The sequence below is a fragment of the Schistocerca piceifrons genome, chromosome 2, assembly GCF_021461385.2.
Source record: "Schistocerca piceifrons isolate TAMUIC-IGC-003096 chromosome 2, iqSchPice1.1, whole genome shotgun sequence".
NCBI classification, from domain to species: Eukaryota; Metazoa; Arthropoda; class Insecta; order Orthoptera; family Acrididae; genus Schistocerca; species Schistocerca piceifrons.
Genome location: NC_060139.1, coordinates 582,996,284 through 583,140,462, shown reverse-complemented (window position 1 = coordinate 583,140,462; position 144,179 = coordinate 582,996,284). Strand labels below are relative to the sequence as shown.

The 144,179-nt window shown below is 41.7% G+C and overlaps 1 protein-coding gene across 1 annotated transcript; it reads right to left on the bottom strand.

Annotated features, from left to right (window-relative positions):
• Nucleotides 1–84,704: 84,704 nt before the first annotated feature.
• On the bottom strand, nt 84,705–141,862 carry LOC124775612 (GATA-binding factor A). Its single transcript, XM_047250442.1, has 6 exons — nt 141,599–141,862; nt 129,617–129,632; nt 129,219–129,398; nt 120,337–120,509; nt 108,459–108,813; nt 84,705–85,443 (listed from the first exon to the last, which is right to left on the bottom strand). The coding sequence occupies exons 1-6, from the start codon at nt 141,860–141,862 to the stop codon at nt 85,022–85,024; spliced, it is 1,410 nt and encodes a 469-aa protein (XP_047106398.1). The 3' UTR covers nt 84,705–85,021.
• Nucleotides 141,863–144,179: the final 2,317 nt, after the last annotated feature.

The following is a 144,179-nucleotide window of genomic DNA, read 5'->3' as shown; positions in this document are numbered from 1 at the left end:
GCCTTTCCCACAGGTGGCATATTTTTTCGTTTACTTCAAATTAATCTGGAGAGGCACTACTCAGTCTCTGTTATCAAACGATGTTGGGTATTTAGCCAATTGAAGCATATTTCATGACATTTCTATAAGTTGAGGGTGGACTACCGTACAAATTTTCCAGTACTTTTGTGATAAAGAAAGGTGTGAAAATTAAGAACAGTACAAGTTGATCTGAAACTTTAAAAACTCCTTGGTCCTACACTAAGATGAGTAGGGTGTTGACTGTTGTAGTTAAAGTCTCGAAATGGGACAGAGTTCTTGAATGCTCTACACAATCTTGATCTTAGATCGAGGGCGTTGCTGTACTAAGAGCGAGGGCGTGTCTTCTGGAACGTCTCCCATTTGTTGTTGTGTACTTTGATGTAGCGCCGCGGATTCTGGACGATACCACGAAAAGAATTTCGATGACAATATAATGCCAAGTAACTTTCCCCACATCTGAAAACCGCCTGTTGTTCCTAAGACTAATTTGCCGGAGCTATCGACGCCAGTACCGAGCGACGTGGCGCATTGCTTAGCACACAGGACAGACAGGGCACACAGGACAGGCATTCGGAAAGACGACGGTTCGAATCCCCTTCTAACCATCCAGATTTAGGTTTTCCGTGATTTCCGAAAATCGCTCCAGGCAATTGCCGCGATGGCTCCTTTGGAAGAGACTACCGGTTTCGTTCCCTGTCCTTCAATAAATGCAAGCTTGTGCTCGGTCTCTAATGATATCGACGTCAACCGAACGTTAAAACCCAGTCTTCCTTCGTTCGAAACTAGTCTGTCGTGTGCAAGTCTATTTGTCTCTCCCTAGCTATTACAGCTTACATTCCACTTGATAATTGCTTGCTGTAGTCAAACCTTGGTACCTCTCTACAATTTTCAATCCCCTAGATTCCCATCCATCACAAAATTATTCATTGATGCCTCAGGATGTGTCCTAGCAACTGATCCGTTCTTATATTCAAGTTGTGCCACGAAGCGCTTTTTTCCCCATTTCGATTCAGTACCTCTTTATTAGCTTTGCAATCTACCCTTCTTACTTTCAGCATTCTTCTGTGGCATGGCATGCCACCATTCTCGTCTTGTCTGAACTGTTTATCACCGACATTTCACTTTCGCGCAAGGTTACACTTAAAATAATTTAGATTCGACACTGCCAAATTTTGGTTTTTCACAAATGTTTTTCTTACTGTTGCCAGTTTGCGTTATGTATGCTCTTTACTTAAACCATTGTGCGTTATTTTACAACACAACTCAGCAACTACTTTTAGCTTTTCATTGCCAAATCTGATTCTTTAGAATACATTCCATTCACCATGTTTTACTGTATTTTACTGTATTTTGTGTTCATCGTCCAAGAGTTGGATATAAATACGGAAACACCGAAGACACAACACATTACGAAGCCTAATAAGTGTAAGAAACCATGGACACCCAAAACATTTTTCAGTTGTCTTGTAATGGATAAATATAGGTATTGTATGGTTTTCAAGGAAATCTTATACCACGTGCCCACGAAACCAGTTGTGGACGATGCGAGCTTCGTTAACGGGAGCCCTGTAGTCTTGGAACATAGCATCCTAATTAGGGAACAAAATTTGCAGCATGGGATGGACCTGATAGGCCAAAATGGTTGCATGAACATTGGCAGTTACGTGACCTTACAGAGTAACCATGGAGCCCATGAAATACCACGATATGGCCGCTCAGATCATCACCGCACTGCACCACTTTTTTTCTTTTTTTTTCTTTTTGTGTGTGTGTGTGGGGGGGGGGGGGGGCGTAAACTCGGATAGAAGTTGGAAAAAGTGTGAAACAAAATTCATTCGACGAAACGACTTTTTTCTATTGTTGCGTTGCCCAGGCTTCATGGCTTCTGCAACACGGTTTTCTGTTACAGTCATCTGCATAAATAGTTTTAGGAATCCATCTCACCCTCAAATTCCCTGCTTATGGAGCTTCCTTCGTGTTGTTTTGCTGCTGACTGGATTCGTGGGAGCGACATTCAGTTCTGCAGTGACTTTTGCAGCTATAGTGCTCTTTAGTTTTCGTCACAATCTTCTTCAGTGACCAGGTGTCACGTTCACTCCACACACACTTTCGTCCGCGTTGTGACTTAGCGGATGATGTGTTTCCGCTTTCTCTGTATGCTGTATAAATCTTCAATACCATGGCTCCTGAAAAACCAAACATTTCGGATACATTGATTGCGAAAGCACCCACCATGCAAGGACCAATAATTTGCCCACTTTCAAATTCACGTGGCTATGACATAATGCACTCACAACTATACAGGACACTGTTCTGAGCACCTTTAATACATGTAACGTACTGAGGACATTACATTGGTGACGTTGGTAGTCAAATATTGCAGCACAACCGGCAGGCTTGTCTAGCATCTGCGTTTATGTTTAAGCATGCATTTATCGCAGTTTTTCCATATTTCTGTCCAACTTCTGAATAACTTGTTTTCTAGATGCTATCAGTTAGCAGACTGATCTTTCGCGTCCCTTGCTATTACTGCGAGTGAAGTGTTGGCAGAAGAGCCAACACCGTGTTGCTAGAGGAGGCCGAAACGCACGCGTTAAGCTCACGCGTAGACTGGCGTGAGGTCTGGAACAAGGTAAAGTAATTATCCTATAAAGAAAAGAACGTAGTTCTTGGAATACTTAACTTTAATCCACAATTGTAGAACATCGCTCTTTATGATACATGCTTCACATAATAAATATCAAATGCTATGGCGCCTTGCTAGGTCGTAGCAAATGACGTAGCTGAAGGCTAAGCTAACTATCGTCTCGGCAAATGAGAGTGTAGGTGTCAGTGTAGCATCGCTAGCAAAGTCTGCTGTACAACTGGGGCGAGTGCTAGTAAGTCTCTCTAGACCTGCCGTGTGCCGGCGCTCGGTCTGCAATCACTGACAGTGGCGACACGCGGGTCCGGCGTATACTAATGGACCGCGGCCGATTTAAAGGCTACTACCTAGCAAGTGTGGTGTCTGGCGGTGACACCACAGCGAGAACTACGTATTCCACATACCTGAAATTGCCCCCGCACTGGGACACATTCTCGGTCTAGAACCGTACGCTTCTTCTGTAATAAACGAAACATTCCCCCCCCCCCCCCCCCCCCGCCCCCTTCGGCTATAATGAGGAAACAGTGAGGAAACAGGCACGTGCGAATAACGGCTGCGCTGCGACCTTTCTCAAAAATTTTTAAAGTAAGCATTCGGTAAAAAATTTGATATCCTCCTCATTCACCAACTTCATGATGAACTGCCTATCATTGCTGTTGTGGTCATAGTTATTTCGATGTTTTTATTCTAAGTTAGGTACCGTGAGAAATTTGAATAGCTTGTAATGAATAATAGGGGTCGCTGAGCTTTTGCATTTCATGGATATTATACCATACATTGCTGCATACAAAATCTAGGTAACATACTAAAGTTTTCTTTAAATCTGAGACGAAGTCTATACCTACCTCGAGAAAATGTATTGTATACGGTGCACTCACTTCCAGTCGCACACGAAAGTGATAGAGTGAAAGAGAAATGTTCATAACATCCCTCAAATCTCATAAACATTTTGAAATATCGACAGGAGTTTTTGGAAAATGATAAACTCCAAGCATAGAGAATTTCCCTTATAGTAACATGCAAAAGTTTCTTATCTAGTGTGATATACGAGCAGCTACAGATTTTCTTCAATGAAATAATGTAATTAATTTAAGTGCAATCGATATCTGGTGAAATGAGAATTACGAGTGTTATAGGTTTGTAACAAAATAAATGAGGGAACCATACGTTTATTTTCATACACACGGTCTTTTCTTAAGTTTCCGACCTGATTTGTCCGCAATTGTTTGGTTACTAATGGATTGTTTCAGGATTCAGTCGCAATTTGCAACTTCATTAGCTGTTAATGAGATCAAATTCTGTAAATCCCGCTTTGTTTTTGCGAAAGACGCTAATTTTAACAAGGCAACAAGAGAAAGCAAAAATGTTTAAAAGACAGGCGGCAATAAATAGCTCCTTCTACTGTACTTTTAGCGTAGTCCTGTAACAGATTGTGTTTTTGATAATGAGTGGTTGACATGTCGGATTATTGATCGTCCTGGCATAGCCTGTTACTTCGATCGTTTGCGGACTCGCTAGCTGTACGTCAGAAGTTCTGTGAGATAGGCATTTGTGTGAATGATTAAGCTATAGAACGACACCTCCTCTATCGCGCTACATCTGTCGGCAGGCAAAGAAGCTCCCTCCACTATCTCTGCTGCCTGCCCACGGCGCCGTCTATGCAGCTAAGGACCAATTAATTTTGTGCGTATTCTGTCTTCAGAATTTCTTAGTGTGTACCCCAGTCAACAATGTGTATATTCCAGTCAACAATGTCAAACGTTTTCTCTGAAGCTACAAAATGTTATTAAACATATGTTTGCCTTTCTTCATTCTATCTCCTAAAATATATAAGGTCTCTATGGCTTTGTGTGTTCTTATAGTTCACCTAATCTCTTAAGAATAATTGCGCTATAAACTACATTAATTTTTAAAACTTCTTTTTAATTTAATCTTTTTCGCATTATCTTGGACTCAGCATACCAATTCCAAGACATAAGTTTCTGGACGGTTTTCAAATGTACTGTAGGGCTCTAATCGTAAAAATGCCCCCCTGTTATCTGCAGATTTGCTTTTATTTTCTTTTAATCCCTCCCGCTAAGTGAGTAATAAAAAGTTGCATTTCCTTTCCACGTAATGTTGCACGATACAGTGCTAACCAGCTCACTATCGAGAGATGGCTGACACTAATGCATTGTATGCGCTCTTCTTGAAATTAACGTGTTCGTCGTGGAAGAAATTTTCGTCACTAACGTTTTACCGACAAGGGGAGGAGACCTGGTGGTGTGATATCTCTCATGAACTGACTTGGAGCCAATGGCCATGGCTAAATTTCAAATATCTCCGCAGTCTCTCATCAATAACAACCTGTGACGGTCTTGATAGCGACACGTACATCGAATGTGAATGTTAACTGCGGCAGGTTTCTTGGTACTTTCTAGAGGAGCAGACCTTGCACCATTCCTTGATTTCAAATTCTCCTTACTTTCTCATCATCTTTAACAACAACACAAACATACACAGCTACACCAGAAGCATTTATCATTAACTCGCAATAAACAATTACATTCGTACACGTTTGACAACCAAACCACCATAGTGGCGTCAACAAGAACTGTAGACTGTGTAGCACACAGGAAATGCTCACAGCCCGTTACCGCTAACATTACAGTTCCTAGTTTAGCTACTCCTAGAATATTAACTGTCTACAGCCCTGAAACTTCCTGGCAGATTAAAACTGTGTGCCGGACCGAGACTCGAACTCTGGACCTTTGCCTCTCGCGGGCAAGTGCCTATAGCCCTGCTTCAAAATCCAAAAGAGAAGTAGGATACGGGTTTCACTTATCCATGACGTGTATCTTAGTTGTCCAGTCTCGTGTTAAGGCGACGAATCGCCGTATACAGCTTAATTAGCCTTCTGTTGCAACATCGATGCAGACATAGGAAGTACAATTATTCAAGTTTTTCGTGTGAAAAGTTCACGGTACGAAACTACTTTTACATACACCAAACCTGCAGAGGTAGAGGATTCACTGGTAACTCCACGCTCCAAGAGAAACAAAACGAAAATGCGGATGGCGGTTCTTCACCTGTATAAGATTAGCGCCATTTGTAAGTTGATGTGGTGAGTGTACACACACTGCAGAAAGAACAGGTGCTAATAACAGCGTGTGCTGTCCCACATCTCCTTGACCTTTTGCAATTAGTGAGGTAACACTACTGCAGCATTATGACGATTTATGAATAAATTTGCATACCACGTCCTTGGTCAACAGTCTTAAGTCATAACGAATAGCTACCCATTTATTGCTTGGTTAGAAATTTTGTGAGGTAGATATGCAGAAGCCAGAGCATGGAATAAGTAAAATGACTACCGAATAAAATTCTCACGGTTTTCAAGCCGCATCATTTGAGCTATAAATCTTGAGTTTTAGACAGCTACTACTGTCTACATCTTAAGGGGTTAAAATACTGACTGCGAGCGCTTTCGAATTTCCTAGAATAATAACTTTATTGAAAGTAACTGAAAACCTAAGAGATCTTAATCAGTCATGCCGCAAGGAAAGTTTCCGAGGACACAGACTGCTTACTGCACACCGTAACATTTCATGTCTTGGTGTTCGTAGGGGTGACGCGTCGACAAGGTATATAGTTTCTAGATATACGCAAGACATTCACGTTAATGAGAGGTTCGGAGATAGTGTTACAATATACAGTCTATGGAAGAAAAAAAAAATTATCCGAATGGGACGTAAATCGGTAGATATGATGTTCCTGTAAAGACAAAAAAATAATTCCAGTTTCAGAAAAAATAGATGATTTATTCAACAGAAAGCTTCATACACTGGGCAAGTCAATAACGCATTGGTCCGCCTCTGCCTCTCATGAAAGCAGTTATTCGGCTTGGCATTGGTTGAGAGAGTTGTCGGATGCCCTCCTGAATATCGTGCCATCTGGAGCGTTAGATCGTCAAAATCCTGAGTTGGTTGGAGGGCCCTACCCATAATGCTCCAAACGTTCTCGACTGGAGAGAGATCCACCGACCTTGGCAAACACGAAGATAAGCAGCAGAAACTCCCGCCGTGAGCGGGCAGGCATTATCTCGCTGAAATGCATGCCCAGGATAGCTTGACATGAAAGGGAAAAAAATGGAGCATGCAATATCGTCGACGTACCGCTGCCTCGGATGACGACAGGTGTTCTGTTATAAAATGAAATGGCATCTCAGACCACCACTCCTGGTTTCGGACCGTATGGCGGATGACAGTCAGGATGGTCTCCCACTGCTGTCTGGAACGTCTCTAGATACGTCTTCGCTGGTCATAGAATCTCAGTTCGAAGCGGGAATCATCACTGAAGATAATACTACTCAAGTCAATGACATTGGAGGCCGAATGTGCCAGACACCTCTGAAAACGGGCTTCTTGGTGTACAGAGGTCAATGGAAGTCGGCCCAAGTGGCGCCGTGAGCTCAGCTCCCTTTCTGCGGGAAGCCTATTAACGGTCCTCATAGTCACAGAAGCGAAAGCTGCACGTCGGAACGATGATAACGATGAATCATGAGCTCTGAGTGCCCCTCTAACGACTGCTCGATCCTCTCGTTCTGTCGTCTCTTCAGGTCAACTGCTTCCTTCTCGACACTGCATTTGGCCATACCTCACCCATTCCTGCCAACATCCTCGAATAGTGGCGTCGCTCCTGTTCAAATGTCGAGCGATTCACCGATTATTCCAAGCTGCTTCCTCGAGTCATTTTTTACGAGGTGTGACAATAAAGCAGTGAGACTGATTTTCTTTGCAAGATGTGGCAACCCTGAAGCCTTGCATAGGCACAATATCTTTGACCTTGGTCTATAAGCTGCTTCTAGCCCAAGTGGCACATCGATGCAACTGCTCAGTCGTGAGTTGTGCTGTAATAAGTTAACATGTGTTTGTGTCTCTCGTCACGGAAATGAAACCGCATAATATTGCGCAACGGTATGCCATTTCTTTTTGCGTTAAATTAGGTGAAAACGCGACGACAACTTACAGCAAGCTTCAGAAGGCTTTTGGAGAGGAGGTTATGTCAAGAGCTCCAGTTTTTCGTTGGCATAAAATGTTTAGTGTAGGCAGAACGAATGTTGAAGATGAAGACCGCAGTGGACGACCATGAACCTCACAGACGGATGTCAACTTGGCCAGGATGCGTAACTCGTACGATCTGATCGAAGATTATCCGTGAAAATGATTGCAGAAGATCTGAACATCAATCGAGAAACAGTTCTTCTGATAATAACTGAAGACTTTGGTATGAGAAAGATTTGTGCAAAAATGGTCCCCAAAAATCTCACACCACATCAGCGAGAAACACGCAAAAATGTGACAGCCGATCTGTTAGAGCAAACGGAAATCAATCCAGAATTGTTCAACCGTGTTATCACTGTTGATGAAGGTTGGTTTTTTCAGTACGATCCAGAGACAAAATGCCAAAGTTCGTAATGGTGCTGAAAGAGATCACTCAGACCAAAAAATGCTCGCATGTCTAAGTCAAAAGTGAAATGCTTGTTTGTGTGCTTCTTTTATTGCAACAGAATTGTTCATAAAGTGTGGGTCCCTCCTGGACAAACAGTTAACCAATATTACTACAAAAATCTTTTAGATAGACTTCGCAAAAGAGTTCTTCGTGTCCGTAACAATATTGCTGATAGCTGGATTTTGCATCACGTAATGCGCCATCCCATACTGCTCTGTCAGTACAGCAATTTTTAACCTCAAAACAAATTTCAGTGCTACGGTCGCAGGTTCGAATCCTGCCTCGGGCATGGGTGTGTGTGATGTCCTTAGGTTAGTTAGGTTTAAGTAGTTCTAAGTTCTAGGGACTGATGACCACAGCAGTTGAGTCCCATAGTGCTCAGAGCCATTTGAACCATTTGAACAAATTTCAGTACTACCACAGCCACCTTATTTATCAGACATCGCTCTGTGCGACTTTTTTCTATTTCCAAGAGTCAAAACGGCGGTCAAGGGACACCATTTTCAAATAACACAAGGTGTCCAAGAAGTTGTGACGAGGAGCTTGGAGAATATTAGAGGAGTTCCAGAAATGTTACCATCAATGGCAGAAGCGCTGGAAAAAGTATGTGCAATCAGAACTACTTTGAAGGAGGCAACACTAAATTTTACTGAAACGGTAAGCAACATTTTTTCTCACATCAGTCGCATTACTTTATTGTCGCACCTCGTGAGCATTCCACAGATATGAGCCAGTCGAGATGCCAACATTCTCGAATAGTGGCATCGCTCCTATTCAAATGTCGAGCGATTCACCGATTATTCCAAGCTGCTTACTTGCGTCATTTCTTCCTCATATATAGTGTATAACTGAGCATTCCACAGATATGAGCCAGTCGAGATGCGACTATAGTTGATATGTTTGTCTACGGTTCACTGAAATTGGCACTATAGAGATGTCCGTTGTTATGGGACACGGAATCATGTCGGTAAACAAACTTTGTACTCTCTCTCTTTCCTTCACACACACGTACACTCATGCATGCAAGCACGCGCTAAGTGTCCTTCTTCAGTACCAAAATTATAGTATATGTCTGCTCGCACACGCACAAGCCGAAAGCACTTGTTCAACATCAAAATTGTTGGTGTAAAATACGGACAAAATATAGCACTACCAGTTTTCGTTGAACAGAGGATTGGTTTGTTTTCACACTGAAGAAATACTGCTTTTTGTTTCGCGTTCGCCGCAATTTTTAAAGGGGTTTTTTAATCGTTAAATCGTAATTTTTGTTGATTACAAACGCTAGCTTGAGCGACAGGACTTCGGTATAAAAGTGAAACATTCACAGAAGTCAGCCAGTAGAGTAGCAGTCACGATAAATGACGTTGTGTACGGTGTCGCAAAAGTTGTCACTACTGATGTGCCCACTTATTGTCAGAAACATTCGTCATTTACTCCCGAATCTGAGAATTTGTGGAGAGCAGTGTGAGTTCTTCATTATTATTGTCTTTCTACCTCTTCCTTTATTTCTGTGGAGAACTTGCATTCAAAATTTTTCACAATTTCATCAATGTAACTTAGCAGCGCTGTTATTCTCAATATATTTATAAGCAGGGTGGACCCAAACAGGAGAAGATAGCATTTCGCATAAAAATACCGCAACGCTTTAAGCTGTGTTGTAGTTTCCACGTTTGCCGTTAGACTGCAGAGAACGATAGTACAAAAAGCTTTCCACGTCTCACGTGTCACCCACGTCTGGTTCCATGTGACCATACGGTGCAGGAATGGAACACTGTCCACCTGATAACGCGTTAAGAACCGGGAGGAACAACCTTATTTGCTTGGCATTATTCTTGTCTCAGAGTTTCAGCACTACTCGGCGAGAAAATGTCCTACAGTAGTCCAATATGTTGTGCACGACATACATTACAGTAACAATGAACTTGCTGAGTTTGTGGACAGTCTCTCCCACGTGGATGTGACGGAAGTCTTGAATCAGCCCTACGGTGAGCCACACGCTACCGAAATGGACATTTCGGCCGTCTTGCCCTTTACTCTTCTCTCGTATCCGTTCCACATTCATCAAATTCCTTACACTAGTGCCACACATCATCTCGAGCAATTACACTCGCTCCATAAGCTTCAACTAGCTGACTATGAATTCCAGATGGAGACATTTTCTTTAAAAGCAAAAACCTTATTACACTTCGCTGTCAGCGCCTCCATTTTGAAACTGTATTTCTAACACCCAACACTCCAGGTGTCAGACACTCAGTTCGGCACCAAACGTTGGATGACGACAGAGTACCAACCAAAACTCCGATTTAGTTCGAACTATGTACTGTCGTCCAGCAGAACGTGCGTAAACGTTAATTAAAATTAACACCAGAACTAACGGAGCTCAGGAAAAGCATAACTGTGAATGTTGTTGTTGTTGTGGTCTTCAGTCCAGAGACTGGTTAGATGCAGCTCTCTATGCTACTCTATCCTGGGCAAGTTTCTTCATCTCCCATTACTTACTGCAACCTACATCCTTCTGAATCTGCTTAGTGTATTCATCTCTTGGTCTCCGTCTACGATTTTTGCCCTCCTCGCTGCCCTCCAATGCTAAATTTGTGATCCCTTGATGCCTCAGAACGTGTCCTATCAACTGGTCCCTTCTTCTTGTCAAGATGTGCCACAAATTTCTCTTCTCCCCAATTCTGTTCAATACCTCCTCATTAGTTATGTGATCTACCCATCTAATCTTCAGCATTCTCCTGTAGCACCACATTTCGAAAGCTTCTATTCTCTTCTTGTCCAAACTACTTATCGTCCATGTTTCACTTCCATACATGGCTATACTCCATACAAATACTTTCAGAAACGACTTCCTGACACTTAAATCTATACTCGATGTTAACAAATTTCTCTTCTTCAGAAACGCTTTCCTTGACATTGCCAGTCTACATTTTATATCCTCTCTACTTCGACCATCATCAGTTATTTTGCTCCCCAAATAGCAAAACTCCTTTACTACTTTACGTGTCTCATTTCCTCATCTAATTCCCTCAGCATTACCCGACTTAATTCGACTACATTCCATTATCCTCATTTTGCTTTTGTTGGTGTTCATCTTATATCCTCCTTTCAAGACACTGTCCATTCCGTTCAACTGCATTTCCAAGTCCTTTGCTGTCTCTGACAGAATTACAGTGTCATCGGCGAACCTCAAAGTTTTTATTTCTTCTCCATGGATTTTAATACCTACTCTTAATTTTTCTTTTGTTTCCTTTACTGCTTGCTCAATATACAGAGTGAATAACATCGGGGAGAGGCTACAACCCTGTCTCACTCCCTTCCCAACCACTGCTTCCCATTCATGTCCCTCGACTCTTATAACTACCATCTGGTTTCTGTGCAAATTGTAAATAGCCTTTCGCTCCGTGTATTTTACCCCTGCCACCTTTAGAATTTGAAAGAGCGTATTCCAGTCAACATTTTCAAAAGCTTTCTCTAAGTCAACAAATTCTAGAAACGTAGGTTTGCCTTTCCTTAATCTAGCTTCTAAGATAAGTCGTAGGGTCAGTATTGCCTCACGTGTTCCAATATTTCTACGGAATCCATACTGATCTTCCCCGAGGTTGGCTTCTACCAGTATTTCCATTCGTCTGTAAAGAATTCGCGTTAGTAATTTGCAGCTGTGACTTATTAAACTGATAGTTCGGTAATTTTCACATCTGTCAACACCTGCTTTCTTTGGGATTGGAATTATTATATTCTTCTTGAAGTCTGAGGGTATTTCGTCTGTCTCATACATCTTGCTCACCAGATGGTAGAGTTGTGACATGACTGGCTCTCCCAAGGCCGTCAGTAGTCCTAATGGAATGTTGTCTACTACCGGGGCCTTGTTTCGACTCAGGTCTTTCAGTGCTCTGTCAAACTCTTCACGCAGTATCGTATCTCCCATTTCATCTTCATCTACATCCTCTTCCATTTCCATAATATTGTCCTCAAGTAGTCGCCCTTGTATAGACCCTCCAAATACTGCTTTCCCTTCTTTGCTTAGAACTGGGTTTCCATCTGAGCTCTTGATATTCATACAAGTGGCTCTCTTTTCTCCAAAGGTCTCTTTAATTTTCCTGTAGGCAGTATCTATCTTACTCCTAGTGAGATAAGCCTCTACATCTTTACATTTGTCCTCTAGCCATCCCTGCATAGCTATTCTGCACTTCCTGTCGATCTCATTTTTGAGACGTTTGTACTCCTTTTTGCCTGCTTCATTTACTGCATTTTTATATTTTCTCCTTTCATCAATTAAATTCAATATTTCTTCTGTTACCCAAGGATTTCTACTAGCCCTCGTCTTTTTACCTACTTGATCCTCTGCTGCCTTCACTACTTCATCCTTCAGTGCTATCCATTCTTCGTCTACTGTATTTCTTTCCCCCATTCCTGTCAATTGTTCCTTTATGCTCTCCCTGAAACTCTGTACAACCTCTGGTTTAGTCAGTTTATCCAGGTCCCATCTCCTTAAATTCCTAACTTTTTGCAGTATCTTCAGTTTTAATCTACAGTTCATAACCAATAGATTGAGGTCAGAGTCCACATCTGCCCCTGGAAATGTCTTACAATTTAAAATCTGGTTTCTAAATCTCTGTCTTACCATTATATAATCTATCTGATACCTTCCAGTATCTCCAGGATTCCTCCACGTATACAACCTTCTTGAGTGAGTAACTAATACGTTAGCTTCCATGAGGTAGTTGGTAGAGCGTTAGATCGTCGTACCAATGTTCATAGCCCAATGGTCCTGGATTCATATCCCAATGACGACATTTTTTACTGTATTATGCGTGAAAGTGTTATATGGGACTATTAATACTACTGCACGTGTGATGCTATTCTTTCTTTATTCTACAGTTCCGATTGTTTATGTTTATTCTGTGAAACTACAAATGCACTAGCTGGTTCATCACGAGTGGTGTCTCTTCTGTCGCACGTGTCTGATAGAATACCATACCTGTCTATAGAAATGAGTTCTATAGGTTTGCTACTTTCAACAAACGAAGCGTAAGCCGACTGCCAAAAATACATTGCTACAAACTCGTAAATATTCTTTTACATGTCAGGACAATGTTCTCTCGTATAATAGTTTTACGCCTAAACAGTTAAAGCAAACTATCATCAACGGGGTTTGAACATGAGGCTTTAGCACGACGGCGTCACTCTCTATCAACTCACCCACGCGTCGTGTGGATAACTATCATTCACGTTTAATTACCGTTTACGCATGTTCTGCTGGATGACAGCACATAGCACGAACTAAATCGGTGTTTTGGTCGGTACTCTTCCTACGTACAACATTTGGTACCGATCTGAGTGTCTGATATCTGAAGGTTTGGATGTAGACGCAGCAGCACAACCACCTCCATCTGCCATTCGTTTGAAAGCTTTGATTATCTCATCTAGCTACACATTAACTCACAATGTCACTTATAAAACCACCGCTAGCTTCGTTATTTAACTACTAAGGCAACTCCAGATGGCGCCCCAATTGCTTCGCAGCTTCTGCACAACCTCCAGTTTCCGCTCACAGAGTTTCCTAAACCACCTTCATTGCTGTTGACCATCTTGGCTATAGTCATCTGTATGATTGCTGCTCCTGCATATTTTGCAGTGCCATATACCAGCTTTCTATTTGGTTGTCGTCTGCGTGTATTGTTAACTAGAGATGCACTTCCTTTGTCCGTTTACCATACGTTCGCATGTCTGCATGCCCCACATATCTGCATTTTATTTTAATCACAGTCACAAATCAGTCTAATAAGTCTAATATGTTTTCTCTTTCTCCTAGTAATTCCCAAAACTGGTCTTTTCATTTCTTGTTCAGCAATTCTTAGGTTTTGAGTGGGTCTCTCATTAAATGTCCATGCTTACTGCCAATAAAATGCGTTCGTGTACATCCATGTACTCCTAAGATACCTTATGAGCCCCTGTGATGCACTAAGCAGATGGTAATACTCACCAGGTGTCCGTAGAATTTCGAAAAAGCTGCACATGCCCGGCTCGATCTCAAAGGCGTGACAGCTGTGGCTGGCTATGGGATTGATGCAGCCGCCGTCGCAGTTGGTCACCGCCGCCAGTCCTTTAGCACCGTAACCTCTGTACAGTCGCGGCGCGGAGTGGCCGCGCGGTTTAGGGTGCCATGTCACGGACTGCGAGGCCCCTTCCGTCGGAGGTTCGAGTCCTACCTCGGGCATGGGTGCGTGTGTTGTTCTTAGCATAAGTTAGTTTAAGTAGTGTGTAAGTCTAGGGACCGATGATCTCAGCAGTTTGGTCAATTAGGAATTCACACACATTTGAACATTTTTTTCTGTACAGTCGACAAAACAAAATTGCTGGCTCGGAAAATGTCTAAGTCCCCCCTGAGACATTCTCGGCGTGTATAGCCACGTCACAAATTGTGGCAACCCTATCGCCCCGTCAGTCCCCATGTGGGGTTGTGGCGGCAACAGGTACTGAAGAGTCAAAGAAACTGGTACACTCGCCTAATATCGCGTAGGGCTCCCACGAGCACGCACAAGTGCAGCAACACAACGTGGCATGTACTCGACTAATGTCTGAAATAGTGCTGGAGGGAAATGACACCGTGAATCCTGCAGGGCTATCCATAAATCGGTAAAAGTACGAGATCTCTTCAGAACAGTATGTTGCAAAGCATCCCAGATGTGCTCAATAATGTTCATGTCTGGGGCGTTTGGTTGCCAGCGGAAGTGTTTAAACTCAGAAGAGTGTTCCTGGAGCCACTTTGTAGCAATTCTGGGCGTGTGGCGTATCTCATTGTCCTTCTGGTTACGCCCAAGTCCGTGTGAATGCACAATAGACATGAGTGGATGCAGGTGATCAGATAGGATGCTTACATGCGTGTCACGTGTCAGAGTCGCATCTAGGCATATCAGGGGTTCCGTATCATTCCAACTGCACACGCCCCACAGCATTACAGAGCCTCCACCAGCTTGAACAGTCCCCTGCTGATATGCAGGTTCTATGGATTCATGAGGTTGCCTCCATACCACAACACGTTCATCCGCTCGATACAATTTGAAACGGTACTTGTCCGGACAGGCAACATGTTTCCAGTCATCAACAGTCCAATGTCGGTCATGATTGCCCCAGACGAAGCGTAAAGCTTTGTGTCGAGATGTCATGAAGGATACACGAATGGGCCTTCGGCTCCGAAAGCCCGTATCGATGATGTTTCGTTGAATGGTTCACGCGTTGACACTTGTTGATGGCCCAGCATTGAAATCTGCAGCAATTTGCGGAAGGGTTGCACTTCTGTCACACTGAACGATTCTCTTCAGTCGTCGTTCGTCTCGTACTTGCAGGATTTTTTTCCGGCCGTAGCGATGTCGGAGATTTGATGTTTACCAGATTCCCGATATTCACGGTACACTCGTTAAATGGTCACACAGGAAAATCCCCACTTCATCGTTATCTTGAAGTTGTCTCCCATCGCTCGTGCTTGACTATAAAACCACGTTCTAACTTACTTAAATCTTGATATCCTGCCATTGTATCAGCAGTAACCGATCTGACAACTGCGCCAGACACCTGCCTTATACAGGCGTTGCCGACCACAGCGCCGTATTCAGTCTTTCACCGTCTCTCTATATTTGAATATGCATGCCTATACCAGTTTTTTGGCGCTTCAGTGTATTATAACACCTGCTAGAGGTACTACACACAGCATTTGAAATTAATACCAGTCAAACATCACACTCGGAAATATAGGATGTCCGCGGCGATCGCGAAATATATAGTGATTTGACCGGCAGTGCTAGATAAGATGTGAAGGACGCTGTGAAAGTATCTCTAGGTCAAGATCTTGTCTTCAATCGTTGAACCAGAGATCGATTCCGCCAGCTAAGCCAAAAAATTTTAATGCCCCCGTCGTGGCAGGTGCATACGGCCTTTCTGTGGCAGGCTCTTTTCTTGATGAGTACAACACTGCTGGATATTACGTATTTGTAGAAGAGAACTGTTGTAGTACGAGCTAACAATAACTGTGTCACAAGACCCACAAAATTTAAACAAAAGACATCCGAGTTATTTTAAGGGGATTTGTTTTATAGTTGTTGTTATGGTCTTCAGTCCTGAGACTGGTTTGATGCAGCTCTCCATGATACTCTATCCTGTGCAAGCTTTTTCATCTCCCAGTACCTACTGCAACCTACATCCTTCTGAATCTGCTTAGTGTATTCATCTCTTGGTCTCCCTCTACGATTTTTACCCTCCACGCTGCCCTCCAATACTAAATTGGTGATCCCTTGATGCCTCAGAACATGTCCTACCAACCGATCCCTTCTTCTGGTCAAGTTGTGCCACAAATTTCTCTTCTCCCCAATCCTATTCAATACTTCCTCATTAGTTATGTGATCTACCCATCTATTCTTCAGCATTCTTCTGTAGCACCACATTTCGAAAGCTTCTATTCTCTTCTTGTCCAAACTATTTATCGTCCATGTTTCACTTCCATACATGGCTACACTCCATACAAATACTTTCAGAAATGACTTCCTGACACTTAAATCTATACTCGATGTTAACAAATTTCTTTCTTCAGAAACGCTTTCCTTGCCATTGCCAGTCTACATTTTATATCCTCTCTACTTCGACCATCATCAGTTATTTTGCTCCCCAAATAGCAAAACTCCTTTACTACTTTACGTGTTTCATTCCTAATCTAATTCCCTCAGCATCACCCGACTTAATTAGACTACATTCCGTTACCTTGTTTTGCTTTTGTTGATGTTCATCTTATATCCTCCTTTCAAGACACTGTCCATTCCATTCAACTGCTCTTCCAAGTCCTTTGCTGTCTCTGACAGAATTACAATGTCATCGGCGAACCTCAAAGTTTTTATTTCTTCTCCATGGATTTTAATACCTACTCCGAATTTTTCTTTTGTTTCCTTTACTGCTTGCTCAATATACAGATTGAACAACATCGGGGAGAGGCTACAACCCGTCTTACTCCCTTCCCAACTACTGCTTCCGTTTCATGTCCCTCGACTCCTATAACTGCCATCTGGTTTCTGTACAAATTGTAAATAGCCTTTCGTTCCCTGTATTTTGCCCCTGCCACCTCTAGAATTTGAAAGAGAGTATTCCAGTCAACATTGTCAAAAGCTTTCTCTAAGTCTACAAATGCTAGAAACGTAGGTTTGCCTTTCCTTAATATTTCTTCTAAGATAAGTCGTAAGGTCAGTATTGCCTCTGGTGTTCCAGTGTTTCTACGGAATCCAAACTGATCTTCCCCGAGGTCGGCTTCTACTAGTTTTTCCACTCGTCTGTAAAGAATTCGTGTTAGTATTTTGCAGCTGTGACTTATTAAACTGATAGTTCGGTAATTTTCACATCTGTCAACACCTGCTTTCTTTGGGATTGGAATTATTATATTCTTCTTGAAGTCTGAGGGTATTTCGCCTGTTTCATACATCTTGCTCACCAGATGGTAGAGTTTTGTCAGGACTGGCTCTCCCAAGGCCGTTAGTAGTTCCAATGGAATGTTGTCTACTCCGGGGGCCTTGTTTCGACTCAGGTCTTTCAGTGCTCTGTCAAACTCTTCACGCAGTATCATGTCTCCCATTTCATCTTCATCTACATCCTCTTCCATTTCCATAATATTGTCCTCAAGTACATCGCCCTTGTATAGACCCTCTATATACTCCTTCCACCTTTCTGCTTTCCCTTCTTTGCTTAGAACTGGGTTTCCATCTGAGCTCTTGATATTCATACAAGCCGTTCTCTTATCTCCAAAGGTCTCTTTAATTTTCCTGTAGGCAGTACCTATCTTACCCCTGGTGAGATAGGCCTCTACATCCTTACATTTGTCCTCTAGCCATCCCTGCTTAGCCATTTTGCACTTCCTGTCGATCTCATTTTTGAGACGTTTGTACTCCTTTTTGCCTGCTTCATTTACTGCATTTTTATATTTTCTCCTTTCATCAATTAAATTCAATATTTCTTCTGTTACCCAAGGATTTCTACTAGCCCTCATCTTTTTACCTACTTGATCCTCTGCTGCCTTCGCTACTTCATCGCTCAAAGCTACCCATTCTTCTTCTACTGTATTTCTTTCCCCCATTCTTGTCAATTGTTCCCTTATGCTCTCCCTAAAACTCTGCACAACCTCTGGTTCTTTCAGTTTATCCAGGTCCCATCTCCTTAAATTCCCACCTTTTTGCAGTTTCTTCAGTTTTAATCTACAGGTCATAACCAATAGACTGTGGTCAGAGTCCACATCTGCCCCTAGAAATGTCTTACAATTTAAAACCTGGTTCCTAAATCTCTGTCTTACCATTATATAATCTATCTGATACCTTTTAGTATCTCCAGGGTTCTTCCATGTATACAACCTTCTTTCATGATTCTTAAACCAAGTGTTAGCTATGATTATGTTGTGCTCTGTGCAAAATTCTACCAGGCGGCTTCCTCTTTCATTTCTTAGCCCCAATCCATATTCACCTACTATGTTTCCTTCTCTCCCTTTTCCTACACTCGAATTCCAGTCACCCATGACTATTAAATTTTCGTCTCCCTTCACAATCTGAATAATTTCTTTTATTTCATCATACATTTCTTCAATTTCTTCGTCATCTGCAGAGCTAGTTGGCATATAAACTTGTACTACTGTAGTAGGTGTGGGCTTCGTGTCTATCTTGGCCACAATAATGCGTTCACTATGCTGTTTGTAGTAACTTACCCGCATTCCTACTTTCCTATTCATTATTAAACCTACTCCTGCATTACCCCTATTTGATTCTGTGTTTATAACCCTGTAGTTACCTGACCAGAAGTCTTGTTCCTTTTGCCACCGAACCTCACTAATTCCCACTATATCTAGCTTCAACCTATCCATTTCCCTTTTTAAATTTTCTAACCTACCTGTCCGATTAAGGGATCTGACATTCCACGCTCCGATCCGTAGAACGCCAGTTTTCTTTCTCCTGATAACGACATCCTCTTGAGTAGTCCCCGCCCGGAGATCCGAATGGGGGACTATTTACCTCCGGAATATTTTACCCAAGAGGACGCCATCATCATTTAATCATACAGTAAAGCTGCATGCCCTCGGGAAAAATTACGGCTGTAGTTTCCCCTTGCTTTCAGCCGTTCGCAGTACCAGCACAGCAAGCTCGTTTTGGTTATTGTTACAAGGCCAGATCAGTCAATCATCCAGACTGTTGCCCTTGCAACTACTGAACAGGCTGCTGCCCCTCTTCAGGAACCACACGTTTGTCTGGCCTTTCAACAGATATCCCTCCGTTGTGGTTGCACCTACGGTACGGCTATCTGTATCGCTGAGGCACGCTAGCTTCCCCACCAACGGCAAGGTCCATGGTTCATGGGGGGGGGGGGGGGGGAGGCGGTGATTTATAGTAGTATGTTTATAGTAGTATGTTTTATAGTAGCGCGACCACCTAATTGACAGTGTATAAAACTGTTTTCCAGCGGAATTTGTGATTCATATCTGCTTAATTTTAAGGGAAAATATAACTCAATAATTTCGGTCCTATCCGGTTATGAAATTACAGACACTAGACGAAGGAACGCACTACATTTTGCCTTGCGACAATTACAATGTAATTTTAGAAAATGACTGTTTTCTTATAATTTACCTAAAAGATACTATCATTACTGAAAATAATTTTGAATGTAGAGGTCAGGTCCCTATTAAGGAAGAGTTCTAAAGTAAGCTCTCAGCTCCGTTGGGAAGTATCAGAAATTAATCCTCACGGAGACTGAGGCGTAGAACTGTGAGAATAATACCATTTCAGAGCTGAACATTATCGAGATGCCTTGATTTTAAAAGAGTTGGATTTCAATTTTTTTAATGTATGTGTTCGTAGAACTTTAATGTCTGAAATTGAATAGCTGTTGCAACAAAATTCATACTAGTGTATTCTTCACGAAGTACTCTTGCATCTGCTATAACGAATCGCCAGTCGATGCGGGCAGCGTAACTGTGAAGCTAGGTTTCTAGGGCAAGATGACTTATTCCTAATACATAATCCTGTGGGTATCCTACTACGCGACAGTATCGCACGTTAGGACACGCGGTCTCATGCTAGGACAACTACTGCTTGTCACCTCAGTAGCTCAAGTCACACTCATATTTTTGCTAACTGGTTTGCATGGCCAGTCAGAGAACATTTTTCCAGAGAACTGACACGTCAGTGCCACCTCCCATTCCCTCCCCCAGTCCATTTTCCTACACAGGCGAGTATTGTTTGGCGCCCCCTCCCCTCTTCCATTCCTGTTTCGTGCATTATTTGCCATTTCTTGGGCTCTCTGTCACACCTTTAAAAATAATCCTCAGTTTTTCTGTTTTCCATCGTTCCTTAGTTGCTTCTAAATTCATGGAGGTACGGTCTGTCTATGCAACTAGTTGAAGACAGTTTATTTCCAAACGCGTTTCGCATCTCTTATTTGTGAAGCATCTTCAGTGGCCCGTTATATATGTTTCTTTTTATACGTATAATAAATGCATTATGTGTTAGTTACAATATGTTACTATGTTACATTTTGTCATATTTTTCTCTTATTTTTCAGGTTAGGATCAGCTTTTGGAGCATAAATTTCGTGATGTGAAATTATCGTTGGGTGTTACGATTTCCAGCGCTGTTATCACATGTGTTGCTCATGGAGATGTGTTCATTAGTCTCCATGCTCCAGTTGGTCGATTTCCAGCGATCTTTCACCCACATTTGTTTCAACACATCGCTTACATCACTTGCACTATACATTTTGTATTCAACATGCGTTTGTTTAAGGCTTCTAGCGTTGCCAACTGTAGCTGTGTTCTTATCTTTCGTCTTTTGTTTCTGTTGTGTGTCTGTGGTTTTATGTTTCATTTGTTGTGTGTGTGTGTGTGTGTGTGTGTGTGTGTGTGTGTGTGGATGTGTGTGTGTGTCTGTAAGAGAGAGAGAGAGAGAGAGAGAGAGTGAGTGATTGAGAGAGAGACAGACAGACAGAGGAGGGGGGCAGAGGAACCTTCATTAATTTTTTATTCTGGTTATGTTTCAGATTTCTGTTTATTATTGTTTTAGTGACTAACATGATCAAAGACGTATTGCTTATATGGATTTAATCATTAAGTACCTTCTTTTTCATTTCAAGAGATCTTTGCGTGTGAAAGTTTTCTTGCAATGTCAGGAGCTTTTTGTTGTGATTATTCACTCTAATAACTGACACGTCTTGTTCCAGGTTGGATCGGACACGTCCATATTTTATCAGGTGTTCGTCGAAGGTAGAATGACGATTTTCATATTCCCAACTGAGCCGTGGTGCGCCTTTTCTGGCACACCAGCTCTTTGGCAGTTCTATCGATTACCCGGCTGCTATGTTTGCCCCTGTTGTAATCTGGCAGCGGGTATTTGCGGTAGGGGAGCAAACACGCGGGCTCGGGCAGCGGTGACGCGGCCGGTCTACCTCGCAAGACGGTCGCGAGTTTGTGGTGGACCTGCCTGATGTCAACACCGGGCGCTGCCTGTCGCATTGCTTTGGGGCCTGTTTTCTCGGAGAGACCCATCCCTCGAGACCATCTCGAACAACGCCCTCCATCGTACGTAGTTTTGGTGCCTTCGTTTCGTCAAACGATTTGCGTTGCAGCGAGTGAACTTGTTGGTCGGTTGGCAGCCGGCAGTCTGTGTGACTGTATGCAGACCAGCAGTTACTGTTTGCTTTAAAATCCGCTGGTTGGATGACTATTAAAAGGCAGATTAGCACGAAGGCGTGCGTGTGATTATTGGTTCATTGGCATCAAGCGACGTCCCTGGTGTAACTGTAATTTTCTTTTTTTTTTTTTTTACAACCAGTTATTCTGTTATTAGTAAAACTTGTATTTGGTAAAGCTACTCATTTATATGTAATTTCTTATATACGTGCACTTACTGAATGCACTCACTCAACATTATTTTATCGAATTATTAACGTATATTGATTGAAATTTGGTTAGTGTTTGCTGTGTCTTCTGCGGTCTGTTTGTGTTCCAGTTTCTGCGAATTGGGGCGCGTGTAACCAATGGCTCGCCATACCATCACGCCGGGTGATACGCCAGTATGGCGATGACGAATACACGCTTCCATTGTGCGTTCACCGCGATGTCGCCAAACACGGATGCGACCATCATGATGCTGTAAACAGAACCTGGATTCATTCGAAAAAATGACGTTTTACCATTCGTGCACCCAGGTTCGTCGTTGAGTACTCCATCGCAGGCGCTCCTGTCTGTGATGCAGCGTCAAGGGTAAGTACGGCCATGGTCTCCGAACTGATAGTCCATGCTGGTGCAAACGTCGTCGAACTATTCGTGCTGATGGTTGTTGTCTTGCAAACCTCCCCATCTGTTGACTCAGGGATCGAGACGTGGCTGCACGATCCGTTACGGCCATGCAGATAAGGTGCCTGTCATCTCGACTGCTAGTGATACGAGGCCGTTGGGATCTAGCACGGCGTTACGTATTACCCTCCTGAACCCACCGATTCCATATTCTACTAACAGGCATTGGATCTCGACCAACCGAGCAGCAATGTCGCGATACGATTAACCGCAATCGCGATAAGCTACAATCTGACCTTTATCAAAGTCGGAAAGGTGATGGTACGCATTTCTCCTCCTTACACGAGGCATCACAACAACGTTTCACCAGGCAATGGCGGTCAACTGCTGTTTGTGTATGAGAAATCGGTTGGAAACTTTCCTCATGTCAGCACGTTGTAGGTGTCGCCACCGGCGCCAATCTTGTGTGAATGCTCTGAAAAGCTTCTTCTTGTCGGTTAAATTTCGCGTCTGTAGCACGTCACCTTCGTGGTGTAGCAATTTTAATGGCCAGTAGTGTATAAACGGCCGCTGGAAAGGGGACTGTTCCCACACAACAGGCATATACTGAAGGGACAATGATTTTGCTGTATACTAGGAGTTTGATATACAAAAAACAACAGAGTAAATGTGAGTCATCAGCAAGCCACATCAAGAGCCATCAGCACGTTTTGACTCTGTTAAGTAGCTAACATCTTCTTCATACAGGGAACATTGGAAACAATTCAAAGAGAAGAAAGTTGCAGTGCAATCAAAGGAGATAGAAACGAAAGTTTTGTTCTTGAAAAAGAAAAAGAGAAAAACATAGAATACATAACCTTTCAGTCATTCTGAGTGTGATACAAATTTAATTGATGACAATGATTTAGATGTGTAATCTGAAGAAGACACTGAATGCATGTTGTGCAGTGGTCATTTCTCTGAACACTAACGCTGAGAGTTGGCACAGTGCATGGAAATCATCCTTGTGTTGCCGAAGAATGTCGACTTGAAAAAGTGCTTTAGTATGCCCTGACTGTACTTCTTTTAGACTATAAACGCAGGGGACGTTGGAAAGGCAGTAAAGTAGAGAATACCTCGGCTACATTCGTGTTACGCTTGCAACATATCAACAGACAGCACAATGAGAAAATAAATGTTATCGAGGGCGAGTGAACACTAAGTGCTGTTGTAGATCTACAGAAAGACACACGTTTCCATACAAGTACTACGTAACTCTATAAATTTACTCTTATTTGTTCATTCGAGGCGGAAATATCTCGGCATTTCAAAACACATAAAAATAAGTCTTGCAATGCAAATATAAACGAAATTGCGGTAATTACACGCAAGCACAGAAAATCAGAAAGATCTATACTTAAAATCTTTTCAATACGAAGAGAATAAATACGCTGCTAAATGTGTGTTAAATGTGTTGCTGCCGCCGTCGTGTGAGTTGCATTACCAGTGGTGCGCGCTTTACGGAGCCGAAGGTAATCGAGTTTATCAAGACATGCGAACAGGTCCTTTTTAAATTATCGAAACATTTTTAGCCTTGGAGTCCATTTTAAAGAAATAAAATTTTTTGGATTCCAAAAATTAGGATTTAAATATCTCAGTTAGTTTAGAATTCTGAAGTTTTATAATTATAGTTGTTAGTCGTTTTAAGCTGGAGAGGATATCGCTGTTAAATAATCGAGAGTTTGTAATCACAGCGTCGTTGCTAGATGACCTTAGCCTGCCACCTGCCCTCTATGCCAGGCGCCAGAGAATAACCTGTTGTTGGCGCTGCCATTCAAGAGCCTGCGACTTGCAGGAATCTCTATTTCAGAAGCTCCAACGTACATTCTATTATTCTTACGAAAATAAAATAAAGAAGGTCCATCTCAGCCATATCAGTCAAAAAAATCCCGCCTTCTACTAATTAGCCATATGCACTTATTCTCCACTATGTCCGTGATATCCTGGAAAGACATGCACTTCTCCCTGCCTTCCGCAGGCGCCTACCTTCTCCAACTCGTTGTTGTTTTTGTAGTCTTCAGTCTGAAGATTGGTTTGATGCGGCTCTCCAAGCTGCTCTATCCTGGGCAGGCCTCTTCATCTCCGTCCGCAGCTCGTGGTCGTGCGGTAGCGTTCTCGCTTCCCGCGCCCGGGTTCCCGGGTTCGATTCTCGGCGGGGTCAGGGATCTTCTCTGCCTCGTGATGACTGGGTGTTGTGTGATGTCCTTAGGTTAGTTAGGTTTAAGTAGTTCTAAGGTCTAGGGGACTGATGACCATAGATGTTAAGTCCCATAGTGCTCAGAGCCATTTTTTTCTTCATCTCCGAATAACAACTGCGACTTACCTCATTCTCAGTCTGCTTACTGTATGCATTATGCATCTCTCGCTCTCCCTTACGATTTTTATCTCCCACACTTCCCTCCAACACTAAATTGGAGATGTCTCAAAATATCTCCTGTCAACAGATCCCTTCTTCTAGTCAGGTTGTGCCACTAATTTCCTTTCTCCTCAATTACATTCAGAACATCCTCATTAGTTAAGTGTTTTAGGCATCTAATCTTCAACATTTTTCTGTACCACATTTCAAAAGCTTCTATTCTCTTCTTCTCTAATCTGCTTAGCATTCACGAATAACTTCCATACGACATTACACTCCAGACAAGTTCCTTCAGATAAGACTGCCTAACACTATATGTTCGATGTTAACAAATTTATTTTCTTCAGAAACCTTTGCTGGCCATTGCTGCTCTGCGTTTAACATCCTCTCTAATTCGGCCATAATCAGTTATTTTGCTGCCCAAATAGCAAAACTCATCTACTACTCCTAGTGTCTCATTTTCTCATCTAATTCCCTCAGCATCGCCTGATTTAATTCGACTACATTTCATTATCCTTGTTTTTCTTCTGTTAATGTTCATCTTATATCCTCCTTTCAAGAGATTGTCCATTCCGTTCAACTGCTCTTCCAAGTTATTTGCTGTCTCTGACATAATTACAATGTCTCCGGCAAATCTCGAATTTTTATTTCTTCTCCCTGAACTTTTACTCTTCCTGCAAATATTTCTTTGATTTCCTTTACTGCTTGCTCAATGTACGGACTGAATACCATAAGAGATAGGCCACAGCCTTGTCTCACTATCTTCTCAGCCACTGCTTCCTTTCGTACCCCTCGACTCTTATAACTGCATTTCGCTTCTTGTATTTTACCCGTGCTACCTTCATAATTTCAAAGGGAGTGTTCCAGTCGACAACATCAAACGTTTTCCTTGGGTCTACAAATGCTATGAAAGTTGGGTTACCTTTCATTTACCTATCAGTATTGTCTCGCGTCTTCTACACTTCTCCGGAATCCAAACTGATCTTCCCAAAGGTCTTCTTCTACCAGTTTTTCCATTCTTCTGTAAGGAATTCGTGTTAGTATTTTGCAAACACGACTCTTTAAACTGATAGTTCGGTAATATTCACACCTGTCAGCAACTGCTTTCTTTGGAACAGGAATTATTACACTCTTCTAGAAATCTGTGGATATTTCGCCTGTCTCATACATCTTTCATACCAAATGGAAGAGTTTTGTGGTATCTGGCTCACCCAAGACTATCAGCAGTTCTGACGGAATGTCATCTACTCCTGCGGCCTTCTTTCGACTTAGGTATGTCAGTACTCTGTCATATTCTTCTCGCAGTAGCATATCTCCCGTCTCATTTTTATCTACTTCTTCTTCTATTTTTATTACCTGTATCTCTTGTGCCGACCTGCTGTGTATTCCTTCCACCTTTCAGTTTTCCATTCTTTGCAGAAGACTGGTTTTGCATCTGAGCTCTTTGTTATTCATATAGCTGCTTTTCTCCACAGGCCTCTTCAATTTTCCTCTAGGCAGTCTCTATCTTTTCCCTAGTAAAAATGCTTTTCAATCGTGACATTCGTCCTCTACCTATTTCTGTTTAGCCATTTTACGTTTCCTGTTAATCGCATTTTTTAAACGTTTTTATTCCCTTTCGCCTGCTTCATTTACTGTGTTTTTATGTTTTCTCCTTTCATCAGCTAAATTTAATATGTCGTGTGTTATCCAAGAATTTCCACTAGACCTTGTCTTTTTAATTATTGCTCCTCTGCTCCCTTCACTATTTCATTTTCTCTCTCTCTTCTGCTATTCCTTGCCTCTGTTCTTTCAACCGTTGCCTAATGCTCCATCCAAAATTCTCAACAACCTCTGGTTCTTTCAACGTGTCCAGGTCCCATAACCTTAATTTCCTACCTTTTGCAGTTTCTTAGGTTTTAATACACAGTTCATAACCAATAATATATCGTCAGCGTCTACATGTGCTACTTTAAATACCTCCGAAGTCTCTGTCTTACCATTATATAATGAATCTGCAATCTTCCGATGTCTCCAGATATACAACCACGTATACAACCTTCTTTCATGATTCTTAAACCAAGCTATGATTAAATTATGCTCTGTGCAAAATTCTCCCAGAAACTTCCTCTTTCATTCCTTTCCGCCAGTCCATATTAACCTACTATTTTTCCTTCTCTTCCTTTTCGTATTATCGAGTTCTAGTCCTCCATCACAATTAAATTTTCGTCACTCTTCATACATACATTCAATCTCTTCATCATCTGCGAAGCTAGTTGGCACATAAACTTGTATTGCTGTGGTGGATGTGGCCTTCGTGCCTATCTTGGATACGATAATGCGTTCACTATGCTGTTCATAGTCGCTTACCCGCACTGCTACTTTCTTATTCATTACTAAACTTACTTCTCCGTTACGCCCATTTGCTTTTGTAACCCTGTATTTACCTGATCAGAAGTCCTGCTCCTCCTGCCATCGAACTTCAATAATTCCCACTATATCAAACTTCAACCAATCCATTGCTGTTTTTAAATTTTCTAACCTACCTGTCCAGTTAAGGGCTCTAACATTCCACACTGCTACCCGTAGAATTTTAGCTTTGTTTCTCCTGATGACATAGTCCTGAGTAGTCTCCGCCTGGAGATCCGAATGGGGGACAATTTTACGTACGGAATATTTTACCCAAGAGGATGACATCATCATTTAACCATATAGTAGAGCTGCATATCCTCAGGAGGAATTACGGCTATAGTTTCCTCTTGCTTGCAGCCGTTTGCAGTATCGGCATATCAAGGCCGTTTTGATTGAGGTTACAAGACCAAATCAGTCATTCATTCAAATTGTTGTCCCTCCTACTATTGAAAAGGCTGCCGCTCGTGTTCAGGAACCACACGTTTGTTTGATCTCTCAGCAGATACCTCTGCGTTGTGGTTGCGCCTACTTGTACAACTATGTATTGTTGAGGCACGAAAGCCACACAACAGGCGGCAAGATCCATGGTTCATAGGGGACCCCAACTCGTATCCTATATGAAATAATCCACTTCCTTCACTTCTTCTCTTCCTATAGCACCTTGGAATAGAATGCATCAATCGCAAAATCCTGTTCGGTAGTCAATATCCCACCACTAATGACCAACCCAGGTACTCCGCTGCACCACTACATCCACATTCCACTCTCTACACTTCGCCATACCCTATCTTTGCTCCCACGCAGGAGTTTCGACCAACTCCCACTCCTTAACGACGAAATCCGTCCCGAGATATTTGGTATCGTCCAGAGGTCGCGACGACACACCAAAATCGGTAACGCATAATGATACAACAGACGTTAGTGAGGTTCCGCTGGAAACGATATTGAGGAATCGGAGGTGTTGCTGAAGACCACGTCAGCGCTGCAGCGCCCTCGAACCAGAGGTCAATATAGTGTCAGCATGTAAGAGCTCTGCCCAATTCGTGACGTCATCTACTGCAATCGACATCATTGTGTAGGACAGTAACAGCTGTCGAAGTTTCTTATGAATTATTGTACTTCCATAATGTTTTATTTGGTACTCCAAGAGAACAGTGCTAACAGGTGCGTCAGGTGATGCTTTGCTAGTCAGTGACAGTTGTAATTTATCCAGCAATCCTGTGGCAAAGAAGCGTAGCCACTGTAAGTAAATCTTTAATTCATTTATGTAATAAAATGAATAAATATTTCATGTGTTCTAATTTGATCAGCCTTCTCACAGAGCAATCAAATAACACACAGCTGTGGCCAGGGGAAAGTAGTTTCGCCTGGTCACAAGATACACCTTCTTTCCAACCCTAGTCCTAACATTCCACCTCACATGCCCTGCCATTTTATTCCCTTCCCCTTCCTCCACCTCGCTGATTTTTAACCGCTACCTGTAGTTCCGTAGGGCCCCATAACCACTATCATTTTCATGCATTGGCAGCATCACCAAAACACCTCAGCTCCATTCACATTGTCATCAATGACCATTTTTTAACCGTAGGCTTAACATAAAATCATCTATAAAGTTTAAAAAATCATCAGTCTTGTCCACCACTGTATTTTGTACAATTTCTTCATTTATTATCATCAGTTTTTATATAACAATGGTAAATATTCTCCACCAATGTGCTGTTTAAAAAATCATCATTCATTTTCGTCTGTTTTTTATATATTTTAAACCACCTTCCCGATTGTTGTGTAACCTTTGGCTGAAGAGCAATTTTATCCACACCAGCCTGCACCTATGTTGGGAACTGAAATAAGAAAGTGAATAAAACAACGTGCCTAGACGCTAAAAAATCCATAGGAACGTTGAGCCTGCGAAAACAGAAGACGCACAGGCTCGCGAACGGGATGAGGGCGGCACGGAGCCAGACAGATAAAATAAAATGACAGAGTCAGAATATCAGGACGTGGAAGAACTGCAATAGCCTATCATACAGTGAAGAAAAGGCGCTACGCTTAAATCCGTTCCGTCCATTCAGAAGCTCTAGTCCTCCAGAAGGTTTAATAGGCTGCCCTTTGCCGAAACGTGTGCGACTTGCATGTTGCAGTGTAAGACGGTTGCAGTATGCCTCTGTTCAGTGCGGTGTTGCGCAAATACAGCCTCATGACAGAGCTCTCTGTATGCCAGTTTGTCACAGCAGTTAGTTTCAGTATCTTTCATTCCATACGTATTTCTTGGCTGTCTAGTGACCAACGAGTAAGCCGATATATCAAGATAGTAAAAAAGGTTCTTCCACGAGTATGTCACGTTGAGTGACAGCATTTGGCACGAATAATATTGACGATGCACGTGGGTTATATGTATGACATTAATTTTAATGATCGACAAGTTCAAGTAGTTAACAGAACTGTTTTTCTCTATTTCGCCTGTAAAGTTACTTTTGGAGTGCACAGAATAGAGCCGCTGCACTCCAGTACTACACGCCCAAAAAGAAGAACTGTTGAGGGCTGCATGTTATTACTAGTTCTACGGCTTCTTAACATTTAACTCACATGCACTGCGTCGTTCTGTGCCATCAGTTTTTCGTCTTCCCCGACAATTCTCGGAGGAACTAGTCGACTATTTGTACTTTCCGCCCTGGATGCCCTTAGAAGATTGAGCAGTGCCCTATAGAAAACAGCCGACAGAGTTACACAAGCAGACTGATCTCTGTGCATCCACTATCGTCTATCCAGTATCACTGAACGGGTGATTCACGTTACGAACGTTATCCATAAGGCCGTTGATATAGCCATTCCAAAATCTTCAGTTCACCGTCAGTAACTGGCTGTCCTGTGCTGCAATAATGAATGGCGGTTTGGAAACATGGGCTGTCTTGGGCTCTGCTACAGATCCAAACATCGCCCTCACTACCTTTGGCAAGAAGCAGTCCGAATAATTAAAGAGAGCAAGAAAATATTTCCTGATCTAATTAGGGATGTTAAGCTTCAGGGACCTAGTCTTGACAATGGAAGATCATTCGCCGCATACCTGCATGTGTGTAACAGATCAGTCGCTAAGAGGACCATCTGGATCTTTGGTTCCAACAAAATGAAAGTTTTACTGGTGCCCCTTCTCCATGTGATAAGACTCCGTCCTAGTCAGTTACAGCTGGTACAACAGTACATGGCGATAAAATCCATTACACCATGTTTTGGTAGGTTAACGGGGCAATTAAACAAATGTTTCTACCGTCACACTACTTTGAGACACGAGACTCCTTCGTGGCTCACAGAGGACGGTAATCCCGTACAGTTTCTAATACCAGGGAAAATACTGAGTGATCTTGATACAGAGCGACCAAACATTTCTTACATGAGTATAAAGATAGCCCGAGAGACCATCAAATTGTTCCGTCCACTGAAATTAATAATTAGACTTGCAAGGGCATTTCATAAGCAATGTTGCGATAGGTGGCTGGTTGAAATGGTTCAAATGGCTCTGAGCACTATGGGACTTAACTTCTGTGGTCATCAGTCTCCTAGAACTTAGAACTACTTAAACCTAACTAACCTAAGTACATCACACACATCCATGCCCGAGGCAGGATTCGAACCTGCGACCGTAGCAGTCGCGCGGTTCCGGACTGAACGCCTTAACCGCGAGACCACCGCCGCCGGCTGCGATAGGTGGTATATTCGTTTCGCTCTCAGACCCTGCTACACATTGTAAAAGAGAACGGTAGCGTACACTTCTTTGTGTGTCGCTAAGCGGGCTGTAGCTTAATGTAATATTTATCTGTAAGTTTCTCGCGAGGTCTGCGCTCGTTCTGGACTGAGAATTCTCCAGCGCATCTCGACCACGCAAAGCAGTTGTGGAGAGACGCGGTATGTTTATGAGTGAAGTCAGCCGCATGTGAAATTATATGAGCGCAGAGTGAACTCTTAGCTCACCAAAAGAATTAATTCGATACAGAGAAACTTAGAGATTTGTGACTGAGGATTAATTGAAGTAAAAGAATAAGGTCTCAACTCAAGACCGGATAATTTCGAACGAGAAATTTTGGTCAGTTTTTCCTACGAATGAAGGAGTGCAAAAGACACCATAGTAAGCACTGTAACACTTGGCATATAATTTAAAGGTGCACTTATTAGTTTCTATTTCCGAAAGCCCATAACTATTTCGAAATAAATGAGAAAAAGAAGTCTTCATTGTGTTCACATAACTGTATGTACGAGAGCATGCTGAAAAGTAACACCTCCGAATTTTTTTAACTAAAACAAAAGTTATTAACATTCTATATCTTTATTCTTCATGCCTGCGTATTTATTTCTCAACATGGTCACCCTGTTTACGAACACATTTCTCCCGACGAGAGACCATTATGTTAATACCTTCACTGTAGAATATTTGACTTCGTTGACGGAGCCACAACATGACCTCTGCTTGCACCACCTCATAGCTATCAAAGTGAAGTCCTCGAAAGAGTTTTTTTTTAGGTTTTGGAAACAGATGAAATTCGGAGGGCCAAGTAGGGACTGACGAAGGATAAGAGATTACAATAAGTCCATGGTGTCGGATTGTTGCAGATGTCACAGCGCTTGTGTGTGGTCCGACATTGTCGTCCTGAAGGAGAAGGAACTCCATGTGTGTGCGGAAGAAATCTTCGAATACTAAACTGGTTAACGGCACGCTGTTTCTCACGCGCCGACATAGATACACACCGCCATGTTACACGCTACCATTCGGAGCCCTGTGGCGTCAGGGGGTAGCAGATTGTGTCAGCAAAGCGGGAAAGTCGGCTGACATGTAATATATCAACCGATACTGAGAACAGAATAGAAAAATTCGGAGGCATTACTTTTCAGCATACCTTCCTACTACAGTACAGCTTGATCGACGAGCCATTGTGACTTCGTCAAATGGGTAAGTCTGTTTCTACTGTGTTACTGGTGTTAACAAGAATAGATTCAGTGAGGTTTATTCCATAGTCAGCACTTACCTAATACAACCACTACCATTCTGGACACCGAAATCACAACCAAATTGACGAGCAAAAAACGTAACGAGCTACTTATCCATCTGAATATAAGGACTGAGACCACGAACGGTGTTTTGCTCTGTAAATTTAGTTTCATAGTTTTGCACATAAAATTGTTATTTTTAATTTATTCCACATACACGTTTACTTACTGTTGTTTGGACAACTTGTACGATAATAAAAATTTTGAGTCAAGAAACTGGATCATCATATTTTCAGTTTAGAGTGGCTCGTAAAGAAACTTTTCGTTTAGTCTGTATACAGATTTTGAAATAGTAGGACTACTTCGTTAATTGAAACAATTCGCTCGTTAGCGTTGAAGCTTCCTTTGTCGTTTCATTGTAACTGATTAGGAATGTATAAGTATAGGCCCTATGTAAAATGTAAGTACCAGTGTGTTTTACAGTGTGTAGATATGAGTTAATCGACAAATTTCCAAGAGAATCTTTCTTGGGAAAATATTAGCGATGATGTATCAATTCATTTTTTCGTCACTGATAATTTCAATCACGTCTCTCGGGAATGCGAACTGGCAGCAGACATATTTCTGCTCTTCATCCCAGTGTCAGAGTTGTACATTTCAGATTAATAAAACAGTTGGTACTAAAAAGCAACACGGATGACATCTGCTGATGTCATTACTACACAAAACACATATGGCGATGTTGTGGGCAGATCTACAAGCAGACGACTAGGTAGTTTTGATGAGTAAACAGTTAATACCGCTCTGCACGATAGACAAGTCCCAATAAGTGTGCCGAAATGGTATGGAAGCGACAGGGACAATATGGGTCACGATGTGCAGGGTTTGGAGTGGTGAGGGAAGACGGGATGTTTTTTAAACATTAAGAGGTATGTTAATATACGGTGGGAGGGAAAAGGAATGTGTGAGCTGGTGTGTGGAATGCTGGAGTCTTGATGTAAGGGAAGGGTGTAGGAGCTATAGAAATGGTGGACGGTGTGGGAGGGAGAAAAATATGTTGGGACGGGTACAAGAACAGCTTGGGGTGAAAATGTCGGATTAGACAATGGGATGTTGTCTTCGAGCTCTTGGGTGATACCGTATGATGAACGAGAAATTCGAGGACAAAAGGGAGGATTTTCACTAACAGGAAAGTGTGTGTGAGAAGGAAGAAGTGATATGAGCTTTCAAGGGCTTGCAAAGAGTGATTAAATATTGAGGGTATACAGTGCCAATCTATGAAAATGAAGCTGAGCAAGGGGTGACTAGGGTGTTTTTAGGTGAAGAGGGTACAGAAGTTTGGTCTTTAGTAGTTTCAGTCTATTGTGAGAGTGTCATTGGATGGTTAGTAAATAGGGTTATCAGATTATTTTGCGCTGGAGAATTAGTCAAAGATATGCTAATTTATTACTAAGTTCGAGGTGATAGCTACGGAATCAAGAAGACACAAACTTGATTTTAGCAAACTACAGAAGAAGGTGGTGTTGTTAAACCGAATCTAGAATGAATGTTGACAAATTTGGAAAAATCGCAGTATATTTCCTAATGAACCAATGCAATGGAAAAAATTGGAGTTTTTATTGCTTCCTACCCAATCTTACTTACGTTTTAAAGTTACCTAACCATGCATCATAATTTATTGTCTTTCAACCACGTACATATGGCTGCTGTACTTCAAACCTTCGTCAAAATTATACTTGCAGAACTTCGAAACGAGACGCCTTTGTATAAAGCGCTTTAGCGTTCTGATGCTGTCCCTGCCACCTAGTGAGCGCCAGCTGAAGCCGCCGTAGCTGATACTTGCTGGAGAATTGCGATCTCGACACCAGAGTGCAGCACCTCCTAGAGGTCCGGCAGAGAGCTTTTACCCCGCCACGTAGCTCAAACAATTAGGATGCTTAAGATAGTTTTACTTGGAAGTTATTTGAAAGGTGAATAATCGTAAATAAGTGAAATTACAGATGCTGTAGTATTAAACGCTTACAACTGACTGGGAAAAATTACAGCTACGCCTTACATCGAGTCCAATACTACAAAATTACCGTACTCATATTCGGCTCTGATGCGCTTACGAAATACATCCAAAAACGCTTCTAACGTTTCTTTCACGTGCTGCTGCCAGCCCGCCCCGATAGGGGAATTGAAATACAATAAAGAAAAAAAAAAAAAAATTCTTTCACGTTACCACTTATTTCTGCTTAACCGGAAGTTGACGAGAAGTTATTGACTAAAAGTGAATGAAACACACACATACGGTTTTTGTTTACACAACTACAACGATTTTTGGTGTTGCTTGGTAGTTCGAGTAGGCGCGAATCGTAACAAGACAGGTAACTTACACACAGAATAAAATAGCCTTCTCAGTTACCAAAGAATTAGTTTCTGAAAGTAGAGATAAAAAAGACAGTCAATATCTTCATTATTATCATAATTATTTGAAATAATTCCTTTAGACACACTTGTGAACACAGTAGAGAAATTCTTATGGTTGTGATCTATGTAAAAGAGTCTGATGCATGAAACAGTGAGATTATGCTAAACGGCTTTAATTCGTTGGCTTGTTAACGTTTCATAAATGTTCTCGTAGTTTTGTGTGAAAAGCGCATTTAAATTTCGATGTGTACATTACAAAGTTGTGCTTTAGGAGAGCAGTAATAAATTTTAAACCTAGTTCCCACATAGTTACGCGCGTTCTTCGGTTTGTGGTTATTCTTCTCTTTTCCTTGAAGCAAATTTCCGTAATAGGATCTTCTATTTCAGGCATACTTACACTCCATGTACCGAATGCCCCTCGGACTTTAATGTCCGAATTAAATGTTTCGTCAGCATCTCTTTGTTCTCTTTCAGACGTAAAGAATTTATATTTTCTTACGCAACCCAAACGTCTATGAGGTGATTTTAAAAGCGATAGACGTGTCTACCGACTCACCGAACTCATTCTTTCTTCCGAACAAGTCAGTGATATATTCCACTCTGCATCGTGCGTCAGTCGCGGAACTGATATTTTTTGAGTACCGATTTTTAATGGAAGAATGTGCTACTCGCTTCTATGGAGCTTCTGCCTCATTTGCCAATGTTTCTACAGACTTAAAGCAACCTTTTTTACTCATGTGTCACAGCCGAACTTAATTTACTGTATGAAGTCATCTTCACACCTTACGTCCGTTATTTTAATTCGAAATTCTTTATTTCATGCGCGTTTTTCAAATGTCACTACCTACGATATTATCAAGCAACATTAAAAAAAATCACTAATAGTGATACGTTGGTCATTCGATGTGCTACAACATGTGCTGCCTTATGTTAATGTAATACATTGCACGCAAGTACTGGGACTGTGCCCGAACAAGTGTTGCGCTAATTTGTTCTGAGTGCGAAGCCCGATACCTGTTTACGTCCGATATTGTGATATTTGATTGTAATTTATTAGGTTACGTGTTGATACACTGCACCGCTGTGTGGATTATAATGTGCATGTGACAAATAATGCTTATACCATGTCTGTGTGTAATGTTTCTAGACAATGTCCAAGGGAATGAAACTGGGCAACTCCACAGAAATTGAAGTGATAATGGAAAAATTAATTCATGTATCAAAGTGATCTGTGTTCTTGTACGTAGTCTTGCACACTTTCTCGAGCTCTTAAGTTCCACTTCAGTTACTGCAACCATACCAAGCTACAGCGAACTAAGTTCTTAACAACACGGGAAAAAAAAACCTGTGTCCACAACACGTACAGCACACAAACAGTCTGACGTAGTCGCGTCTCTCGCAGTGCTATTAGCTTATCCACGGATCTGCAAGGTGTCACAATATTCGTTGTGCAGCTGAAGGAGACTACTGTTTATAAATCAGTTTCATTTGATGTAATGAATACTGTTTCCAATTTTTGGTGCATAAGAAACACATATCAGTAAATATAATATTTATAGGTTTTCTTGTGCCCTTAATCCAGATCACTGATTTCTCCCAGATCTGTGAACAAGAGAATTCTGTTTACTGTAGACACACGTTCTGACCAACGCAGGAGTCCAACACCTTTTTACCCGTCATATTTAGGAACTTACTGATAAATGTGATTTATTTGGTTCAATGCTTGCTGGGTTTTAATTGTTTTGCGCTTCAGTTTAATAATAAAATTTCCACTACCCGTAGTTTTCCATGTGTACGTCATTGTTATAACAGTTAACATTCTAACAAGTTCCGAAACAACATTTTCGGTGTTTCGATTATGGATGTCACTGCAGTACTATTTATAAGCTCTGACACTCAGAATCATTTCTGGCAAATCATAAGCGCCTAGTCTTAAGTAGTAGAGGGTCCGTCATGGATTTCGCTATGCACGGTGCCATGAATTTTTTAATGACATAGGTAAATTTCAAGTGGCTCTTTTTTCTTTTTATTTCAATGCTATATCGATTTCCCCACATTCTAATCAGTACTTTGAACTCTTTTGTACGTACGTGGATCATCCGTCATTCGAACTACATCTCCTGTACTCTACTCTTTGTCGGTGAACTGCACACGATGTGGCATGGGAGACATACGAGTATTAGAGATACTTCGGATACGGGTCGACTACTTGTATGCAGTACGAGGAGATGTGATTATCTTAACGTCTTTGACAAGAAGCAGAGTATTTACATCAAGGTCTACATGACCACTCTGCAATTCACACTTGCTTGTTACTATTTCTCTTCAACTCCACATTCGGCTAGCACGTGGAAAAAATTATCTTTTCATGCAAGCTATGATCTCTCTTATTTCTTCCTGTGTAGATGGAAAGCGACGAAATATTTTGCCATTTGGAGTCAAAAGTTGGTGATTGTAATTTTGTGAAAAAGTCTCGCCACCGCAACGAAACTCCTGTATTTTAATTATTGCCACACTAGTTCGCTTATCACGTCCGTGGCATTCTCTCCTCTATTTAGAGATTAACAAAAAACCGAGATATTTTCATTTCAACTTTTCCGATGCCCTTCGTAAATCCTATCTGATCCAATACTGCTGTAGAAGAGGAGGGTCAATGAAAGTGGCCTCTTAGTATATTTGTTGCACCTTCTAAGTGTTCAGCCAGTAAAACGCAGTCTTTAGTTCGCTTTTCTCACAAAAGTTCCTATGAGATGGTTCCAATGGAAGTTTTCCGTTACTGTTATCCCTAGGTATTCATTTAGATCGACAACCTTTGAATTTTTGTGATTTGTTGTGAATTGAAATTTTACGGACCCTGTTTTAGAACTCGTGTGGAAGATATCAAACAGTGTCGTTCGGAGTTCAGGGCCACTTTTCGCTTCATATAGATATCTTGCCCAAATTGATTTCGCATTCTGACGACTTTAGTAGACGGCAAACGTAGGCATCACCTACAAATATTCTAAGAGGTCTGTTCAGATTTCCTTCTGTATCGTTTAAATAGTTTAAGAGCACCAGATAGCTTCCTTAGCGAACTCCAGGTATAGCTTCAGTTCTACTGGATGACTTTCCGTCAGTGACCACGAACTGTGAACTTTCTGTGAGGTAATCATGAAGCAGGCGCACCTCTGAGACGATACCCCCTAGGCATTCGATTTAATTAGGAGCCGCTTGCTATGAACGGTGCCAAAAGTCTTTTGCACATCTAGATATAAGAAATCGAGTTCCTCTATCGATAGCACACTTCGTGTGAATAAAGAGACACTTGTGTTTCACAAGAAAGATATTTTCGATCTCTGTGCTGCTTATGTATGAATAGAGCGTCTGTTTTTTTATAATGTTGGAACTCTGTATATGTTCTAAAATCCCGCAGGAAATTGTCACAGTATATGTTTTAAAATGCTACTACAAATCTACGTCGGTGATATAGGTCTATAATTCAGCTAAGAAACCTTGGGCGACAGAAGAAATAGATGAAGTGATCGAAAGGAAGTACAAAAATGTTCGGGGAATTACAGGAGTACAGCAACATAAGCCAGTCAGGAGTGAAACAAACAGGAAGTGCATGAAAAACAAATGACTGCATGAAAAATATGAAGAAATCGAAAAAGAAATAGTCATTGGCAGGACTGATCCAGCGTCCACAAAAGTAAATGCGTACTTCGGTAAAGCAAAAGCAAGGGCGTCTATAGTAAGAATGCAATGAGAATGCCACTATTATGCGCAGAGGAGAGCGCAGATAGGTGGAAAGAGTACATTGAAGGCCTCTATAGGGGGAGGAAATGTTTTACAACGCGACAGAAGAATAAATGAGAGTCGATATGGAAGAGAGGGGATGTGATACTAGAGTCAGAGTTTAAGAGATCTTTGGAAGACTCGCGATCGAATAAAACGAAAGGGATTCTTAACAACCTTCAAGAATTTTTAAAATCATTTGAGAAAATGGCAATAAAACGACTGTCGAGAATGTATGAGACTGGAGTCACATCATCATCTACTGAGAAATATCTTCAAAACGATTCAAAAGATAGCAAAGGCAGGTAAAAGTGAGAACAGTCACATATTCAACTTAACATCTCATGCATACAAGTTCTTAAAGACAATAATTGAAGAACTAAAAAGAAAGCTAAGGGCCTGTCTCGTGATGATCAGTTTGGCTTCCGGAAAAGTGAAGGCACCGGAGAGGTATTTCTGAAGTTGCACTTAGGACGCAAGACAGGAAAAAGTCAAGACACATTCAAAGGATCTGTCGACTTAAGAACACCATTCGACAGTGTAAAATAGTGCAATATGCTCGGAATTTAAAAAAAAAATAGAAGTTATAGAGAAAGATGGTGTATACAGGGTGTTACAAAAAGGTACGGCCAAACTTTCAGGAAACATTCCTCACACACAAATAAAGAAAAGATGTTATGTGGACATGTGTCCGGAAACGCTTAATTTCCATGTTAGAGCTCATTTTAGTTTCGTCAGTATGTACTGTACTTCCTCGATTCACCGCCAGTTGGCCCAACTGAAGGAAGGTAATGTTGACTTCGGTGCTTGTGTTGACATGCGACTCATTGCTCTACAGTACTAACATCGAGCACATCAGTACGTAGCATCAACAGGTTAGTGTTCATCACGAACGCGGTTTTGCAGTCAGTGCAATGTTTACAAATGCGGAGTTGGCAGATGCCCATTTGATGTATGGATTAGCACGGGGCAATAGCCGTGGCGCGGTACGTTTGTATCGAGACAGATTTCCAGACCGAAGGCGTCCCGACAGGAAGACGTTCGAAGCAATTGATCGGCGTCTTAGGGAGCACGGAATATTCCAGCCTATGAGTCGCGACTGGGGATGACCTAGAACGACGAGGACACCTGCAATTGACGAGGCAATTCTTCGTGCAGTTGACGATAACCCTAATGTCAGCGTCAGAGAAGTTGCTGCTGTACAAGGTAACGTGCTACGGGAGAACCAGTTGTTTCCGTACCATGTACAAAGTGTGCAGGCACTATCAGCAGCTGATTGGCCTCCACGGGTACACTTATGCGAGTGGTTCATCCAACAATGTGTCAATCCTCATTTCAGTGCAAATGTTCTCTTTACGGATGAGGCTTCATTCCAACGTGATCAAATTGTAAATTTTCACAATCAACGTGTGTGGGTGGACGAGAATCCGCACGAAATTGTGCAATCACGTCATCAACACAGATTTTCTGTGAACGTTTGGGCAGGCATTGTTGGTGATGTCTTGATTGGGCCCCATGTTCTTCCACCTGCACTCAATGGAGTACGTTATCATGATTTCATACGGAATACTCTACCTTTGCTGCTAGAACATGTGCCTTTACAAGTACGACACAACATGTGGTTCATGCACGATGAAGCTCCTGAACATTTCAGTCGAAGTGTTCGTACGCTTCTCAACAACAGATTCGGTGACCGATGGATTGGTAGAGGCGGACCAATTCCGTGGCCGCCACGCTCTCCTGTCCTCAACCCTCTTGACTTTCATTTATGGGGGCATTTGAAAGCTCTTGTCTACGCAACCCTGGTACCAAATGTAGAGACTCTTCGTGCTCGTATTGTGGACGGCTGTGATACAATACGCCATTCTCCAGCGCTGCATTAGCGCATCATGGATTCCATGCGACGGAGGATGGATGCATGTATCCTCGCTAACGGAGGACATTTTGAACATTTCCTGTAACAAAGTGTTTGAAGCCACGCTGGTACGTTCTGTTGCTGCGTGTTTCCATTCCATGATTAATGTGATTTGAAGAGAAGTAATAAAATGAGCTCTAACATGGAAAGTAAGCGTTTCCAGACACAGGTGCACATAACATCTTTTCTTTATTTGTGTGTGAGGAATGTTTCCTGAAAGTTTGGCCGTACCTTTTTGTAACACCCTGTATACAAGAAGAGATAAGCAGGAAGAAGAGTGGAAAAACAAGAACGAAGTGCTCGAAATAAAGAGACGGAGATGCAGCCTTTCATCCCTACTATTAGCCCTAAACCTACAGATCGATGAAGCAGTGATGTAAATAAGAGAAGTATTCATGAGTGGGACTAAAATTCAGAGTGAAAAGATGTCAATGATGAGATTCGCAGATGACATTGCTATTCTAAGTGAAAGTGATAAAGAATTACAAGACTTGTTGAATGAAATGAACAGCACAATGAATGTACACTGAAGCACCAAAGAAACTGATATAGGCATGCGTGTTCAAATACGGAGAAATGTAAACAGGCAGAATACGGCGATGCGGTCGGCAACGCCTATATAGAGTGATTCCCGAAGATATGCAAATATTTTAATGTTATTCTACTTGTAAAACTAAAGAAAAAAGTTCATATAAACATATGTCCGGAAATGTTTAGTTACGGAGTTACTGCTAATAAAAGATGTAGCCTGAAATTTAGCAACTTCGCTAATGTGAAGCCATCGCAGAACTATACGAGATTAAAGGTAAGTACGAATCCATTCCTTTTGTTGTTATTGGTATGGTGAATCGAATAAAACATGTCCCAGACGTGTATCTGCAGTAGTTTTCCAGAACATCCAAAGAAGCAAAAGTTACTATACAAGTAAATTTGTTTACTTTTCATTAAGAATGTAGAAAAGTTTGTCATTGTTGGCAACCGCTAGTGAGTTGCTTCAGTCGTTTCCTTACCATGAAACGAGTTAGTTTTCTGTATTGTTCAGTGGAGGAACATAATAACAACAGCGTATTTAAATGAAACCACATAGTAACTGTTGTAGTTTGTAGATTACTTATGAAACAGGGATGCCTTTCGAATTTACGACAGGGGAATACGTCGATATGGTGTTTATTTATGGCAATGTAATGGTAATGCTACGGCTGTTGTTAACGAATATCGCTTACATTATCCATTTCGGAAGATTCCGAATGCAAAAACCATTAGTGCAGTATTTCGGATGTTACGGGAGACAGGTTCGCTACCTAGTTCATAATCAATACGAGCGCTCGATACTTGAAGAAGATGATGAGGATATTGTGGATGCTGTTCAACGTAGCCCTGCTACCAGTACACGACGTGTCTCTCAACGATTAGGCATTTCACAATCTAAGGTATGGCGTACACTGAAGTACAATAACCTGCATCCTTACCATAAACAAAAAGTGCATCATTTACATTCGGGGGATCCTGCCCTTCGTTTGGAGATGTGCAACTGGTTAAGTACTAATCGGCAGTTACACAAATACATTTTAATCACTGATGAGACACAGTTTACTCGAGATGGTATAAGCAATTTACATAACGAGCACGTATAATCTGAAGTAAACCCACATGCAACAGTACAACGCAATTCCGAGCAGCGATTTAGCATAGATGTGTGGTGTGGTGTAATCAACAAATACTGTATTCGACCATTCATTTTCCCAGGACGTCTAACTGGCGAGACGTACTTAACAATTCCTTGAAGAAGAAATGTCTCGCTTGCTCGAAGATGTTCCACTTGCTGCGCGACTGCAAATGTATTTTCAATGTGACGGCGCGCCTCCACATTTCACCAACGCCGTAACTACACATTTAAATGAGCATTTTCCCCATAAATGGATTGGTCGTCGTGCTACACGTCTGTGGCGATCCTGATCACCCAATTTAACACCAATGGATTTTTGTGTATGGGGATGGATGAAAGACATATTTTATGAGGACAAAGTCAATACAGGTGAGACATTACTTGCTTGCGTTATCAATCCAACAGACGAAATTAGGAACAACCATGTGAAACTGAAACGAGCAACAAAATCTGTTTATACACGTGCAGCTAAATGCATTAAACTAGGTGGAGACATTTTTGAACGTGTACACTATACAATTTTCAAAACACCAAGCTTTGTTTTTTCCGGTTTAACATGAATTCACGTGTGCTATGGTATTAATAAAAGCTGATTATCTGGCACGGACATACAGTTTCAGTAGTGTTATTACTATCATTTTTCCAAAATTAAATTCTCTATAACTTCTGTTAGAAACTTTGTCCAATTTGCTGGAATTAGAAAACAAATTGAGCCAAGTAGTTAATAAATTAAAAAAATTACGAAATTACTTCTTTGCTTCTCTGGATGTTCTGGAAAACTACTGCTGATACACGTCTGGGACATGTCAGATCAATAACAACAAAATAAATGGAATTAGTGCTTAACCTCGTACAGTTTTGCGATGGTTTCATATTAGCAAAGTTGCTAAAATTCAGACAAAATCTTTTATTAGCCTAACTCCGTAATTAAACAATTGCTGACCTATGTTTAAATGAACATTTTTCTTTAGTTTTACTTATAGAATAACATATTAAAATACTTGCATATCTTCATAAATCACCCCCCGTATAGGACAAGGGTCTGGCGGAGTTGTTACATCGGTTACTGCTGCTACAATGGCAGGTTATGAAGATTTAAGTAAGTTTGAAAGTGGTGTTATCGTCGGCGCACGAGCGATGGGACACAGCATCTCCGAGGTAGCGATGAAGTGGGGATTTTCACGTACGACCATTTCACGAGTGTGCCGTGAATACCAGGAATCCGGTAAAACACCAAATCTCGGTCATCGCTGCGGCCCGAAAATGATCCTGCAAGAACGGGACCAACTGCGACTGAAGAGAATCGTTTTTTCGTGACAGAAGCGCAACACTTACGCACATTGCTGCAGATTTCAGTGCTGAGCCATCGACAAGTGTCAGCGTGCGTTCCATTTAACGAAACATCATCGATATGGGCTTTCGGACCCGAAGGCCCACTCGTGTACCCTTGATGACTGCACAACACAAACCTTCCCGCCTCGCCTAGAGCCGTCAACGCCGACTGTTGGTGACTAGAAACATGTTTCCTGCTCGGACGAGTCTCGTTTCAAATTGTATCGAGTGGATGGACGTGAACAGCTATGAAGACAACCTCATGAATCCATGGACCCAGCATGTCAGCAGGGGACTGTTCAAGCCCTTGGAGGTTCTGTATTGGTGCGGGGCGTGTGTAGTAGAAGTGATACAGGACCCCTGATATGTCTAGATAGTCTCTGACAGGTGCCACGTACGTAAACGTCCTGAATGATCGCCTGAATCCATTCATTTTGTGCATTCCGACGGACTTGGACAATTCCAGCAGGACAATACGACACCTCAAACATCTAGAATTACTACAGATTGGCTCCATGAACACTCTTCTGTATTTAAACACTTCCGCTGGTCACCAAACTATCCAGACATGAACATATCGAGCATGTCTATGATGCCTTGCAACGTGCTGTTCAGAAGAGATCTCCACTTCCTCGTACTATTACGGATTTATGGACAACCCTGCAGGATTCATGGTGTCAGTTCCCTCCAGCACTATGTAACGCAGCAAGTTATTACGAGATTACATTCTTTGCGGTAAGGCCCACAGCCGTCTAGTACGGCGGCTGCAGGATGGCTATGGTTTTTTTTTTTTTTTTTTACCTGGCTCACAGTACAGTTGACGCTCATGCCGTGAGAACTGCATAACGTAACATTCAGTCGATACGAAGATTCATACTCTATACGAATCTAAATAATCCATATTAGTTATTATCCGATTTTGTTCAAATTTGGTACACAGCCTTTTGTTATTAAGGGAATGATGCTGTCAAAATATTATATTTTATTTATTATAGTTCCGGAGCTAAAGAGAATAACCTAAAAGTCCTAAAACCTACGCTTGTTTTTAAGACCAAGTTGGAAACAGTAAGAGATTGACTTTCATTACCATTTGAAGTCATTACAAAGTTGTCATTGCATAAAAATCAATTAATTAGAATTTTCTTTTTAAAACTTTAGTCACTTTGCATTACATAACACAAAAATCGGTCAAAATTATTATTTGATTATATTTTGTGTGTGAGTGTGTGAGAATGATTGAGAGAGTGTATGTGGGACATACGTTAAAATTTAATATTTTATTTTACGTAAAACCTTGTGCAAACGAACCTTGGGAAAATTATGTTGCAACCACGATTCAGATGACATATGTCTCTGTGAGCATGCTTTTGTATAAAAGCAGCCAGAATGACAGTTAGAGGCGTAATAAGTTTATTTATCAATTTGAAGAATATTTCGCACGTTTCTTATTTTAATTAAACATAATACAAGAAATTGAAGTTTTGCTGACATTAATTACTGTCAAATTAGTGATTGGATAAGTCAACATTTTCCACGAAAATGATCTGGACGGAACGTTCTGATTGGTCGTTTCGATCAACAGCAAATCAGAATTAAGCTGTTCCCGCCTGAATAGAGGAGTGTGCAGAGAGGAGAGTACCTGGAGAGAGTCGCTTGCTAGCCGGCCTACAGATAACACGATGTTAGGTCGCTCCTTAAAAATAGTGAGCTAATTTCGGCTCGAACATATCGCGATTGAAGCGACTGGAGTTCTGAACATTTTAACGAAGGTTTGGTGTTTCTGAGTTATATTATTTGAGAGATATGAATGTGTGAACTTTCTGGTCATAAGAACAACTCCGCGTGGCGTGTTTCGTGTTCTGTACGGAATATTTTGGCGAGCACTTCTTAGAAAGAAGACCACTGAAACGACCGAATGAGTAACTCGTAAATATTTGTGGGTCTGTGAGTGGTAGAATGTGAAAATTAGCCGAGTCGGACTTGCTAAAATTCTGGCTGCTTTTCGAGTGAATATTAGTTATACAGACAGTGAACTTTCAATGATAAAGTTCACCATATTATATACGGACTTGATAGCCATTTCATGTGTTTCAATATAAATAAGAAACAGATTTAATCTCATTTTAAACGCTTTTCTGCAAGTAGACTAAATATCCCGAACGTCCGATTTTTAAATCATGAACTTTCAGGAACTGACTTTCCACTAGAGTTTCGTGGCCTCTGTGTGGTAGATATTAGGTAATGGTTTCGTCAATGCTGCTGTACACTGCCTGTCACGTATCTGCTACCTCAGAGTGAAGGGACATTGGCAAAAATCCTAACGAGGTAGGTGGACTGAACGATAGGGTTTAACAACAACACAGGTGACCGACCCCACCCCGCCGCAACTACTTCAGACATTAGTCCAATCCATGCCACATCGCGTTGCGGTACTTCTACGTGCTCGCAGAGGCCCTACACGGTATTAGGCAGGTGTACCATTTCTTTGGCTCTTCAATGTAGAACAAGGAGAAGGGGTAAACCGACGAAAGACGAAAGTAAGTGGGAGTAGCAGAAATGAGATTATTGGTAAACTTAACAGCAAAATTGGTGACCAGGAAGGAGACGAACTTGAGAAATTCCGCTACCTTGGAAGAAAAATATTGCGTAACAGACATAGCAAGGAGGACATAAAAAGCAGACTTACACAAGCATGAGGTCTTTCCTTGCCAAAAGAAGTCTACTAGTATTAGAAGAATTTATTTCCGATGCTGTACGATTGGAACTCAGGATGGTATCGCATCGAATTATGAACTGTGAGAAAACCATAAAAGAAGGGAACTGTAGTTTTTGAGATGCGGTGCTAAAGAAAGATGTTGATAATTATGTGGACTCGTAAGGATTTAAGAGGTTCTCTGCAGACTCGGCGAAGAAAGGCGCATATGGGAAACACTAGCAAGTAGAAGGGACAAGATGATAGAACACATGCAAAGACGTAAGGGGATAACTTCCACGGTTGAAGAGGGAGTTGTAGATAATAAAAGCTGTAGGGGAATGCGGAGATGCGTATAAAGTTAAAAAAATCTGTTGAAGTTGTGTGGTGCAAGTGCTACTCTGAGTTGAAGACGTTGGCACAGGAGAGAAACTGGTGGCGTGCAGCATCGAACCAGTCAGAAGACTGATGGCTTAAAAAAAAATCTGCGAGTTACTTCTACTTCGTTTCTTGTGTATTTGTGTAACTTGTGCACCTTTGCAGCTTTTAGGACAGATCTTCCGTCGAGGGGGCGGTGGTGTATCATACTTCGGTGGCTGGCAGTGGGTGGGAAAGGAGAGGGCAAGCCTCGTCGGAGGTTTATACATCTACATATACATCTGTAACCTAAATAAATTCTGCGAAATGAGTGACAGTCAATACTTAGCATGGTACCACGATTTAGAGTCTCTTCCAGTTCCAGCTTGGGAAGTGTGACTGCTTGAATGCCTCTGTGCATACTGTACTTAGCCTATTCTTGTCTTAACGGTCCTTCCCTGAGAGATGCCAAGGGAGGTTAAGCGTATGTCCGGGTCCTTCACTTCCGACTGCTTCTTGAAACTTTGTAAATAAGCCTCCGCGGGATAATTGCTCCTATCTCCGCGAGTCCATCGATTCAGGTGACGGTCTCCCGTTAGGACAACAACCTGTGACTACTCGTGCCACACTTGTTTGTGTACGTTCAATATCTCTGTCAGTTCTTGAGCAACATTTCGGGGTGAGTCGCACGACTGTTTTGAAATGACTCTCTCTTGTAGACCTAATGCATGTTCCCAACATTTTGCCGGAGAACCGAAGTCTGCCATCCGGCTTCCTTGTGACTGAGCCATTATGATCATCCCACTTCATATCCTTACAAATTGTTACACTAAGGTATTTTCATGACTTCACTGGTACCAACCGCCAATCACTGATATTGTAGTCAAATTTATTTAATCATATCAGAAGACTCAAATACTACATGTAGCAACAAATAATGGATAAAATTTTCGAAGATAAATCTATAGAACTATATACTGTGGATAAATATACTCATATAGGGCCAAGAAATTTTGACCAAGACGCTGGCCACCTCTAATGCATTTGGGGTAGCCTTCAAAAGCTTCTCAACAGTCCACTTGCTTTTGCATAGCTGGCAATGTTCAAAGATTGGTAGTAGTTTGCTTTACCTGGAATCGCACAGTACCGTTTCCTTTTGATAACCTCCATCTATCTATTCATGTTGGAACTCCGGAACGTTGTCTTTTCAGAGATCTTCATATGTACCACTCCTCTAAGTCTCTATGGAGAAATTACACAGCCAACCGATTTCAAATAATTGTTTCATACGTTTACCTAGGTTTCGACACTTCTAAGGATGTCTTCACCAGAATGGAAATTTAAAAGCCGTGAAGTAACATTCCGAGAAGGCAATAGTCAAAGTTTAGAGCAGACATGCTTAAGTCAGAAATAAACAATTAAAATCGTTCCTCCAAGTGTCCTGCGGAAATTCTTCCACTGGAGAGACCATCTCGGTTATTGACTTTCTTTCCTTCTTTGTTTATTTCTTTCTTCTTTCTTTCTTTTTCTCTTTTTCACCACATTTCCACTCTGGTTTGATGCTGTGTTTTAGTGAGATTTTCTGCTGTGTGCAGGAAATTCCTCTTCGATATAAGCCTCCAGGCGGACTCGTTTGTATCCAAAAAATTGCGTTAGTTTCAGTATCTGGGAAATACAACGGTTGTCTGTTCTAAAGTCAGCTTGTTACGGAGTCAAAAGAGGCACCATTACTTCTGCGAGCCTGTAGCGTTTCGAGAATTTGACCTACAGCTAGTGAATCCCCTTGTTCTTGCCAGGTCTTAGAATGATTATGTCCCAAGACTTTCCCTAATCCTTAGGTATATTGCGGAGCGTCATGCAGTCTGAGTAAGCATTTATTGGTCGCGGGTCTGAAATTTTTGTCTGTACCACACGTATGTCGTCAAGGTCGTTTACCTTGTGCCTTTTTCACTTATTGATTCCCGTATTGAATACTCTCATACCAAATAGCGCAGATGTTTCGTTTGTCTTTTGTGTGTGGTGTAGCCCTTTAACTTTTATGTCCACGTTGCATTTATCTAGAAACCTTCCATCTCCGAACAGTTGACGTGCAAAATACACTCCTGGAAATGGAAAAAAGAACACATTGACACCGGTGTGTCAGACCCACCATACTTGCTCCGGACACTGCGAGAGGGCTGTACAAGCAATGATCACACGCACGCCACAGCGGACACACCAGGAACCGCGGTGTTGGCCGTCGAATGGCGCTAGCTGCGCAGCATTTGTGCACCGCCGCCGTCAGTGTCAGCCAGTTTGCCGTGGCATACGGAGCTCCATCGCAGTCTTTAACACTGGTAGCATGCCGCGACAGCGTGGACGTGAACCGTATGTGCAGTTGACGGACTTTGAGCGAGGGCATATAGTGGGCATGCGGGAGGCCGGGTGGACGTACTGCCGAATTGCTCAACACGTGGGGCGTGAGGTCTCCACAGTACATCGATGTTGTCACCAGTGGTCGGCGGAAGGTGCACGTGCCCGTCGACGTGGGACCGGACCGCAGCGACGCACGGATGCACGCCAAGACCGTAGGATCCTACGCAGTGCCGTAGGGGACCGCACCGCCACTTCCCAGCAAATTAGGGACACTGTTGCTCCTGGGGTATCGGCGAGGACCATTCGCAACCGTCTCCATGAAGCTGGGCTACGGTCCCGCACACCGTTAGGCCGTCTTCCGCCCACGCCCCAACATCGTGCAGCCCGCCTCCAGTGGTGTCGCGACAGGCGTGAATGGAGGGACGAATGGAGACGTGTCGTCTTCAGCGATGAGAGTCGCTTCTGCCTTGGTGCCAATGTTGGTCGTATGCGTGTTTGGCGCCGTGCAGGTGAGCGCCACAATCAGGACTGCATACGACCGAGGCACACAGGGCCAACACCCGGCATCATGGTGTGGGGAGCGATCTCCTACACTGGCCGTACACCACTGGTGATCGTCGAGGGGACACTGAATAGTGCACGGTACATCCAAACCGTCATCGAACCCATCGTTCTACCATTCCTAGACCGGCAAGGGAACTTGCTGTTCCAACAGGACAATGCACGTCCGCATGTATCCCGCGCCACCCAACGTGCTCTAGAAGGTGTAAGTCAACTACCCTGGCCAGCAAGATCTCCGGATCTGTCCCCCATTGAGCATATTTGGGACTGGATGAAGCGTCGTCTCACGCGGTCTGCACGTCCAGCACGAACGCTGGTCCAACTGAGGCGCCAGGTGGAAATGGCATGGCAAGCCGTTCCACAGGACTACATCCAGCATCTCTACGATCGTCTCCGTGGGAGAATAGCAGCCTGCATTGCTGCGAAAGGTGGATATACACTGTACTAGTGCCGACATTGTGCATGCTCTGTTGCCTGTGTCTATGTGCCTGTGGTTCTGTCAGTGTGATCATGTGATGTATCTGACCCCAGGAATGTGTCAATAAAGTTTCCCCTTCCTGGGACAATGAATTCACGGTGTTCTTATTTCAATTTCCAGGAGCGTAGTCTGATTTGACATTTGTGTGTGTGGTGTTTTTGTGGGATCTATGGTTACATGTGAAAATTACCGAACAATCAGTTTAATAAGTCACAGCTGCAAAATACTAATGCGAATTCTTTACAGACGAATGGAAAGGGGAAAGAAATACAATAGAAGAAGAATGGATAGCTTTGAGGAATGAAATAGTGAAGGCAGCTGAGGATCAAGTAGGTAAAAAGACGAGGGGTAGTAGAAATCCTTGGGTTATAAAAGAGATACTGAATTTAATTGATGAAAGGAGTAAATACAAAAATGCAGCAAGTGAAGCAGGCAAAAAGGAATACAAACGTCTCAAAAGTGAGATCGACAGGAAGTACAAAATGGCTAAGCAGGGATGGCTAGAGGACAAATGTAAGGGTGTAGAGGCTTACCTCATGAGGGGTAAGATAGATACTGCCAACAGGAAAATTAAAGAGACCTTTGGAGAAAAGAGAACCACTTGCATGAATATCAAGAGCTCAGATGGAAACCCCGTTCTAAGTACAGAAGGGAAAGCAGAAAGGTGGAAGGAGTACATAGAGGGTCTATACAGGGGCGATGTTCTTGAGGACAACATTATGGAAATGGAAGAGGATGTAGATGAAGATGAAACTGGAGATATGATACTGCGTGAAGAGTTTGACAGAGCACTGAAAGACCTAAGTCGAAACAAGGCCCTGGGAGTAGACAACATTCCATTAGAACTACCGACAGCCTTGGGAGAGCCAGTCCTCACAAAACACTACCAAATGGTGAGCAAGATGCATGAGACAGGCGAAATTCTCTCAGACTTCAGGAAGAATATAATAATTCCAATCCCAAAGAAAGCAGGAGTTGACAGATGTGAAAATTACCGAACAATCAGTTTAATAAGTCACAGCTGCAAAATACTAATGCGAATTCTTTACAGACGAATGGAAAAACTGGTAGAAGCCGACCTAGGGGAAGATCAGTTTGGATTCCGAAGAAATGTTGGAACACGTGAGGCAATACTGACCCAACGACTTATCTTAGAAAAAAGATTAAGAAAAGGCAAACCTACGTTTCTAGCATTTGTAGACTTAGAGAAAGCTTTTGACAATGTTGACTGGAATACTCTCTTTCAAATTCTGAAGGTGGCAGGAATAAAATACAGGGAGCGAAAGGCTATTTACAATTTGTACAGAAACCAGAGGGGAGTTATAAGAGTCGAGAGACATGAAAGGGAAGCAGTGCCATACGCGTTTCGCCTTTATTTTCTGTAAGGCATCATCAGTGGCAGTTTGCGTGGACAATTTTTTACATATTACGCTCCTGTTGCATTTTTGCTGTTGTTCTTCTTCTTATGAATGCCAATTTGCGGTTTTTTCCCCACATTCCATAGCACTATGAACTGAACGCTTGTTTCAATGCAATGTTTTGGTTTCTGTAGGCGACTGTCAAATGTTTCTGCCATTTGACAGTCGGCAACAGAAGCCAAAACATTGCATTGAAACAAGCGTTCAGTTCGTAGTGCTGTGGAATGTGGAAAAAAAACCGCAAATTGGTATTCATAAGAAGCAGATGCTGAGGGAATTAGATTAGGAAATGCGACACTTAAGGTAGTAAAGGAGTTTTGCTATTTGGGGAGCAAAATAACTGATGATGGTCGAAGTAGAGAGGATATAAAATGTAGACTGGCAATGGCAAGGAAAGCGTTTCTGAAGAAGAGAAATGTGTTAACATCGAGTATTGATTTAAGTGTCAGGAAGTCGTTTCTGAAAGTATTTGTATGGAGTGTAGCCATGTATGGAAGTGAAACGTGGACGATAAATAGTTTAGACAAGAAGAGGATAGAAGCTTTCGAAATGTGTTGCTACAGAAGAATGCTGAAGATAAGATGGGTAGGCCACATAACTAATGAGGAGGTATTGATTAGAATTGGGGAGGAGTTTGTGGCACAACCTGACTAGAAGAAGGAATCGGTTGGTAGGACATGTTCTGAGGCATCAAGGGATCACCAATTTAGTTTTGGAGGGCAGCATAGAGAGTAAAAATCGTAGAAGGAGACCAAGAGATGAATACACTAAGCAGATTCAGAAGGATGTAGGCTGCAGTAGGTACTGGGAGATGAAGAGGCTTGCACAGGATAGAGTAGCATGGAGAGCTGCATCAAACCAGTCTCATCACTGAAGACCACAACAACAACAACATGGTTAGCCTGTTAAGAAGCATCTGCAGCTTGGTGCTACTTCCCTCTATATACCTTTGTTCCATTAGCTTGTCATATGCATGCGCTTAGCACCTCTAAAAGTCGCCTCTTGTGGTTTGTTTTCTGATCATTGCAACGAATACGTCATGAATATTACATCATGTGCAGACAAGCCAGATTCAGAAATCTGATAGTTGCAAAGAGCTTAGGAGCGACTGGTCACATCACATAGTCCAAATAGATTCACTGTTGGTCATCACCATGAGTTCCCTCGTTGACCTGAAGACGTCTCCAGCTGAGAACGTAACTGGAAAGGGAACATCGTGATTCACTGGTTAAAATAATAAAAACCACCATTCTTCTCTCAACACGTAGATGGGATCGTAAGTGTTCAATACCGCCTGGCACAATGTATAGTCGACACATGTTCCGTTGGGTATATATCGGCCAGTGCTATTATGGTGTGGTAGACGTCCGCAGAGCCTCCGCCGACCTACCGGGCGAGGTGGCGCAGTGGTTAGCACACTGGACTCGCATTCGGGAGGACGACGGTACAATCCCGTCTCCGGCCATCCTGATTTAGGTTTTCCGTGATTTTCCTAAATCGCTTCAGGCAAATACAGGGATGGTTCCTTTGAAAGGGCACGGCCGATTTCCTTCCCCATCCTTCCCTCACCCGAGCTTGCGCTCCGTCTCTAATGACCTCGTTGTCGACGGGACGTTAAACACTAATATCCTCCTCCTCCTCCGCCGCCGAACTTGTAGAGAGGGCGATATGAAAGTTGTGGGCTGTGGTAAGTTAGTGCTGACCATTAGCATTTATATTACAGACCATGATCAAAGTCACTTAACAGCGGTGGCCTAAACATTGATACGTTTTACAACATGGTGCAGTCTAATATTTAGGACGTGATCGGATGTCGCATAGCACCGCACAGACTATCTCCCTTAACCACTTTGTGAATGCTGCAGCTCTTCCTGTGCTTGAAAGAAGACAAGTTGGAGAGGAATTTTGTCTTATACGAGACACCCTTTTCTGGTTTTATTTTCTCCTAGAGGTGTTTCAGCACTTTTTATGCTACCTTTAGTGAATTTGTTTACTTTCTTTTTCACATGAAGCTACTGGATATTTATCCTAGTAGTTTTAGATATAATACAAAATTTAGCCTGAAAAAGTGCAGTGTGATATCGTGATCAAAAGTAGATAAAAGGAAGCTTCGCTATTACAGTAGTTTCGTCTTGCAATTGGTCACTTTTAATCATTTCACTCTGAATGAGAACTTTTACGTCTTGAGTGTTCCGCAGATGCATGTAATTGTTTTGATCTACATGTTAGTAGTCACCATTTGTTCAAGTGATTGCTTTTGCTTGACATATTTATTTGAAATGGAAACAAAAATTTGTAGCCATACAGAAGCGGACGATTGGGATCCAACAGAGAAATTCTTAAACACTAGCGCGATACAGAATCTAAAGACACAAAAGTGTGATATCTTCCCCCACTCATATGCAGTAACAGTTTATAACGTTCCTATCGTTGCCTCCATCCATGAGCACAATGACAAGCTGCTGCGCACATATACAATATCTTGACATCTTTCCATCTAACACTGCATAACCAAACAATAATTTCAACACCTGAAATATACCTGCCCGTCCTGTCCCATCCCACATAGAGGCTCCAAGCTACCCTTTCCCAGTCTAACTACAACCTCACCTACTTGATCACTACGTCCCAACTATTGATTCCTTCTCCCACGCAAGACTGTTATCATACGATATCCTCTTCAGTATTATTCCCAGGCAAATCCTTTCACTACGGTTACTACGAGTATCGATTCTGATACCTGCAAGTTATAGAACTATGCACGTTAGAAACTTCATTTCGGGTATCTCAGTATCATTGTTTCATTAGAATAAAATGTTATTGGTGTATCTGTGAATTAGCGTACATTAACTACTAACCCCGCCAGCCCAGCCTCTGTCTTCTTGCGTCTCGCAGTCGGACTATCCAAGTAGTTTGTATATTCAAACGGACAAAACAACTTATGTTTATTATTAACTATCAAATTCTTGAAACAATTGCAATGTCTCTTACGTAACTGATAATTGAAGCGTGAACCAGGTCTAATAGTATTTCATCGCCAGACTAACGAGGCGGTGATCGTAATAGGAAATGTATAAGCACCGACTGTGGCAGGACTATCGTGTGGCGATAATTCAAAGCTCTGAGCTAGTGACTTATTTTAGTTCTGAAATGTAAATTTTCTGGAGACAGATTCATTGCAGACGAGTCTGTGACGAGCACTTGGAATTCGAGTCTGCAGCGACAACCAGCTGCAGTAGCATAGTGCACCGAAAGAAAGCTATATCCGAGCAGTCATTCACCTCAGACATAGGCTTAAGTGTTTCTTCAGACCATTCTGCGTGGAACGAAAGACGTCCGTTTCTCTTAAATTCGATGGTTTACACCTTCGTTACTGTGGTAGTTCGTTGGAGATTTTTGTTCGATAGTACCAGCCTGTGGGACAGGTTATAGTCTCACCAAATATAGTTATTTATTTTTCCTTCTTGTTTCGTGGTGCCGTGTGAACCAAATTAATTTGGTTATGGATCGAGTCACTACATAATTCATGTTAATCCCAGAAGAAAATTAAAAAAAAATATGACTACGAAGCAAAAGAAAACCCAACAGATATTGACAATCTAAACAATATACATTCTTCTGTATTAACGGTTAAAGAAGTGTTATCCAAGTGCATATAATTTTTCCATCTTTTGAATGAGTTTAGAATTTTAACCATATATTCCATGTAGAAGTGTGTCAGCAAGGTTAGAATTCCGAGAAGCATGAACAACGGCTTGCAGAAAGTTCATGAACTGACACCGCACATCCTTTGACTGTTGTTTTCTGAACTTAGCAGTTATTTGTAAATGCACGTCGTTGCTCCAAAATGTGATGCTGTAGGATGTAATAGAGAGAAAGTCTGCAAGGTAAACTAGCATTACGTTTTACTGTCAAAAATATTGGAGTTAAATCTTATTCTAAAGATAGCAGCTATTAGCTTCTGCTCAAAATTCTGAGCATTATACTTTCAAGAGAGCTTTTCATCTTTCTTCAGTCCACATAATCTAGAATTCTCGAGTAGACTAATTATTTAATCACCTTGCTGCAGTAAAATTTCGATTCTACAAGAATCCCGCGTCAGATTCAGGATTCGTGTGTTGCACTGCAGTTCATCGTCAGTTTGCTTTCTGCAGGCCAGGAGTTGCTGTTATCTACTACTCATTATCTAAAGCTTCTACACTACCTACCACATCCTCCATAGTGACGTCTCACTTGCTCGTGGAGCACGTCCCTTCATATCTGCTTTTGCTCCTGATGTACAGGTTTCTTGACTTCAGCACAGCGTTCCTATCCTCACCGTTAATCAAGCACAATAAATCATCTAATTTGTGCATATGGGAACGGATAATCGAAACTAACGGCTACGAGTCATACGAGAGAACTGAAGTTCGCTAAATGTTATTTGTATTGCCTTTGTGCATTACACATTACTATTTACAAATTACTATCTACAACTTCAGGAGCTACGGGCAGATGTGCGTACTCCGTTTCTCTGCTAGTGGTGCACAACTGCTACTATTGCATTCGTAGTGGGACAGGGATGTGTGAGATCTATCTGAATCTTGATATTAGTGCAGTAAAACACAATTATGATGACAAGAGCAATACGCAGATGTTCCCTACCATACGTAATGATAAAGAACGCTCTGTGTTGGCAAAGTTACTGGAAGAGTCGCAGTTGCATCAAATGTCGTTCTAATTCCGTGAAATCGGCATCCTCAGAGGCGCTCCTCCTCTGAGTCTTGCCGACTGATTCGTCGGACGTCCGAGAGCGACATGTATACTATAGGAAAGGGGGCGTAGTCGAAGTAACACGTGATGAGCAGAGAGAATCCTTGTTAAAGAAGAACTGAACTATCGACTGCTGTCTTGTCAAGGATAAAATTGTCTTTGCCGAATAGGAAAAATAGAGAAATCAGCTGTAGCAAAGCATGCTCTTCAGTAAGGATACCACGAAGTGTAGTTTTCTGGAACAGAAATTTTATCTACAACGTCTAATTATGATCCACGACTATGTAGAGAAGCCATTGAAATTTATAAGCATCAGGATAATTTTAATAGGAAAGAGATGGCAATGAAACTTAGCGACATATGGACGGCAGCTCTCCAGAATCGCTAGACAATTTTATCTTTGACAAGACGGCAATCGATAGTTAAGTTTTATCTTTGACAAGGATTATCTCTGCTCATCATGTGTTACTTCGACCACGCCCCCTTTCCTACAGTATACAGTGAGAGTCACTAACTATTGCCACCAATAATAGCTCCAGAAGTGTGATATGAGCAGAAAAGTTTGTGGGACAAAAGTTGCTGGGACAATGGGGGCCATAATGCGACGTTGGTTTTTTATTGCTAGGTGGGGTCGCTTCAGAGATGTGAAGGTCAACTTTGTTTTCTTTTTTTTTTTTAAAAAATGGGATTCTATAATTTGGTACTTATTTTCTGATAGCGGCTATCAAGACGAATCCAATGGTGTGTAACAGCAAGGTCTTTGAAGGTTAACGAAGGTCAAAAAGATGGCATGAACGTGTTTGAAGAGATGACCATTGGTATCAATGCAGTGCTGCAACCTTCTCATCATGAACTGAGTGGTATTCCTGATCACATCGGCACTTATCGAAGCACATGCTCTGACAATTCCCTCTCGCATATCCTCAGGTTGGAACGTCTTTATACACAATGTCTTTTACGAATTCCCACAAGAAAAAATCCAGAGACGTAAAGTCCGGTGAACTAGCTGGCCACGACACATCTCCTCCGGATCCAGTCCAACGATTTGGGAATTGTCTCTGCAACTCATTTCTAGCCACCGGCCAGAAATGTGCCGGACACCCATCGTGTTGATACCACATTCTGTTCCTTGTTCCTAAAGTTATTTCTTCCAGTAACAGACCTAATGTTTCTTCCAGGAATGTGGTGCACTTCCTACCATTAAGATTTTCTTCGATGAAGTAGGGGCCTATAATTCTCTCTTCCAGGATCCCACACCATATATTCATCGACCACGGTTTTTGGTGTGCAACTTTCCGCAGCCAACATGGATTCTGAGGTGCCCAGTAATGCATCTTATGCAAATTAACATTTACTTGATCCGTGAATGTACAAAGGGCATTCAAAAAGTTTTGCACAGTCGTCTCTAATTTTTTTTTTGTTTTTTTGCAGGAGGGGAATGAAATTTTTGTGAACGTACTTGGAACATTTAGCTATATATTGAGCCTACTCAATATAGACTCCATCAGCTGTGACACATCTGGACCAACGTTCTTTCCATGATGTGAATGCGCTTTGGTAAAATTCTGGGGATCGACTTTTACACAGTCGCTTGGCACAGGAAATACTGTCTTTCTCACTATCAAATGTTTACCACGCAGGTGGGCCTTCTGACGGTCAAAGAGGTAAAAATCAGACGGAGCCAAGTCCGTACTGTAGGTAGGATGAGGAACAATTTTCCAACACATTTTCGTGATTTCCTTCTGCGTCATAATGGCTGTATGGGTTTGGCATTGTCATGGTGTAATCTGATGAGCTGACCCTGAAGCTGTGGTCTGTGGGTCTTGATGGCACGTCGCAGCTTGTCCAATGAGAAACAGTAATCGTCCCAGTTAATTATGGAGCCAGGCTCCAAAACGTTAATGAAAATGACACCACACTGATCCCAGAAGAAGGAAGCCATCACCTTTCGGTCTGCTGTTCGTGAAAGTCTTTGCCAGTTAGTTCTTGGTGGGGACTGATATGGTAAGGATGATATTTTTGCGATGCAGAACACGAACAACACTACAGATTCCCTTCCGATTTGACGCGAACTAACACAAGGATCTAGAAACCACAGTGGCAAGAGTACCAATTTCCGTTTCCTCATTAGTAACTTTCCTTTGCCGGATATGTTCCCGGTGCGTTTAAGATCCAGTTGATCTCAATTTGTCATACACATATTTAAATGTACGGCTTTAGGGTGAGTAAGTTGAGGATATCTTTCAGCGTATAAGTCCCTAGCTCTCACTGAATTTCGTTGGCATTCTCCGTAAATGAGAAGCATATCGACTTGTTGTTACTTTTGCTTGATTCGACGATACCAGCCTTACTGTTCCTATTAGTGTTGTTGTATTGCGAAACTGTCGAATGGTGTTTACATGCCAATGGCACGTTAGATGGATATGCCGTATTCAGCGAATATTTACTATTTGCACTATATACGAGAGAGAATTGTCAGAGCATATGCTTCGATAAGTGCCGATGTGATAAGGAATACCACTCCATCCATGAGAAGAATATTGCAGCACTGCATTGATACCAATGGTCATCACTTCGAATACCTTGTGTAAATGGACGATGATGCCACCTTTTTGAGCTTCGTTGACCTTAAAAGACCTTACTGTTGCACATCATTGGATTCGTCTCAGAAAATAGGTACCAAATTATAGCATCCCATTTAAAAAAAAAGCAAAGTTGGCCATCATATCTCTGACACGACCCCGCCTAGCAACAAAAAACCAACGTCATATTATGGCCCCCGTTGCCCATGCAACATTTGCCCCTCAAACTTTTCAGCCACTATCATACTTTCGGAGTTTTTCTTGGTGGCAATAGTTAGTGGCTCGCCCTGTATATGTCGCTCTCGGACGTCCGACCGGTCAGACGGCAATCCTCAGTGGAAGAGCACCTCTGAGGATGTCCAGCGGAGTCCTGGACGAAACGTCAGGGACAGAAGAGTTTCTTGGACCACGACCTCACATCCAGAAAGGTTTACCAGCAGCTCAAGTCAACAGTCTTTTCTAGTAATTAGGACCATAGTCATATTCACTTGACATGGGTATATTTGACGCTTATTGCGGCATCTGTATCTGTCATGGAAATACTTTTGTTCAAACAAATGGCTCATTAAATGAATGAAAATTACACAATACGAAATAAAAATTCAAGAGAAGCGCTTTGCATTTTACAAATACAGAATATCTACATTTTAAGTATTTCAAATTAAACTGAAATGCTTTTTAAAAAAAGTATGTCTAATGGAAAATAAAATACATGTAATCAAGTACATGTATTTCACATAATTCGCATTGCTGGTCGTCGAAAGATTGTGCATAAAATCGAAACAACAACTCGGCAAGCACAGTATTAACTGTCGTTCCGATGTTTGCTTTTTATTTAGGACCAAATGGTAGCTTTTCATTTAGTTTGTCGTCCATGTTTATGAGTTGGTATGTAGTTAATAGTACGCTTTGTGTCTGGATGTCGAAACGCTCAGTGGCGTGGGATTGAAGAAATAGTATGATTCTTAAGATAAATCCAATGTTATGAACAATATCTGCAACGATGATTCATATTTTGAAACTATGTCACTTACAGACGCTCAAAGAAAATGAACTAACTATGAGAAATATTTCTAATGAAAAAATATTTCCGACAGATTAGAGTAAATTCTTAACAAGCAAGTGATTGAGTCACCAAACAATTAAAAAACCTTACCGTGTGTTCTTTCTGTTCACGCCACCTCAGCGTTTACTCAACTCAGCATTTACTGAAAGCAAATTATCGGTGATGGGCGCAAACCAACAGGAAGCGACAGATGGAGATTCAACAAATTTCAATAAAAAGGTAATTGTACATTTATTTAAACACAAATGTAGCACCCATTATTAAACTTTACAAATGAACCTAAAATTTGTATTTAGTGACAGAACAACGAAAAATTCGTATTTAAGTAAAAAAAATACATAAATTTTGAAAATATTTCATTTTTAGAAATTTACTTTTTACTAATTCCTGCTTGAAATAAAATACAGTACTTACCTGTAAAAAAGTTGTCAACCCTAGTCTTGGCTCTTGTATAACGCAAAGGCTGCAAAAGTATGTGAGTGACGTCACTTAAACCTGAAGATCGACAACGAGCGAAAACATTCAAATATCAGAAGTAACTGTCAGGGACTTCTGTCAGTCGGCTGTCTCACATGAAGAGAAACCACAAAAACCCGGGAAGTGACCGAAAAACACCCATTCACGAGGTCATTTGACTGAAAAAAAAACCGACAGAACGAAAAAACAGTCGATTGGCCAATCGGTTGTTAAAACCAGTCGGTGGTACCATTAGTACCTACAAGTCAGTAAGCATATTACTTCCTCGCAGATACGTCACAAGAAACAGCCACGGCGAAAATCAAAGAAAGTAGAGCTCATACGGAGATTTTCTGATGGTCTTTCTTCAGACGCATAATTCCCGAATGAAAAGGGAAAGCGGGGATATGATAGTAGTATGGAAAATGTCCTCCGCCACACACTGTAGGATGCTTTACGCACAACTGATGTAGATGTAGAAATAACCCAAATAAAAGGACAATGCGAAATGGTTCAAGAGTATTATTTTTTGTTACATCATCCTAAGTACTTATTTACTTATTACAAAGAAATACACTATAGCTCGATGCATAGAAGGACAACAAGGGATTAAATACGGGACGTAACGTATATGGTTCGAGATAGCATCGTCTTCCATTTTTTTCCCTTTGTACAAAGAAACATTAAGTGATTTTTGATTCGGTTTGATGCTAAACAGCTTGTTTCATATACTTAGACTAATTTTAACTATACTAGCTTCCTATGCTGAAACACGACGGGTATACAGAACTTATGGAGTATAATAAACTAACGTGAAATCAACTTCATTTTCGATTTTTTATATTACTAGCAATATGGTAAAGTTTATCAGTACTTCTTTCGTTGCCTTGCACGTCATCAAATTGTTACAAGATGTGTTACAACATACAGCATGCGATTTACATCCTGAGTGGTTATTGTGCGTGCAGTGTATTATCGACGTCAATTAACTTTATTATTATAAAAACAGGGGTGTAGTGAATTTTTTGAATGAACGTTAACTGATATATGTAACTAGTTGTTCGCTACTGGAAAACATAGCGAACATCTAACTGTAAATTAGACAAATGAATTATATTTTGGTGAAACTACATTTTTAGCGAAGTTGGAAGTGTTTCTTTATTATACGTATACCTACCTTAAGTTGCAGTTCCTGCCAGCGTCAGTGGTATACCATGATTCTCTGTTAACATACACTCATGTCCAGAAAAAAGAAGAACACCTTGAACGATCAGTATGAGGACGTTCATATTCACAGGACATGTACATTAGTATGTTCTGCAGAAATGATTAGCATTTCAGTCAACTTGGTTTAGCAAGTGTCCTGTTGCCTAGTAGGCACAGAGTCCGCCATGGTCCCTGATAACTTGCCCAATGCGTAACGGCGCGTATGGCGTCCGGTGGTATAGCCATCTATGCTGCATTCACTTGGTTCCAAAGTTCATCTGTGGTGGTCGACATTGGGTCACGGTGCTGCACTCGTCGTTTCACCATATCCTATACATTTCCGACAGGCGACATGTCTGGTTATTTGGCGGACCAGGGGAAAAGGCTGACATCATGTGACACCAAGAACACAACTGGTCGTACAGCCACTTGTGGTCGTGCATTATCTTGCTGAAAAATGGCGTCTGGGGTGTTGTGCAGAAAAGGCATGGCTACAGGTCGAAGGATGTCATTCACGTAGGTCACACTGGTCATAGTGCCCTGCACACGCACCAACTGCGATTTGTGGTTGTACCCAATAGCACCCCACACCATAAGGCCTTGAGCTGGCGCTGTATGTCTTGCGAATGCAGTCACTGTGATGCCGTTCCGCCTGCCTGAGGCGTTTTCGGCCATTTTCAAACAAACAGGGCCTAGATTCGTCCGAAAACACTATCTGATGCCATTCCTGTCCTCAGTGACGTCGTTCGATACACCATTGCCGTCTGAGACGGTTCTGCACATTCGTCAAAGGTAGGCGGGGAAGTGGACGACGCGCACGTAACCCACGCCGTAACAGACGACGACGAACTGTCATCCCTGACAGTATACGACGTGTTCAACTGTTCCACTGTTGCGCCAGAGCCGAGGATGACGCAGATCTGTCCTAGAATGCCATTCGAATAAGGTGTCAATGTTCCTCGGGGGTGGTCTGGGTGGTGCGACCTGACCCGTCTCGTTGTGTTTTGCTGTCTTCCGTGAACCATCTGGCACACACTGCACTGCCTAAACACTTCGTCCCACACGAGCAGCAATTTTTCCGGATGGATGCACCACATTCACTCATGCCAATGAAACACCTTGTTTCAAACTCACTGATTTGACGGTACAGTTCGCGCATACGTCTGCGAGGTATCCTGCACATATGCTCAAGTCGCACTGGTCCATTACCTTCGCTTTATAGCAACAACGAGATCCGCAGGCTCATTTTACCAGTAGGTGGTATTGCGCCGCGAGACCGAAGTTACATTGGACCCGAGGCCGATATGGTTCAAATGCTAATCATTTCTGCACAACATACTAATGTACATATTCTATGAATATAAACATTCTATCTCTGCTCGTTCAGTATGATCTGTTTTTCTTCATATATAAGTGTATTTAAAGACACATAGTAATTCAACTTTTGCGTTTTTCTGAAATGTAATCCATGACATATGGAAAATAATTTTTATTCATTGGATGATATTGGCTGAAGAGAGGAATAGGGATGTATGGCGAGATACCTGGGATAGGATCGAGATTTCTCTCTCTCTCTCCCTTTTTCTGTGTGTGTGTGCGCGCGCGCGCGCGCGCGCGCGTGTGTGTGTGTGTGTGTGTGTGTGTGTGTGTGTGTGTGTGTGTGTGTGTCTGTGTGAGTGTGTGTGTCTGTGTGTGGGTGTGTTTGTTTGTTGTAACGAATTGTTATTCAGCGTATAGGATAAAATCGGTGTAAAATACGTGGATCATCAATTTTCAAAAATGATGCACGACTTAATCTCCTTTCATCACTTGTCTTTTGCTCCTTGTTTGCTCTGTTGAATGGACGTACTGTGAAAGAGGAACTGTATTTTTTTAAAGACATTTAATAACTAGAAATGCATTTGTTCCATTCGTTTCATAACTATTATGATCTTGTCATTCTAATTGTAGACCATTTATATGTTTCCATCTAATTAAGACGTTGGAAGTAGTTAGTTTGTTAAGACGATTATCGCACACCATCAGCGCGCTGTTGTATGTATATTTCCATTTTCACAAGTTGAACCTGCAGTATAATCTTGTGTTTATGAGTCTGACTATCATTGATATTGTCATGCAAATCTTTTGTTACATTGAAATTAAATACTTCTGCGACCATGCCCCACCAATCTTTTCCGCTCTCCAAAGACGACTTCTGCGCCTGACTGTTGCAAGTATTTAGAGTCATAATTAATGAAATTTTATTCGACGCAGTAGAAATTTCAATTACGCCATTAATATAAAGAATCTATACTCCGTGTTACTGGTATACGCCTGCTGTCGTCTGTGTGGTGTGTTCCACCTCCCGAATAATTAATCACATAATAATAACGTCTTACATTTATTTCATATTTTTATGGGTTACGTTACAGTTCCTGCGTGTGCGTGTGTGTGTGTGTGTGTGTGTGTGTGTGTGTGTGTGTGTGTGTGTGTGTGTGTGTGTGTTGTTGGTTGGGTGGGGGAGGTGGAGGGGGGGGTGTAGAGTTTGTGTCATTCCTCATTCATTTAGGCAGGTGAAGTGAATTATGTTTAGAGGGTAATGAGTTCGTGTATTACCTATTTGGCTTCTGCTGGTACCTTTTGTGTATAATATTCTTGTCCTGATGTTCACTTCCTCTGTAGACTATTGCTGTATTTCAGAATACGTGTATCGGGTTTCAATGTCTGTTGATTGATGGCTTTCGTTCATGTTCTGTGAATGTAAAGTGCGAGCGCTTACACGCGTTCAGTGCATCTGGTTCTGAATTCTCTGGATGCTTGTCCTGTTAGAGGGAGTGTCACGTTTTGCAGGTTGGTATTCACATCTGTATTTGCCTGGGGCTCTGTTGTTTGTCTTTTCGATGTTAAGTGTTTGTCCTATACAATAATACTAGCTCTCGTTTCGTCAGAGTATTATCGAATCCATGTACTACATTGTTACAGTGATTTTCTTTTCTTTTTTTCCTATTGTCATATGCTCTGATGTGTCTTGTGTTGTCTCTGGTCGGCTGTATGTGTAATTTATTGTCATTCGTTTTGTTTTAGTTTAGTGATAGAGTTTATTTATGACTTCGGTTTCGTATTCTTTCTCAGTTGGTATTTGTTTAATTATCTTGCAGATTGAACTGAAGAAATTACTGAAACGTAGAAACTTAGAGGTAAGACCTATATAAACTGAAACTACTACAAGTAATTCAGAGTTTCAGCTTGACTGAATTAGTCAATAGAGATACAGTGATACAAGACTAGCTATGACAGATGAAATAGTGCAGAACGCAAGGAACAACCAGGTAAAAAGACAATGTCCACTAGGAATCTTCATATAGAAACGAGGTACTAAATGTGATTGATGAAAGTAGAAAATATGAAAATGCAACAAAAGAAGTAGGCAAAAGGGTTGATCATAAGGTTGATAATAACAAAATATGCAAAATGACAAAACAAGAATGGTAAGAGGAAATATGCAGCGCTATAGAAGCGTACATAAATATGGAAAAAACAATTGCTTCACATAGAAAATTATTTAAATCTTTTGGAAAAAGAGAAGCAACTGTATGAAAAGTAAGTACGACTGTATAGAAGGACTATATACAAGAACGAAATGTGAAGAAAAAATGATGGAAAGGAAGGATGAAGTGGATGAAGTTCAATACCGCGTGAAGAATTTGGCAGAATATTAAAGTACCAAAGGCTTACCCAAGTAGACAGCATTCGCCCAAAATTTTTAAGTTTCTTGGTAGAACGAACCGTTCAAAAATTTTTCACTAGGTATGCAAGATATAGGAGACAGTCGAACCCGAAGACGACTGATGCTGATAAGTGTGAATATTAGTGAACCAATAGAGTGGTAGGCCAAGGTCGCAAAATCTAAAACGACCATCTAGAAAAGACTGGTTGAAGCCAAACTGATGAAATATACATCTAAAAACTGCACAACACCCTCGACTATACAGACCCTACCACTTGTCTTAGAAGACAGACTTAACAAAGAAAAGCCAATATTTAAAGGATCAGCAGATTTAAAGAAAGGCTTTAGCTATGTAACTAGAATACACTCCCTCAAATTCTGAAGTTCTCTGAAGTAAAGTATAGAGCTCGAAACATTATCAGTAACTTGAAAAAAAACTGGACAGCAGTTATAAGAGTTGAAGGATATGAAATGGAGACAGTATTTGAGAAAAACGTGAGGGAGGATTGCAGGCTATTCCGAGCTCTAAAATCAGAAAAAGTCTAAATCCAAAACAAGAGCAAGAAAACATGCAGAGCAGCGTCTACATACTTTGCCACTTCTGATGCATTCGGAAAAAAAAAATCGGTGAAACACATAAGGCACAAAAAATTCGTTTTTTCAGTTGTATAAGGGGCGGTCAGAAGTAAGTAAACCGTTATTTATTTGAAAAGTAATCACCGTAACTGTTAATACATGTACCCCACTGCGCGAGAAGACAATGCCTACGTAACTATGTTGCCCCCCACATGTCACCGTGGATATTTCGATCATCCTGCAGAAGTTTCGCTGGGAAACGAAATACCAATCAATTTTCGTAGGTCTAACTTCAAAACTGCCTTAATGGCGAAATGGTTCAAAAACCCCCTTCATCCACTTAAGATTTGCATTTCGAAAATTCCATTCTTAAACGACGCTTACAGTATAAGGTCCACATCTCCAAATTTCAAGTTTGTATCCTTAGCGATTTGGACTGGGCGGTGATGAGTCAGTCAGGACATTGCCTGTTGTGTACAGAGCTTAACTACATGGTATTTAGATCACGACTGTTCAAATTTTATACTTTAACTACTGCCACTAGTTTTTGCACCACGAAACTCTTACTACTTATTACATTGCATTTGAAATATTAGAAGAAGATGCAACTGGATTAAAAACAAATTAATAGTTGATGAAATTACATATTCCTCTGAAATTGTTCAGTGTCGCTTTTTCTGAGTAAGTTATTCCTTAGGAGGAGAGACAGTGGCGACTGGCAGTAGTAACGTCTCGCTGTCAGCAGAGCATATCCGAGGGCCATAACAAACGTTTTCCTGGTCTAACCCTTGATTAAATTCTTCTCAGGAGCACTATTGAAATCCTAGTGAATCAATTGAGACCTTCACCAAAAAATCTTCCACTCTGTAGCGGAGAATGTACTGTTTCGGAACTAGCTGACAGACTGCAGTGTGTTGCGTGGAGCACGTACTGTATCAGTGAAGAACTGTGTGCCAGATTGGGTCTCAGACCGACAACTGTGCCTTTGCGAACGAACAACGGAAGCAAGACTCGCGTCCTGTCCTTCGACTGTCAGTTCACGAGCGTTCTGCTGCATGGGCTACTGCACAGAAATGGCGGAGTATATTCGCTCAAGAGACAGAAGATTCTGCACAAGTTCAAAAATGGTCTTGTGTGTGTGTGTGTGTTTGTTTGCAATGATACGTCTCCCTAAATGTGTCTTTCAGTGGCATTCCATTACGTCAGTAGCTTATCCAAGAATCACTGGTTTGTAGTTCCTCATTTGTATCGGTCATATTCTGATAAAATGCATTACCGCCACTACAATGTTGGTTGTAGCTATATTAAAGTCCTTATAAATGCAACTAATATCGGCATCGAAATCATACCTCTGTTTGTCTCCTGAGGTTCATTGATCACAACGGTATTATTACCTACACAATTTTCTATTTTTACGGTATTAACCTTGCTATGTATCTAACATTCTGCGTGGTGTCTCTTTGTTCTATATCGTATCTCCCTACCACTTTCGCGCAACGACGCTCTCAGCGTGTTTTTTAGGGAATTGTCTAGTTTGAACCTGTGACCTGTTGCTGATAAGGAGACGCCAGACCACACATGACATGTAGAATTCAGAAGAGTTCAGTGAGACTAGCGATGATATAACCAAATACTTCATGACTTCAGCGTCAGCTCCCTGTAAAAGAATCTTAATACTAACTAAATTTAGTGGCAGGGGTTCAAGCTTTCCTATTTTTAGTTAGCTGGTAAAATAACGTCGAAAAAGCAGTTAAGTTTACGAATGGAAATTTTATTCTACTCACAAAACATCGTTTATAAATTGCACTATTGATAAAAGGAAATGTTTTAATACAGGATGGTAAAAACCAACTGCGTTCAACAAAAATGTGAACGAATATTCCCTGAATGGGTTTCCAAGTTCTACAATGGATCGAAGGATGACCTATGCCATATCACATTATAATCTAGGTTTAAATTAAGTTTCACAAAAGAGAAAACTATCAAAATGGTCTACCGTGACCGTCAATTATCTTTAATTACTTATCTAACTTGTCGTAAATTACAGTGGATGATGTGGCTTCTCAATAACTATATAACACAAAAATCATCGCGTTTCGGATTTTTACTTCAAGTGGCAAATGTGAACACAATGAGCTTTAATTGACGATCGACACTAGTATTACGCACAAAGGGGGTGTAACAGATGAGACTTCTGCAGTTCTGAGTGAAGCTTTATGCGCTGTTATGCGCCATCACGCGCGTTCGTTACCTTGTCGGTGTTCGTCAGGGAGCGGCGGGCAGCACCGCGCCGCTCACCTCGCCGTCTCGGAAGTAACTCTTTCCTAACTTCTCCTTACTACAATTTACCGAAGTTGGTTTAAAAAAAAATCTGGCTGTGTTTTCATCTGACCAATCAGGGTCTCAATGTTAACCTTAAGCTCCGCCTACAAAAATTCTGTCTATCCAATGAGAAACGTTATACTTTTCGTGGTGGGGCAATGTTTTTAAAGTTTCCAACGTAACAGAGACACGAAAAAGTCTCACGCTAAAACTTGCGGCTGGTGTGGTCCTTTTAGCGTTATCGTAAGATCTATACTGTTCTTCTGGAGGGCTCTATCTTTTAACATGGGCTGGGGGTGGTCCTGATGTAACAGAGACGCGAAAAAGTCTCACACTAAAAACTTGCGGGTGGTGTGGCCCTTTTTGTGTTATCGTAAGATCTATACTGTTCTTCTGGAGGGCTCTAGCTTTTAACATGGGCTGGGGGGTGGTCCTAACGTAACAGAGACGCAAAAAAGTCTCACGCTAAAACTTGCAGCTGAGGTGGTCCTAGTGGTTAGCTGGCGACGTGGGTGTCCAGTCCGTCCCTTATCGTAGGGCCTTCTAGCTTAACATGGTTCTGCTCTCGGCTTCTGTTCTCCCCTCGGAACTGCGTCTGTCTCACGGTGGGAAGGTATGACATGCATTTAGGCATTCTTGTGTTAGTCTGTGGTATTCCATTTGCTCACTCGTTACTCGTATTACTTTGGTTAATTTAATGTCACAATTTATTCGGAGCTATGTGACATACTACTGGATTTGCTTATCATGTCAGGGTTTTCATGGAAGGTGCTGGATTTGCCTGACACCTTACATGTAGCTATTATCCAGGTACATAGATTCTTATTACATTAATTTCACCATCTATACTTTTTCAAAATTATTTTCAGTTGCAGTATTTATTTCAGTTTAATTAATTGGTTGTTGTAGTGGTCTCAGCTCCAAAGACCTCCTTCCATTACTAAATTAGTATCCCTTGTTGCCTCAGGGTGTGACCTATTGACATATCCCTTCTTTTCGTGAAGCAGTAGCGTAAGTTTCTTTTGTCGCCAGTTCTGTTTAGTACTTTTTCATTAACTATCCAACTTTTCCGCTTAGTCTCCCGCGTTCTTGTGTACAGCCACGTTTCAAAAACTTATATTTTCTTTTTTTTGTTCTGATTATCGTCTCCGTTTCACTTATTTATAAGGCAACACTTCACACAATTGCTGACATTTACATTAAATTTTAACATTTTTTTTTTTCCTTTTTTAGGATATATTTTTATTTTATCTTTACCTCTGCCATTATCCGGTTTTATTTAGCTCACCAAATATTAAAAATCATCCATTACATTTAATGTCTCATTTCCTAATGTACTTCTCTCTGCATCACCAAATTTAATTCGACAACACTCTATTATCCATGATTTGCTTTTTTGATGTTCACCTTATAAATCCTTTTGAAGACACTATTCATTCCGTGCTTAGTTTGTTGTTCAGTCCTCCTCCATTGCGTGTAATATTATGTTGATAATTTTCATGGTAATTTTCATGATAGGTTCCTCTATTTACAAAGCACATACACTTTAACTTCGTCTCTGTCCTCTGGGTGAAATTACTGTTTTTCCATGTCATGGTTATGGGAAGTAAGGATTTGAAAATAGAAAATTTATTTCAGATACCGTTTTCTTAAGTGGAGGTATTATTTGTGATAAACACAAAATTTTGAAAACTCAGAAAGACAAATATTTCATCCAAGTATAAGCTTAGAAAGGCCTTTTTGGTCTTTTTTGTATTCATGTTTTGCAGTGTCTCTAACTAAGAACCAACAATATTTTGCCAACATGCTGCAGTTTCACCGCCGTACATACCACATTTCCATTACCATAGTGTTCTGGTGGAAACGTTCACAATATTCATCACTTGTATTCCACAGGCTATGTGGAAAAATGCCAATATAGCGATCAAGGACATGTAAATTCGGTGATACTGACACTTCACACATCGAAAATACCTTATCTTATTCTCTTTATAGTCATCATATTTGTGATTTCTAAGAAAGCGCGTACTCAGTGACTTGAACGCGTTCCATGCATCTTTTTCAGTCTTATTTAACGAGTTGATGAAATCCGTATCTTGCTTAAGCTGTCGTATTTGGTGTCCAATAAAGACTTCCTCTTTAATCTCTGCACCGCTGATAGAGAAAAACTTTGACTTCAGGTGTGCAAAAGCATCCTCTTCTCTTTCCAGCGCTTTTTCAAATATCTTCATTAACCTCCATTTTAATATGCAAAGGTGGAAGATATACATCTTCATGGTTTACTTAAGACTTATATGACACTCATTTTGCCTCAGCGTAGGCGTTTCGTTTAGGCCATTCGTAACATACGTAACGTCTTTCTTGTTTTTACTACCCACTCGCACAGAAAAAAGAGGACTTCCTTTAATGTGGTTGCATACCATTCAATAGCCCTGTTACTTTCAGATTTGCACCCAGATTCCAGTTATACATATCATAGTGTAAGTAACTGAGCAGAACTCGGATTGTTTCGTAAGTCAAATGAAAACGAGACACATGGAAAATGTAAGAAATCTGTTAATCATTTCGAAAGTAACCGCAATAACTTTTAACTTATTTATCCAACTATGAGACAAGATGTTCAATGCCTTCAGAACAAGTGTTTGTCGTTGCCAACGGAACCACGATAGTACTCATGCTTGCGCGTCTTCGTCCGGACGTAATCGACGGCCACGAATGTCGTCGTTCAGAGCTCCAGACATATGGAAATTGCATGGGGAGACGTCATGACTGTATGGCAGTAGTTAAAGTATAAAATTTGAACAGTCGTGATCTAAATACCATGTAGTTAATCTCTGTACACAAAAGGCAATGTCCTGAATGACTCATAGGCTGACTCATCACCGCTCGGTCCAAACCGCTATGGATACAAACTTGAAATTAGGAGAAGATGTGGACCTTATACTGTAAGCGTCGTTTAAGAATGGAATTTTCGAAATTCCAATCCTAAGTGGGTGAAATTGTGGATGAAGGGTTTTTTGAAACATTTCGCCATTAAGACAGTTTTGAAGTTAGACCTACGAAAATTGGTATATGGTTTCTGGGTAAGATATAAGAAATACGTGTTTCAGCATTTTTGCAAAATTAACCGTGTGGGTGTGAAATAGTGGGCGAAAGCTTTCTTTGAAAACGTATCATTATTAAAGAATTAATAAAAGCTACAGCTATGAACATTGGTATTTGACTTCTCTGTTACAAATAAAGAAAAACTTGTTTCAGTGTTTTTTGAAACTGAACCCCTAAGGGGGTTAAATAGGGGATGAGATTTTTTAATAAAATTTTGTTATGGAGGCATTTTTAAGCTAAATCTATGAAAAATTAAATTTGGCTTCTCAGTTAGAAATTTAAAAAATATGTGTTTCACTGTTTTAGGAAATTCAACTCCTAAGGGGGCGAAATAAGGTCAGACTGATTCACTGATTCATCATCGCACAGCCCAAACCGCTAAGAGTAGAAACTTGAAGTGTGGAGACTTCATACTGTAGGTATCGTTTAAGGAGGGATTTTCCGAAATTCCGCTTCTAAGGGGGCGAAATAGAGGATGATAGACTTTTTGAAAGTACGTCGCTGTTAAGGGAATTTCGAAACTAGAAGTACGAAAACTGCTACTTGGTTTCTCAGTCAGAAATTTCAGCGTTTCTGGAAATTTAGCCAATGAGGGGGTAAACCATTGGGTGAAAGTTTTTTGAAAATAAGTAATTACTAAATAACGTCTAAAGGATATTCGAGGTTACGTCTATGACAACTGGTATTTGACTTCTCGGTTAGAAATAAAAAATACGTGTTTCAGTGTTTCTGGAAATTTAACCCATAGAGAAGTGCAATAGGGGATAAAAATTGTTAGGAAATACTTGGTTACATTACAAAAATTTACAGCTTAATTTATGAAAAATGGTATTTCACTTCTTGCTTAGATATAAAGAAATATTCTTCAGGGGATGAAAGTTGCTATAGAAATAACTCGACAAGAACGCAAAAGGTATATTAACAAAAACTTTGGATTTTGGTTACCAGAATCGCTTTTTGGTCAGAAGTACATTGCAGTTGACGAACAACATAAAAATTCGATTAAATAACAAACAAAATAAAATCTCTGCGGACCGTACAGTCTACGTGAGCGAAGCAGCGACTGCTAAGCTTGTATCCAATAAAATATTGTATATTCGTATTGTCATTTCTGCTCCTTTTGTACGTAGTAGCTGTCTCCACATCCAGGCACTCATTTTATTCAAATTAGTATTCATATTTCTCTGTCGACTGGTAAATACCTGAAGTAGATCTACAACATGAGAAACAATTCAAATACACATAGTGGTCCTAAAATCTTTCCCAGTGGTCAGTGAAAATCGTCTATGAGATTAAAAGCTTTCACTCAACCTGAATTTCAAGGCTAATTTTCCCCATCTTGCGTGGAGATATTCCACCATTTTAGTCACTAGTTTGAGAAACACGCCCTCATCATCACATTCCTTTACATTACATTACATTTAGATGATCATTATGAAGATATCTGGCCCTTTCCGTCATGCCATAGTAATATTAAGAGACGAAGCGGTCTCGACCCATTATTCATCGTAATTTGGTTCTGATTATTATTTGAACCTCACCATTGTGTGCATCACATCCATAATACATCTGCGTCCTAGTTGGGAGACAATGGCACCATCCCACGTTCCATACTAAATTCATATGAAAATTAATTGAATTGATCCATTTACTATACCATCACGACCCCTGGATGGCGTCATGTGTTTTCCTCAGCCAGCACGAGGGACCACGCCCCCTTCCACTCCCTCCCCCTCCCCCACCTACGCAATTGGCGGAAATTTAGAACTTTAAAGAGAATTTCGAATTTTGGTGGGAATTTCGGATTTTGGTCGTAATTTCATTGTCCCATGGCTGTGCTGAGGTCCACCCCAACCCACTCAAACAGAAATAGGCGGCAAATTAGAAATGTCAGTGTCCTTTCCGAGACTTGAACCTTAGTTGTTCTGGACAGAGCGCCCATGTGCACCTCCCAGCACATGGAAACTGTGCAGATACAGGAGAGGAAGGTTAGGTTAGTGTACTTTATCTACTTTGGTTGGGAAGCAGAAGTAAATATCGGTCCTAATTACATAATTAATCATAAATATCGGTCCTAATTACACTACTATATGCACAGCACTAACAAGGAGTGCCTAAAAACGCAACACAACACATAATTAACGATGCCATACAACTGGTATAATCTTGCTGGGAGAAAATTTCACAATACCACTTGAAACTAGTGGTGGACATACTCAAACCCTACCGTTCATCTACAAGCTGGCAGGAAAAAGGCTGGAGTGGGAGGTACTATCTTTATTTTCTTTATATTTGTGGAAAATAAAGTGACGAGATGCTGGTGTTGGATGGAGAAGAGTTTAATAATTGTAATATTTGTAAGCATACACCTGAGGACTTCATGTACACTCCTGGAAATGGAAAAAAGAACACATTGACACCGGTGTGTCAGACCCACCATACTTGCTCCGGACACTGCGAGAGGGCTGTACAAGCAATGATCACACTCACGGCACAGCGGACACACCAGGAACCGCGGTGTTGGCCGTCGAATGGCGCTAGCTGCGCAGCATTTGTGCACCGCCGCCGTCAGTGTCAGCCAGTTGGCCGTGGCATACGGAGCTCCATCGCAGTCTTTAACACTGGTAGCATGCCGCGACAGCGTGGACGTGAACCGTATGTGCAGTTGACGGACTTTGAGCGAGGGCGTATAGTGGGCATGCGGGAGGCCGGGTGGACGTACCGCCGAATTGCTCAACACGTGGGGCGTGAGGTCTCCACAGTACATCGATGTTGTCGCCAGTGGTCGGCGGAAGGTGCACGTGCCCGTCGACCTGGGACCGGACCGCAGCGACGCACGGATGCACGCCAAGACCGTAGGATCCTACGCAGTGCCGTAGGGGACCGCACCGCCACTTCCCAGCAAATTAGGGACACTGTTGCTCCTGGGGTATCGGCGAGGACCATTCGCAACCGTCTCCATGAAACGGGGCTACGGTCCCGCACACCGTTAGGCCGTCTTCCGCTCACGCCCCAACATCGTGCAGCCCGCCTCCAGTGGTGTCGCGACAGGCGTGAATGGAGGGACGAATGGAGACGTGTCGTCTTCAGCGATGAGAGTCGCTTCTGCCTTGGTGCCAATGATGGTCGTATGCGTGTTTGGCGCCGTGCAGGTGAGCGCCACAATCAGGACTGCATACGACCGAGGCACACAGGGCCAACACCCGGCATCATGGTATGGGGAGCGATCTCCTACACAGGCCGTACACCACTGGTGATCGTCGAGGGGACACTGAATAGTGCACGGTACATCCAAACCGTCATCGAACCCATCGTTCTACCATTCCTAGACCGGCAAGGGAACTTGCTGTTCCAACAGGACAATGCACGTCCGCATGTATCCCGTGCCACCCAACGTGCTCTAGAAGGTGTAAGTCAACTACCCTGGCCAGCAAGATCTCCGGATCTGTCCCCCATTGAGCATGTTTGGGACTGGATGAAGCGTCGTCTCACGCGGTCTGCACGTCCAGCACGATCGCTGGTCCAACTGAGGCGCCAGGTGGAAATGGCATGGCAAGCCGTTCCACAGGACTACATCCAGCATCTCTACGATCGTCTCCATGGGAGAATAGCAGCCTGCATTGCTGCGAAAGATGGATATACACTGTACTAGTGCCGACATTGTGCATGCTCTGTTGCCTGTGTCTATGTGCCTGTGGTTCTGTCAGTGTGATCATGTGATGTATCTGACCCCAGGAATGTGTCAATAAAGTTTCCCCTTCCTGGGACAGTGAATTCACGGTGTTCTTATTTCAATTTCCAGGAGTGTATTACTGTTTGAGGTCAAAGTACCCTACAGACGCCTGCTTCACGATCAGCCTGCAGTGCAGGTAATCGAATCCAATACGCACTACCACAACTGATGGAAAATGCTTCCTGCTCTAATTACACATCAAAGTTGTAGTGAAAGAAACCAGTACTTAAAAACAAGAGGACATAATGAACAATGTACTGTACTAGGGAAAATCGTCATATCAAAAGTCAAGCTGGCCAGGGTAGTTGACTTACACCTTCTAGAGCACGTTGGGTGGCACGGGATACAAATGTCAACATGCAGTCGGTATTCATTTCTCGATATATCGGAAGAAAGAGCTATGCAGTAAAACCTAATAGGAGGTTCTATTACATTGAGGTTAAAGTTTAGATGCATATTATCTCTCAAAGCTACGCCGATTTTGCTTGTAAAATTAATAGAAATAGGGTGTATCTATTCTTGAGGACTCATAACTGTTTTTATTATTATTGTCTTGATTGTGTGTTTAAAAAACAGGTGTTACTGCATGTCCTATATTATATAACACTTTATAACCTCTAATTACAAAGTAAACAACACTTGACTTATAGGTAATTGTGGAACCTCAAATGATAGTGTTTTTTCCCGACATGAGAGTGGACTGCGTGAAAAAGGCTGTGATGATCAAAATACTTGTAAAACTAACTACTCAAGAATCTGCTGCTACTGTGAAAGATTCTCTGCTGGATAAAAGAAATTTTACACAGAGGTTGGTAGAAGGTAGTTATGGAGCAAAAATGTCAAATGTAACATGCAGATGGTAATTGGTTTCGAAGTATTTGAAGAGATAGATGCATTAAAATCTTGTAGGAAGTTCTATTTCAGATATGCTTTCACAATTTGCTTCATGAACACCAGTGTGATAAAGCTTTGTATAGGTAAAACGAGACTTGCCATAGTATATAAAACAGCAACGTCGTCTTGAATAATAGCTTGTTGTAGTTGAACATAAAAGGATTGTGCTTTCTTTCGACATGTGGCCAAATGGTGTGAAATATTGTATTCTCTAATGTTATTTCACGTGTCCCAAACGTTTGTAATACATGTGCATGACAGTTTATTTACAGACACTGATTTGAATGTGAGAGATGCTACTAGGTCGTGTAATTTGTCCCTCAAGCTGAAAGAAATCGCTTAATGTATATGTTCTTTTTCAGAATAACCAGGACATTATTTGGCTATCGTTAGTTTTCGCAGGATAATAGTGGGAGTTTTTTCCCCGATTTTACCCAATAGACCTCTGGATTTTGGTCATCTGTAATCGGCGGCGGTGTGCCTCATTGGGTGTCGCAAAATAGTGAGATGCAAATTGTATCTTGCAGTCGAATATAAAAACTATACCAACTTTGTTAATAAAACTATAAGAAAATGGACTGCATCTAATTTCGTGGAAAGAAGACATTTACTATCATCGCAATTGTGTTTTCCTTTTTAATAGATGCTCGACTCTAAGAGATGAATTAACATTAAATACAATTGCTACAGTGCAGTGTATTCACACGCAGAATGGCAGGCAGTTGCAGGAGCAATGTGGTGACAGTCCAGCGTGTATTTGTTTGTGTTTGTGTGTGTGTGTGTGTGTGTGTGTGTGTGTGTGTGTGTGTGTGTGTGTGTGTGTGGTCGCCCTAGGCAGCTGTGCTCCGACCAGAGGGAGGAGTGTGTGGTAGGTGGTGCTGCTATATTTTAGACAAAGAAATAAGGTGCACTTGGAGTGGTCCTCATTTTTCTCGTATTGTTTGGTTCGCTAAAATCCCAACAGTTCTTGGCTGTCTCAAGGAGAACGCACTTACAACTGCCATCTCCTCTGAAAACTTTTGATATGACGATTTTACCTAGTACATTGTTGATTACGACCTGTTGTTTATGAGTGCTGTTTTTTTCTCACTACAACTTCGATGCGTAATTAGAACAGGATGCATTTACCCTCAGTTGTGGTAGTGTGTATTGGCTTTTATTACCTGCACTGCAGGGTGATTGTGAATCAGGTGTCTGTAGTGAACTTTGACATCAAACACTAATAGATAAAGTCCTCAGCTATATATTGCAGGTAAAACACTTATTAAACTACTCTCCGTCCAAAATCAATATCTCGTCAGTTGAACGTATTTCCCACAAAAAAGAATAAAGATAGTAACTCTCACTCCAGTCTTTTTTCCTGCCAGCTTGTAGATCAAGGGTAGATTTGGAGTATGTCTGCCATTAGTTTCAAGTGGTATTGTGAAATTTTTTACCATCAGGATAATACCAGTTGTATGGCGTCAATTATGTGTTGTACTGCGTTTTTAGCCACTCCTTGTGTAGTGCTGTGCAGTATAGTAGTATAATTAGGACCGATCTTTATGATTAATTATGAAATTAGGACCGATCTTTACTTCTGATTCCCAATCAAAATAAATAAAGTACACTAACCTAACTTTCCTCTCAAGTGTCTGGACACTTTCCATATGTTGGGGGACACACTTGGGCACTCTGTCCAGAAGGACTAAGGTTCAGTCACGGAAAGGGCACTGCCATTTCTAATTTCCGGCCTATTTCTGTGGGAGAGGGCGGAGTGGGATGTCAGCACAGCCCTGGGGCAATGAAATTCCCACCAAAATTGCAAATTCCCGCCAAAATTCGAAGTTCCCACCAATAGGGTTGGTGAGGGAGGGGGAGGGGGAAGAGGAAGGAGGGAACGGGGACAGATGTGCCAGAAGAGGAAAACACATGTCATCTTCCAGGGTGGGGGATGGTGTTGAATCGTTAATTAATTGATCGATTTTATTAATATTCATAACAATTTGATATCAAAAGTGGACATGTGTCGCCATCTCCCGACTGTTTACCTCTACGTCCACGCTTATACTCAGCTAGCCAGCATACGATGCTTGGCGGAGGGTACTCTGTAGCATCACTAGTCGCTTCCTTTCCTGTTCCACTAGCAGGTATTGCGAGGCAAAACCGATATCATCCGTATAAGTCCTAATTTCTCACGTCTTATCTTCGTCGGCCTTACACGAACTTAATGTTGGTGGCAGTAGGAATATTCTGCAGTCAGTGTCAAGTTCAGGTTCTCTAAATATTCTCAGTAGTATTCCTTGGAAGGAACGTACTTTCTTTCCAGGGGTATCCATTTGAATTCCAGAAGCATCTCCGTAACACTTACATGTTGTATGAACCTACCTGTAACAAATCTAGCAGCTCGCCTCTGAAGCTTCGATGTCTTCCTTTCATCAGAACAAAAACTCTAGCAGTACTCAAGGATAGGCAGCACTAGCGTTCTATATTCGTATCCGGGCTCCTTTACAGATGAACCACACTTTCCTTTCATCAGACCAAACACTCTAACAGTACTCAAGGATAGGCAGCACTAGCGTCCTATATTCGTATCCGGTCTCCTTTACAGATGAACCACACTTTCCTAAAATTCTCGTATAAACAGAAGTCGATTATTCATCCTCCCTACCACAGTCCTCACGAGTTCATCGCATTTCATATCGGTTTGTAACCTTACTCCCAAGTATTTAAACGAGATGACTGTGTCAAGCTGGACTCTGCTTATACTGTATCCGATCATTACGGGTTTGTTTTTCCTACTCATCCGCATTAACTTACATTTATCTACATTTAGAGTTAGCTGCCATTCATCACACCAACCAGAAATTTTCTCTAAGTCATCTTGTATCAAGCGCCAGTCACTCATCTTCGACAACTTACCGTTCACCAAACCATCATCATCAACAAACAACCACAGACTGGTATCCAGTCCGTCCGCCAAATCCTTTATGTATATAGAGAATAACGGTTGTCCTATCCCACTCTCCTGGACCATTCCTGGCGATATACTTGTCTCTGATGAACACTCGCGATACTCGTTTTCGGGCCACACACATCTGGAAACCTCATCCTTATGCTCTTATCTTTATTTAACAGTCTGCGATAGGGTAATATGTCAAATGCTTTTCGCAAATCTAGAAATATCGAATCTGCATGTTTCCCTTCATCTATAGTTCGCTGTATATCATGTGAGAAAAGGGCAAGCCGAGTTTCACACGAGCGATATTTTCGATCTCTAGGAAATTTATTATACCGTACCTCAGAATATGTACTATAATTCTGGAGCAAACCAATGTTAAGGATATTGGTCTGTCCTTTTACTATTCTTATAGAAAGGAGTACCTGCGCTTTTTTCCAGTCTCCTCGGACTTTGCGCTGGGCGAGAGATTCGCAACCACACCAGGTTTCTGTCCGGAGATGACAATTTATTTGTTTTCATCTCTTTAAGTTGTGTCTCTACTCCTAGGATGCTTTTTACTATGTCACCATTCGAGACTCCATGCGACGGTCAAATGACGGTATGGTTGTAAGATTCTCTTGCGCGAACGATTTCTTAAACGCGGGATTTAGAACTTCGGCTTTCGTTTTGCTATCTTCAGTTGCCACACCAGACTGGCCAACGACTAATTGGATGGAAGCCTCAAAGCAGCTTAGAAATTTCACATGGGACCAGAATTTCCTCGGGTTCTCTCGGCCAGATCTTTTGTTAAGGTATGACAGTGGTAGTTGTTGTACGCTTCGCGCGTAGATATTTCAACAGACGCACGAATGTCTACAAACCTTTTCCCGTCGTCACCTGCGCGTTCTCTTTTTGACCGATACAACAGGCCTCGCTTCCTCACCATTTTCTGAATTCCGTTGCTTAGCCACGGCGGGCCTTTCCCGTTCTCACACCATTTGCTAGGTACTTAATTACCCAGACCACGATTTACAATCCGTTTACACTTTGCCCTTAATTAATTTACGTCCATGTTACTGAAACTAAGTGATGTCAGTTCACTGTCTAAGTGAGACACTAACAGCAGAAACATTCTCCTAGCCTTGTTGAGCGATTTAGTAAATTTCGTAACCGTAGTTGCTATAATGATATCATGACCGCTAAATCCCCGTCTTTGTACTGGCGGTGTCGATAGGGTCCGGCCAGTTTGTAACTATAAGGTCTAAAATATTTCCATTGCGTGTGAGCAGCCGAACCAGCTGCTCAGTACAATTTTCAGAATATGTGTCGAAAGTATTTTGCAAGACAGTATGTCTGTACCTGCCGCGACGAATCCATAGCTCTATCCGAGTCTATTCTCCGGTATGTTGAAGTTGCGCCGCGCGGGATTAGCCGAGCAGTCTCAGGCGTTGCAGTCATGGACTGTGGGGCTGATCCCGGCAGAGGTTCGAGTCCTCCCTCGGGCATTTTTGTCCTTAGGGTAATTTAGGTTAAGTAGTGTGTAAGCTTAGGGACTGATGACCTTAGCAGTTAAGTCCCATGAGATTTCACGCGCATCTGAACATTTTTTGTTAAAGTCGCCTCCAACTAATATTTTGTGATATGGGTGGTTACGCGCTAGTGACCGTAGACTTTCCTTAGTTGAATCTATAACTGTCACAGCGGAATCACGTGACCTGTTAGAACATCCAATAATTAACGTTGTTTCATCTAGACCTCAGATAACTTCACTATCACACTCAATTTCAACCTCAGTAGAGAGCATATTTTTGTCAACCGCAATGAACACTCCCCCAGTTATGATGTCTAATTTGTCTTTCCGACAAAAGTTCCATGAGTCGTGCTTCGGTAGCTCAGTCGTAAAGCACTGAGTTCGAGTCTCGGGCTGGCACACAATTTTAATCTGCCTGGAAGTCCCACACCAACCACTGTTTATTCATGCAAACTGCATCTGCAAGTTTATAAAGTATGTAAAACAGGCATTTGATTTATGGAAAAAACTGGTCACTTTCGAGAACCTTTTGCTGTTAAACTAGTAGCTCTACTGGGTTCGGTGTTATGATTTTAATATTCTCTCATCTTCAGATACTATTATTTTTAAATGTTTCCACATTAAAAAAGTGAGTTTTCATCTTCCAAAGACATTCTAAGTGCATATTTCAAATCTGACTTGTCAATTTATCATCAAAGTGTATGAAAGTAAAAGAAAGGTATAATCTCTGTGCTTCTTGTTTTCTACATACCATGTGAAGGTACAACTTGGAAATCGAGAAATTCTGACTGTTGCATACTGTCTTTCTTCTACATCGGAAGAAAGCTGACAAGGAACACCCTGAGTGCGAGGTCGTAAGTTCAGACTTCAGAAAAATTGATTTGAAAGTCTACATTGATCCGATTAAATTCAGCGATTAGTCTTTCAGAGGACTCGCCGAGTAACATTAATCTCGCATTCGTTGTTTGTTCAGTTATCTTAGCTAGCCTTACAGGCACAGTCGGTCGAACTACTAAAAGAGACATGGAGTACCAATTCGTTTCAGGCAGAGGCCGACAGTGGGTTAATATCACCAAGACATTATATTGTTATTGAAGAAAAGCTGCCGAAATGTGTATAACCCTGTGTTGGTGATTCATTGAATGACTGACTGATTAACTGTCTTATTGACTGATTGATCCATTCATTTATTCATACACCGTGTTGCATAAATCACATCACGAAGAAGAGCCTTCAGGGATGTGAACGTGTTAAGTTATACAGTATCAGACTGAAACCGACTCCAGGTCTAAAGTACCACAACAACAAATAACGTTGATCTACTCATACTGATAATAATGAAAGTACTTTTAATCACGGTTCAAAATAGTCACTGCTCTTCCCTTTACATAACTCGCTGCTATTTCTATCCGCTACTTCATACTAAGGTTTTATGTAACTATACTGAATTCAGACGTCTACAGATTGGAAAAGTTGGGAACCTGTGTAATATTAACAGTCGTGTTAACCGCACTTCACATTGCTTGTAGACGGAGGGGCTAATGAAGTGCTCACATTTTGATTGAATTATCTGGAGATTTCCAATTCCCTGCCTGATGTCTACGGCAGCCTGTTAGAAACCTTTGTCCCAGAATCTAAAATACAATTCTGTACCATAGACAGTGACGTGGAAAAAGTTCTATAGCGGTGGCTGATCTTAAATTCACTCTTATTTTTCTCCAAAAATACCATTAAAAAGTAATTTATTCGTCAGTATAAAAACCCCACGGTCTCAGAAAGCGTTCCACTAGATGTTCCTTAATCAACTTTACATAAACTCTTATTTCACGTTGCTATAGAATAATTACTTTCATGACATTAAGAGCATTGCCCCATATCATTGTACCAAAGGGCAATATTGAATGAAAGTGTGCAATGCATCCTAATAATCTCGTCTGCATGACAACAGAATGAGAGATATTTCTAAAAATAAGGCAGGAAAATCTGGGCTTTTGGTTAAGTTATCGATGTGGGTGGCAGTTTGTTATTCACTTGCATTCGCGGCATATAAAATACGTTTATGGTAATAAATCTTTATTTTTCAGATACTATTACTCCAAAATATTCATTTTCTACAAGCAAAAGCGTAAACAGGTAGTCTACTGATAAGTAATATACGCAGAAACTTATTTCTCTCAAGGTCTACAACGATCGAACAGGAAAGAGATTTATTTTTAAAAAGAGTAGATTCCTGCTTGACAAAATGTGTGTTGAAACGAGTCATACATATAATAATAACAATTTCCAAAAGCGACCAGTTGTAAACGTGCTACATACTGAAAGTCGATTTTTGTAAAATCGCGGCCTCTGCGACAATTGATAAACGACTGCGACTCTTGTCTTTCTTTTCTACATGCCTTATTGGAAACACTAGTTGGCAGTTTTGAGACCGGGAGAAACCAAATAATTTCACTTGAAAGCAGCTGCAATGATACCATCGTCGATACCGATTTGTTTTGACCTCTACAAAAGACCTGCTGAGTCCTGTGGCATCACACATCGCTGACAGTAATTTTGGTTTCAGAGGCTAACAAGTACCATTACCTTGTGACAAGTTCTAGGAGCGGGAAGGAAACACTCACCCTCACATTGCTGATCTAATATACATGAGAGTGCCTCACTTGCACACAAGTAGATGAACACTGCCGTGCGGATGAGGATCGCCGACACACAAGTGCTTGGTTCGCTTGAAGTCTTCGGTGTGATATACATAATTCTAACTAGTAAATTAACAGCATAAATAATACAATGAAAATTACTACGCGAAATCGTTTAATTAAGACTACAGGGAATACAACGACATTTACAAAACGAATCAACACTTCTAATATTACTATGGTTTGTAATACATACAGTACAACTACAAATACCTATTTGTTTGTTGCGCAGAACAGTGATTTTCTCTTTCGATGCAGTGATTTAAGCAAAGCATGTTATAAATTATGACAGATCATTGCACTTCATATTATACTGGATAAATTAAATGATTCGATTACGACAGAGAAAATCTTAAAATACGAATGTGACATTGCAGCTTATTTCATTATAAAAAAAAGTTCATTCGTTAACATTTCTTTCAGAAATGTTCATAATTTTTTTGTCTGGCTAACGGCTGATGTAACACATGTGTGTGCTCGGGCTGTCGCTTCGGAAATTAGTATCAGAGTTTGCGAAAAAGGTGGGGAAGCCCTCGAAGCTTCTAATGCACAAAGCAGCATACTCATAAATTCAAATAGCTCTTCCCATCCGGCACATAAAAAAAATCCTCTCCATAGGCGAAGTTTACTCTGCAAAATCCATAGTTTGGGAAGTATTATGTGAATTTATATTTTTTGACTAGTCTAATGAGTATTTACCAAAAATTATCTGACAGTGAGACGTTGTCTCAATATGAGGCACTGAGAATACTATCATCGCAATGAGTTGCACCATACCTCTTAGTGAGAAATATATTCACATTGGTTTTTGCGCTGCTGAAGACGCACGAAGAACGGTCGAGAACAGACAGCTGGTAAATCGCATTGTTTGTCATGCCGCTTCCGTATCCAACAATTTTAACCCACGCAAAAGAAAGACTCAACTACAGCACATCGAAACTTAGAGTGTTTTGCACATTCAGTTTCATTTGCAAAATGATGATTGTCAGGAAATCGTTTTGTTCGTAATCTACGTGTTGTAACACGTTGCAGTTTGTCATGATAATTGTTACAACGGTGTATCACAATGCCTAAGGAGAGAATATGAATATTTTAATGTACGTACACTTACAACAGCGTAATAGCAGTGAACTTTTAAGTTCTTATTCTTGAACTTTTATTTATTTGTATAAATTAAGAACGTAGTAGGTCACTTCTTAACACTTTGTTGCGAAACTTCTTCACAGACCACAGTGCATAATAAATTAAAGAAACTTGAAAACCTATTCTTACATCACTCATTTCTACCAGTCGCACAATTATTTTTCAATGACATATTGAGGAATACTCTCGAAAGTCGAAATTGATCACACCGTCGATAACGCTTTTTTCTACAGTATGGCACTTTTACGCTTGCAGTATATACAGGGCGTAGCTAAATTCCCTGTACACACTTTGAGAACAGCTTCCTTACATAAAAACAAGAAAAAATGCCTATTAAATACGGATTCTAAAACGCATAACTCAAGACCTATGAGCAATTTTTGACCTTCGGTACTGTGAAACATACTTCTTCTACTTAAGCTTTTTGCTTTCTATATTTTGGGAGGAGGTATTATGAACCAAAAGAAGAAAAAAAGTCCAGTAAACATGGGCTGTAAAATGCACCCTTTATGAGCTCTGAGTACTTGCTCACGTTCTCAACTGTGATTCACACCTCTTCTATTGAACAAACGTTCATAGGTCTTAATGTATGCATTTTAGAGCCCATGAAATTTCCTGGCAGATTAAAACTGTGTGCCGGACCGAGACTCGAACTCGGGACCTTTGACTTTCGCGGGAGAGTGCTCTACCAACTGAGCTACCCAAGCACGACTCACGCCCCGTCCTCACAGCTTTACTTCTGTGAGTACCTCGCCTCCTACCTTCCAAACTTTACAGACGCTCTCCTGCGAACCTTGCAGAACTAGCACTCCTGCAGAGTGAAAGTCTCATTTTAGAGCCCATGTTTGCCACACTTTTTTTTTTTCTTGACTCGTTGTAAGAAACCTTTCCTCAAAGTCTGTAAAGAGAATTTAGTTACATCCTGTACAAACAATCAGGCGCTTAACACAGATCGAGCACTTCGATTATAATTAAGAATGTTTGTCCAGTTCGCTTGTCGCTCACATTCTATGTATAATGGTGCAAAATGGATAAGCGATGTTACTGAACGCATTTAAGAGGTGGACGCTAGCAAAAACTAAATGCTTACACGCCCAGGACGCGCACAACATCTCGAGCCAACACAGGGGACTCAAAACACACGGATTTAAGTAGTTGCCATTAACTTGGTGGCTGCCATGTGGTGATGGTGGTGGTGACCCATGATGTAAGCACTGACGTCCCCAGCTGGAGGCGCGAATGGGAAGGTCTGGTGCTGGTGTTGCTGGTGCTGGTGTTGTTGCTGCTGCTGTTGATGGTGGTGATGGTGCTGGTGATGCTGCTGTTGGTGGTGGTGCTGAGCAGCCTGGTGGTGGGCCAGTTGGTGGTGCGACTGGTGCGCCACGTGCTGCTGCTGGTGGCCTTGGTGGTACGAGTGGAGCTGCCTTCCGCTTTCTGGAGGCTCCGTCTTGACGACGCAAGCTGGGATCATCGTCTGCGACAGGTACTGCTGCTGCTGCTGCCGCTCTTCTTGTTTCTGCTGTTGCTGCAGGTGATGGCTGCGGTGGTCTCCAGATGGGCTCTTCTTGTCTGCAAGGATAAGTATAGGCGTAAAAAAGTTTTTCAAACAGCTGAACCACTATATGGACTCAAGAAAATGTAGAAAGTTTTTGTAAGAGCGTAAGTAGTGTCAAGAATGAAAAAGGAACAAAATCGGTATTGTCACAGTGGAACGCTGAAACGAAGTAACTAGAGTATTTTCATTCTGGAGTGTTCTGGGATACGAGGACCGACTCTCGCGTTTTCCCAAAAACAATGAAGGAAAATATTCGCCTTTAAAATCTATTCAATTTTGCAAGCCTTCGAACTAATTCTGGGAACTTTTTTTTCTATTTTGATGTTGGCATCTTAGCAACGTGGCTTTAGACGGAATCGACAGCTTCTGGTGGCGATGAAAACCGATATCTACACGTATATTTTTAGGGCTCTGTATCTGAATTGATAAAAACGGAACCCTCGTAGGATCACTTGGTGGTGCGTCTGTGTGTCTGTCTGTCTTTTCGTCTTTTAAGACACCTTTTTTTTCAGGAACCTGTAGAGCTGACAAGTTTCAGTTTATGTCAAATACTAAGGTCTACGGTCCGTAGGTGGTGTAAAAAAATTTTAGGTTATAACTCAAAGCAGTCAAAAGATATGGCCGTCTGTTAAAATCAGTTTTTTCCGGCAACGGGTAAAGGTATCAAGTCAAAATTTGTATGAAATTCTAAGGTCTGTCTTCACTTGGCGGTCTAAAAAACTTTAGTTTCCAAATCAATGCAGTCACAAGATTCGACCATTTACGTCACATATTCCGATACCCTCGAACTGAATCATAATCCGTGTATCGTCTATCTATATACATAATTACGTTTATATGGAGCCCCCAGAGCGTGAGTCCTTCTCGCACTTGTGCTGTTTTTCAAGGATAAGTGAGCAAACGTTTTGTTACGCAACAAGTCACGTGAATGCTACAGCAAGAAATTAATTTGACGTTTACTACATGAAGTAACCAGTTTTTCAAGGTTCTGTCTGACAACTGTCTTGATGTATAATGATACGAAGTTTTCAAACATAAGAGTTATACTGTCAACCGATTGCAAATAACTTTTAGTTACATTGACCTAGGTTTCGACACCTACTAAGGATGTCTTCATCAGAGTGAAATTTAGGAAAACCGTAAAATTATATTGTCAGGAAGCAATGGCCATAATTTAGGGCAGCTATGTTCAAGTCAATAATAAAATAACACACGTTCTAGCCTTGTCGCATATGCCTAGCTAGGAGTCTGATGTTGCTCCTAGCTGGGCACACGTCACAAACCTTGTCGCACATGCCTAGCTAGGAGTTATACAGTCAACCGATTGCAAATAACTGTTAGTTACATTGACGTAGGTTTCGACACCTACGGAGGATGTCTTCATCAGAGTGAAATTTCGGTAAACCGTAAAATTATGGCGCTACAGTCTGGAACCGCGCGACCGCTACTGTCGCAGGTTCGAATCCTGCCTCGGGCATGGATGTGTGTGTTGTCCTTAGGTTAGTTAGGTTTAATTAGTTCTGAGTTCTAGGGGACTTCTGACCTCAGCAGTTGAGTCCCATAGTGCTCAGAGCCATTTGAACCATTTGAACCGTAAAATTACATTGCCAGAAAGCAATGGCCAGAATTTAGAGCAGCTACGTTCAAGTCAATAATAAAATAACACATGTTCTGGCCTTGTCCCATATGCGTAGCTAGGACCCTGATGTTGTTCCTAGCTAGGCATACGTCACAAGGCTACAACGCGTTTTATTTTCAGAATGAAATTTTAACTGCAGCGAAGTGTGCGCTGATACGAAACTTCCTGGCAGGTTAAAACTGTGTGCCGGACCGATTTTATTTTTGACTTGAGCATAGCTGCTCTAAATTCTAACTATTGCTTTCTTGCTTCGTAATTTTACGGTTTCTCAAAATTTCACTCTGACGAAGACATCTTTAGTTGGTGTTGAAACATAGGCCAATGTGCCTAACACCTATATGTAACCGGTTGACTGTATAATTCATATGTTTGAAAATTGTATACGTTTGCTGAGAAACAGCCATGTTTAAAACTGTATGATACGAAGTTTTTTGTCGTTTTTCTTAATTTCATCGACGACTTGTGGCAATTAAATTGTTATGTATCAGTAGCCATTAACTACTTCTGATCCAAAGCAAAGGTCGAGAAAAAAGGAGCAAACGAACATTTACTTGAAGTTCTTCGTGAAAAAAAAAATTTTTTTTGTGCGGTTCATCTTGGAACCTCTACTGCTACTAAGGTTCCGGCTCGTTGAATATGTCCAATATGTTTTATCCCCTCTTACGATGATTATATGAATTTTTCACTTCTTCAGCTGAACTTTTTGATTATTTCCTAACACTAATTGATACGAGCCTTGTTTTTTTTTTTTTTTTTTTTTTTTTTTTTTTTTTTTTTTTTTTTTTTTTTAGTTTCGGACCAATTGTGCGCATTCCAGCAGGAACAGACTTTTTCGCAGCTGAATGTTCCTGCAGAATCGAATGAACTGTCTTCGATGCTAAGTATGAGAACACTTACTATGTCAATAGTAACGCAGCCCATCTTCAGACCATTAAAAACAATAGCCTTCATACAAAATAATACGTCAATAGCTTTGTCATAAAAGAAGGTTGTGTACATGGAAGAATCCTGGAGATACTAGAAGGTATCAGTTATTTTATATAATGGTAAGACAGAGATTTAGGAACCAGGTTTTAAATTGTAAGACATTTCCAGGGGCAGATGTGGACTCTGACCACAATCTATTGGTTATGAACTGTAGATTAAAACTGAAGAAACTGCAAAAAAGTGAGAATTTAAGGAGATGGGACCTGGATAAACTGACTTAACCAGAGCTTGTACAGAGTTTCAGGGAGATCATAAGGGAACAATTTACAGGAATGGGGGAAGGAAATACACTAGAAGGAGAATAGGTATCTCTGAGGAATGAAGTAGTGAAGGCAGCAGAGGATCAAGTAGGTGAAAAGACGAGGGCTAATAGAAATCCTTGGGTAACAGAAGAGATATTGAATTTAATTGATGAAAGGAGAAAATATAAAAATGCACTAAATGAAACAGGCAAAAAGGAATACAAACGTCTCAAAAATGAGATCGACAGGAAGTGCAAAATGGCTAAGCAGGGATGGCTAGAGGACAAATATAAGGATGTAGACGCTTATCTCACTAGGGGTAAGATAAATACTGCCTACAGGAAAATTAAAGAGACCTTTGGAGAAAAGAGAGCCACTTGTATGAATATCAAGAGCTCAGATGGAAATCAAGTTCTAAGCAAAGAAGGGAAAGCAGAAAGGTGGAAGGAGTATATAGAGGGACTATACAAGGGTAATGTATTTGAGGACAATATTATGGAAATGGAAGAGGATGTAGATGAAGATGAAATGGGAGATACGATACTGCGTGAAGAGTTTGACAGAGCACTGAAAGACCTGAAACAAAATAAGGCCCCGGGAGTAGACAACATTCCATTAGAACTACTGACGACCATGGGAGAGCCAGTCCTGACAAAACTCTACCATATGGTGAGCAAGATGTATGAGACAGGCGAAATACCCTCAGACTTTAAGAAGAATATAATAATTCCAATCCCAAAGAAAGCAGGTGTTAACAGATGTGAAAATTACCGAACTATCAGTTTAATAAGTCACAGCTGCAAAATACTAACGCGAATTCTTTACAGACGAATGGAAAAAGTGGTAGAAGCCGACCTCAGGGAAGATCAGTTTGGATTCCGTAGAAATATGGGAACACGTGAGGCAATACTGACTTATCTTAGAAGAAAGATTAAGGAAAGGCAAACCTAGACTTAGAGAAAGCGTTTGACAATGTTGATTGGAATACTCACTTTCATATTCTGAAGGTGGCTAGGGTAAAATACAGGGAGCGAAAGGCTATTTACAATTTGTACAGAAACCAGAAGGGCATGAAAGGGAATCAGTGGTTGGGAAGGGAGTGAGACAGGGTTGTAGCCTCTCCCCGATGTTATTCAATCTGTATATTGAGCAAGCAATAAAGGAAACAAAAGAAAAAATTCGGACTAGGTATTAAAATCCATGGAGCAGAAATAAAAACTTTGAGGTTCGCCGCTGACATTGTAATTCTGTCAGAGACAACAAAGGACTTGGAAGAGCAGTTGAACGGAATGGACAGTGTCTTGAAAGGAGGATATAAGATGAACATCAACAAAAGCAAAACGAAGATAATGGAATGTAGTCGAATTAAGTCGGGTGATGCTGAGGGAATTAGATTAGGAAATGAGACACTTAAAGTAGTAAATGAGTTTTGCTATTTGGGGAGCAACTGATGATGGTCGAAGTAGAGAGGATATAAAATGTAGACTGTCAATGGCAAGGAAAGCGTTTCTGAAGAAGAGAAATTTGTTAACATCGAGTATAGATTTAACTGTCAGGAAGTGGTTCTTTTACAAATAAGCCATTCACCTTCTGGTAACAAATTAAAACCGTGATAAATCACTATTCTTCATAGAGGTATCATATGATTCCTTCTACAATGTTTGCATAATATATCACCTGTATGTATGATTTCAAGGGAATTAATTCTTCTTCATCTAAGCATTGAGCCTATTCCATCTTCACAAATTGTCTGTCCATCACTTCTTAGCTCTTCCAACGCCCGTCGCTTTATAAGCTATAGCAAGTTTAGGAAGTCGTTCACTACCATTTCTCTGTACGTTCGTACCAGGTGTTGTGATGTTTGGTTATCCTGCTGTTAATTGGCTCTACTTTTAGTTCTTGTCGCACCTATTTCATTTTTTGTGGGATTCGTTCTTTAGCAGCTTTTTAAAATCTTAGAAATTTCATTTCTGCTCTTCTGTTTTAGCTAATGAAATTTTTGCAGGTCTCCTATGAAGAAGTGCTAGAGGAGCCGTAGTTTCATAAAATTTTTACTCTGGTTTCTTGTCTGATTTTATTTCCAAATCTAGCTAATTTTACATCTAGATCTTTGTGCTGTCTAGGCCAATTTGACCTCCTAATTATGTGAAGGCTGACACTTTTTGTAAAATCATATTACCCGCAGCGACTTTCCATCGGTCAGAATCTTTACCCCAGGAAGCCTTCACTGTAGTCTTCGTCTTAGAAGCCTCAGTGTCGTATTGTTTATGAAGGTAACTGAAGTGGTATAGAGCACGTTGTATATTTCGGCACATTTTTATGACTGATGATGTAATACTTTGGTATTTAACAACATTGACGAATCCATGGACTTTATTATTTAATGCCATTGATTTTATCGCTTAATATGATGTAAATATTTTTATGAACCTGATGATGGTTCGTGGACAGGAACTGGTTCTTCAATAAAGGAATTTTGTCTGTAGCTCTTAGTCGGAAGCCATAACGATGTTCAAATATTTACGAAACTGCGGGGCATCACTTCCGTAACATAGACTTCTTACAACCTTTACGTTCTAGCACTTTCTCTGTTAATTGTTTCAGAGTAAATACATTGTCTGCGACTGATCTTCCTTTTTTAAACCCAGCCGGTTCTTCACTAATGAGAATTTCCGAAACTGTTTTAAGTCTGTATTGATAATTTTTGCGTCTAACACATACATTGATTTAAGAAGACTTATATCTCTATAATTTGTATATTACTTCTCCTGGTTTCCATGATTTGTCTGCAAGAATTGGTTGAAAATGTGTAACAACCTCTTATGTAACATCATACCCCGATAATTTCATAGCCCTGTGTTTAGTTTATCCGTCCGAGTTGCTTTCCTGGTTTTAATTTCCTTTAGGGAATTTTAACACACGTGTTGATAACATAAAGCAAAATACAGGAAGCAGAAACGATCAAGCAATTATCCCGGATTGAATGGAATAAGCAATTATCATCTATTACATTTAATGTCTGTGTCATTTGATTTGGATTCACTGTAAATTGCCTAAAACACTTCAGGCGAATTCTGGACTAGTTCCTCCATAACTGGTTTTCTTCCCCGTCACTGTCCAGTCAAGCTCGTGTTCCCCCCACAGGTAGTCATATTTCAGTAAGTAACAGAAGCTGAGGGCAGGGAAGACACCAAAATGTACCCAATACTATAAAGCGTCACTCGAAATACTTTATGAAGACTAAATTAACATTAATTACAGTCCATAAATAAAAATACATACTGGAAATGCAAACTTATTTCATATAGCACAAGTTTTCCATTTTTTGTCTGAATCAGCTGAAATGGGCTACATTCGTTATTGACAAACTATTTACCCAAGAGTAAATAGCAAATGGTGTTATCACGTCTACAGCAAACAATGACGTACACATTGATGTTTTTCGCGAGCTGGTAAGGAATACAACGTAAGGGATAAAGAGCACTGATGATGCCCCTCAGGTGGTTCAATAAACTAAAACAATAAACAATGAATATCTTAAATTTTTTCGGTTTAAATAATAGTTATGCCATAAATAAAATACTACTGTACTTTGGGACTATAATGGAATGACAAATATTTACTGATGGAACAAAATAGGCAACTATCCAATATTAGATATTATAAATTGATTCAACTGTCTTATACGGTAACAAATTATTCACAACTATCGAAGGATGACACAGCCCAATTCAGTTACCAGAAACAATATTTCGCAAAACAGAAAAGATATACTAGGCGATACCCTTACAAAAACTGATATTAGCAAGAAATTGAACACTGACTGCCTAATAAATGAAACTGACTGTTACAGAACAAACTGGAATCAACACATTATGACAATGAATAGGGCAGAGTACCTTTTACAGTAAAATGTGTTTACAATAAGGCTGAACAAGTCTGAGCGGATCAAGAAACTACGGGTATTGTAATAGGTATATGCCTATTAACTAAGAGAAAATGGCAATGAAAATTAAAAATTGTTTTGTGACTAATATTATCCGTTTTTATTTCACACGATAATGACGCTGAAACTTCGACCACTGAATGGAAAAGATTTACAAGCATGTTGACAGTTTGGACTGGCATCTTCGCTATTAATAGGGGAGGACATCAGGATAGTGTAATGCTCCAAATCGTCTTCATCCCGTCTTCACTTGTTTGTATCGCCTCAACTTACAGTCGGTTTTTATGTGCTAGAAGAATGAAGAGATTATGTTGTTTATATCGTTTTCTTAAACTTTTGTATTAAAACGTTGCAGATACGTGACACTTGATGGTCGAGTTAGCTGTCAAGTCAGCGAGTTTGCAACGCCCAGCCGATTGCTGAATCACGACGTGCGGCAAAGATAACAACTACGATGCAGCTGGCCACTAAACCGTTTGCCAGCTACTGCAAAGAAGAAACACTTATTGTTAAAGAGCGATATGTTTGTTCACAGAGAATGGTTCTATGCTTGTCCTTTTAGACTTCCAGGAGTACGAGTATCTTTCGAGTAGTGAGCCTCGAGAGAAATTATCTCGAGTGTGATGGCATCGGTTCACACGTACGATACATGGACTAGTCTGCAATGGGTACGGAACTCAAATTGTTCTAAGTCGTTTAGAAAGGTATTTTCGAGAAGATTAGCTGCTTATGTAGGAAATGATTATTTCGCCGATTTCTGGTAGAGTGTAGAATCACCACGTTTAGGGAAAGCTCCGACTCATTTAAGTGTGAGATTAGTTTCTCTAATTTGTGATTAATGGTGCGTTGTGCTGTTTAATAGCCACATAATGGTAGGCGGACCGTATTTCCATATTTTTGTGAGATTTTCCGTTGGATGGTGTATGTGAAGAGACCTGTTCATGCGAAGTCGTTTACTTGTTTTGTGGTTGAGGATTAAAGCACGCACTACGTGGTAATAGCGTTGCAGTGTATTAGTTAAGGTTGTATAGGTGTACGCAAGCACTAAAGAGTAGTGAGTAAGCGACATTTGGGTAGAATTTATTGTGTGACTTCGACGTGAGCGTCGCAATATAGGAAATTCGCGAAATCTCGTTGGATGCACTGAATGTGTAGTTTATGTTAAAGGGAATGGTCGTCCTACGCAATAGTTATTTATTGAGAAACAATCGGAAGTTTATTGAGTATGTTGTAACTTTTCCACTTGTCCCTAAGCGACAAATAAAGAACCATTTAAAAGAGAACACTCTAATTCTCTCTGAAAGAGATCATCGAGTGCTGTGTTTCGAGGGTTAAATATTGGTGGGTCGAAGAAGTCAACGCCTGAAGCGGTTGAGCTTTGTCTGATTAATTGAAGTTCATGTAGCTGAAAAGTGGCGGTGACACTCAGGTTTCTTGTTTGATTTTTTTTATTTACATTTCCACTTAGTGGGATTTTCAAGAGATAACTAGCACTCGAAAAATAAAACGCTGACATGTACCTGTAGTTGACTTAATTACAGGTTATAAAGAAAACAGTTTTAAACTGAAAAAGTCAGTACCCGACTTGTCTTTTATACCCAAAATTATTACAAGGAAAAATAGTCAAAGGATTATTTCAAAGCAGACTAATATCTGGAATATATCTTTTCAGAATAAAGTAAATCCAAAGGCCAATAAAGTAAAAGATTGTAATTTGGTAAAAGCAGTTCTAAGAAACTAAAGACAAGGAATAGTATTTTTCAGTGAACGATTTATAACGAAAAGAAAGATAATTAATCTTTAGGCAGAGAAAGCAAGTTTGTGTGTTATGGAAAAGTGATAAGTTATTAATAAAAACTTAGTCCATTTAATTCTGAAAGATTGAGATTAAGTAAATAGTTTATCATGCTTTGTGAAAATATTCCATTAAAGGTTGCGGTTATTGGTAAAGTAAATACATCATTCCTACTCCCCATAGACTCTCGTATTTAGTATTTTTTTTTGGTGATTGATACTAGCTTTGGTGGTAGTTTATCTTACGAACCTAGTGAACCCTAATAGTCAGATGAGTTGTTGTAATTAATATCCAGATCGTTATCACCGACCCAATTATACCACGAAAAGTGCTATTGTGTCCCTCCTTTCGTACATAGTGATGTCGTAGCGAGCGGTAGTGTAACGTATAGCGTGAGAAACTGAATATACAATCTTACGTGACGCCGGTGTGTTAGTACAGACGATTATTTCAAGTCAATAGAGTACTTCGTTGACTGTAGGCAAGATCTTGTCAGAACAACTAATTATAGTATTACGAGAGTGAGCTACATTATCCGACGTTGCTTTTTACCTACGTTGTACAGTTTGTTCATACACTGTATCTCCTGCTACTGAAACACAGTACAAAGTTGGCGTTAATGGTATCTGAAGGGTGGCGCAGTATTTAGGTATGAATGGATGTTGAATGACCATGGACGTCAAGAAAGTACGCTTACACTGAATTCATATGGACAATTACGTATGTAAGATAAAGTAAGGTACCTTACGGAAGACAAACGGTCCATTCGACACGTATATTGCTTTAGAAATATGTTATAGTCATTATTGTGTGACAGATTTCGCGATGTTATCCTTTCTCAAGTCAGATACCTTCTACTAAGTTTGATAACATGTGACGCACTGATCCCTTGCGCGTAATGTGGATTTTATGTAAGGGGAAAGAAAAGGTTTGTAATATTCGAAAACGAAACTTGCTGACTGTAGTAGTGTGTACACCGTAATGAAACTGAAGTGCCCGTCTAGCAAGATATGCCCGAAAATTCCTGCTAACTGAGGCTTGCACCAGATTCTGACGGGTGTCCGGATCGTCCAGATGGTAAGAACGTCGCCCACGAACGGCGAAGTTTAGGTTTTGTGCTTTGTTTACTACAGAGTTTATTTCCGTTATAAAGTTCGTATCTTAATGTTAGTATACTGCAGTTTCTGTGGGACGCTGTTCACATGAAAGATTAAAAGCATAGAGACTGGACGCGATTGCATTTGAGAGACATTTGTAATTGCGTGGTTCTCAGTATCAGTTCCCTTGGGCGATAGAGAGGACAGCTACAGCCTGATAGAACTGGCCTGCTGTGGTGATGACGATAGGTCTGGGCATCGGGCAGTCCGCTTGCGATATTTAACCGGTTTCCGACACCTGTCTATGCAAATTCCGAACTGGTTCCCCATCTCCGTGTCAGAAACACAACACACACGCGGTTGAAGAACGACAAACAAGCTTCATAGGATTCGCAGGCAGATGGCGTGCGTGACATCCTCTCCCAGGTTATGATAAATGGGGCTGTTGTGACAGGAGTGTCATCCATTCAAATGATAATTGCTTTACCCGGTACGAACGAATGGTCGTTATGTACAAATGCCAACAGCTGGAATAAGTCCGTAAAAAAAGAAATTAAACAAGCCACTGCCAAATATGTTAGAATGGAGATCGGTTTCAAAGCACAATAGCTTCATTTTCAGAGAAAAATCTTCATTTTTCGACGTATTAGAAAAAATTAAGTTTTTTGTTTTGAAAACGAGGTGATAACGTACGAATAATAGGAGTTCATTGCAATGACATGGTATAGAAAAAGCAATAACTATAAAATTGTGAACTGAAAAATCTGCGTGACTGGTAAACTACGAGCAGCATAAGGTGAAGCTCTTGTGCATTTTATGCACTAGCTGGACCACCTTTTCTACTCGAAACTATATTCACGAAACGGGATCAATATCCTTCCCAATCTGTATTACACACTCATAAAGTTACTCTAAAGTGCTTAAAATGAGCAAGAACTCACGAACATGAAACTACCGCTGACTAGGATTTAAGGTTCAGAATAATTATATAAGTGCAGAATTTTTAATATTTCAATGATACGTTTTCCAGGAACTCAAATTGGCTTCCTCGAGAACTAATTATTAATTTTAGAATTAAATAATACAGTCATGCCTGACAGTTATTAATTACGGGACAAGATACGCGCCAAAGGCGGTGGCCAGGAGAAGTAATTATTCGCTCAGTAACACATTAGTACACAGGCTGTCATAAAGTGATGCCAAGACCTCTTCTGCAGACTATACTTTGCAAACCAGTATGCAAATAGAGTAATTACGAGATTCCCTGATGACAGCAGCAGCATAACAGACCAGCAACCTGCAGCCGAAGAGAACTGCTGACTACGTCAAACGCATCTCGTTGGGTCGCAAACACCTCGTCATATTCTCGTTCTTCACTGTTTTTTGTTTAGAAACGAACTCTGTTAGTGGTGAAGTCAAACTGAACGTGCGTTTTTCCTCTAATGTCGACTTTGCACACAAAATACTCTCCATGATGTACTCCACACAGTCTTCTGTCACCACACAATTTGAAGATAAGTATAGGTTGAAGACAATGAAGCAGACTCAAAATCCAAAGTAATCTTTTCAAATGATAATAACTTAACATTTTGGAAGAAGTTTTCCACTTTAGTCTTTTAAGGTCGGTGCTACAGTGAAGTAACATATTTGGACACGACAGAACGTGCTAACCACAGGAGAAAAGGATGCGAAATTTCTTCGAGCACACTGTCAGTTCAGATTGGTATGTGCTTCATTCTCCTACGTAACTACCACTCTACTTAAAACACTATCTACTTCGTACTACAAAAAGCTGATACATCCAGTGGAATCAGTTATCTGAGGAAGGCGGCATGTTTCGTAGATTGAATATGCAATTTTATTTTGTCCTGCCTGAATGCTCGGTGACTGGGTTATTGCAAGGCTATATATTCAAGGATAACATTTGTATTCTTGATGAGTCCCAGGACTACATACGCCAGATATTGCTTCCCTTACTTCAGGCAATGATTTGTTATGCGAACAGTGTCAATTTGCACCGTGTTTCTGATTTCACGTCATGTTGCAGGTCCTCTGAAGTAACCTCTGACAGCATCATTCCTACTCCTTTCCAAACTGGCCACTTTTTTAAAGATAAGGGTGAACTATTTACAATCCTCTGAATTCCTCGGCACATTAGAAAATGAAAAAAATAGTTAAAAATTTTTAACAACAAATTTAATGGGAAAAGCACCAGCACGATCGTGTGGGACAGTCTTTATTCCAGGTTAATTGTCCTCTGACGCACTGCCACATATTTGATATTGTAAACAAAGTACTGAATAAAATCTTATTCTTATTTTACTTTTATTTACTATAAATGCTATCCGAATGTTTACAGCTTATGCAACTATCTTGGCAGATTAAAACGGCGTGCCGAACCGAGATTCGAACTCTGCACCTTTGCCTTCGCGGGCAAGTGCACTTTCCCGCGAAAGACAAAGGTCCAGAGTTCGAGTCTCGGCTCGGCACGCAGTTTTAATCTGCCAAGAAAGTTTCATATCAGCGCACACTCCGCTACAGAGTGAAAATTTAATTCTGTTTACAACTTTTTATTTTTATAATCATGATAAATTTGCACCTTTTTAAATACATGGTGCAGACCGCTTCACTTTTTGCCAGAATGGGCAGCGCTGGTTCTAGGCGCTACAGTCTGGATCCGCGCGACCGCTACGGTCGCAGGTTCGAATCCTGCCTCGGGCATGGGTGGGTGTGTCGTCCTTAGGTTAGCGCAGAGTGAATATCTCATTCTAGGTTCAAGTAGTTCTAAGTTCTAGGGGACTGATGACCTCAGATGTTAAGTCCCATAGTGCTCAGAGCCATTTGAACCATTTTTCAAACAGTTTGAAATAATCCCCTTCCTTTGCAATACCGACAACGCGGTTGCATTTTATGCACTTTGTTTTAGTTTTGGTATTGCGCCGTCCATATTGGCACGTCTGTGGCGACAAAATGTCACTGTGGGCTGGCGCTCATACCCGTCAGATGGTATATTCAAGATTGCTTGAGCCTCGTGTGCGTTGAATTCATATCTGCTGCTCATTATACCTCAGTGCTCTTCGTACTCTGGCGACAGGTTCATTATCGTCCCGCTAGAGGTCGCATACTGAACTGATTTAATCGTACGCATGATCACTCCTACTGTCAGTGTTTGTCGGCTGTTTGGCATAGTAACTGAGGTTGATGTCCTAGTACTGAGGTCCAGTTCGTTGTTTTGGATGGCTGTGCAAAGTGTGCCTACCACATTTGAAGAAATAATGTTTCTCTCTGCATTCATGGTCGTGGGTTTGCGTATTCAGAGTCGGCACGTTTCCTGTTTCAAAGGGTTTGTGCATACTGAGCTACCAGTATCTTACTAGGCAGCCAAGAACTGGAGTAGAAAGACAAAGATTAGCCCTTTTGTTAAACGTGATTAACAGGCTGATCGTTCTTTGAGCGAGGCTTTGTTATAGAGACTGAATTTGAGTTCTCTCCTGCAACGCTGTCTAGCTTTGAGTAACTAACATTACTTTGGTCTTAGTTCCCCAGTGCTTACCAGCATTCCTGGCTACCAGTACAAGCTCGATTTACTTTAAGCCTACATGTAAAAACGCAAACAGATCTTAGTGCTAAGTTTTGATTGTTTTATAAATTTTATTTCTGTGTTTATTTACTAACGAGAAAGTAATTTTTAAATTAAGTGCTTCCTTTTAGTAGCCTATATGATAAAACTCGAAAATTTAACCTCTGAAAGGATGTGTTCTTGTTTAAATACTCATGAGCGAAACACTATCGTTATTGTTGAGTCACAATTAAAACCTGAAAGTGCCTTGTGAGGTTTCTTGTCGTGCAAATTACAGTTTACCTCTGTTGGTATTACCTTGTGTCTGCGTGGCTTGAAATGTGTGTATATTCTAAAATTCCTAATCTAAATGAACGAAGGAACGAATGATGTCTGGGCATAGAGGGAGCTGGTCGCCTTGCGCTAGCGTATATGTTTCAGGTCTTTCACCTGTGATTAATACTGTCAATTATTTTTCTATTCACTGTTTTGTTAAAGGTGGTTCTCTTATTCAAAAAACCGTGTGTGTTTGTGTGCAACTTCAAAAATTTCTTTAAGTATTAAATAACTTTAATTATCATTGTGACATCTGTTAAATGTTTTATGGTGGGTTTTTATCGTTTGTTTTGTAAATGTTAAAACGCTGCTCAGAAAAATATTTTGAATGAAGGTTGTAGATATTTTTCTTTTCAGAGGTGCCTAACTCATCTTCCGACACTGTCTCACATTCTTCTGCCCTCCTGTTTCTGTTTGCTCAGGGAAAAATACATCTCCCAGAGACACACCAAATTTAAGAAAATCCATAATGATCCTTTTCGCTCCCTGGTTTCCGTGGCACTGCTTTTTATATAGAGACTGGCACCTGACAACTGAAAAATCTATGAAGTACAGTTAAACACTGTCGAAACGCAACCCAAATTAAAATTCTCTGTTGAAGAAGGAATCTAATCTTCCGTTAAAGCTGCATATAACAAAGGTAATGGTCTTAATTCATGATAGATCGACGGCAGAATTGCGTTCATTCAGCACTAAATTTATGTCGTTAACACCTAATCTGCACAAAATTCCAAGTACAAATCATAATATGATGCTCAGATATGAGGTTACTAGTAATTGTCTATATTACAACATTATGTTCTCCTTTTCAAACAACCACAGCCAGTAGATCGCCGCAACATCTCAGTTCAACGTAATCATTAGCTACTGATATCCACAAAACTCATATATATGTGCTGTGATCTACTGGCTCCGAGTGGCAACATGAACTAGAGAAGTACGTAGCGCAGAATGTGCACAATCGTTGCTTGTCGTTTGGAATCAAGGCAAGACACTAAGTCCAGCAGGAAAACAAAATTCAAATCATTCCGTGTCCATATCAGGTGGAGTCATTCCAGATGTGGAATGGGTCCTCCCAGACGCACAGGCTGCAGCCAACTGCAGGTGGTTGCTCACGTCGGTACCTATGATGTGTCACTTTGGATCAGAAGAGATTCTCTCTGGTTTCGAGCGGCTAACAGAAGTGATAAAGGCTGCCAGTCTTGCTTGCAAGATGGAAGCAGAGCTGACCATGTGCAGCATAGTCGACAGGACCGATTGCGGACCTCTGGCACAGAGCCGAGTGGAGGGTGTGAATCGGAGGCTCAGACGGCTCTGCAAACCGTGTAGGCTGCAGATTCCTCGACTTGCGCCAAAGGGTGGTTGGGTTTCGGGCTCCGCTGAATAGGTCAGGTGTCCACTATACGCAGGAGGCGCCTACACGGGTAGCAGGGGATGTGTGGCGTGGACTGCGCGGATTTTTAGGTTAGAGGGTCTCGGGAAAACACGAGAAGGGCTTCAGTCACAAAGGGTGCCGAACACAGGAAGAACGTAGATACAGGAACCATCGGCATAACAGTTGTAAATTGTAGTAGCTGTGTTGAAAAAGTACCAGAGCTCCAAGCGCTAATAGAAAGCACTGATGCTCAAATCGTTATAGGTACTGAATGCTGGCTAAAACCGGAGATAAACTCAGCCGAAATTTTTGTGAAGAACCCAACGGTGTTTCGAAAGGATAGGCTAAATACGGTTGGCGGTGGCGTGTTTATTGCTGTTAGAAGTAGTTTATCTTGTCACGAAATTGAAGTAGATAGTTCCTGTGAGTTAGTATGGGCACAGGTCATTGTTGGCAACCGGAATAAAATAATAATTGGAGCCTTTTACCGACATTCCAATTCAGATGATACAGTTGCTGAAAGGTTCAAAGAAAACTTGAGTTTGATTTCAAATACGTACCCGACTCATACGATTATAGTTGGTGGTGACTTTAATTTACCCTCGATATGTTGCCGAAAATACATGTTTCATTCCGGAGGTACGCACAGAATATCATCCGAAATTGTGCTAAACGCATTCTCTGAAAATTATTTCGAGCAGTTAGTTCATGAGCCCACGAGAGTAGTAAAAGGTTTTGAAAACACACTTGACCTCTTAGCAACAAATAATCATGAGCTAATAACGAGCATGAAAACGGATACAGAGATTAGTGAACATATGGTTGCCCTGGCGAGAATGAATATTGTAATCCCCAAATCCTCGAAAAATAAACGAAAATATACCTACTCAAAAAAGCAGGTAAAAAGTCACTTGACGCCTTCCTGAGAGACAATCTCCACTCCTTACAAATTAATAATATAAGTGTAGACCAGATGTGGCTTGAATTCAAAGAAATAGTATCGGCAGCAATTGAGAGATTTATACCAAATAAATTAACAAACGACGGAGCTGATCTTCCTTGGCACACAAAACGGGTCAGAACACTGTTGCAGAAACAACAAAACAGACATGCCAAATTTAAACAGACGCAAAATCCCCAAGACTTATGATCTTTTACAGAAGCTCGAAATTTAGAGCGAACTTCAATGCGAGATGGTTTCTACAACGAAACATTGTCTGGAAACCTGGCAGGAAATCCAAAGAGATTCTTGTCGTATGTAAAGTATGTTAGCGGCAAGAAACAGTCAATGCCTTCTCTGCGCGATAGCAATGGAGACACTATCGAAGACAGTGCTGCCAAAGCAGAGTTACTACACATAGCCTTCCAAAATGCCTTCCCAAAAGAAGACGAAGTAAATATTCCGGAATTAGAATCAAGAACAGCTGCCAACATGAGTAACGTAGAAGTAAATATCCTCGGAGTAGTGAAGCAATTTAAATCACTTAATAAAAGCAAGTCTTCTGGTCCAGACAGTATGTCAATTGTGTTCCTTTCAGAGTATGCTGATGCATTAACTCCATACTTAACAATCATATACAACCGTTCGCTCTACGAAAGATCCGTACCCAAAGACTGGAAAGTTGCACTGGTCACACCAATCTTCAAGAAAGGTCGTAGGAGTAATCCTTTTAATTACTGGTCCGTATCATTAATTCCGATATGCAGACGTTCGGAGAACCAGCGTGCTAGACTTTGAAAGGCTGTCTGTGAAGATTGTGAAAAAAATATTGAAATCATAAGCAGAATATCAGCTGTATCAGTTGCGAAAATAACCGAATTCGAAAAACAAGATAACTGTCGCTCAACAAAGGATTAGGAATGTTTCCTAAAGGACACCATATTCACCGTTAACAGTAGAAATTGTTTATTTCGGAATTGCCATTGCGGCTTTTGGGCCATTTTCAAGTTTTACTGCACAAGATTTTTCTTGAGCACATCTCATAGTTTAAAATCCTCTGAGCTGCATACATGTCATCGTCTAAAATAAGCCTTTTCACTGTAGAAATGCAGTAATATCAAACGAGTGTGAAGACCTGTACATCAGGAAATGAAAAGCAAAATTTTCTGCAGTACCAATTGGAAATGGACCAAAGACCGAAACTGAAATTGTGAAATAAACAATTTATTCAGTCAACGGCGCGAATATAATGTCCTTTAAAAAATTCTACACGACTGTGAACCAAGACCATGAGAAAGTAATTAGGAATGTGTTTCGCTTAAGAAATTGTGCAAATTTCGTATGAAAAATAGCGAGTGTTTCTAGCAACGTCCATCGTCCTACGAAGGAAGGAATAATAAAGGTTAGTGTTTGGGGAAATACATAAAGCTTCAGTAGAGGAGCATTAGTCTTGAAAAGTAATTGTTTTTATTGGATATGAGATCAAGGATTGGCCATGTTGAAGAAACTTCTCCATCATTCATATGAAGTGAAGTAACTGACGATATTTCGGTTTTCTTAACGGAATAGTCCGGTATTCATAACGTCTCTAATTTACATATCACGGACGATGATCTTAATGCTCTTAGTCGAGAATACGGCGTCAAGATTTTAGGCACTGTTCTTCCTTCACTTTAAAAAAAAGTAGGGAAACACTGATTAAATGTATGATCGCCACAAAACAATAACAGTAAAGCACAAATTCTTTTATTAATCCATTTTCTAGCAATTTGGAGAAACTGATACTGTTATTATGACTCATTTTCTTGGAAAAAAGTCCTTAGTGGGAAGTAAGGAAAGGGAGTGGAAAACATTATTATGGCTTACTAGAAATAATGGATCAATAATTAGATCATGTGTAGAGAATAGTGCAAATGCAGACTCCGCCTGATTGGCAACATAAATAAATCACATACAAGTACTTAAACGTTTATGATCGAAAACGTTAAAAATACCACTAACAAATCTTTGTAGGTTGCCAAGTGCACCGTCCAGAATATTGTGAATATGGGTAAAAATTTGTGGAAAGTGTCACTTTTCTTTGAACCAAAATAAAAAATGGAAAAGATTTCTAGTAATGGACAATAGATCCTGTAGCGACATCACAGTCGGATTCTGACATATTAATACAAGTTTGTTTGGCGTGTGTTCTTTACATAAGCCTGTTTCCATCTATAGTTCACCGCTAGTTAAATAACTTACACAAAAGTTAAAACAATGGAATAAGACTAAAAAATCTTTAAATTAAAAACGCATGGATGCAAGAGTAGAGAAGGTCCATAATCAGTACGCTCAGTGCTTTGCATGATGATACTGCGCATAAATTAGTTCTGTACCATTAATTTGTAAGTTGTAGAAACTGTGTAATTATGTAATTATTTAAAACCCTTGATTAATATAAAAGAACTCCAATAAAAAGTAGTTTTGATTTAATAACTATTTGCCCTTTATTATAGTTTTCAGTGACATTATTTACGTTTATGTCTGTGGGCACCTTACCAGGCAAATCTGAAGTAGTAGTTCTGCTTTCACCGTCTGAAATGTAAAACTCACAACTAGCATCCTTGTAGGCAGTCTCCAACTATTCTCTCCGCCGTACGTTTGTGAGAGGAAATCAACGTGTGTGTGTTTGCGGGCTTTGGCGAGCATTTGCATAAGGAATAGAGCTCGATGAACAGTCTTGATATAATCTAAAGGAGCCCATAAAACTACAGAGCAGTCGCTTGTAGATCCGCTAACAAGTAGTAAACGACTCGTAAAAACTGAGTGATGTTTCGCCTGCTCGACGTCGGAGACTGTGGCAGTTATCAGAGTGGAAGTACGCAAGAGACGTGTTGTTGTGTCATTATCTCTCTGAAGGGCTAAGTGTCTCACAAGTGTCAAATATTGCAGTTCGCAATCTAAAACCACGTCGTAAGCTTTCACTGACCACGAGTTTCGCCGATTCTCGTAATTTGTTATACTCGGCGCTTCCTCTACCTTCCTTCCATACTGTCACACAAGTGCAGTCTTGACGGGCGATCAACCGAGTGCTAGTAGTACGAGGGTAATCCCAAAAGTAAGGTCTCCTATTTTTTTATAAGTACATACACCTGTTTATTTCTACAAGGGTTTGCATCAGTTTACAGCTTGAACATTTAGCTACTTTTCGACATAGTCACCATTTCTGTCGATGCATTTTTGTAGACGCTCTGGCAGTTTTTGTATGCCCATCTCATACCAGCTCCCCGCCATGTTGTTCAGAAAGTTATGAACCTCTTCTTTCATTTCGTCGTCGGAGCTGAATCGCTTTCCGGCCAAATATTCTTTTAACCTAGGGAACAAGTGATAGTCACTGGACGGCAACTCAGGACTATAGGGTGAGTGGGTGATTTTGTTCCACTGAAACTGTTGCAGGAGAACAAGGGTCGGCCAAGCGATGTGTGGGCGAGCGTTGTCATGGAGAATGTGTACGCCCATGGTCAACATTTGTCTTCTCCGTTTCTGAATTGCCTGTTTGAGCTTTTTCAGAGTTTCACAGTACCTTTCAGCGTTAATTGTGGTCCCAGTGGGCATAAAGTCGACCAACAATACCCCTTTCCGATCGCAAAAAACGATTGTCGTGACTTTACCGGCACACTATGTTTGTTTGAATTTCCGCGGCTTTGGCGAAGAAGGATGCCGCCACTGGCGTGATTGCTGCTTGGTCTCAGATGTACAGCATCAACTCGTTGCCGCATGTGGTCCTCAGTCAGCATGCGTGGCACCCATCTTGCGCACACCTTCCGGTAGTTCAATGTTTCCGTTGAAATTCTGTGAGCGGTGCTTCGGGAAACCTGAGGAACCAACGTGCAGAGATCATCCAGGGTGATCCGCCGATCTTCACGCATGCTTTGCATGCTGAGCACCTCAGCACGGCGTGAGGATATTTACACACAGCGCGCGCGTGAAGCACTCTTCATAACAGTGTGACCAACTGCCATACAAACAGAGTTCTGTACTTCTAAAAAAAAATAGGAGACCTTACTTTTGGGATTACCCTCATAATAGCGGTGGTAGCAGTAGTAACAGGACCATTTTATCTGTCCATAGATCGCTTTTACGAGAATGTTAGACATGAACTGCAATTTGAGAATAACAGAAATATCATTACTCGTTTATACTGGCATTACTTATTTAACTCTTCCGCGGGCTGTGGGGGATATACTTCCCATTAAGTGTATTTCTTGACAGCGTTTACCGGTGTATGTGTTACCACTTTTGTACGGTCGTGGCATTTAGTGACAGTCCACTGCACGACATGTAGTTTCTGTTGGTTATGAAATATAGCCTTCAGGGTGATAAATATCTATCCCACCAAACAACGGTATTTTAATGGTTCTTGGGAAGTATGGTTACCACTAAAGTAGTTATTGGAAGGGGGTTGTGAAGTATGCTTTACTACAGATTAATCTGCCGTTCGTGGTGTTTGGGAAGCATTTCTACCACCAACTGAAGGGTACCCCAAACCTTTGGGAACAAGTCATACATGTGTCCGTATGCTAGACATCTTGTGGTAGTACATTGCACTATTTATATGAAAACTGTTGCAACAATCAGCTTCTGTTTGTTGTGGGATTACTACAGTTATTGGAACACATTGTTTCGCTTCTGCAATATACATTATTGTGACCTAAATCAGCTCATACCTTTATTGCGTGATAAAGTACCTAAGACTGTTTTCACATTGTGGTAAGTAAATTTTAATATCGATTTTTTAAAATAAAGTTAACGAGTCAGTTTACAGGATTTGTAAATATTTTTGGTGTTAAAATTAAAGTACACGCTATTTTTAGACCTACTTATGCAACTGCACGTAAAAACTAACCGCTGGAAAAAACGACAGGAGGAATCTATATCTTACAGAGGTGAAAGTATTTTATTTGTTGTCATTACTGAAGCCCTAGGTGGCTGTCGGTGCGTTGCAGCAGTGAAAATTCACTACTTCATAGCGATATTTATACATAAACCATCATTCGTTGCCGGCCGTAGTGGCCGAGCGGTTCTAGACGCTTCAGTCTGGAACCACGCGACTGCTACGGTCGCAGGTTGGAATCCTGCCTCGGGCATGGATGTGTGTGATGTCCTTAGGTTGGTTGGGTTTAAGTAGTTCTAAGTTCTAGGGGACTGATGACCTCATCTGTTAAGTCCCATAGTGCTCAGAGCCATTTGAACCATTTTTGAACCACCGTTCGTATACTGTATACATCTTGGACCATCTTTCCACATTTGGAAAAACTTACTTTTCCAGAGTAACTACTGTAATTTCAGAAAAAGACTGCAGCACAGTGAATGGTTAAATTAAAAATGGAAGAAGAAAATATATTATACTTGTATTGTAGGGATGACTAGAGGCGAAAGCCTGGAAAGTGTTCCAAGATATAAGACTCTCCCCTAGTAATATATTAGGTTGATGCAAAAGGTTGTAGATTTTTGCTATGCCTGCTGATATTTCGGCTATCAATTGTTATTTTTATTTATAGTTCACTGTTGCTATTTCAGTTTACATATTGTCATCTTGTCTTTTGGAGATAGTGAGTGGAGCTGTAGACGCTAGAAAATGGAGTGCCAAGTGGAGAAATCGGAACATTTCCGATAGTCATTTAGTAGAGGGATGACAGTAGCGGAAGCAGCCAGAAAAATTTTCGCCGTGTGTGGGAATAGTGCCATTGGACAGAGCGCGGTGTTGGTAGTGGTTTTCTCATTCTAAGAAGGATCGTTTTGACATTAGTGACTCCCTACGTTCAGGAAGACCTTCAGGGTTTGATGAAAATCGTTTAAACACGTTAATCCACAAAGACCAACGTTAGTGTACTCGAGAACTGGCGAATGTTATGAACTGTGATCATTCCACAACTGTGCGAGTTTCGCATGCAGTGGGGAAGATTCAAAATCGGGTTTGTGGGGAACGGCATGCTCTAACTCAAACCTCAAAAATCAGCAAGTGGCCGTATATGCATCTCTGCTTGCTCGTCACCAATTGGGTCGTGAATAACACTGCCCATTCCTAAACTGTATCTTTGCTGGTGACGATAAATGGTGCCTTTATGCTAACATAAAGAAAAGAAAGGAGACCTGCGCGCATCCACATAAGATAATGTTATGCATCTCGTCGCATAGCAACCGTGTGCTTCCCCAACGTGTAACCTTAACTGCTGACATTTATTGTCAACAACTGTGACGTCTTGCAGACGCAGCATAAGAACAACGACCAGGAAGACTGCGTGAAGTCATGCTACTTCACGATAACGTCCGCCCGCATTCTGCTCAGTGGCAAGAAACACAATACAGGGGATGGGTTGGGAAGTCATTCCGCACCCACCTTATTCACTTGATCTTCCGCTCTCAGAGTTTTACCTCTCTCTATCAAACAACCTCCAAGGAACTTCCGTTTCGGACGAAAATGCCCTCCGAATATGCCTCGACGAGTTCTTCGCGTCAAAACCATGTGATTTCTACAGTCGCGGAATAGAAAAGTTACCCCACCGTTGACAGAACAGTTAAGGCAATCCAATACACAAATCTTGCTCGTGAATCAGTCTCTTTAATAGTGAGCAGCGTATCAAAAACCCCACAACAGATCCTGAAATTAGCCTTCACGTGCAGGCAGAAAAACTCGGTGGGGGACTTCGATTTTGTAATATACGGGGTGGTCCATTGATAGTGACCGGGCCAAATAACTCACGAAATAAGCATCAAACGAAAAAACTACAAAGAACGACACTCGTCTAGCTTGAAGTGGGAAACCAGATGGCGCTATGGTTGGCCCGCTAGTTGGCGCCATCTAGCAGGCCAAGCATAGCGCCATATGGTTTCCCCCTTCAAGCTAGACGAGTTTCGTTCTTTGTAGTTTTTTCGTTTGACGCTTATTTCGTGAGAGATTTGGCCCGGTCACGATCAATGGACCACCCTGTATATAGAGTATATGGGTATGGTTACACTGACAATGATGGATGAAATTAAGTAACCACAAATCTATAGAATGTTTTACAAGTGTTCCCTGTAGCCAGAGATAGACAAGAAGCTTTTTGCGTTAACCAGTGGAAAGCGTCTCACCTGATACAGGCGATTCCCCGCCCGAAGAGGAAACTGGCTGCTGCGGCGAGGAGGCGGTCGCGGCAGCGGCGGAGGCGGAGGTGGTCGACGCGGGGGTGGAGCCGGCGCTGGGGGTGGCGCCGGCGGAGGCGGTGGCTGCGGCTGCGGCGGCGCCGGCGGAGGCGGGCTTCTTGGGCTTGCGCTTGCGCGTCTGGATGCCGTCCTTGCGCATGGCGAGCGGCCGGTTGACGCCGTGCAGCTTGAAGTAGAGGCCGCACGCGTTGCACACCGGCTCGCCGTCGTTGTTGCGCCGCCACAGCGTGGTGGTGCGCGTGCCGCAGTTGGTGCAGCACAGGCCCAGGCGCCGCGTCGCCGTCTGCAACCACACGCGGAATCAGCACACTCTCTGTAGAGATCACCACTGTACTAAAGCCATCAAACAAGGAACCCCTGGTTTGCGAGGTCACAGAATTCCAACGATCTTTACGACATTCGACGCCCCATATACTGCCTACCATGCAGCCACAATACTGACTACTAATGCTAACAGGGGAGCGGAACTGGAGGTATCCAAAGGCGAACACAGCATGAGGCTACGAAGCGTAGTTACACTGCTAAGTCGACGAGTAGCTCACAGTAGTGCTATAGTGCTAGTGGTGTTGATCCGAAGGAGAGCAACGGAAACGATAAACAAAGCAAACGCTGCATTATATCTACAACAACAGTCCGCAATGTTGACATTTTGTCAAAAGGAACCCACAGAAAAGCAGAAAGAAGTGGCACATGGAATAGTAGTGTTTCTGCACAATGAGTCAGTGGAATGTGTGGTGTTATATACGTTTCACATGTATAACGTACATGAGACGTACAATGATGACGATATGTGCTAAACAAGTGAAAGTGATACTGAAACAGTTGTCGAACCATCAACATCCGTGCTGGGTAGGGAGCCACAAGTCCCATCTCTAGTCTAACTTATAGTAAAGGACAATCGTTGTCCAAGAAGCTGGTATCAAACATAATTACGTAAATGGAAGATCATCCCAGTGCAGTAAAAAAAAAAAAAAAAAAAAAAAAAAAAAAAAAAAAAACAGATCTCGAATAAGTCAGCAGCAACATGACCTTGTAGTGCATAAGTAAAATTATGCATATTTGAGGAAGGACAAGGCGCATTTCTTACAACAACGGGCGGTGGCACGTTTCAATGATTCTCGATACAATTTACAGGATATGCATGGTAGTGGCCTACTACGTTATACACATCAAACTACACGAAACATAGATTACAATGATTTCAGTGGAAGCAGCGGATGGGTGCGTATCTTCAAACAGTACTAAAGAATTGGGAGACAAGATAACGAAATTTCAAACAAACCGTCAACTTCACGATATACAGCGAACTCCAGAATCGCTCCGAAAATTTACAGTGAGATAAACAAACTTATACCACCGTTCAGTAAGGAATTTTTCAACTCCGACCAATCAGGATTTGAAAGGGAAAGGCATATCAAAGGAACCCTGGAGGTACCAAAATAGTTGTATCAAGATCGACTAACATCAATGCCTTAAAGAATTCGTGTACGTATATGTCAACTGTTAATCTGGATGGTAAACTGGCTAGAAAGTTATGTATTGTGCTGCGAGAAGTTGGAGCTGCTCTGCCTCCTACGTTCTTTCTCATGTGCGTGATCTTGCAAGGGCAGTAGGGAATATTTACATCACTTCAAGCAACAGTGGGAAAATGGGCGGAAGAGAACTAAAACTATGTTATGAGCACTGCTTTTCGCCAATGGCTGGTCAAAATTACTAGCTTTTGCTTGACCCTAGGTCCGCGTATAAAAATCATACTCTTTTAGAGCAGAGTATCCTTGCTGAAAAGTGTGTGACATCGCAGTTCACACCACCTCTGGAAGTTTGCTTTTTCCGTGCCTAAGAAACATATTATCGCTCTATCTGCGCCCACAGCTTCAATAATAGCCTTTTTCACGATAAGCTCCACAAAAGAGTGTTTCGCATTCGATTGCACGCCATCACATTCCGTCAGTTCTCATCATTCTGTTACACCAATATGATTCTATATTCATTCTTTAAGATTGGATACCTAGCTAAACGTCCCGCTCGGTTTGTAACTCCCAAGTAGTTCGCCTTCGATCTTGGTGATGCGAACCTTTATGATCACTTTGGGACGCCATTTTTCATTCGGTGTTCATGGTGCAAATTAATGGCTTGTTTTGAATGCTCCTTCAGCGTCGACGATGTACATTTTATGAAGTGTAATACATACATCCCATAGAAGGCTGGTTTCTGCACCTACGGGCATTCATTTTCTGTAGCCCTCCCGATGAACAAAGCGAGCCATTAGCAGTCAATTGGGTCTGAAGGCTTTCGTGGCCGTTGTCATTCGGGGTAAAATCTTCTGATTCGTTAAGGGCACTCACACATTCAATATTTATTGCGCAGTACTTAGTACTGAGCAATATATTGTACCGTCTGAGAGAGATATCGCACAGTACATGGCTGTTCCTGCCGGTACTTCGTGATATGCGGGCATGCATACAACTGACACAGCGACGCCATATGAACACGATTACATCAGGAAAGACAGATGAAAGGAATCGAGTGAAGAAGTGCATTCATGTGAGTACCAAGTTTGATTACTTAATAATTAGTTGTAGAAACATTCGCCAATATTGTGTTAGTGCAGGTAAATAACATGGCAGCTGATTATTTGTTCACGTCAGAAGCTTGAATTCTTTACTGCAGAAGTACGTAATGACATTATCTACCATCCTCTACTGTAGTGTATCTTAGTCTTTTCAAGTTTATAGATCGGTTGAAGCACAGTGGCAAGCGAACTTAGACGAACATATGAACAATATCTTTTCTGTGTACATAAGTTGTAACGAAGTTCACCACTTCGTTGAAAGGTTTCTAGTTCATCCTTAAAAAATTCCGATAGTCATTTGACTTTGCTGCAACATTTCCGTGTTAGGATGCGGGTTGCAGAGAGCTTACCAAGTCTTTTTTTCGACTTTCGTCGCTACCTCTGCAGCTGCGATCGCAATACATGCCATGTTAAATCGCCAAGCGCCAAAATGTTCGCTACTGCAGTAATATTGTGCCGTTCTTGGCCTCGCAGTTTCGCCCAATATATTGACACAATATCGTTGCGAAATAAATACTGAGAATGTCAGAGCCCCTTTAGGCTGCATCGCACTCCTCGTGAAACTTCCTCAATGCTCGACGTTTAGATCCCTCTTCCAGTATCTTCAACATTTCACTGATATCCCTAGATAGCCATCCACGGATACCAGTGAAGAGCTTAAGAAAATCTCAGCAGAGGGATCGAAAAGACGAGCGTCTGTATTACTAAATGGCTAACCCTGCGCACTTTCCCGGTTGCAGACTGCGTATGTTAGGGCTTTCAGGAACAACAAATGTTTTATTTGGTTACTTTTCTGCTAATTCCTTGGCTATTTTTGGGAGAGTACATGGCCTGCTAACTCAGGAAGGAGGATTCACATTTTCTTGTTAGAAACCGAGCGGGCCCAAGTGTTTGTCCCGTGATCGGACTTGACCACAGGAGGTCAGCCACAAAGACTCTAGAGCAGTGGTCTTAAGACTTTTTTGTTCATGGGCCAGTACGACAACTTCCGATGCCACCACGAGCCCCATATCCACAGGTCTAATTACTAATGGCTGAGCAACATAATATTTAATCCACAGTGAACAGCGGAAGTGAGGTGCTAAGTCGAAATGTGTTGGTGAAACGCCGAAAACTGTACATCCTGGGTACATAAACTATCTAAGTACATCTTCATGCTGGCAGATATGCACTAATAAGACCACGCATAGCCACTGAAGGCGTTTTCCAAATAAAAAGAAGCGAAACGCGTATGGTACAGTGAAAACAGAATTCCATTTAATTACATTAGACGAAGCACACCACAAGAATAAATTAGTATCTTATGAGTCCCCAATAGACTAGCTATAGTAAGAGCGCAATATATGGCCAGCGGCCTCGAAATACCAATAGTTAAAAATGGGCATTGTTTGGAACATGACCCGTCGACTGTTCTCCTTTCAGAATGCAGCCACCTTCAGCGACCGCGAAGCTGTGACACTGCAATAACTTGATGAAGTTTTGTTGCGTTGTCTGTGTGAGAGGGTAGTTAATTGATTAATAACAGTAACTGTACTTAAATTTAAATACTATATGAAATATAACACTCGATCACAAATGTATGCTAAATATTTCCAGTCATTTTTGTTCTACTCACTGCGTTTTATTACAACTGTCTTAATTTAATTTCATATTCCTTGCAAAAAATAAGTACCGCTTTTGATTACCCTCTCTCTAAATGTGCATTCGCGAATCCCTGTTAATTCCGTGTGAAAAATTTATACGACAGCAGCTGATCGGTACGAGTCACGCACGCCAGTGTTGTCGATACTGGAAGAAAAACAATAAGACTTTCCCCTTATCACATCCTCTAACCCCTCTGACCCTGAGGTAAACGGCCAGCTTCACTTTGCTCACGCTCGAACTCACTAGCGGCAATCAAAACTGGGCAAATCTTAAAATATTACTGTCTCTGTAAATATTTATGTTTGTTACTGACCTGGAAAACTACACTCTAAAGAAGCTCTTAACGTTACTTGACGTTTTTGGATTCGGCTATTAATAACTAGATGCATATTATACACTGAGAAGTGTCGACCACAAGAATACTTGATTTGGGCGACATGCGGCCCACAGGCCCCAGTTGAAAACCATTGCTCTAGAGAATGGCCGTGGGTCCGCAGGACAGTGCAGCTTGCGAAAGTCGGTGGCGCTAAGTCTCTGCTTTGCACTTTGTTGGCAAACGCGGTTTTCTTCTCTGAAGGCCGTCTGCCGCCAAGCCAGTGCATGACCTATTGTTTCAATGAGTGTGACGAATTCACCTATCTGTACGCAGATCTAAGAACGGGCCGCCACGGCTCTGCTCGGCCATCGCAACAAAATTCACAGCCTTACACTCCAGATTTTCTTCTCCAACAAAATGCTTCTTACTCGCCACTGCGCGAGGGTGCGAAGAGATCGATTAGTGGTTATAACATGGCTAGCAGCTTATACCAGTCCCTTGCATGTTCTGTAAGCCAAGAGTTGAAAATTCACGTAAATAAAGCAACATTTCGATGTTTAGTAACATAGAGTAGGATTCAGTCATGCCTTCCAGGCGGATTTTTCCAAAAATTAGGGAGTTGCATTTAGAGGATTACAATTTCGGTCACTTGCGGTCCTGGAGGGGAAGGAGACAGACTTCTGGCGCCAAGTGGAACGCACTTGCTGGCGCCGACTGGGGCGACCTATATCCGGAGGCGATCGGCGCTGGCGCACTTTTGCCGAGTTTGGAGTTAAGTGTCATATTTCGCGTTAGCGCTTTCCGTTTTCTGAGCAACTCGTAATTTGCGGGATTCACTCCGCAACTTATGTTTCTTGACCAGTCGCACTGTTTAGCGTGTCTCGTTGGACTCGTTACTTTGCATTTGCGAGCAGCTCAAATTAGGACTGCTTCATAAGCAGCATTCGGTGTGTTGGGGTGGGACACTACGAAAGTAGTGTGTGGACATACAAGGTGAGAATGTGGGTCTTGTTGCTCATAAAGACAGTTAGTAGAGCGTTGAAGACTGGAAGTTCTAATAGCCTCAGAAGGACTATAGAAATTATTGACTTCTCAGAAATGCGATCTGAGGAATATTCTACAGCCAGCTGTAGCTACGTTCAGCACGAGGAATACACAGGGTTTCCCAGGAGGAGTGGTCAATATTCAGGGATAAGACGTGAACGATCATTCGAAGCAAAAAAGTTCAGTAAACATCGACTCCAAAATGGCTACCTCAAGAGCTATGAGCATTCCTCTTCTTCGATACTGCGAAACAAATCCATTTACTGCAAGTTATTTGCTTTCCATATTTTAGGAGAAAGTAGTATGGACCAAAACAAGAAAACTTTATCTAGTGAACATGGAATCCAAAGGGCATACCTTAAGAGCTATGAGCACTTTTTTCGTTATTTGGTCCATTCTACTACCTTTCAAAATAGGGAAAGCAAAGATATTGGAATAGTAGACACTTAATGGAAACAGCTGCCGTGTTCCCAAACCAAAATGTATAAAATAATAGTAGAGATTTGTTTCACAGTATCGAAGGTAAAGAAGTGCGCATAACTTTTAAAAATGGTGCAAATGGCTTTGAGCACTATGGGACTTAACTGCTGTGGTCATCAGTCCCCTAGAACTTAGAACTACTTAGACCTAACTAACCTCAGGACATCACACACATCCATGCCCGAGGCAGGATTCGAACCTGCGACCATAGCGGTCACGCGGTTCCAGACTGAAGCGGCTAGAACCGCACGGTCACACCGGCCGGCGCATAGCTTTTAAGATATGCATTTTAGAGCCCATGTTTACTAGACTCTTTGCTTCGAATGATCATTCCTTTCATATCCTGAATATCTACCATTCCTTCCTGGAACATCCTCTACACAAGAGATTACCAAATAGGAAGCAGCGAAATATGTTTGAGGTATGAAAATAAAACAGGCTGTTATTTCTAATAATGAAATCCACACCGCCGATTATCGAAGAAAACAAGCATATTTAGCAGTGCTTCTACAAGTATCAGTACTTACTTTGTTATTATCTTTAGGATTGTGTACATGCATGACGAATCTTCAATACCGCACACTCGTCGTGATAAATTAAGACGTTTGTTTCTAATACACGAACACCTGTTCAGGAAAAATTAATAATGAATTCAGTCTCGTATCCAAGGCATTATAATTTTTTTGCAAACTAGTTAAGAGAACCGGTTTACCGACAAGTCTGTTTCCAGTCGTAGCCTTTCTGTCGTAGACAGCTTGTTTACAGCCACAGTCCAGTTCTTGTTCTCGAGCTTATCCTTTATAATTCCCCTACTTCTGCGATTCATAATGTATTCTCTAGACAGCACAATCAAACGGAAAATGCACCGCCTCGCTCTCAGCAAAATGTGTTCCATTCCCGATTTCACCACTCCTCTGTTTTTCGGTAGTGTCGTTAAGACAGTGGAATAAGGAAGGAACGTGCCGTCGACGGCGTGGTCATTATAAATGGTGCAGTCATATTAATGTGACCGCCGCTCATGTTCGACGACAATGTGCAATAGCCGCTCACAGAAGGTAGGTGGCAGCACTGACAGTCGAGGGTATATAAACGGTATTTGGGCGCGGGGGGGGGGGGGGGGAGATGGATGCGGAAAACACTGCAGTCGTCGTAATGCGGAAACGGAGCGCTTTATCTTACGTGCAATACGGTATGATAATTCTTTTTGGGCCAAGGGTGGAGCATTTTCGAAACGGACAGTTTTGTGAACTGTTTGCGTGGCACCGTGCTTAAAGTATACCTAGTACGTCAAAGTGGCGGTATCCATAGCCAGTGGTGAGGTAACTGTGGTGTACCACGGGTGAACTCTGCGGAGATGTGAATGGGCGAACAGACGTGCAACTGTTCAGCAACAGACGTTCAGATGAACCAAGTGGCTACCAACTGTGTTTCCTCAACGACCGTTCAGCGAACGTTGCTGCGCATTGACCTCCGCAGCTGGTGCTTGGTTCATGCACCCATGCTGACTGCTGTTCACCGACGAGTAAAATAACTTGACGTCCACTGAATGGCAACAGGTGGTCTCTTTTAGATGAATCACGTTTTGTGCTCCATCCTGCATATGGCGTTGGCGTGTACGGTCTGGAACGTCTGAAATCAAATACCCTGCGACAATACTCGGAAGGGTCCAGGCCGGGGAGGGAGTCTTATGGTCTGGGAAATGTTTTCGTGATATTCCCTAGATGATCTCGTCATTTTGGGAGGAACAGTGGATCGACACAAGCATACATCTATCCTTTGAGACCATGTTCACCGCTACATACAGTTTGTTTTTCTTCGGTACAGTGGTATCTACTAGTAGAACAATGCAGTGTGTCACACAACTCGCAGCATACGTGAGTGGTTCGAAGAGCAACAGGATGAGTTGGCCATACTCCCCTGTCGACTGAACTTCCCAGATACAAATCCAATCGAGAAACTGTGGGATCACCTCGATCGGGCTGGTCGCGACCTGGATCCCCAACCGAGAGACCTAGCGCTACTTACCACGACAATGAAGTCAGCATGCCCCCACATCCCTGTCGATACCTTCCAGAACCTCACTAACGCTCTTCCTGCACGTCTCGCAGTGGAACGCGCGCTACAAAAGATAGTTATGCAGGCTTTTGACAGGTGGAGAGTGTAGCTGGAGTGTAATTTTGCTTTCGACAAGAACGTTAATATAAATTTTTCCCTGGTCCCTCTAGTGTGTTAATCATTGTCGGTCGCTACGAAATGAACATAAAATCTCGTAAAATTGATGGGAAACTGCTCCAACACAATGAGCAGAAATGCACCTGAAATATTGAAACAGAAAGCTCAGTTTAACCAATAATGTTCCCCAAACACTGTGGGAAGGTACCAAATTGATGTGGAAAACTGCTTTGGAAACGCTACGAACTTTCCCAATTTGTGCTCCTCGCAAATGCAATGTGAACGAGTCCAACGAGAAGCGCTAAACAGTGCGACTGATCAAGAAACATAAGCCGGCCGCGGTGGCTGAGCAGTTCTAGGCGCTTCAGTCCGGAAACGCGCGACTGCTAAGGTCTCAAGTTCGAATCCTGCCACGGGCATGTATGTGTGTGATGTCCTTAAGTTAGTTAGGTTTAAGTAGTTGTAAGTTCTATGGGACTGATGACCTCAGATGTTAAGTTCCATAGTGCTCAGAGCCATTTGAACCACTTTTTCGCCGCAACTAATTTACCATTTGAGGGGTTAGGGGTTTTCGTTTGGACAGAAGATGATGGGCCTTCTCTCTTTACTCCTCCTAAATGGGTTGGGGCTAGGGCGTACATGGTTTGATGGCCGTTGTTTTCTGACAGAGAAACTTCTAAATGTCCTGTCAGGAAGGAGAATCTTACAGTAGCCCTATTAGTGGGAGCGTGAATGTCTAATAAAAATGCCGTCATCCTGCATCTGACTCTAATAGGTTTTTGGAATCCAGGAAATCGAAGAGTCGCCCTGCAGCCTTCGTTTGGTGTAGGTATAGAAGTCGTGTGCCCTCTGCTGCAGAGATGGTGTTTCTGCAGTGTGTTTCAGAAGTTGAGAGAGGGCGATCCTTCGTGATTAATCTAATTATTTCTTTCAGTACGGAAAATTGAGAGATTCCGAAAGTAAGTTTCGTAGCGCGGCCGTGGATTTCGGGTTGATGTCTCCGGTGTTTTAGGCGTGTGTTAACTTAAAGTGAGGGTGCACACGCTCGCTAGGCAGAGCACCTGCGTCAGACAACGAAGTCAGCAGCTAGCTGGGCGCTGGTAGAATTATGTTTCCGTAAAAATTTTAGAGTCATATTTTTGGGTATTTCTTTCCTTATTGACTTTGAATTGTATTCCTATCTTGTTGTGTTGGCGATTAGTGGTGGAGGTTGCTAGCAGTCAGTCAGAGGTAGTGTATTGAACTGCTAGTGGTGAGCACATTCCAGTTCAGTGGTAAGATGGATCTCGTAATCTTACTTGAAAGTAATTAAACAGGGCGTTTAGCTATTGAGTATGGAGGTTTGAGAGGTTTAACCATGTCTCGCCGGTCAAAGCGAGGCTAGCAACCCTATATTTTTTATTTGGTAATCATCTTCCTCTCCTCAGACCTGTTCGAAAACGTACCGCATGCACCATTCACGTAAACATGACTTTATTAAAAGTGACTTTGAGTCTCCTGTATTAGCAGATAGTACAGGCATGCGCGATAACGTACTAATGATTCGTCCATTTGCTCGAGTTGACAACAAACAAATGGAGAACAAGGAAAGTGCAGACCCTTCATTCAGTTAACCGTCTTCAGTTAGACGTGCGAGTTGTTATCGTATGACAACTGTGTTGTATTGGGTTGACACTTGCCATTTCCTGAAGCATCACAACCAGACGGGAAAACACCCGTCGAGGAGGTGTGTACCTGTCAGGATACTGCTCTCTGTAGAGATATCTGCCTGAGTAGTAATACGCCTAGATTCAACCGCAATCACAGGAAAATAATGACGCAGTTTTTAAGCGAAAACTATATTTATTGTACGTGACATATCGTTTAAAAGTACTACAGTACTTTACTACATGTACCACATTGTACATAAGAAAACATTACTACGTTTACCTATCAGCTAACTCACATTCTCCGTCAACGAATATCTTTTCACATTATAAATAAAAAAACATTACTGCAGTTACTTATCAGCCAACTCACATTCTCCATAAACGAATAGTTTTTCTACCTTCTTCTCGTTGCTATACATTGTACTGAAATGGGTCTAACACACACCTAACAACAATTGTCAACAAACTTCAGATTAATGTGTACCTTATGGTGCTGCCGAAACGCGACTTGCTAATAAATACTAGTAAAAACGATACCGAATCTGAAAATTTGTGTTTCATAAGTTTATGATAGTACAACCGTAAACCTCAAACAATTCCTCGTGTTCACTGTCAACTCTAGTAACTGGACAAGTTACATAGCCCTCAGTAGTGTGGCAGTGCAGATAATTATTCGAGATCCGCCAATACAAGTTTCAGGTTAAAATCTGTGGAGCAGAACGTGCTGTAATTTTCCTCACGCGCCACACATTGGTAAAAGTGGATTCTGACTGTGGCCGCGAATAGGATTTCTCGCGACACCACAGAAGCTCGGAGTCACGGACAGAAGAACTTTCAATTAACTTCACAAAAGAACCATCCCGTCCATTACAGGCTGCAGTAAAGGCCTATAGTAGTCCTACCAGTTTTAAGTCAAAACCAAGAAATTGTTATACAGGGTGTTACAAAAAGGTACGGCCAAACTTTTAGGAAACATTCCTCACACACAAATAAAGAAAAGATGTTATGTGCATCTGTGTCTGGAAACGCTTAATTTCCATGTTAGAGCTCATTTTAGTTTCGTCAGTAGGCTATGTACTGTACTTCCTCGATTCTGATGATCAAATTGTAAATTTTCACAATCAACATGTGTGGGCTGACGAGAAACCGCACGCAATTGTGCACTCACGTCATCAACACAGATTTTCTGTGAACTTTTGGGCAGGCATTGTTGGTGATGTCTTGATTGGGCCCCATGTTCTTCCACCTACGCACGTTATCATGATTTCATACAGGATACTCTACCTGTGCTGCTAGAACATGTGCCTTTACAAGTACGACACAACATATGGTTCATGCACGATGGAGCTCCTGCACATTTCAGTCGAAGTGTTCGTACGCTTCTCAACAACAGATTCGGTGACCGATGGATTGGTAGAGACGGACCATTTCCATGGCCTCCACGCTCTCCTGACCTCAACCCTCTTGACTTTTATTTATGGGGGCATTTGAGAGCTCTTGTCTACGCAACCACGATACCAAATGTAGAGACTCTTCGTGCTCGTATTGTGGACGGCTGTGATACAATACGTCATTCTCCAGGGCTGCATCAGCGCATCAGGGATTCCATGCGACGGAGGGTGGATGCATGTATCCTCGCTAACGGAGGACATTTTGAACATTTCCTGTAACAAAGTGTTTGGAGTCACGCTGGTACATTCTGTTGCTGTGTGTTTCCATTCCATGATTAATGTGATTTGAAGAGAAGTAATAAAATGAGCTCTAACATGGAAAGTAAGCGTTTCCAGACACAGGTGCACATAACATCTTTTCTATATTTGTGTGTGAGGAATGTTTCCTGAAAGTTTGGCCGTACCTTTTTGTAACACCATGTATAAGGGAACTTAAAGAGTGTGGTGGTGTGTAGTGAGCAGCAAGTGAGATACTGACCAGGCGCTTGGAGGGCTTCACCAGCGGCCGGTTCATGCCGTTCATCTTGTGGTAGAGGCCGCACGCGTTGCACAGGTAGTGGCCCGTGCCGTCGCGCCGCCACAGCGGAGTCGAGATGGCGCCGCAGTTGACGCACTCGCGGCCCTCGCCGAAGTGGAACTCCATCGCGCTGTCTGCAACACCAAAGCGCACGTGACGGCTTCCCTCAGTGTGTCAACTAACACGTCAGGAACATTCCACACACATTATGGAAAATCAGTCGCTGCACCACTGCTGCACAAGTACTCGGTTTAGGGACACAACAGGATCATAGGTTGGGTGGAAGGGGACTTCCAGATTTGTGGTAAAACTGTGTTCCCAATCGCGATCCCAATGCTTTGCAGGTTGTACGCAGTCAGTTTCACCGACCGCTCATGTTTCGCCTCAGACTCAGAGCTGTATCTATTCACTAGTTCTTCTCCAGATCTTCATAATTCAGTACAGGCTTCCAGATTTGTGGTAAAACTGTGTTCCCAATCGCGATCCCAATGCTTTGCAGGTTGTACGCAGTCAGTTTCACCGACCGCTCATGTTTCGCCTCAGGCTCAGAGCTGTATCTATTCACTAGTTCTTCTCCAGATCTTCATGATTCAGCACAGGCATTCCTACTATGCTGCGGGACTACTCCGAAGGTCGTTCAATACATGCAGAAAATTTTGTATGTCGGCATCCGCAGCTGTAGAATATTATCAGGATGCAAATGACCACTCCAGCTGTATAATAAATATTTATTTATAAACCAACTAGTTTCGTGACTCAGAGCCACACCTTTAGGGATAAATATTTATTTCATAAGTTAGTTCAAGCGATAACCAGTAGACATCCCAGCATTCTCTGTACAGTTGTAATAAAAATGTTCATCCTTCAAGCGGTCGGCCGGCCGGAGTGGCCGAGTGGTTGTAGGCGCTACAGTCTGGAACCGCGTGACCGCTGCGGTCGCAGGTTCGAATCCTGCCTCGGGCATGGATGTGTGTGATGTCCTTAGGTTAGTTAGGTTTAAGTAGTTCTAAGTTCTTCTTAACTTCTGACCTCAGAAGTTAAGTCCTATAGTGCTCGGAGCCGTTTCTTTTTTTTTCCGTCAAGCGGTCGGTAGTCAAACTGGCAGTCTTAGCGATCGCTGCGTGCCTCATGGCATCACGACGCTAGTTTCCTTTGTCGCTATGATGTTTCCTGCATTCTGCTGTAATTTAACTTGACCACCGACATCTTGAGGATTGAACAGTTTTTTTTACAATTGGTGAGAGAGTGTTGGGTCATCTACTGGTTATCGCTTGAATTAAGTTATGAAGTAAATACTTATCCCTGAGAATGTGGCCTTAATACCATAAAACTAGTTGGTTCACAAATAAATATTTATCGTACACATACAGTTGTTTTTCTACTCATGTTCATTCAATAAGTAATGACCAAATTTAATTTACGGCCGGTAATATACAGGATGTTGCGAAGCATTTGCATCTAAAGTCTAGGGGTGACAGATCACGTCAGGGGGATCAACTTTTACTAAAATGTTTTCTGTGGTTTCATGGCTACGCTTCGTTTCTTCATTATTGGTTGTACTCCTGAGAGGGAGTAGGGCTTAGGCACGCCCGACGTTCGTATGCAATGCGTGTTGCCAGTAATACAGTCATCTGCTCCTCCTGCAAGGGGATAAGCCGAAAATCACGATATCAGTTTACTAATGTAGGTAGTACGCAGATGCAGCGCACCTGACAAGTAAACCCTGTTAGTTCGGTGAAATCTCATCGTCCCAAGGACGGCGAATTCAAGAAAAACAAGTAAGTCTCGCGTGACCAGGAAGCGTAAGCGATTTTGTCTATAACAAACGTAGATCCCTATGACGTGTTCTATCATCCCCACACATGTTATACAAAGACATTGTAACATCCTATCTGTAGGAAAATGTCCATTTAGGGGATTCAAATTTGATATTCTTTTTTGGATGTGTGCGGACTTTAGAAAAATTTGAGCTGATGATAGAGCATCAAAATTGCGTCTGCGTAAAGCGGTGAGATTGAATTCTTGGTTACGAGTGAAGAAACCGTGGTGAACACCCTAAAACATTTTGCACAGTATATGGTAATGATTCAGTTGGTAGTAGTGTTCGGGGATGGATAATTGAGTTAAAAGGAGCAGGCAGCACAGAAGTTGAGCTCCATAGTTGGCCAGTTTTGTGACGTGCTATAGCACCGACTGCTCCCAACATGGTGATTGGCGCTGATGCCATTATTCATGTGAGTCGGTGTATCACAACTAGACAGTTGTCTCTCTAGCTATCGGTGAGCATCGGAAGCGGTGTGCAATGAGACGCGTGGATATTGAAAGGTGTACTCCAGATCGGATCCACGAGGGCTCACAATATACCATAACTTTCAAAGAATAGCCATTTCGCCGGAGCTCTTGGAGCAGCTTGACGCGAAGCGAGAGGTCTTTCTGTCACAAATCGTCGTATTTGACCAAACCTTGGTCCATCACTTTGAGTCACAAACAAAAAATCACTGGAGAGGCAACTTCCGCAATCAACAAAATGGCCGCTATGATGCGTTAGCAAATCTTGGGCATTCTGTAAGAAAAATTTGTTTACAATTTCAGTCTGATCACTCAGAAGGTAGTCTGATGCTACAGCTGCACTGCCAAAAATATTTCTTCAAGAAAGTCAATTCTTATATGCCTTTGTTAGCAATCTCAAGGTTCTGCTCTATGCTGTTTGTGGAATGGCTGTTTTGGGAATCTGTATGTGGAACATGTAGATTCAGGTTGTAAAAATGCATGCGTGAACCCTCTGAAGCTTGTGGTGTTGCTTCTACTAGTTTGTCGAATAAGGAAATTTGGACATGAGTTTCAAGTAACTTCGTATATACCTGATTTTTTGTGAATTTTCATCGCCCTTGTAGAAGTGTTACTCCCGCAGCAAAATGGGAGTCATTTAGTCGACATTTGGAAGCTTTGAACCAGCCAGCGAGGCTCGCTTGGCTTGTGCAGATAAGAACTCAAGGCAGGGGTCAGAGATCAGAACACGGTCCGGCGAATGGTTTTAACTTGCAACAAATATTCATCTTAACGTGTACTACGTTAAAAGGGAGGGGCGTCATATCACCAGCGAATACGTTCAGCTGCTAAAATGAAGAGATTTTCAGTCACATACGTTAATAGCTCCCTTTGGCAACATGTGAGTTGAATGTTATATTCCTAAACGCTCGTTACAGATGATAACGCTGACGACTAGTACGAGGTCTTGTTTGTATCGTTGACGCGTAAGTAGGAAACCAGCAAGACGTCGGTTTCTTCCGATAAGCAGTAATGAGGCCGTCGTGCTAAACTCTTCTTTGCGACAGGAGGATAATTGTCCGGTGTGGCTCGCCCCATACGCCAGGACGGGTTACTCTGGCCCAGTCGGGCCATCTTCCACGTGACGCTCTTAAGATGAAAACTTTTTCTACCACCGATAAACGAACCAGTTTCTTCCGAGATCGGATCCGTTTCGCTGTTTTGATATCTTCTGCTGACGTAGATGCGCCACAAGGAGACAGACGTTGATAAAGCACTCAGTGGGAACATCGACGTTCCTGACTTGCGTTATACAAATACCTAAGACACTACAAGATATCGAATCATCTTTATTGATTTTGGCCAAGTTAGTCGTAATGCACAATGGACTTTAATGGATGCAGGTGATGAACAGGATGCTTACGTACGTGTCACCTGTCAGAGTCGTATCTAGAAATGCAGGGTCCATGGATTCATGAGGTTGTCTCCATACCCGTACACGTTCATCCGCTCCATACAATTTGAAACGAGACCCGTCACACCAGGCAACATGTTTCCAGTCATCAAGAGTCCAATGTCGATGTTGACGGGCCCAGGTAAAGCGTAACCCTTTGTGTCGTGCAGTTGTGTACACGAGTGGGCCTTCGGCTCCGAAAGCCCATATCGATAATGTTTCGTTTAATGGTTCGCACGCAGACACTTATTGATGGCGCAGCATTGAAATCTGCTGTAGTCTGCGAAAGGGTTGCACTTCTGTCACGTTGAACGATTCTCTTACGTCGTCGTTGGTCGCGTTCTTGCAGGGTCTTTTTACGGCCGCGGCGATGTGGGGGATTTGATGTTTTATCTGGTTCCTGATATTCACGGTACACTCGTGAGATGGTCGTACGGGAATATCCCCACTTCTTCGCTACCTCGGAGATGCTGTGTACCATCGCTCGTGAGCCGACTATAACGCCACGTTCAAACTCACTTAAATCTTGATAAACTGTCATTTTAGCAGCAGTAACCTAACTAACAACTGCGCCAGACACATGTTGTCTTATATAGGCGTTGCCGAACGCAGCGCCATATTCTGCGTGTTTCCAAATCTTTGTATTTGAATACGCGTGCCCATACCAGTTTCTTTGGCGCTTCAGTGTATTATGGAACGATCTGTATCATTACTGTCTATGCGTTGGACATCCGGACTAACTCAACTTCAGCGTTTAGAAGAGAAACTGCCCAGCTGATAATTCAGATGTAACGGTCATTTATATACAGGGTGCCCCAGACACGGTGTGACAAATTTCGAGGGGGTATAGAGATTGTCTTGGAGGACAAGTCGAGATAGGAACCAGTGTCCAGAAGCGACGTCAAACGACAATATAGATCATCGAATTTACTGGCGTCAGCATCTGCCACTGGGCCATCCCTTCGGCAGCAAACGCGACTTTGCACGCGGAACGTCTTATAATGCTGTTTCTTATTCAGTGATCGCGACTCATTGCCACGATCGCCAATGTAGGAGATGGTGCTAGCTGCTGCGTATACAGGCCTTGTCTCCGATGAATGCGATGCGTTGTTGCCTGAGTGGATGACGGTTTCGGACACGGGTTTCCCATCTGCAGTTTAGTTTTATCCTATATACCGAAAAACACTGGAGATTTCAAAGGATTCCATAAGAAAAATAAACTGCGGATGGAAACTAGTGTCCGAAACCATCATCCACCCAGGCAACAGAGCATCGCATTCGTGGGAGATAAGGCCTGTCTACGCAGCAGTTAACGCCTTCTTTTACACTAGCGATCGTGGCAATCATTCGCAATCACTAAGTAACAAACAACGTTGTGACACGTTCCACCTACAGTCCGTCAGAGTACAAAGTCACGTTTGCTGCCTAAGGTGAGGCCCAGTGGCAGTCCCGGTACCTATAATTTCGACGCTCTGTAGCGTCGTTGGATGACGTTTGCAGACAAGGGTTCCTTTTCTCGATTTGTTCTTTAAGGTATCGTCTGCATCTCCTCGAAATCTGTCGCAACGTTTCTCGGACACCCTGAATGTGGCATTTATACAGGGTGTAAATCTTAAGTTGGTAAACCAAAATAACACGAAAAATAAGCTTCAGACGAAAAAATGTGTAGAATCTAAAGTTGATTATTTTCGAGGGGGACATCTGCTAGTGCCAAAATTAGCCCGCCGCCCCAGCGCCCTCGGGGGTGGGGCGGGGGACAACCTTAAAATTTCAAACGGGAACCCCCATTTTTTATTGCAGAATCAGATTCTACATAAAAAACTACTTACATTTTGTCTTAAACATTTGTTTTGATTCTTGGTAGTTGGGGCTGTAATTCAAGAAAATCCATGTCCTCATTTTTGCGTGGAAAATGGTTACGGATAAATAAAAAATACTTATTTACTTCGTAAATTTTGATTCGCTGAAACTAAAACTCTCCCTCTCTCCCCATAGGGTGGGGTTTGAGAGAGAGGAATTAGAGTTTTACAAATGTTGACCCACATATTAATTTTTTCCGCAGATTCGGATAAGTTTTGTTTGTTTCGTGATAATGAGGCCACACAACTGTAATTATCAATCAAATCATCTGACTAGCTAACTAATTAACCAAAAATCCTACTTACTAACGAGTGAACTCATTAACTAAAAAACTAACTGACCCACGAACCTAATTTATATTAGATTCCGAGTAATCACTCTTGTTTGTCCAGAAGTCTCACAACTAGGGTGCTTGCTTAATTTGAGTCTTTTAGTTACGGGTGGAAAACCATAGAAAAGTGGTTCAAATGGCTCTGAGCACTACGGGACTTAAATTCTGAGGTCATCGGTCCCCTAGAACGTAGAACTATTTAAACCTTACTAACCTAAGGACATCACATACATTCATGCCCGAGGCAGGATTCGAACCTGCGACCGTAGCGGATGCGCGGTTCCAGACTGTAGCGCCTAGAACCGCGAAAAACATAGAAAACGACATTCATAAATTTATTGACTTAAATCACATTGTTCAATTCTTTATTTTTTTTCGAAATATCGCGGCTGTTACGGCTTTTACATTTTTTGAATTATATACGACAATCGATATCCCACTCAGCCCTGATCGATAATCGATGCTCTTATCCAGCCCTTGCTGATGAGCGGCGTAATTTTCGGAGTGTCGCCGATAGGTAGCGCAGGGACGAGAAATTCGCCCTTTCTCGTAATATGACTGGGCTTTAGAAATTATAAGTATTAATGTAATAAACGCACTGCTACAGCGGTTGTGCAGCACTATAGCGAACTCATGTTGATGTCTCGGAGACCACAATCGCCTGATGTAAATCCTAGGGAACCGATCTGGGTCTCTATCGGGTACCACCACTTCGTAGCTTACAAGAATTACATATCTAATGCAATATACCTCCACATACCTACCAAACATGCCAACAAACTATAGGATCCCTGATAGGCAGAGCCGACCGCAGTGGCCGAGCGGTTCTAGGCGCTTCAGGGTGGAACCGCGCGACCGCTATGGTCTCAGGTTCGCATCCTGCTTCGGGCGTGGATGTGTGTGTTGTCCTTAGGTTAGTTAGTTTAAGTAGTTCTAAGTTCTAGGGGACTGATGTTCTCAGATTTAAGCCCCGTAGTGCTCAGAGCCATTTGAACCAAGAGAGCTTACACCACTTGCACTTCTTAGTTTAGCATTGTATTTCACATGTTCTAAACATGCAGTTACTGAATAGAAAGAGATCAAATAAGATTCATCTTAGAGTTTTACAAGAAAGTTAGATTGATGAAATAATTTTTATCTGATGTGGAAGACAATCCTAAATTTGTATCGCGCTATTTGTGATGGAATTTTTGTAAGCTCATGACTTTTCTGACTATATATGCAACTTCTCTTTTTGCCTTGTAACATGTTCACGGATACTGAAGTTTTGTATTTATATATACTACCGACAGAACGATAGGATTTACATATCGACAAGGGAGGAAATGCGCGCTTTAACCCTTTCGTGACTGAAATAATTAAAATTTCCCATATTACTGTAAAAATTGGTCTTCTGCTTTTGGAATGGTACTGAGTGGGACAATGTTTCTAAATCTCGATTATTGTTTATAGTTTTGAAATAATTTTAGGTGGGATGTATTTGTCCGGTTAGACTCGAGGAGGAAATAATGGTTCTCTAAATTTATTTCTTCTCGAGTCCAGCGAGACATATGATTCCCATTTGAAATAAGTTTTTTACAAGGAGTTAGGATCTGTGAAAAAGAGAAAGTAAGTACCATTATTATGTGAAACAAATTCCAAGTTAATAAGCCAGTTATAGTTCTGTCAAGTACCTACCATCCGAAAGATATAAGATACTTCAAAAGAGAAAAACATAGCTGATACAACTTCAGCTTTATCCTGCCCTGCAGCCATAGCAGAGTACAAAGATATAATTGGAGCTGTAAACCTGTTCGACCATCAGAGAAAGATATGCTATTGGCAGTAGGTCACTCAAATGGTGGCATCGTCTTTCTTGTTTTCCTTCACACGATGCAACAGTAAATAATTTCATCACGCGGAACTGTAATAATGGAGGAGAATGGGACCGGTTTCCTTTTCACAGATTTAACTGGGCGAAATGTAGAGAGAAGGAGAAAACAAGCATTCATCACAAAAATAAACCACATGTTTGTGCAGTTTTGCATTTCATATCACACCAAGAAAAATAAAATAAGATTACAGCAGCGAATAAAGTACATAAATAAAAATTTAGACACAAATGATGAACAAAAGGGACAGATAGAAATTCGCTACAGGCACTGGCATAACCACCTACCGAACTGAAAAGTGTTTATGCACAAATCTGTAAACTTTAGCAGACAGTGTAAAGTAGATATTTACTGAGTTTATCTTTTACAGACTAGAGAACAAATTACAAATAAAAACCAAAAATACAAAGCACAACTGAAACAATTAAGTACCAGACAGTGACCTTGCTGGCTCCAAACTTTTTTACATTCAACGCTAGATCGCAGCATTGTACAGACGTGAGACTTTCACATTCCTGTAAACTTAAAGAAATAAATTGTTAGCGATTTATTGGCTTTTTGGATGTGTTCATATACCCACCTTAACAGTGGAATGTCATTTCTGACGATATGAACGTAAGGACAAAACACCATTCACTCCCCAAACGGAGGAAAATCTCCGAGCCAGCCAGCAATCGAGACCGGCCTCCTTCGGCTACGGTTAGCTATCTCCCTCGCTGACGGCACAGCTACCACGCCGAACTCGGTGAAATAAATGTGTATGTGTGAGACATATGTCCCACTGGTCACGAACGGGTTAATAGGGTTGACATGGTAATTATACGCCCATTCATTTCGGCAACAAAATGTGTTATTTGCGAGTTAGATACAGCCAAAAACTGCCTCTGGTGTGCGCTGCCACCGCGAATCCGCGTTGAGACAAGGGTGCCGTATATACAAGCCGAATCGTTTCTGAGTGTTACCCGGCACGCTGAACTCGGCGCGCTCAACGTCCACGTTGGAATGCACGGTCCGGCTCTAGGCAGAGGCGAGCTGCGAGCTGCGGCCGGCGGGGGCTTACCGTAGGGCGAGGCGCGCTGGAAGGAGGCGGCGCCGTCGTAGGCGCGCCACGACGACATGACGACGGCGGGGCCCTGCGGGTAGAAGGCGTGCCCGTGGTGCTGCGACGGCGCCATGTAGCCGTCCGCCGACACCGGCGCCGCCCAGCCGCCCCCGCCGCCCACCAGCGCGTGCGCGCCCCCTGCCGCACGCCAAAAGCTCCGTCACTGCACTCTGCTTCCATAAACTACACCTTATATGAAAGCGAATTCTTCCGCTACTATTTCCGAAAACATCAAACCCCGTGATGAAAAGCAATGTGAAGTTTCAATGCGACGGTTACATAGGTCATTTGCAGTAACCACAATGTTATTTAATGTTTTGCGTTTGATAGTGCTAAGGAATCTAAAGAGCTAATACTGAAGTGATCCTCATTCTACAAGGTAAAGAAATGAAAATAACTAACATAATCATAATGATATTTAAGGTGCGAATAATTCAAGAAAGTGGCTTACTAACATCCTCAGGTTGGGAAAAATATATGTGTTACAATGATGCATATTTCTAACATAACATGTTTATCTAACATCCTTAGCAGACAAAGAACTGAAATTTCGAGACTTTACAAAATAAATCCTGCAATATTCTCCGCTCCTTCATAAAATGGTATACAACTTATGCCTGTGTGGCGTTTGTAAGTATTTAATTTTTAATTTTACTGTACTACTTGTGTATCCCTATAGAACCTAAGAACGTGCATCTCTTTGTATGTGGCTATCTTCGAAACTAAGTGATTCTAAAACCAATAAGTGTTAAGCTGAATCAAATCCATATGAAAAAATGGAGGTAACGATACTGAAATTCTTGGACATGTTCAAAAGAGGATGGACGCGCGCTTAAAAAAATGAAAACAACACAGTCAGATGGCACGCCACTGAGGGGTCAAATGACTAATAAAACAATTGAGCAACTATTATGGAATGGCCACCAGAAATAACGGAAATGCTTTAGGAAGTCACAATAAAGCAATCTGCACCTCATATACCACAAACTGTCAACTGACAGAAAACCGGTACATTCACTTTGCCCACCTGGACCTGAAGCATGGTGCAGATTCCTGTATGCTGAAATTTCAGAAGTGTGTTTTGAATAAAACAACGCTATTCCCGAAGCTGTTGTGGAAGTCATCAAGACAATTTATAGGGACCTAGCCCATCCAGACCTCCTCCAAAAGTGTTTACATGGGCGTACTCAGAATCTCGATAGACCTTTCAACTTTGTTTTTAGTGTTAAATACACTGAAATGGGGAGTTATTGACGCTGTATTAACATTTAATTAGGGAAAATAGGGAGAATAAGAGTTGCACACCATCTTAACATCACCTCTGGCTGTCGTGCTGTAAAGCGGTTGAAATTATTAGTCAAGTTGAGATGACGAGGCACAGTATGCAGCTGAGTTCACATCCAAGGAAGCAAAGTGAACCAGAAGGAAGAAGCTTTTAGGAAAGGAGGGCAGCAAAGAAAGAAGTTGGTGCTGACTAAGCTGCTGGGTGCTTCTGAGCCTTTATTTGAAAATATGAGTGAGTGTTTATCATTTTAGACGCAATTTTCTCAAAATGAATTGTTTTATACTTTATGTGTCTAAATACTAAAAACTCTTACATGAAAATTTGTGACCTATTTTTTTATAACACCTACACCTATTGAAGCAAATTCATGATTAAAACGGTATGAATCTAGGAGGCTAAATGTACAAATATTTGTAATAAAAAATAGCATAATTTACAAAATAGTATTTCACTGGGTCTTTTGTACCTTATCTCTTAATCCTGCGACAGTAGACATAAACAGCACAGGTAAGCAACCTGCAAAAATCTTAGATTTTTTTACCTCTTTTGGTTCCAGAGACAAATGTACATAAACTTAGCTCATGTAACATTGACCACATAGGCCCTGCAAAATTCCCTTAAAATAAACCACTACAATAACAGGTGACAAGAAAGTCCACGTGTAAGAAAATGCCTGGTATTGAGTCATAAATTAGAGAAACTGGTAATATAATGAAAAATTATATCGAAAATATTGGAGCTTCTTAAAGCAATAGACTCCTCAAATTTGATAAGTAAGTTCGTAACATCTGAGCACAGGCTTTTGCATCTGGAGTTTACTGCAATAAATTTCATCTCACTGTGTAGCCTGTTCATGAGGCATTTAAATTACAGACGTTTCAGCAAGAAATGCAGATAGCCTACAGGCTGATTACTTGTGCCGTAGGTTTCTGGAGCAGACCCACAGTAAAGCACTAGGAACGTCTGACAGGTCTCAGAAATGACAGGCTAGGACGTAAGCAGCAGTTCGTCGATGTTCGACCTAATTCACCGATCACAGCCAATAAATATCGACATATAATATCTCTAGAAATAAGCATCAGATGTCCCTCCCATCTTGATCTCATCATCCAACCAATAAACCTCATCCCAAGATTTCCAGACAGTTTTAACTGGAGGTATAAGAGCCCAACTGTGTTCTTACAACAATATCACAAGTTGGCTGTTTGCAATTGTAGCCGAAATGTCGGTAGTTTTACCACATCATGATGCGATCACACTCTCAGAATAATTTAATTTAAATGTTGAAATATACCAGAACATAGCAAATACAACAGAAAAATCAGAAAGAAGTTACTGATATTATTTGTTCGTTTGTATAGGACGGATTTACCTATAATATCTTCAACTGTCTTCGCCAAAGAAGTATCGATAAGATCAAGTATTCATGGCGTCATGAAAGGCTTACAAGGTACCAGCATAGGAGGAAACAACAGACCTTATCCCATTGCTTATCAGTAAATAATATTATGCGCATTAATATTTTCCTTGTCTTTGTAAATGTATGGTCATATAAAATCATATGGTCCACTGAAGGGCACTTGCTGGGATGATGTGAGATTTTGTATTGTATTCACTTTCTGTTGCGGCAACTTCGAGGGGTTGTAGAGGGTGTCTTGAGGAACAAATCGAAGATAGGAACCTGTGTACAGAAACGTCACCCAACGACGCCACAGTGCATCGAAGTCATGGGCACCGGCGCCTGCCACTTCGCCACCCCTTCGGCAGCAAACTTTGCTCACTGAAGGATTATAGGCGGAACGTCTCGCATTGTTGTTTGCTATTCAGTGATCGCGACTGATTGCCACGATAGCCAGACAGAGATAATTGCTGTGTGAACAGGCCTTGTCTCCTATGAATGAGATTCTCGTTGGCCTCAGTGGTCTTCGGGCACAGGTTAACATCCTCAGTTTAGTTTTCTTCTGCAACTCTCTAAAATCTCCATTGGTTTTCGGTTGGTTTTCGGTATACGGGAGAAAAATAAACTGCAGACTGAAACCCATGTCCGAAACCGTCATCCGACAAGGCAACAGACGATTGTATTCGTCGAAATCAAGGCCTGTGTACGCACTACCTAGCTCCATCTTCTCCACTGGCGATCGTGGCAATCATTCGCGATCACTGAAGACAAACAACAAAGCGCGACGTTCTGTGTAGGGTCCGTCAGCGTACAAAGTCACGTTTGCTGCCGAAGGGGTAGCCTAGTGGCAGGCGCTGACGCGTCATTGGATGACATTTCCAGACGTACGTTCCTACCTCGACTTCTTTCTCAAAACACCCACTACAAAGTTTGTCACAACATTTCTGGGACACATGTAAGTGCAGATATTGCTATTAGTGATTGAAGACAGTGTACAGAACAACGTTACATCAGTATTTACGCCATCTGAAGCAAATAATTACAGTTATTATAAGTCGTATGGTTTCAGATTGATCAGTACCTCCAAGTACATGTGGTAAAAAAGAGCCGTTAATGCTTCTTTCTCCCAGGGCAACAGGTAATATGCGAAAGTGTGGACGCATTGACTGACAACGGTTAATGCATACTGACAACTATGGTCCGTTTAGCGGTACATTGAAGAGCATCACGGAGTAAATTATCTCATGTGTTTGTAGGAGAACTATTCGATGCAAAGAAAAATCAACCAACCCACTGGTGTGTGTATGTACGTATCACATAAGCAGACGTCTGCACCTATACCCATTACTCCATGTATATAATCTGGAATTCCCACGAAGTTATTTTTCTCTCCTCTGAGCTTTATTCAAATTCCCTTATGTGTTAGTTAAGAAAAATGACCTCAAACGAATTACTTTTCGCTTACGTTATATTTATATCTGAGAGAAAGAATAAACTACATTCAGCAGTGATGAAACTTTCTCATCGGTTTTAAATGAAATTTACAGCAAGCCAGATAAGTTCATGTTGCAGGAGAGCTCCAAGGCACGTGGTTGCAGTGACAGAGCCTTCGATATTTTGCTATCAAATTAGGCCGAATTTTTTCAGTTTATTAGGTGTTGTAGGATAGCGACTACTTATACATATTACATCTGTAAGGTATAGCTACATGAAATCTGTTATACGGAAAATGGTTTCAGTTTTGTCTTGGTTTAGCTTGTTTTAGACCCCCAATCCGCCTTTAGTTATTCCGTTCCGCTATGAGAAGATACATGTTACTAGGAAATATGTATCACAGTTAGTCATATCTTGTTTTTGTTTACTTATGACCCTGATTTCATATAACGGGGAATGCTTTAAAGCTTTAAAGGGGGGGGGGAGGGTAATAGTATTTTATGATCTTAGAGGTTAAACTCTTAAAGTAGTGACAAGCTTCAAAACTTAACAATATATAGTGAAACATTAAAAATCTAGAAACGGCAATTTAAAAGAATTGAAACGTCCTCTATTATTTCTCAACACATATTAATAGTTCCGGGATGACAGGGCTTCGTAGGAAAGGATTTTTAGCCAGCTTATTATAATGCATGCTGGTTTTGCGCTAAAACTATTTCTGGAAAATTTTAATATAAAGTATATTTTTAACTATCATAGGGAAAAGGGCATCACGAACGCTCAGGTTCGTACCTATGTTTTCGACGCTAGCTTATTAATCACGAATGAGAGACTCCCTTTTCATATTGTCTTATTAGAAATACCTGATAAATGCGTGTGATAATGTTTGTCGAGCTTAAGTTATACGTTATGTGATCCTACTGACAGCCCTTAATCTCTCTCCGTCGTACAAACTGGGACAAACATTCCGAACGCATAACGCGTTTTTGGACACGTGAAAATATATAGACAAGGATGTATCATAAATTCATGATTATTATTTCACATCATTCGGTTCATTTTTAAAGATGTTTTCTGTTCATTCCCACAACTATTTTCATTCCAAATACTGTCATTATTTAAACCTATAAAAGTTAAATAATTTCGCATGGCTCCTCTGATGTGTTTTTACTGCGCAATAAAGCTCCTGCAGACTCTGTAACAAAATTTCGTAAACTCTGGACATGTTTGATATGGGAGTTATTTAACTGTGTCCACACATCCTTCCGTTCGGCTACCTGTGTATACTACCTCTCCAGACATGGAAAAGAAAGACCAACAGCTGTCGTCGCAGTGTTCTGCAAACGGAGAATAATTTCAGATGCCGTGGAGTAACAAAGTCGCTGTCTGAACAGTTCTACGAAGAGGGTATCCGTTACATCGTTCATCGCTACAACAGGTGTATTAATGTCACAGGAAATTGTGTTGAAAAGTAGCTTACTGTTTTAGTTTTAATAGTTAGATAGTATAAAGTCGAAACAGATGCCAGTCATAGTTTCCGTAACGATCGAATGAAAATTACTTTACGAATTACTCTTTCATAACTGATAGCCTCTGTATAACTGACTGGCATATATCAGGTCATCACGGTACAGCCAGATATCACGCTAACGGATGCCGGCGGTATTCAAACATCTTCACAATTTCTTTGAAGCATCTACGCATTAAGCGCTCGCTTCTTAAGGATGAAATAACTCTACAGGTTGAAGTTGTTGGATGTTCTGGTTTCTGCTCTATCGTTCATTCCAGAAACCTAGTCATTAGCTCCTTGAGACGATATTTTGTCGTCAGCAGACACGTTAATGCTTATTTTTAGGACTGTGTTCAGCAATCGCTAATTTATTCGAATGTCCATAATAATAAGCTCCAACACGGTATATGTGGAATATCTACAACAGCTTCTATCGTACACACAAGAAATATTAATAATTACAGGCACGTTGAGCCGTTTGTCATACTTTGTAATTGTGTTCTAATGATATTGTTAAGAAAGGCTGCTTTGGATAGACAATGAACACTTTTAGGAGCTTAGTTCTGCATGGAGGGAATAAGCACACCTTGGAGACGGAAGAAGACCATCTCTAGAACGAAAACGTATACAACGTCAATGCTGAGGCGATATACATCGCGTGCAGAAAATGCCCTGCAGCAGTCTATATACTTTCGGAAAAATTAAGAGATCCGACGGCAACTACTAGCTGGTTCCTACCAACTGCTCCGATAGTATCCTCAAAGACAAAACGGGAAAACAGTTCCAAGTCATTGATCAAAAGACACATTCAAAAAAACTACCATCTCCAGCTATGTAATGGCTCTACAATCTGTTACGGACCCTCTTACCAATAGAAAACGTGCACACTCACTAAACCATAATACTCGCCTGTAAAATCGGAAAATAATTAGGCAGAATATTACTCCCGCACACGGGAATACACTTTCGATTTTGCTGTCCTCCAGTGTTTGAAAATTACTTGATTTACCGCAAAGGGTCACTAACTCTTGACTTCAGAAATGACAGAACGGAGGCACTTTAAAACGTCACCTCCACTCCAGATAGTAAATGCAATGCCTCTTACAACTGCGATGGGTTTCGGCCGACAACTTACACTACGTGATGAAAAGTACCCAGACACCTAATAGCGTCTTTGCCCGTCGGCCTTATGACGACTTCAACTTTGCTGCGGGCGCTTTCAAATGGTTCAAATAGTTCTGAGCACTATGGGACTTAACATCTGAGGCCATCAGTCCCCTAGAACTTACTACTGCTTAAACCTGACTAACCTAAGGACATCACACACATCCATGCCCGAGGCAGGATTCGAACCTGCGACCGTAGCAGTCGCGCGGTTCCGGACTGAAGTGCCTAGAACTGCTCGGCCACCGTCCGGGCGCTCTCAATGAGTGGTCTTGATGTCTGTGCAGGAACGGCAAACCGTTCTGCCTCAAGAGCCGAAATCAGAGAAAACAGCACTGTCGGACTCTGGTGTCTGTAGCGATGTCGACGTTTTAACTCAGTCCATAGGCGTTCCTTTGGATTGAGTTTGGAATTCTGTACAAGCCATTCCATTCCAGGAATGTTATTGTCCACAAACCATTACGTCATACGTCTGCTTTAGGACATAGTTCGTTTCACGGTGATACAAACAATCGTCTTACCCGAACTTTTCCTCTTCTACACACAGCGCACAATGCCGTAAAATGCGTAAATGTCCTTGCGCGTTTTTCATTTTCTTACGCACAATAGGGCAACCACATCCTAACTACGAAAAACACCCCATACCGTAAGTCCACAACCTCCGTACTTCAGTGTTGACACAACGCATTGTGGCATATAACGTTCTCTAGGAATTAGCCAAACCCAGGATTGCTACTGATTGCTACTAGGTGTGGCGTGATTCATGTCTCCGTATTATTTATTTCCAGACATCCACTGTGCAATGGCGTCGCTCCTTGCATCACCTAAAGTGTCGCTCAGCACTGACTGCATAAATGTATGGCTTAGGAGTAGCTGCTCGACCATTATACCACATACTTTTTAACTCTCTGGGCACAGCCATTGTGCTACCTGGATTGTTGATCGAAGTTTGGAACTCACGTGTGATTTATTCCTCTGATTTCGTGTGATTTATACAACCACCCTCCGTAGCGCTCCTCGGTCCCTGTCGAACAGTATGTACATGATGTCTGTCTGGTCTTGATTTATCTGTGGATTTTTCTACGCGTTTTCACTTCACAGTCAGATCAACAGCAGTCGACTTGGCCAACTCTAGAACGATTGAAATGTCCCTCATGAATTTGTTACTCAGGCTCTCTGCTATTCCTTCTCTATATAAACGATATAGGAGACAGTCTGAGCAGCCGTCTTATGTTGTTTGCAGATGACGCTATCGTTTATTGTCTAGTAAAGCCATTGGAAGGTCAAAACAAATTGCAAAACAATTCATAAAAGATATCTGTATGGTTCGAAAATTGGCAACCGACCCTAAACAATGAAAAGAGTGAGATCAACAGCATAAGTGCTAAAAGGTATCCGTCAAACTTCTACATCTTCATGGTTACTCTGCAATTCACACTTAAGTGCCTGGTAGAGAGTTCATGGAACCATTTTCACACTACTTCTCTACCATTCCACTCTTGAATGGCGCGTGGGAAAAAAGGAACACTTAAATATTTCCGTTCGAGCTCTGATTTCTCTTATTTTATTATGATGATCATTTCTCCCTACGTAGGAGGGTGCCAACAAAATATTTTCGCATTCGGAAGATAAAGTTGGTGATTGGAATTTCGTAAATAGATCTCGCCGCAAAGAAAACCGCCTTTGTTTCAGTGACTGCCACCTCAACTGGCGTATCATATCAGTGACACTCTCACCCCTATTGCGCTGTAACACGAAACGGGCTGCCCTTCTTGTCACTTTTTCGATGTCCTCCGTCAATGCTCCCTGGTAAGGATCCCACACCGCGCAGCAATATTCCAGCAGAGGACGGACAAGTGTAATGTAGGCTGTCTCTTAGTGGGTTTGTCGCATCTTCTAAGTGTTCTGCCAACAAAGCGCGGTCTTTGTTTCGTCTTCCCCACATTATTATCTATGTGGTCTTTCCAATTTAAGTTGCTCGTAATTGTAATTCCTAGGTATTTAGTCGAATTGACAGCCCTTAGATTTGCGCGATTTATCGTATACCCAAAATTTATCGGATTTCTTTTAGTACCCATGTGGATGACATCGCACTTTTCTTTGTTTAGCGCCAATTGCCACTTTTCGCACCGTACAGAAATTCTCTCTAGATCATTTTGTAATTGGAATTGATCGTCTGATGATTTTACTAGACGGTAAATTACAGCATCATCTACAAACAATCTAAGGGGGCTGCTCAGATTATCACCTAGATCACTTATGTAAATCAGGAACAGCAGAGGGCCTATGACACTACCTTGTGGAGTGCCAGATATCACTTCTGTTCTACTCGATGATTTGCCGTCTATCACTACGAACTGTGACCTCTCTGAGAGGAAATCGCGCATCCAGTCACACAACTGAGACGATACTCCATATGCATGGTATCAAAAGCCTTCTGGAAATCTACGAATGTGGAATCGATCTGAGATCTCTTGTCGACAGCACTCATTGCATCATGGGAATAAAAAGCTAGCCGTGTTGCACAAGAATGATATTTTCGGAATCCGTGTTGGTTGTATATCAATAAGTCATTTTCTTCAAGGTGATTCATAATGTTCGAGTACAGTATATGCTCCAAAGTCCTACTGCAAATTGAGGTCAGTGATATGGGACTGTAATTCAATGGGTTACTCCCATTTGCTTTCTTGAATATTTGTGTGACCTGTGCTACTTTTCAGTCTTTAGGAACAGACCTTTCGTCAAGCGAGCGGTTGTATATGATTGCTAAGAAAGGCGCTATTGTGTCTGCATACTGTGAAAGGAACCTGATTGGTATACCATCTGGACCGGAAGGCTTGCCTTTCTTCTAAACTTCGGTTGCACGATAAATCAGTCAAATCTAAAGGCCGTAAATTCATCTAAATACCTAGGAATTACAATTACGAAGAACTTAAACTGAAAAGAACACACAGAAAATGTTGTGAAAAAGGCAAACCTAAACTGTGTTTTATTGGCAGAACACTTAGAAGATACAACAGTTCTACTAAAGAGACTGTCTACGCTACGCCTGTCAGTCCTCCTTTGGACTACTGGACTACTGCTGCGCGGTCTGGGATCCTCACCATATAAGATTAACGAAGTACAACGAGGAAGTTCAAAGAACAGCAGCACGTTTGTATCATCGCGAAATAGGGGAGAGAGTGTCAGTGACGTGATACGTTTTCCGTTGCGGCGGAATCTTCTCACGAAATTTCAATCACCAACTTTCTCCTCCGAATGCGAAAATATTTTGTTGACGCCGACCTACATAGGAAGAAACGATCATCATAATAAAATAATGGAAATCAGAACTCTCACGAAAAGTGTTCGTTTATTCCGTGGGCTGTTCGAGATTGTAATAACCGTGAGTTGATCAGGTTACCTTCCATTCAGAAGGCTGTTGCACGCAGCGACTGTTATAATGATTTGTAAATAATATATTTCAGCTATCAGTCGTCCTTTTTAAATTTTATTGACAGATCTAGATTTCAGCTAGAAACTAGCCATTCCCAATGCACTATCATTTTTGATCAATGCATGTATTTCATTGAATACTACTGGAGTAGTATTCAGTTAACTGTGGATGAATCCCGACCAACAGGAATTATATGCATTGATTAAAAATGATAGTGCATTGAGAATGGCTAGTTTATAGCTGAAATCCGGATCTGCCAATAAAATTTAAAAAGGACGACTGATGGCTGAAATCTGTTATTTACAAAACCGAGAATTACTGTGAATGCGGTTCGATGAACCCTCTGCCAGGTGCTTAAGTGTGATTCGCGGAGTATCCATGTAGATGTAGAACGAATAGTCCACGTTCGACACCACTGAGCTCTCTTGACCGACCTATTCTGCTTCTCTACCGGCAACACAACACTCCTCACCTGCTTTTATACTGGCGGATCCGTCTCTCGTGACATGTCTGGTCAATTATGCGTCAAATAAGGGTGGCCGGGTACTTTTGCTCAGGTAGTGTAGACCTCCAAAGCGCTTCACACAAAACTGTTTCAGTAGTCAAGCCTTTCAGACAGTCATCCTTCAGAGCAGAATGCAGGCTCTTTCACAGTTTAAATTTTACTTCCGCTAACATATATGTGTTGTGTTTGTTCTTTTGGACGTGTCCGATACAGGGGCACTATGAATTAAGACGCAAAGGAATTACAGACATTGGCTGCAAGTGGACATTGATTAAATAAACGGGGAAAGTGGAAAATTTGTGACAGACCGGAATTCGAACGCGAGTTTGTTCCTTACTAGGCAGATGCTCTGACCACCAAGCCATCCCGACCCAACGGTCATCCCAACTGCACGGACTACACTAGCACTCCTTCCTTCAGAACCAAATTCGCAACTTATCCACAACACAGTACATTATCATTATTTCTCGTGGCATTTAGCCAATTCCTTTATGAGTGTGTATAAGTTGAGAATTTGAGCCTGACAGGAGGCGTGCTAGGATAGTTCGTGCAGTTGCGATGGCCACTGTGCTCGGATGGGTTAGTGGTCAGAGCATCTGCCTAGTAAGCAGGAGACCTGGGATCTAACCCCGGTCCGAAACCAATTTTCAACTATCCCCATTGATTTGATCAATGCCCACTCGCAGTCAATGTCTATAATTCCTTTGTGCCGCTAGCAGAACTTCTCTGAAAGATGCGTCGGCCCCGATAGCTGAGTGATCAGCGTGACGTATTTCCGTCCTACGGTCCCTGGTTCGATTCCCGGCTGCGTCGGGGATTTTCTCCGCTCAGGGACTGGGTGTTGTGCCGTCTTCATCATCATTTCATCCCCATCCGGCCCGCAGGTCGCCCAATGTGGCGTCGAATGTAATAAGACCTGCACCAAGGCGGCCGAAGCTGCCCCGCTAAGGGCCTCCCGGCCAATGACGCCAAACGCTCATTTCATTTATTCTGAAAGATGCTGCTTCCTGCCAAGACTTTTCAGATGTTTCTTTCCAACAGGTTCTGGAAAGACCACAAGCTCCTGAGTCAACTTAGCAAGTCCCGATAATAAGACATTCAAAAGGATTATACAAAGAATGACCCATCATCTCCAAGGCTGGACAGAGTCTTGTCCCCTGGATGATGGAAGCTGGCCCTGGGCCCACAATATCCGAGAGTACAGTCCGGGAACGCGATCAGGAATGATACATTAGAAAGCGTCTGTTTTTATCGTTGTCAGTAGGCAGAACTTCGAGAGTGGTGGAATCAGGTCTACTTTTGTACAACTCACCCTGCATTAAAGAGGATGAGTAGAAGTAAGAAGCATAACAGTGATGAAATAATCACTAGCCATTCTTTATCGAGCGACGGTGAAAGAAGTCGCACCTGAAGATGATGCTACAACTACCGAAACGCCTGAGGCTAGTGCGGCGTAGACTACACGATTTTTGGCTTCGTACCTGTGGCGGCAGTGGGCGCGTACTGCGCGTGGTGGTGATGGTGGTGGTGGTGGTGGGGCAGCACGGGCCGGCTGGAGGGCACGTAGACAGGCTGCTGGTGCTGCTGCGGCTGCTGCGGCTGCGCCTGCTGGTGCTGGTGCTGGTGGGCCGCCGCCGCCGCAGCCGCCGCCGCCGCCTGCGCGAACGACGCCACGCCGCTGTCGAAGACGCCCCCTCCGCCCCCACTGCTGGCGGCGCTGCCGCTGCCCGACGTGCTGCCGCCCCCGGATGCAGAGCCGCCGCTCGCGAACATGGCGCAGCTCGTTCCGCCCCCGCCGCCGCCGTTCACCGCCACATCTGCAGCGTCAAACACGGCGCACTGAGCTTTCATTTCTTCTGGTTCACACATGTTAAACATATTCCATACTGCACCTAATGGGACTCTTATCTTCTTTTCTCTATAGTGGTCGCTTTACGGAAGTGTCCCACTTCGGTACACATTCAGTTGTTGCTTCCAATTAAACGCTAGGTTTCTTGAATGAGATTTTCACTCTGCAGCAGAGTGTGCGTTGATATGAAACTTCCTAGCAGATTAAAACTGTGTGCCCGACCGAGACTCGAACTCGGGACCTTTGCCTTTCGCGGGCAAGTGCTCTACCATCTCCTGCAGGAGAGCTTCTGTAAAGTTTGGAAGGTAGGAGACGAGATACTGGCAGAAGTAAAGCTGTGAGGACCGGGCGTGAGTCGTCGTGCTTCGGTAGCTCAGATGGTAGAGCATTTGCCCACGACAGGCAAAGGTCCCGAGTTCGAGTCTCGGTCGGGCACACAGTTTTAATCCGCTAGGTTTCTTTTTTCCTTTTTTTTCCAGAAAGTATTGGTTCAATCTGTGAACCCCTTACCCTCTTTCCTAAACTGCCGCCCCCTCGCCGATGATACAAGGGATAAGGAGATAATGACGACCGGTACCCTATTATACAATCCTATTCTACAAAAAATTTCACAAAATTTATATTGGAGGGAGTAATAGATTTCTTGTCTCATAATGGAGACCGGAGTCCCGGCATTTTGAAAAGGTGGTTATCCATGATGCTCACTGTTGAAAGGGAGTTGTTCTATTTGTCACGACGATTTTCAGGAAGTGTTGACCATATACGTGAATGAAGTTGCGAATTTGATAAATGTACTCAACTTCCGTAATATCGATATCTTCTTTGTAAGACTCTGTTTCTGACCGGAGATGTTGGTCAGAGAGATTACTTCATTTAAAGAGAGTAGCAGTGTTTGGTTGACAGTGTGTCTATGTATTTGGCTCAAATCGTTCAAATGGCTCTAAGCACTATAGGACTTAACATCTGAGATCATCAGTCCCCTAGACTTAAACCTAACTAACGTAAGGACATCACACACATCCATGCCCGAGGCAGGATTCGAACCTACGACCGTAGCAGCAGCGCGGTTCCGGACTGAAGCGCCTAGAACCGCTCGGACATTTGTATTTGGTTTTAAAAGAATGGAAGCCGGCCTAACGTGTAGTGGAGGCAGCATTATTTACAAAAGGATTTTTGTAATAATATTTTGTTGAGGAAAGATTTTAAGCAAACGAGGTTATATTAATGGAATTTTTTAAGGCAATCCATTTTTTATTTGTAACTGTGAAGTTCCTTATTGTCAGAGTATTGCATTTGGTCGAAGTTTGCTGTAGAAATTTTGTAATGAGAAGTGTGGTGTCGTCTTATAGTTGGAACAAGTGTCTAGGAAGACAATTTTACACGGGGACGTTATTAGGAAATATTTTTGCTAACTTGTTTAGATGAGAGAACTTTATGAAACTGTGTATTGTTGTCATATCTTAATGAAGCATAGTTAAACTTGAAGTCTATATTCTCATTCATCAGTCACTCAGATGTCCGCCCCTGGTAGCGGAGTGGTCAGCGCGACGGAATGTCATACCTAACGTCCCTGGTTCGATTCCCGACTCGATCGGAGATTTTCCCCGCTCAGGGACTGGGTGTTGAGTTGTGCTTATCATCATCATCACTTCATCCCCATCGACGAGCAAGTCGCCGAAGTGGCGTCATCTCGAAAGACTTGCACCAGGCGAACGGTCTACCCGACGGAAGGCCCTAGCCACCAGGCATTTGCATTTTTAGTCACTAAAATCAGTTCCTCGCTTTCATTTTTACTTTTATGACTTTTTTTGCACCCTCGCATTGCACAATGCGAGTTGTGTACTGAGAAGCATTTTACGAAAATTTGTAAGATACCATCTTGCATTGCACATTGCAATTAAGTAAATTAAATTTGATTTTTGACAGTCACAGCATTATACCAAATAGCAACAAGTTGCAGAGCATTCCGTGGGCACAGATAGGCCAATAAATTTAATTACCATCAAAATTCATGTCCACTGTAAGGTACAGTGGTTGCCAGAGCGTATTTGTGAAAATAATATATCAGTTCAGCGGCTTAATACTAGTAGAAGACTTCAGTAAAGCGCTACCTCGTTAGTTTTCAAGCAGTTTTATCAGAAAGTCAGATGCGTTAATTTTTATGTTCATCTGCCATTCACTCAGATTTACATGCCTCGAGTTCAGAACAAAGTTTACATGTTTCTCAGATATCAACTTGACATTCACAAACACGAGTTAAAGATTAAACTTTCAGTGTCCGTCGTGCAACGCCTGTATTCGAGGCTGATAATTTCCAAGACACTTTCGCATTGAATT

Coding starts and splice junctions, on each gene's coding strand:
- LOC124775612 (XM_047250442.1), bottom strand. CDS start 141,862: ATGTGTGAACCAGAAGAAATGAAAGCTCAGTGCGCCGTGTTTGACGCT. Junction 108,814..120,336: donor TGAAGCCCTCCAAGCGCCTG/GTCAGTATCTCA, acceptor GTGTGGTTGCAG/ACGGCGACGCGGCGCCTGGG. Junction 85,444..108,458: donor CGGGGAATCGCCTGTATCAG/GTGAGACGCTTT, acceptor TTATCCTTGCAG/ACAAGAAGAGCCCATCTGGA.